Source organism: Zea mays, chromosome 2, assembly GCF_902167145.1.
Source record: "Zea mays cultivar B73 chromosome 2, Zm-B73-REFERENCE-NAM-5.0, whole genome shotgun sequence".
NCBI lineage: Eukaryota > Viridiplantae > Streptophyta > Magnoliopsida > Poales > Poaceae > Zea > Zea mays.
In genome coordinates, this window is record NC_050097.1 from 93,100,752 (window position 1) to 93,244,930 (window position 144,179).

General features: G+C 45.5%; 1 protein-coding gene across 8 annotated transcripts; it reads right to left on the minus strand.

The window, feature by feature from the left end:
• Positions 1–40,352: 40,352 nt before the first annotated feature.
• Positions 40,353–76,231, minus strand: LOC100272667 (uncharacterized). 8 transcript variants are annotated; one of them, XM_020548367.3, is made up of 5 exons: positions 75,865–76,231; positions 67,461–68,853; positions 67,255–67,366; positions 40,708–40,840; positions 40,353–40,610 (listed from the first exon to the last, which is right to left on the minus strand). In XM_020548367.3, the coding sequence occupies exon 2, from the start codon at positions 68,751–68,753 to the stop codon at positions 67,575–67,577; it is 1,179 nt and encodes a 392-aa protein (XP_020403956.1). In that variant the 5' UTR covers positions 68,754–68,853; positions 75,865–76,231; the 3' UTR covers positions 40,353–40,610; positions 40,708–40,840; positions 67,255–67,366; positions 67,461–67,574. The 8 variants fall into 8 exon arrangements, 7 of the variants coding, with proteins under 7 accessions (XP_020403956.1, XP_020403960.1, XP_035821214.1 ...); XM_020548371.3 differs by having other exon boundaries at positions 67,255–67,336; positions 67,457–68,853; XM_035965321.1 differs by having other exon boundaries at positions 67,457–68,853.
• Positions 76,232–144,179: the final 67,948 nt, after the last annotated feature.

The following is a 144,179-nucleotide window of genomic DNA, read 5'->3' on the forward strand; positions in this document are numbered from 1 at the left end:
AGATAAAAACATTACTTTGCTACCTTTGACTCTTACTGAAATTGTACAAGCTGATAAAGATAGAGCTGCAAATACCCATAAGGAACCAACTAATGAGACAGAAATTCAGCAACAAATTAAATTGAAAGCTCCTGTCATGCTTGCTACTAAATCTGATCTTCTTGAAACTCATGCTACTGATGCTTGTTGCTATGCCTTGGTTTGCAAAGATGCTTTCTTTTCTATTGATGATATTACTAGCACTTTGCCTGCATCTGTGACTAACCTTTTGCACCAGTTCCAAGATATTTTTCCCTCTGAGTTACCTCCAGGTCTTCCTCCCATTCGTGGGATTGAGCACCAGATTGATTTGATTCCTAGAGCGACCTTGCCCAACCATGCTGCATATCGAGCAAATCCTGAGGAGACTAAGGAGATTCAGCGCCAAGTCCAAGACCTTTTGGACCGCGGGTATGTACGTGAGAGCCTTAGTCCTTGTTCTGTTCCTGTCATTTTGGTTCCAAAGAAAGATGGTAGTTGGCGCATGTGTGTAGATTGTAGAGCCATTAATAACATCACTATCCGATACCGTCATCCTATTCCTCGATTAGATGATATGCTTGATGAGTTAAGTGGTTCTAAAATATTTTCTAAGATTGATTTGTGCAGTGGATACCACCAAATTAGAATGAAATTAGGCGATGAATGGAAAACTGCTTTTAAAACTAAGTTTGGCTTGTATGAGTGGTTAGTGATGCCTTTTGGATTAACGAATGACCCTAGTACTCTTATGTGTTTGATGAACGAGGTTTTGCGCCCATTTATTAGAAAATTTGTGGTGGTTTATTTTGATGATATCTTGATCTACAGCACTTATTTATCTGAACATCTTGACCATCTACGTGTTGTTTTTGATGCTTTGCGCGTCGCACGCTTATTTGCTAACCTTGACAAATGCACCTTTTGCACCGCACGCGTATCGTTTCTTGGCTATGTTGTCACTACACAGGGTATTGAGGTTGATGAGGCCAAGGTGCATGCTATTTAGAGTTGGCCAACGCCATCGACGGTGACACAAGTACGGAGTTTTCTTGGACTTGCAGGATTTTATCGTCGTTTCGTGAAGGATTTCAGCACCATCGCTGCCCCATTACATGAGTTGACCAAGAAGGGTGTTTCATTTAATTGGGGGCAGTCACAAGAGGATTCTTTTGATCTTTTAAAAGAGAAGCTTACTCACGCGCCACTACTACAACTTCCTGACTTTGGTAAGACTTTTGAACTCGAATGTGATGCAAGTGGAGTTGGCATTGGTGCTGTTTTGATGCAAGGAGGTAAACCTGTTGCATATTTTAGTGAAAAATTGAATGGTCCTGTTCTTAATTATTCTACTTATGATAAAGAATTATATGCTCTCATACGATCTTTGCAAACATGGAAACATTATTTGTGGTCTAAGGAATTTGTTATTCATTCTAATCATGAGTCACTTAAGCATCTTCGTAGTCAAACAAATCTGAACCGTAGACATGCCAAGTGGGTAGAATTTCTTGAAACTTTTCCTTACATCATTAAATATAAAAAGGGGAATGATAATGTGATTGTCGATGCTTTGTCTAGACGCTATGCTATGTTGTCTCAACTTGATTGTCGTATTTTTGGACTTGAAACAATTAAGGGACAATATGCTTTTGATGATGATTTTAAAGAGGTTGCATTAAATTGTAAAGAGGGCCATACATGGAATAAATTTGTGCTAAATGATGGATACTTGTTTAGAGCTAACCGCTTATGCATTCTAGTTGGTTCGGTTCGTCTTTTGTTGTTGCAGGAAGCGCATGGTGGTGGTTTGATGGGTCACTTCGGTGCCAAGAAGACGGAGGCTGTGCTGTCCACACACTTCTTTTGGCCTCGAATGCGGCGTGATGTTGAGCGCTTTGTAGCAAGATGCACGACGTGTCAAAAAGCTAAGTCTCGATTGAACCCACATGGTTTGTATATGCCTCTTCCTATTCCTTCAATTCCGTGGGCGGATATTTCTATGGATTTTGTTTTGGGATTGCCTAGGACGAAGAGGGGGAGTGATAGTGTTTTTGTTGTGGTTGATCGTTTCTCTAAGATGGCACATTTTATACCTTGTCACAAAACGGATGATGCCATTCATATTGCTAACATGTTTTTCAACGAGATTGTTCGTTTGCATGGTATGCCTTCTACTATTGTTTCAGATCGTGATGTAAAATTCTTGAGTCATTTTTGGCGTACTCTATGGAACAAATTGGGGACAAAATTGCTGTTTTCTACTACTTGTCATCCCCAAACTAATGGACAAACAGAAGTTGTGAATAGAACATTGTCTGCAATGCTGCGAGCAATATTGAAGAAAAACTTGAAAATGTGGGAAGAGTGTTTGCCGCATGTGGAGTTTGCATATAATCAGGCGGAACACTCCACCACCATGGTAAGTCATTTTCAGGTAGTGTATGGTTTTAACCCTCGTGCTCCTATTGATCTTTTGCCTCTACCTACTACCGAGCAAGTACATAGTGATGCTAAGGAGCATGCTGACTTTATTTTGAAACTTCATGCTTCAGCTAAAGCAAACATTGAAAAGATGACTGAAAATATAGAATTGCTGGTAGTCAAGGTAGAAAACAAGTTATGCTTGAAGTGGGTGATTTAGTGTGGTTGCACTTGAGAAAAGATAGATTGCCAGAGTTAAGAAAGTCTACATTGATGCCACGTGGTGCTGGTCCATATAAGATTTTGGAGAAAATAAATGATAATGCATACTCCCTCCGGTTTCCTATTAGTTGTCGTTTTGGATAAGGTTCGAGTCACACTTATAAAATTTTGACTACAAATAACTATTTTGTTATTTAGTTTTGGGACCTAATATTTATATGCACCAATTTGTCATAAAAAGTACTTTTATAAAAGTATAAATGTATTAAGAGTTTATTTGTATTTTAACAAAAAAACATTGGTCAAAGTTATATTTTGGAGACCGTGTCGTTGTCCTAAACGACAACTAATAGGAAACCGGAGGGAGTATAAACTTGAGTTGCCTCCCGAGTTCCGGGTTAGTCCTACATTTAACATTGCAGATTTGAAACAGTATTTGGGGGAAGAAGATGAGCTTGAGTCGAGGACGACTCCGCTTCAAGAGGGGGAGGATGATGAGGACATCACTTCTATACATACAATAAATGGACCGATAACACGATCGCGTGCACGACAGCTAATTCTCCAGGTACGTTCTACCCTAGTCAATTGTGTTTCAGAGCTTACGCTTGGTGCCATGGATGTTTTAATTATTAGGAACCTTGGAGAGGACCAGCAAGGACTTTGGAAAGGCCTAGTTGTTGAGGAGGAGCAGCAAGGGCGCCCACAACAGGAAGGAGATCAAGTCCGACTCTGCTGCGACTCCATCTCGGGTTCTAGGACCAGTCTGCACTAAAATGGACGCCCAAGATGCATCCGGACTCCGATTGCGACGGACTTGATATGGTTGGAAAGATAAGGAGACTATCTAACCAACCCAACTAGTTCCACCCAAAAATTCGGCAGGAGTCAACGGGAATCGTCGAAACAAGTCAGTGTTCAGATTCTGTTTTGGTGCTGCGACACCGTCTGTTGGGCCGTTGGGCCGTGTATCGCGTCGGAGCCCATTAGGGGCGCTTCTAGGGGTCATGCCCGCCCTAATACTCTATTTATTCAGCAGCCGCCGCCATATTAGGGTGGGGTTTTGCTTAAGTTTAGATCTGTCGAGAACAGCCGCCAGCGATCGGTTTGTGAGACCCCAACTTGTGACCTTAATCATTCATCCGCAATATTCTAGATTGTGTTCTTTCTTGTTCTTGCTTGTGTCTTCGATTCGCAGGCAAGGATTAGCCTTCGTGGCGAGGTCAATTGCGCAGCGCACGGTTGATAACCAGAGGAGAAGTGGTGTTGCGATTGCGGGGTTCTAGTCGTGTTGATTGGAAGCCGGATCGTCTGTGTGACATCTCCACCAAATCGATAGTTATCTTCACCTGACGGAAGATCGGGCACCCTCGTTCCTATCAAGAATTCTCCAGAATCGCCAAGCCAATGACAGAGTTGTTGAAAAAGGGAGTAAAATTTGAGTGGAGTCAGAAGTGCGAAGATGCCTTCCACACCTTAAGACAGCACCTCACCACTGCACCAGTATTAGCATAGCCTGACAACACCAAGCCATTTGATGTGTATTGTGATGCTTTGGGCACTGGACTTGGTTGTGTTCTAATGTAAAACAGTCGGGTTATTGCCTACGCATCATAAGCACTAAGACCGCATGAGCAGAATTATCCAACACATGATTTGGAGCTAGCAGTAGTTGTTCACACTCTTAAAATATGGAGACACTACCTAATGGGAACACATTTCAACATCTACACCAACCACAAGTGCCTCAAGTACTGTTAAAACTTGCTCTCAGTTGCAAGGGGATCCAACAAGGGTGAACAATGACGTCAACAGGGTTCTCGCACAAGATGGCAATAGCTCTGTTAATCTGGCCTCTCACGGGCACTGTGCGGGGGTATTTATAGGTATCTGAGCGCCCAGCGTCTTGTGTTAAGGACACATGTGCCCTCAGACACCTAGGTTATCCCCAGAATATTCCCATAAAGCAGGGTTACAGACTGTAATTACAGGAATGCCTTTACAAATTAGGCCCGTAACACGCAGCGGCCACGCAGGGCCCGTTACAATGGGCCGGATCGCACGTGAGCCTCCGAGCTGGACGAGGCCGCCCGGTGGGATGACCTCGTCGCAGGCCTTCGTCTGATGTCGAGTCGAGCGAAGGGTGTCCCTGCACGTTTTATCTCCGTCGGATCAACGACTGCAGCGAAGGCCTCGAGCGAAGGGTGGCGTCTTTGCCTTCGCCCCAACAAGTACATTTTCACTCAGGTTGACCTCAATATGAGGCAGAGGAGATGGTTAGTGTTGGTCACTTGTTTTCAATTGCTGCATGGCACCAAAAACAAGGCAACATAAAATTGAGAAATGAGAACCTTCGTCCTCAAAGTAATACACCTTCGGTGTAACGGCTTGAGGACGAAGGTTCCAATGTATAACGAAAGACAAAGTCGTTGTATACTTGATTTCAATCCTTTGAAGGTAATAAAAAGCAAGGTAGTGCATGTTATTTAAACCATCGTCCTGATGTTGATACTCTTTCATAGAATGAATGTGAAGGACGAAGGTCTTCGGACAAGAATGCATGACAGAAGTGAAATGTGATGTGAAGAGACAAATGAAATAATACACCAATGCTTATCTCTTCTGCCTCAGCATTTTCAGTATGTCCCATATTACATTGGATGTATTTACAAGCATACCTTCGGCTCCTGAGCAATGGGATGCACGAAAGTTCTTCGAAGGCTAAGCACTACGAAGCTGGGGCTCTAGAATAGAGGTCACTTATATAGGGCACTGTTCATCTATTTATAGGAAGATGAACCGCCTTAATATAGATTTACAACAATGCTCATCCATTTTTACATAAGTCGTTTACAAATGATATCAGAACAGTAATGTACTTTCTCCATTCTCGGCTCTACAGATTCCAACCATCATCGTTCGATAGCCTTCCTTTTCGACTTATGCCCGAAGTTGCCTCCTTTGGCCATTATTTTTGTTGCTTATGTATAGACGAAGTTCCTTTGTGCGCTTCTTTAGCCAAATCTTAGTTTCGTTTGTCAGTGAGAACATTCCTGAGCTACACTTGTTAGTGACGAAGCCACATGTTAGATAAGTGATCTTCGCCTAATTAGTGATCTTCGGCATAAAAGGCCCCCAATTGTAGCCCCTTGCGAGATGAGTTCGTTTTCTTTATAACGTGCTTAGATCGCAAAAATTATAACTTGGAGGCCCTATGCCGAAGATCCAAAAAACACCTTCCTGAAGCTCGTTTAAGAAGAAGATGATTCATTTGCAGTGGAAACAGGCGACCCAGAAGTTGAGTCGTCAGGGGGGAGAAGTAGGGGATCCTGCGCGGGAATATTTTCAATGACCCACATCGCTTCACGCACATTTTCAGTATAAAAGCTGCCGAGGGGGTGAGGGCATATCACATTTATTGCCCTACATGCTGCCAAAAATTTTTGTGCCTCCAAAGCTTTTCGTTCAAAAGCACTTTGAAAGCTAGCTTCGGCTGAGCCATCCTTGTCTTGCTCAAATAGCCTTTATTAGCTCCACCGCGCGACTAATTAGTCCTACCTCCTTAGAGGTGCGACAAGACACCTTGCCTACCTTTGAGGCAATGGGGGCCTCATCATCGAGAGTTGTTGTAGACTTGCCGAAGGACAGGCCTTCGAAGCCAAGTTACATTGAGATGAGATTGGGTAATCTACTCTGAAGGAAAAGGATCTGCAGTCTATGAGGAGACTTGGGTATTTTAGAAGTAGAGTGAATGTGTGTCTTCCCAAGAAAGAGATAACGCCGAAGCCAGAAAAGGACGAAGTCGTTGTTTACAAGAGCTTCTTCAAGGGAGGACTTCGGCTCCCTATGTATAAGATGGTTGCAAAGGTGCTCCAGCTCTATGAAGTGTTTATCCATCAACTAACTTTGGATGTCTTGGTTTGGTTGAGTGTTTTCATCTGGGTTGTATGAAGCCAAAGGGGTCGTATGGATGCTGATGCGTTCTGCAATGCCCATGATTGGCATTACTAGACGAAGGCCAGGGAAGAGTCGGGCCTTCACAACAACTTCAGGTGCTACAGTTTTGCTTATCGCAAAGATGTGAGCGGTCCGGTTCTGGCCTATCGAACAAAGTGGCATGGCGACGTGACGAAGGAGTGGTTCTATGCCAAAGTGGATTCGAAACAGCGCGAGGACTTCAAGGGAATGCTGATGAGCCCTTTGGAAAGTAAGTTTTTCTTTGAAGAAGCCAAAGTGCGAAATGAGTGAAGCCGCAGCTTTCAGTGTAGTTATCAAGAAGATTGGGTCCTAAGATCTGGTTCAAGAGGCACTTGCATACAGCATATATCCAACTCGGACTGGATGGAAGTTGTCGAAGGAAGTGAAATGTAATGACGAAGGACTTATTACTTTAGCTTTTGATTTCAAAGAGTAGTCCACATATAAAACTCCTCCGGCTGAATTGTTGAAGTTTGTTAAAGAGAGATGCAACGAAATGTGTGGTAACTATCTTACTAGGAAGCATGAAGACACGCAATCTACCTTCGGAGGCCGAAGGACGCTTCGACTCAATAGGGTTGTGGATGCCTTGGGGTTTGAATACCCAGACTATGAAGATACTTCGACCAATACTAGGACTAGAGAGAAAATAAAAAGGTCTATGAATAAGGAGGACGAAGAGCCATCTTTTGGCCTGGTAAAAAAGAAAGCCAAAACACTTGTTTAGAAAGGCTTCGGCTCCAACGAAAACTGTAGGCCCTCAAGAACAGGAGAAGGGAAGCACGACCAAAACTTCATCATTGAACTACAATCGGATTCTTGAGGTAATGTCTGGACCGCTGTCGTTTTCCTCTTTAAGTCCCTTAGGACCCACTTTGGCTCGGTTTATGCCGACATCGAAGGACTCTGATGAAGAAGTGGAGAGCCAACGCATTTTGGGCCTTGGCAATGCAGACAACGTATCATCCTCTGGAAAATATGGTGTGTAGCACCCTAAATCCTAACTGGTGATTTAAGGAAATCCTTTAGAAAAAATATATAATAATAGTTACTAATAAAAAAATTCCTTTCTTTTGAAACCGCTCTTTGAACATAATCAAACTTAGGTTTGATTTTCTCACCAAAAAGGGAGAGGAAGAAAATATAATATAATGTGAAGAGATCCTTATATGAAATTAAGAGATAAGATATATTCTCTGAAATGTAAAGGTCGAGTATCCTTTAATAAATACTACACCTTAAGAATTTAAAGAACATAATTTCTTTCTGTTTGTATGTTTAAAAGCATCCGCATAAAGGGATTAATAACAATAATAGAGCAAATAAACATATATGAATCTCATTCCGGAATTTTATTGTGATTTTATTCTGAAGTTTAAATTTGGACCCAGAATCAAATTTGAATTTGAAATTTGCAAAACAACTAAAAAAGAAAAGAAATAATAAAAAAAGGGGAATCTCCTACCTGGCCAAAACCCTAGAGTTGGCCGCCTATGCGCACACCCACGGTCCACGCAGTCCGCTGCTCCCACCGTGCGCTCCTCTCCGCTCTCACTTGTCGGCGGGTGGACCCCACCCTCCAGCCTCTCGGCAGCTGGCGCACGCGCTGGCAACGCGGGTGTAGGGAGTCAGCCACCGGACGCTTGGAAACGCGCTCTGCACCGCATTGTGTAGCTGACATGTGAACCCCCGATTACTGTGGATCTTCTCCAGCCCCGAGTTTGGCGCAGTTAGGCGAACGGAAGCGCCGATTTTCCAGCACGCGAAACCCACGCGCGCGTCCTCCCCTTTCCTCGCGGCGGACGGTTGCAACGGAACCGCGCGCGCCGCGTCCGTTGCTATCGCCGACAGGTGGGCCCAGGCTTCCAGCTCGTTCACCTCACGCGAATCACGCCTCGACGTGCAGATGGGGGAGACCGGGATCCTAGGATTCCATTGGTGCTTCCTAGCCACCTAAGAGTATATAGGTGCGTCCTCGGTATCCTCCCTTCCTACTAGAACCCAGGAGAATAACGCAGAGGGGGATTGAAGAGAGCCGGCGTTGAGATCGGGATTGGAGTGTTCGCCGCGGACGCCGTTTACCACCGACGTTGGTGTGTGGAGAGCGTATTGCACTGGGGGATTGTCGCGGGGGGCGCGCCGGAGGAAGTTGCGGTGCTGCGATGTGCATCGGGTGAGCCTTGGGTGGAGAACTGTTCGTTGGCATTCTCTTCGCCTCGCTAATCGCTTCCCACCGTGGCCAATCTGCCTCCGTTGCTCCAAGCCACTGGTATGGTCTCGATTGGATTATAGCTGTCCATAGCTCTGTGTAGGTTCAATCGTATTCGAGTTTGAGGCTCTGGTACACCGGTTGGGGTCTGCCGGGGGGAATCTTCGCCGGGGCGGTGCGGGGCTGAGCACAGCTGACGCCGGCGTCGCCGTCTGGTGGAGAAGACACGGGCGAGCCATCGGATGCTAAATGAAGGGTTAGGATCAAAACCAGTGTATCATTTCGGTATGTTAGATCGTAACCGTCGTGATTCGATCCAACGGCTCGGGCGCAAGTTGTGCGTGCACAGGGCTAAGCCATGGATCTCGGATCCGACGGTGATGAGTGAAAGCGGGATTTTTAATCAGGGCCGGTCTAATCTGGGTCGTTCGTGCCCGATCGGACGACTGAAACCAACTCATACCCTTTTGGCCTGGTAATCTTTCCTAAGAGCCCATGTCCTTTTGTCATATCAACCCGCAGTCCACGCGTGATGTCTCTGTGTCTGGAGAATTTTTATAGGATAGCCCCTATCTATTCCTGTATTTTAAGCGCAGACCCGAGATTTAATAAAACTGAGAAATCCACTTAGAAAATGATTTACAGCATAAAATTAATGGTAGAAACTTGTTAAATCCCTAGAAAATTCATATTAAGTTCAAATTAGTTCATTCCAGTTCCTATAACTTTGTAATAATGTTGTTTATCACCCTGTGTCTCTGTTTAACATGAAAATGGAATTAAAGTTTATTTCTTAATTAATCTCGTATCAAATACATAAAACCTTAGGAAATTCGTAACTCCTCCGTTTTAAATCTGATTTGACTTGTTCCAGTTGTGTTAGCTTCGTATAAATATCTACTACCCAATAGCAACATTTATTATGTGATATCCCATACTTTTATAATTGGGTTAATCTATGTCTATTGGATTAACTTCTTTAATATTAATATAGTATTCTAATTTTATGGTTATAATTTAACGGGATAATCTTTAATCAAAATAATGACTTAGATTAAAGTTGAGATAATTATATATAGAATAATCTCTCATACAATCTATACTAACCAATTTATAATATAGTTTGGGTTTTTTAAATTGGTACCCTTAGTTTTGGTGGTGTGCTCACCTATACCCTTAGTCGTATTTTTTGTTCAGTTGTGCCCTTCTGTTCTATAGTACTGGAAGGGCACAGCTGAGCAAAAAACACGACTAAGGGTATAGGTGAGCACAACACCAAAACTAAGGGCGCCAATTTAAAAAACCCTATAGTTTAATATTTAAATCATGTAGATCTTCTATAAGATCATAACTCTTTAATTGTAACTCCGATCTTAGTAGTTCTCGATTCCACGATCTCGTAGTAACGCGTAGATTATTATTATGCAGTTTGTTCTTATGTTTGGTGGGATGTTAATTTTGTCTATACCATATTTGTTTGTATTGCTGCGACTAGCGCGAGGTTTCGAGGATCTGAAGAATCACCCTGGTACCTGGAATCTCAAGTGCCAGGCAAGTGGTGCCTTGACCACTTTTATTTTACCCAATAATGTTCTTTAATGTCATTTATTCATGCATAGGTTTAATTTTGATGGGAACCAATAGGTCACCCTAGTCTGTTTATCCTTTTTACCTTGTTTACCCCTTGGGTAGTTTTGCTATTGCTTTATATGGTTTTGGGCTAATATTTCATTATATCCATGTTCCAATTATTTTGTTATTTTATTTATGTACATGTCTAGATCATTATCTTTAATTGGAACATGGAGCTTAACTTGAGAAACACGTGCCACCACAAGGGTGGAATGGGACGCCCTTGGCTAACAAATTAGGAAAGCTCGTGGAAGACTACCTTACCTGAAAGGGGCAAGGGCAGTAGGGGAGTTGCATGCAAGGAGGTTTTCGGGTTGATTTGGCTAACTAATTAGGAAAGCTCAAGCGGCCTGTCGGTCGTCATGATGTTCTTGTGTGGATGATGGGAGCCAACTTGCTTTCCCGCTTGACATGTGCTATAGACCCTGTCTTTCTCAAAATGAACATTGGTTAGTCCTAAAATGTGCTCTCCCTTTAGAATCTTGTGAAGATTATTCATCCCAACATGGGCTAGTCGGTGATGCCAGAGCCAACCCATATTAGTCTTAGCAATTAAGCAAGTATCGAGTTCAGCTTTATTAAAATCAACTAAGTATAGCTGACCCTCCAATACTCCCTTAAATGCTACTGAATCATCACTTCTTCTAAAGACAGTAACACCTATGTGGCGGAACTGCCCGAATTATTCCAACTTAAGTGCCTAAGTCCCGCCTTAGAGGCTAGACCACACTTAAATAGGAATAACATGTCAGTCCCTCGGATCTAGTCCGACGAGGCCACTAACAGGATCAAGTACCACGTACTCACTCGATGGTGAGGCACAGAGCAAATACAATAAAGCATAAAACCATACATTAAGGAGTATCAAATTATTACATCAACATCGGAGTTTTAGCAAAAGTTGAGATCATTGTTCGGATTGCAGCGGAATAAAACTAGCGATAATCAAACAGAGAGATGGGGAAGCCTGTCCCATCACTACTCATGCTCCTCCTCAGCCGAGGTAGGGTCCCACTCGACTGTCCAACCCGGTGGCAAGATGGACGGCCAAGTCACTCCAGCAACCATGTCCTCCAGAGAACCTATAAAAATTATGCCACGAGCAAGGCTGAGTATACTAATACTCAGCTAGACTTACCCGGTGTGAGGAGTCTACTCCTCTACATCTAGACATGGAGCTGTTTGGCTGAGGGGTTTGCTTGCCAAAAGCACTAGCTGGGTCTAAAAATCAAGTTTTAGCTTTTTCCAGTTTTAGTGTGACTCTCTTAAGACTAAATGTGTACCTATCTAATCATACATGGTATCAAACATTTAGCAATCAACAACTTTTGCTAAATCATCACATTTCCACTTGTTACTCAATGTAGCAGCATGGATCAAGAAGTCTCATTAGCTGCAAGAAGCAGACGATTCGAATCGAGTTTTTATCCTTGCAAGGTAAACCTAAACACACGACGTGGCGAGGCACTCCGTCCCCACACACCTCAACCGTCCCCATCGATTCCCCGCCAGCAGATCAGGGCTCACCGCCTTGGCGTACAATGCCTCACTGACCCCGACTGTCGTCGTGCAGTGACCACACTTGTACCCACCATAACCGGAATGGGAGACCACGTCTCAGGTCGCGTGAGGGGTAAAGTCTGCTGCTAGGTTCAATCAGGTACTAGACTTACCGATTTACCATATTTCTCGGCATATGTTTAGTAAGTTCAAACGCTTGACTCACGGTACCACACCTTAATCCTTATTCCAATTTCCATCTCGTAAACAACCAATCCCCATGGATTGTTCTCCACAGACCAACATTATTATGATATGAAAGTGGATACAACTAATTCCTGACCTCGCGCGAGTGCTATAAAAATCACTCGACTTCTACCGAGATCCCTAATTAGTAAAGCAGCTACTCGACCTAGCATACAAGTATCCAACTCAAAAGGAAATCCTGAGTTAATGCAACTAGGGTTTCAGGCAACTCCTACACTTAAGTGCACAATTCAAGCCTACAATCATTAAGTACAGTAAATTAATATATAGAACTGGTTATGCATAAAACCGGGGCTTGCCTTCCAAAGCTGGGGCAGGCAGGTCCTCGAGGGCAGGCTCTGGTGCTGGATCCGGGGCTACCTCCTGAGCAACTCCTTGCTCCGGCACGAGGATGTACTCTCCATCAGCAAGGTTGCAATCTATCGAGTGCAATGAATAAGAAATATGTATGCTATGCCATGCCGGATTTAGTAACTATTATGCATAGTGAAGAAAAACTAAGTTAGTTGATAACTTGTGGTTTCCTTGTTATAAGAGGCTCTTAGTGGTTTATGCTTATCCATTTAGGTTTGAGGTTTGCTTAGAGGTAAATATAGTGGATTAAGACTTGGGTTGCCCCTTGAAGGTTTTAGGAGGTACCCAAGGGTTTTACTGTTTTGGTCAGGGTAACATTTATCTCCACTACTTAATTCCTTCTTTTATTCTCTTTTTAGGGTTACTTAGTGGTTATTCAGTTATGCTTTTCTAAGGTTTAATGCCAAGAAGTTACTTATAACTAACTTGTTATTTGAAAAATATCAAACAACAAAACTCATATTTTTCTTATGTTCATAATAACAAAGTATTAGTTATCCCAAGGGTTGGGGTGTTTTCACCTCAGGATTATTTCTCTAAGATTTTCCTAAGTTTTCCTTGTTTGCATAACATAAAAGGTATCTCATTTCTTTTGTACTAAACATGGGTCTAATAAATTTTTCCAGTGAACTACATTAAATAAGTGAGTTAGCAAAAATGTAGTTGCTCCCTCGTTCTTAATTTAAATTACCTTTTCTATTTTCTTTATCTTTAAGCTAAAAATGATTTAAATGGCAAACCCTACCTTAATTTGGTGTACTGAGGGGTTTACTATTTTTAAACAGATCAGGGAGTGATTAAGTACTTCTCTGATTTTTCTTAACCTCAGTCTAACAGTGTAACTATTTTTCCTTCTATTATTTAACTTTTAGCCAAATCAATATTTCAATCCAAACTTTAAATTCTTTTGCAATACTAAGGGGGTTTTGTATTTTTCCTAAATAGTTCACATTATTTAGAATCAGGCAAAATTGGTTTGACCAAATTTGGTTGAATAAAACTGAAGTTATGAATTTTATAAGCTCTGTTTGCATTTAAATTATAAATATTAAAAGATTTCCTAGAAAACCAGTTTACACCGAGGACCATGGGTTCTTCCTAAACTATTTCTTTAATTTATACCCATGCGCAACTATTCCCCTGAGTCACTGACAGTTCAAAAACCCCCCTGACTTCTATTCCTTCTTCCCTGAGGTCCCTCCCCCCCCCTTTTGAAAAGTGCCCGCGAAAGGAAAAAGGGCGGCGCGGCTTACCGGCGGCGAGGAAGGTCCGGCGAAGGGTGGGGTTGGCTTCGGGAGGTCCTTGCGGTCACAACGAGGTGCGGCTCGACGATGGTGATGGTCGGAATCGGCCGGTCCACGTGCGCAGGCGGGCGAGCTCGTCGGCAGCATGTGCTCCGGCCTATCCACGGCGATACAGGTCAATCCAAGGACACGGGGAGCTCCACGGGGTGCTAATGAGTCGACCCGTGCAAGGAATCGAAGACTAACTCACCGTGGAGCTCGGTCCACATTCGCCAGCGGTCAGGTGAAGTCCGGTGACCTTAATCCGGCATCTCCGGTGAGGCAGAGCTCGATTCCTCGCTCTGGGAGCTTCACCAAGGCACGTAGGATCTATTCCAAGGGTTGGATGGGGTTTGGGATGGCTCTGCTGGCCGGTCTACGGTGGCGGGGGATCGGGCGGCCACTGGCACGTCGTCTCTAGGACAAACGCCGGTGATCTCTTGCTCCGGTGAGGTCGAGAGCGCGCGGGGGAGTACGGCTGAAGCTTCGGCGGGCTTTATAGACGCGGGCGCGATTGGAGGCACGGGCATGGCTTGGCGCGGCGCGGGGCGTGCGGGGTTGGGCGCTGGGCGTGCTCTGGCGCGTTCAGAGCGCGTCGAACACGTGGAAGTGTTCTTCTGTCCTTATTCAATAGCTCGCCGAGATCGCAAACGTGCGAATCTTGGCAAAAATCCGGTGCAGGCCTTCTCCTAGCACCTAGGGTTGTCTCTTGTATGTGAGTTCCAATGGCAGATATGCCCTAGGTAGGGAGATTTGCGGACACCAAATCTGGCTTGTCCCTCTGTCCACCTCGCGACAAAAATGATGCCAAATCTTGTCAAACGAAATTGGCTTGGTTTCAAACTTTTCCAGTGGATGCATTAGGTGGTTTGGCACCTTTTTGGTATTCAACCCAAGTGGTTTTGGCGCCATTTACTAAGTGAACACGTCTGCTCTTTGGATTAGGGTTAGATTTTGACTTAGAGAGAATTAGAGAGCTCTAGTGTGCTCTCTACTTAAGGGGTGAAATTGGGGTCTTCAAGGGGTCTTTTTGCAATGTTCCTTCCCTGCATTTGGTAGGTTACAATGTTACTAAAACTTGTTTAAGGATTAGGATCATGCTTTGGTAATATGATTAACTTATTCACTGATCCCGTGCTTGGAAGTCTAGTGCCCTTAGGTGTCTTTAGGGTTTAACCTCCTTGGTTCAACATGACCATTGTTCCAAATGTGTGGGTGAAGCTTTTGTCATTAACCTCTCTTAGCTAACCCATGCTTCCAAGGTTTTAGGTGCTTCTTCTCCTCCACTTAACCACATATGATCACAAGTCATAATTGCATATATGAAGCCATTGTCTTGGTAACACCTGAGGTGTTACGGCCCTCCCCCCTTAAAGGAATCTCGTCCTGAGATTTTGGGTAGGGATCCTTTAGGGGTACCAAGAAGGTGTGTTGGTACGTTTCCTTTTTCCTTTAGTTGAGTTCCTCTAGTTAACTGCTCTTCGAATGTCATTCTCTTTGCAACTTCAGAAGGAAGCCCTTTTAAAGTTACTTTCAAAGCTTTCTATACTGTTAACATCTAAGTTTTTCTTATATTTAGATTCAAAGGGCAGGTGGGGGTGGGGTTTTGGATTACGTACCGATTCCTTTGGGCAGAAAGTCTGGGAAGCGAGAACGTAGAAAATCCTCAGTCTCCCATGTAGCCTCTTCCACTGAATGGTGACTCCACTGAACCTTATACATCCTGATCGACCTTGCCCGTGTTGATCTCTCCTTTTGATCCAATACCTTGATGGGGTGCTCTTGATAGGATAAGTCTGGTTCTATCTCCACTTCTGGTTCAGGTAGTACTTCCTTGGGTAAGCGGACACACTTTCGCAGCTGAGATACGTGGAACACATCATGAACTGCTAACATATGGGGTGGCAACTTCAATTGATATGCCACGGGTCCACAAATCTCTATGATCTCATAGGGCCCAATGTAGCGAGGAGCTAACTTGCCCTTGATTCCAAATCTCTGAACACCTTTGGTGGGTGATACCTTAAGATAAACATGGTCTCCCACTTGAAACTGTAAAGGCTTCCTCCTCTTGTCATGATAGCTCTTTTGCCTGGCCTGAGCAGCTTCTAGGTTCTTCTTAATAACTCTGACCTTCTCCTCGGCTTCAAGAACCAGGTCAGGTCCAAAAATTTCCCTTTCTCTAGCTTGTGACCAATTTAGCGGTGTCCTACACCTTCTCCCATACAAGGCTTCAAAAGGTGCCATCTTCAAACTGGATTGGTAGCTGTTGTTATAAGAAAATTCTGCCAAGGAAAGACACTTGTCCCAATCCTTTCCATAGTGTAGCACACATGCCCTCAACATGTCTTCCAAAATCTGATTTACCCTTTCTGTCTGACCATCTGTTTGAGGATGGTATGCTGAGCTTCTTATTACATGGGTCCCAAGTGATTCTTGCAATTGCTCCCAGAAACGTGCCACGAATGGTGCTCCTCTGTCAGATATGATAGTCCTTGGTATTCCATGCAAGCGAACTATCTAGTCAATGTAGATTTCTGCATATTTCTCTGCCCTATGGGTGGTATGAACCGGCAAGAAATGAGTTGTCTTGGTCAACCTATCCACAATGACCCAAATAGAATCGTGTTGTCGGGAGGTATTGGGCAATCCCACAATGAAATCCATGCAAATATCCTCCCATTTCCAAGATGGTATGGGAAGGGGCTGTAAGGTGCCTGCTACCTTTAAATGACTGGCCTTGACTCTCTGGCAAGTGTCGCATTCAGATATATACTTAGCAATTTCCCTCTTCATTCTGGTCCACCAGTACAAAGATCTGAGCTCATGATACATCTTGTTACTGCCGGGGTGCATGGAGAATTTTGAAAGGTGAGCTTCATCTAATATTTTCTTTCTGAGCTCGGGGTTCTTGGGAACAACCAATCGGTCTCCAAACCATAGAATCCCTTTGCTGTCCTGACGGAAGCATTTGTATTTTTCCGCCTTTTGTTCGATCATTTCCTTGATAACTTGAACACCCTTGTCACCAATCTGTGCCATGACTATTTGCTTGTGTAAGGTGGGCTCCACTGAAATATAACTTAAAGCATCGGAGGAAACGTCTTCTATGTTCAGCTTGCACAACTCATAACATAGGGTGGTGATCCTTGCATCCATCGTCACACAGTTGCACTGGGCCTTCCGACTTAGGGCATCTGCCACAACATTGGCTTTGCTAGGATGGTAATGCACCTCCAAATCATAGTCCTTGATTAATTCTAACCATCTTCTCTGCCTCATATTAAGATCAGCCTGGGTGAAGATATATTTGAGACTCTTATGATCAATGTAAATATTACAGTGAGCTCCCATTAAGTAATGTCTCCAAATCTTGAGAGCATGAACCACAGCTGCTAACTCCAGGTCATGTGTGGGGTAGTTCTGCTCATGGGGTCTGAGTGCTCGGGAGGCATAAGCAATGACCCTGTTGTCTTGCATCAAGACACATCCCAATCCAGTACCTGAAGCATCGCAATAAACCTCGAAAGATTTTGTGTTGTCCGGTTGAGCTAACACGGGTGCTGTTGTCAAATGTTGCCTTAGTGCATGAAAGGAATCCTCACATTTCTGGCTCCATTCATACTTGACTCCTTTCTTCAACAATTCAGTCATTGGCTTGGCAATCCTGGAGAAATCCGGAATAAATCGCCGATAATACCCTGCCAATCCCAGAAAACTCCGAATCTGCCGTACAGTGGTAGGAGGTTTCCAATTCATCACTTCTTGTACTTTCTCAGGATCAACAGATACCCCATCCTGAGAAATGGTATGACCCAGAAATTTTATCTCCTTCAGCCAGAAATCACATTTGGACAGCTTAGCATATAGACGATGATCGCGCAGTCGCTGAAGTACGATGTGTAGATGCTCAGCATGCTCAGCTTCATTTTTGGAATAAACCAGAATGTCGTCAATGAAAACCACCACAAACTTGTCCAGCTCTGGCATAAAGACTGAATTCATCAAATACATGAAGTAAGCCGGTGCATTGGTCAGCCCAAAAGACGTCACCAAATACTCATAAAGCCTATATCTAGTAGAGAAAGCCGTCTTGGGAATATTGTTGGCCCTGATCTTGATCTGATGGTAGCCCGAGCGAAGGTCTATCTTGGAGAATACTTTAGCTCCCACTAACTGATCAAACAATACATCAATGCAGGGCAATGGATACTTATTCTTGATGGTCACCGCATTGAGAGGGTGGTAATCGACACACAATCTCAGACTCTCATCCTTCTTCTTTACGAACAAGGCTGGACATCCCCATGGTGAAGTACTTGGGCAAATGAATCCCTTGTCCAACAATTCTTGTAGTTGCCTTTTCAATTCCGCCAGTTCTGCTGGAGGCATCCTATAGGGTATCTTGGATATAGGGGCAGTTTCGGGTTGTAATTCAATCGCGAACTCTATGTCTCTATCGGGTGGCATTCCTGGTAATTCATCCGGAAAAACATCTGGGTAGTCACCAACCACTGGGATTCTCTCAACAGGTGACTCTATCATAGTGAAGGCACAGGAACGGGTACAACCCTGATCGAGCAAATATAATGTGGTTTCACCACAAGTAGGCGAGTGCACCTCAATGGCCCTTGCTGCAACATCAATTATTGCCTGATGTCTTGTTAACCAGTCAGTTCCTAAAATGATATCCACACTATCCAATCCCAAAATGAGGAGGGTGGTCTTAACTATCAGACTACCAAACTTTATAGGTACATGCCTATTTATTTGATAGGTGGCAACCCTGCCTCCTGGTGTAGAAATTGTAATACCCCCATTGGTGTGATGGAAAGGTAACTGACATTTGGCACTAAATTTTGTACTGATAAAACTGTGTGATGCACCAGAATCAAAAATAATGATTGCAGGATTATTCAAAACGGAGAAGATACCAGTCATGACGGGTGCTCCCTCTGGAATATCAGCCATGGTAGTGAAGTTCAGCCTGCCTTGCCTCACTTGCACCTTCTGCCTCTTGCCTTGGTTCTGGATGGAATTCTGTCCCTGCCTCTGCTGATTTCTGGGGCAATTCTTAGCATAATGCCCGGTGTTACCACAAGTGAAACATCTGTTGTCATTTGCCTGACGGTACTGCTGTTGTGGCTGATTGTTCCTCTGAACTGGGGCTGAGAGCGGTTGGGTGCCTGCTGCTGCTATTGTGGTCGGATCACCCAACGTCCTTGCTACTGCTGAGGTCCTCTGTTCTGAGTGTCAGATACAATCCTGAAGCGCTGTGGCTATGCTGAAGGTCCTGCCACAGGGGTCTTCCTCTTCTTTTCTGCCTGACGGGCTGTGATGCAGTCCTCCTGAGATATGGCCATGTTGACTAACTCATTGTAGCTATTGGCCCTGACGGTGTTGAGACGGTCGCGGAGCTTAGTGCTGAGCCCCCTCTTGAACCTGTCCCTCTTCTTCTCATCAGTGTCTGCGTGGTATCCGGCATACTGGCACAGGTCATTGAAGGCCTGAGCATAATCATTAAGTGTAGTAAAATAATATATAGAACTGGTTATGCATAAAACCGGGGCTTGCCTTCCAAAGCTAGGGCAGGCAGGTCCTCGAGGGCAGGCTCTGGTGCTGGATCCGGGGCTACCTCCTGAGCAACTCCTTGCTCCGGCACGAGGATGTACTCTCCATTAGCGAGGTTGCAATCTATCGAGTGCAATGAATAATAAATATGTATGCTATGCCATGCAAGATTTAGTAACTATTATGCATAGTGAAGAAAAACTAAGTTAGTTGATAACTTGTGGTTTCCTTGTTATAAGAGGCTCTTAGTGGTTTATGCTTATCCATTTAGGTTTGAGGTTTGCTTAGAGGTAAATATAGTGGATTAAGACTTGGCTTGCCCCTTGAAGGTTTTAGGAAGTACCCAAGGGTTTTACTGTTTTTGTCAGGGTAACATTTATCTCCACTACTTAATTCCTTCTTTTATTCTCTTTTTAGGATCTTAAGGTAGGTTTGAACTACAACAGTGACTTCAAAATTTCTAAAAAATTCTGTAAAAATTTCAGTGGGTTACTATTGGTCACTGTAGTCTATCCTATAATTTTGAGGTCAAAAATAAATGGAATATGCCCTGGACAAAAATAACAAAAGTTGGGGCAGAGGGGTCACTTTGCACTACATCTCTTATCTAGGTGTGGGTTTTGTACTAAGAGTTATTTTTGTTGGTATCTATGGGTAATAACATGCCTCTGTGCCAAAAATCACAGAGGGTTACTTAGTGGTTATTTAGTTATGCTTTTCTAAGGTTTAATGCCAAAAAGTTACTTATAACTAACTTGTTATTTGAAAAAAATCAAAAACAGAACTCATATTTTTCTTATGTTCATAATAACAAAGTATTAGTTATCCCAAGGGTTGGGGTGTTTTCACCTCAGGATTATTTCTCTAAGATTTTCTTAAGTTTTCCTTGTTTGCATAACATAAAAGGTATCTCATTTGTTTTGTACTAAACAAGGGTCTAATAAATTTTTCCAGTGAACTACATTAAATAAGTGAGTTAACAAAAATGTGGTTGCTCCCTGGTTCTTAATTTAACTTACCTTTTCTATTTTCTTTATCTTTAGCTAAAAATGATTTAAATGGCAAACCCTACCTTAATTTGGTGTACTGAGGGGTTTACTATTTTTAAACAGATCAGTGAGTGATTAAGTACTTCTCTGATTTTTCTTAACCTCAGTCTAACAGTGTAACTATTTTTCCTTCTATTATTTAACTTTTAGCCAAATCAATATTTAAATCCAAACTTTAAATTCTTTTGCAATACTAAGGGGGTTTTGTATTTTTCCTAAGTAGTTCACATTATTTAAAATCAGGCAAAATTGGTTTGACCAAATTTGGTTGAATAAAACTGAAGTTATGAATTTTATAAGCTCTATTTGCATTTAAATTAGAAATATTAAAAGATTTCCTGGAAAACCAGTTTACACCGAGGACCGTGGGTTCTTCTTAAACCATTTCTTTAATTTATACCCCTGCACAACTATTCCCCTGAGTCACTGACAGTTCAAAAACCCCCCTGACTTCTATTCCTTCTTCCCCGAGGTCTCTCCCCCCTTTTGAACAGTACCCGCGAAAGGAAAAAGGGCGGCGCGGCTTACCGGCAGCGAGGAAGGTCTGGCGAAGGGTGGGGTTGGCTTCGAGAGGTCCTTGCGGTCACAACGAGGTGCGGCTCGACGACGGTGATGGTCGAAATCGGCCGGTCCACGTGCGCAGGCGAGCGAGCTCGTCGGCAGCGTGTGCTCCGGCCTATCCACGGCGATACAGGTCAATCCAAGGGCACGGGGTGATAATGAGTCGACCCGAGGAATCGAAGACTAACTCACCGTGGAGCTCGGTCCACATTCACCGGCGGTCAGGTGAAGTCCGGTGACCTTAATCCGGCGTCTCCGGTGAGGCAGAGCTCGATTCCTCGCTCTGGGAGCTTCACCGAGGCACGTAGGATCTATTCCAAGGGTTGGACGGGGTTGGGGATGGCTCTGCTGGCCGGTCTACGGTGGCGGGGGATCGGGCGGCCGCTGGCACGCCGTCTGTAGGGCAAACGCCGGTGATCTCTTGCTCCGGTGAGGTCGAGAGCGCGCGGGGGAGTACGGTTGAAGCTTCGGTGGGCTTTATAGACGCGGGCGCGGCAGGAGGCACGGGCGTGGCTTGGCGCGATGCGGGGCGCGCGGGGTTGGGCGCTGGGCGTGCTCTGGCGCGTTCAGAGCACGTCGAACACGTGGAAGTGTTCTTCTGCCCTTGTTCAACAGCTCGCCGAGATCGCAAACGTGCGAATTTTAGCAAAAATCCGGCGCAGGCCTCCTCCTAGCACCTAGGTCTATCTCTTGCATGTGAGTTCCAATGGCAGATATGCCCTAGGTAGGGAGATTTGCGGACGCCAAATCTGGCTTGTCCCTCTGTCCACCTTGTGACATAAACGATGCCAAATCTTGTCAAACGAAATTGACTTGGTTTCAAACTTTTCCAGTGGGTGCCTTAGGTGGTTTGGCACCTTTTTGGTATTCAACCCAAGTGGTTTTGGCGCCATTTACTAAGTGAACATGTCTGCTCTTTGTATTAGGGTTAGATTTTGACTTAGAGAGAATTAGAGAGCTCTAGTGTGCTCTCTACTTAAGGGTTGAAATTGGGGTCTTCAAGGAGTCTTTTTGCAATGTTCCTTCCCTGCATTTGGTAGGTTACAATGTTACTAAAACTTGTTTAAGGATTAGGATCATGCTTTGGTAATTTGATTAACTTATTCACTGATCCCTTGCTTGGAAGTCTAGTGCCCTTAGGTGTCTTTAGGGTTTAACCTCCTTGGTTCAACATGACCATTGTTCCAAATGTGTGGGTGAAGCTTTTGTCATTAACCTCTCTTAGCTAACCCATGCTTCCAAGGTTTTAGGTGCTTCTTCTCCTCCACTTAACCACATATGATCACAAGTCATCAGTGCATAAATGAAGCCATTGCCTTGGTAACACCTGAGGTGTTACAACCTATATCCATAAAAAGACAGTTGTAGCCCATTTTACATAATTGAGAAACAGAAAGCAAATTATAATCTAAAAAATCTACAATAAAAACATTGGAAATAGAATGGTCAGGTGATATAGCAATTTTACCAAGTCCTTTGACCAAACCTTGATTTCCATCCCCGAATGTGATAGCTCTTTGGGGATCTTCGTTTTTCTCATAGGAGGAGAACATCCTTTTCTCCCCTGTCATGTGGTTTGTGCATCCGCTATCAATGATCCAACTTGAGCCCCCGGATGCATAAGCCTGCAAAACAATTTAGGCCTTGTTCTTAGGTACCCAAACAGTCTTGGGTCCTTTCACGTTAGAAATAAGCACCTTGGGTACCCAAACAAAAGTCTTGGAGCCCTTGTGTTTGCCCCCCAACATATTTAGCAACTACTTTTCCTGATTTGTTAGTAAGCACATAAGAAGCATCAAAAGTTTTAAATGAAACATTAGGTTCATTTGATGCAGTAGGAGTTTTCTTTTTAGGCAATTTAACAAGGGTTGATTGCCTAGAGCTAGATGCCTCATTCTTATACATAAAAGCATGATGGGAAACTGAATGAGACCATGAATTCTCCTAATCTTATGCTCAGGATAGCCAGCAGGATATAAAATGTAACCCTCGTTATCCTGAGCTATGGGAGCCTTGCCCTTAACAAAGATAGACAATTTCTTTGGGGCATTAAGCTTGACATTGCTTCCCTGTTGGAAACCAATGCCATCCTTAATGCCAGGGCGTCTCCCACTATAGAGCATGCTTCTAGCAAATTTAAATTTTTCATTTTCTATCTCATGCTCATTAATTTTAGAAGTAAGTTGAGCTATGTGATCATTTTGTTGTTTAATTAAAGCAAGGTGATCATGAATAGCATCAACATTAATGTCTCTACATCTAGTACAAATTGTAACATGATCAACACTAGATGTAAAGGGTTTGCAAGTATTTAATTCATCAATCTTAGCATGTAACATGGCATTCTCATTTCTAACATTGGAAATAGAAATATTGCAAACATTCAAATCTTTAGCCTTAGAAATTAACTTTTCATTCTTAGTTTTAAGGCTAGAAATTGATTCACTCAGTTTATCAATCTTAGCAATTAAACTAGCATTATCATTTTTAAGATTGACAATTGAATCATGACAAATATTTGATTTTTCAACCTTAGCACTCAAATTAACATTCTCAGCTCTAAGGTTGGAAATGGTGTCATGGCATATGCTAAGCTCTTTAGTCAAATTTTCATTTTTCTCTATTTCCTAAGCATAAGCATTCTTCACCTTAATATGCTTTTTGGTTTCCTTAATAAGGAATTCCTCTTGGCTATCCAAGAGTTCATCCTTCTCATGAATAGCACAAATTAATTCATTTAATTTTTCTTTTGTTGCATGTTAAGGTTGGCAAAAAGACTAAGCAAGTTATCCTGATCATCACTAGAACTACCCTCATCACTAGATGTAGTATACTTGGAGTTGGTTCTAGCTTGTACCTTCTTTTTCTTGTCATCCTTTGCCATGAGGCACTTGTGGCCGACGTTGGGGAAGAGAAGTCCTTTGTTGACGGCGATGTTGGTGGCGTCCTCATCAGAGGAGGAGTCGGTGGAGCTCATGTCGGAGTCCCATTCTCGGCACACGTGGGCATCGCCGCCCTTCTTCTTGTAGTATCTCTTCTTCTCCTTCTTCTTCCATCTCTTGTCGTCGCCCCTGTCACTATCACTAGATATAGAATATTTTGCAATAAAATGATCGGGCTTACCACACTTGTAGCACACCCTTTTGGAACGGGGCTTGTAGTCTTTCCCCTTCCTTTGCTTGAAGATTTAGCGAAAGCTTTTGATGATGAGCGACATCTCCTCGTTGTCGAGCTTGGAGGCGTCGATAGGGAGCCAACTTGATGTAGACTCTTCTTTCTTTTCTTCCGTCGCTTTGAATGCGACGGGTTGCACCTCGGGTGTGGAGGTGGCGCCTTGCTCGACAATTTGTTTGGAGCCTTTGATCATCAACTCAAAGCTCACAAGCTTTCCTATTGCTTCCTCGGGAGACATTAGCTTATATCTAGGATCACCACGTATTAATTGAACTTGTGTAGGATTGCGAAAACAAGTGATCTTAGAATAACCTTGACCATTTCATGGTCATCCCATTTGGTGCTCCCGAGGTTGCGCACTTGGTTGACCAAGGTCTTGAGCCGGTTGTACATTGCTTGTGGCTCCTCTCCTTGGTTGAGGACGAATCGACCGAGCTCCTCCTCGATCGTTTCCCGTTTGGTGATCTTGGTCACCTCATCCCCTTCGTGTGCGGTCTTTAGTACGTCCCAAATCTCCTTCGCACTCTTCAACCCTTGTACCTTATTATACTCCTCTCCACATAGTGAGGAGAGGAGTATAGTAGTGGCTTGGGAGTTGAAGTGCCGGATTTGGGCGACCTCGTTTGAATCATATCCTTCGTGCCCTACGGATGGTACATGCGCTCCAAACTCAATAATGTCCCATATGCTATCGTGGAGTGAGGTTAGATGATGCCTCATTTTATCACTCCACATACAATAATCTTCACCATAAAAAACAAGTGGTTTGCCTAATGGGACGGAAAGTAAAGGAGTGCGTTAGAAATGCAGGGATAGCGTAGTGGGATCTTACTAAACTTCTTGCGCTCATGGCGCTTAGAAGTGACGGACGGCGCGTCGGAGCTGGAGGTGGATGGTGACGAAGAATTGGTCTCGTAGTAGACCACTTTCTTCATCTTCTTCTTGTGGCCACTCCGGTGTAACTTGACGCGGGGAGGTGATTCCTCCCTTCCTTTGGCGCCGGACTCCCTTGATGGAGCCTTCCCGTGGCTTGTGGTCGTTTCCATCTCCCTCTTGGTGGATCCTCCTGACATCACTTCGAGTGGTTAGACTCTAAATGAAGTACCGGGCTCTGATACCAATTGAAAGTCGCTTAGAGTGGGGGTGGATAGGCAAAAACTGAAATTTACAACTTTAAACACACTACAAGTCGGGGTTAGCGTTAGAATACAATCTAAGTCTAGGAGAGAGGGGAAAACAAATCAACCAAGAGAATAAAACGGATGACACAGTGATTTGTTTTACCGAGGTTCGGTTCCAAAGAACCTAGTCACCGTTGAGGTGGTCACAAAGATCGGGTCTCTTTCAACCCTTTCCCTCTCTCAAACGGTCACTTAGACCAAGTGAGCCTTCTCCTTAATCAAACGGGTCACTTAGACCCCACAAGGACCACCACACACTTGGTGTCTCTTGCTTTGATTACAAGTGTCTTGAGAACAAGAATGAGGAAGAAGAAAGCGATCCAAGAACAAGAGCTCAAAGAACACGGGCAAAAACTCTCTCTCTCTAGTCACTAGGAGTTTGGAGTGAATTTGGGACTTGGAGAGGCTTTGATTCTATTGAATTGTGCCTTGTATTGATTGCACTAGCTCTTGTATTGAATGAGATGTCTGAAAAACATGGATACTTGGAGTGGTGGTGGTTGGGCGGTATTTATAGCCTTCAACCACCACATAGCCGTTGGGGAGGCTATCTGTCGATGGGCGCACCGAACAGTCCGGTGCGCCACCGGACACTGTCTGGTGCGCCAGCCACGTCACCCAACCGTTAGGGTTCTAAAGATTTTGACCGTTGGAGCGTTGAATTCATGTCGCACCGGACAGGTGCTGTTCACTGTCCGGTGCACCTCCGACGCCTGCTCTGACTTCTGCGCGCACTGTTCACGCACTGTTCACGCTTTTGCAGACGACCATTGCGCTGGATACCGTTACTTCGCTGGCACACCGGATGGTCCGGTGAATTATAGCAGAGTGCGCCCTGAGAAACCCGAAGGTGAGGAGTTCAGAGTGTACGGCCCCTGGTGCACAGGACACTGTCCGGTAGTGCACCGGACAGTCCGGTGCGCCAGACCAGGGTTCTGTTCAGTTTCTTTTGCTCCTTTCTTTTGAACCCTACTTGATCTTTTTATTGGTTTGTGTTGAACCTTTAGCACCTGTAGAATATATAATCTAGAGCAAACTAGTTAGTTCAATTATTTGTGTTGGGCATTCAACCACCAAAATCATTTAGGAAAAGGTTAAACCCTATTTCCCTTTTAGGTAGCCGAAGCTACACAAACTACAGGCGAGGATGAGGAACTTGGCTTTTTCACAAGGCGTATTAGCGGTGAAGAATTCAGTGAAAAGGAAGTTTCAAAACTGGGAGACAAAGGCAAAGTTCTAGGCTACGGCCCTAGGGCTTTACTCTTCGGTGGAGAAGACCGGATGCTAATGTGTATACTAGATCCTGATGAATCAAATATTGTTCGGAATATCACTCGAAGCATCGGCTTCCCGGACAACGAGGAGAAACTTTGCTAGGCCAAGAAGAGGAAACTCTCCCATAGGTTGGCTTACACTAGCATCAAGGTACGAAGAGTTTTTATTTTGATGTAGCTTCGGGAAACTTTCACGTTTTGACTAAATCATTCATCATCATTTTTTATTTAATGCAGGGACTAATGCTAAGCAAAGCTTTGATAATGCAATAAGAAAAAGAATTTTCCACTCTTCGAGACGAAGTTGCCGAACATCGTAAATCCTTGGAGGAAAAAGATGCGAAGATAGTGTCTTTGAAGGAAAAGGCAGAAAAGCTAAAAAAGGAAAATGACAAAGCAAGAAAGATACATATTGTTGATGTTTCGAAGATAAAGAAATAGGATGAATCTATTAAAGAGCTTCAGGCCAACCTCGAAGCTGAAAAAGGAGCAATACCAATAAAGATATTGAAAATCAAAAGTCATTGGATGTTTTAAACAACTTCGAGAAAACTCATTTGTTGTTTCTTTGCGGTGCTGTAATACCCTTAGGAGGATTTTTTCTTCAACTGGTGCTACCTCAAGAGCAACTTCGTACACTAGTGGGGACACTGAAGGAGCACTCGGCTGGTGTTACACCCGGGCTTTAAGGAACAAAGCCGGGTGCATCTCATACAGGCGCCAAAGAAGACAACATATATAATAACAGAGTGTATAGAGATAAATGTTACAATTTAATCAGAGTACTTATTACATAGCGGAAGTCTTACAAAATATAAGATAAATATAACAGGATATAAAATCCATCCTTGGCGCCAGAAAGTCAACTGGGAAACGCCACCTAGATCGAATTGAACTCCTCGCTGTGGCTCCTCTTGAACCACCTGTTCTTCTCCTGTGGGGGGTGTGAGACAGCAAGGGTGAGCTCACACATGATCATAGCTCAACAAGTTGTGGGGAACCAGTGGGCATGAACTCACCAAAGGTGGGAGTTCATGTGATGTGTAAGGCTAATCAACAATAGGGGTTAAAGCTGAGCATTGCTTTTAATTAGTTGGTCAAAATTTTATTAGTAGTTACTAAATGTAAGTAAATACCAAACCATAATAAATAATAATAGAACAAAATTAACAAATGATCCCATGCAATCCATATGACAAATTGAATTTAAGTTCCATAATTTAATCATCAGAGAGTCCTGAGTTGCTCATGACCGCGAGCACGGCTAGTATACCAGTTTTACACTCTGCAGATGTTGTACCCTGTACCCACAAGTCGTGTATCCCATGTCGCCAGGGTTAGCTAGACCCTTAGACACTACCGAGGTGAATGGCTAGGGATCCACTACGAGGCCTTTACAAAGTTCCACTAGCTTCCGAAAACCCGCTACAGTTTATGGGAAGAGCACTTGCAAGAATCCCCCGTCTGACCGCCATCGCAACAAAATCAACCCGAGAACCTCCTTGCATGCAATCCCCTACTGCCCTTGCCCCTTTCGGGTAAGGTAGTCTTCCACTAGCTTTCCTAGTTAGATGGCCAAGGGCGTCCCATTAAACCCTTGTGGTGGCACATGTTTCTCAAGTTAAGCTCCATGTTCCAATTAACCTTAATGATCTTGACATGAACATAATAGTATAACAAAATACTGGAACATGGATATAATAAAATATTATCCCAAAACCATGTAAAGCAATAGCAAACTAACCAAGTGATTCAGGGGTAAACAAGGTAATGAGATAAACAATTTATGGTGACCTATCGGGTCCCATCAAAATTACCCTATGCATGAATAAGTGATATTAAAGAACATTATTGGGTAAAAAGTGATCAAAGGCACAACTTGCCTTCAATAAGCTCCTGTTCAGCTACTTCTATCTGCTGCTCACCAGGATCCTTAGTCACAGGCTCTTCTACTCACCACAATACAAACAAGCACAATATATAGATAAAATTAACATCACACCAAACATATAAACAAATTACACAGTAATAACCTACACATTAAAATAAAATCCTAGGAACCGGAATCATAATTTTTAGAGTTATAGATTTTAAGATATGAATTTACAAAGGTTTAATGTGTTTAAAATAGGATTAAGTTAGGAATTAATTTTCTTACTGTTTTCATGACAAAACAGATACTCTAAGTGGTACAGGATAAAATTACATAATTTTAGAAAGTGGAATGGATCAATTTGGACTAAAAATGGATTTTCTATGAATTTAACAAATTCTAGGGTTTATTTTCATATTAAAAATCAAATTTCCAATTCATTTAATCAATTTAACTGAGTAATGGACTGGGCCTCAAATTCAGAGAAACCCAGGGAGCTCGGGGTAACATTTCTAAGGCACAGGGAACAGTTCCTGTGGATGGAGGGTTGAATACTAAATAACATAGGGTTTTATTTGCATTTGTGCAACTGAATGGAGTGCGGATGAATCCCGACCGTCCGATCGAATCCCAACGGAGAGGATTAGATCCATAATCCAGCGAACTGGTACGTAGCGTGGTCACTCGGATCTAGATCTGACGGTCCAGATTTTAATGTGAAAGGATTCGATCGCATCCGACCGAACAGAGATCTATGGCTAGGGTTCTCTCGGTCGAAGGGTTATTCACAGCTCAGATCACGGTCGCTCCATGGCTATCCAACGGCCGAGACCTGTCCTTCCTCCTCGGAATCGAGCCAAGCAACAGCGGCGAGCTCGGCGGTGGCGCACCAACCGGTGAACATTAGGTTTGCGGCACCAGGGCCCCTATAGCTAAATGGTGTGCATCTACACGATCCCCAGAGAATGGTGAATGCGATGGGGTAGGTCATACCACTGATTATGCCGCAGAGATCCCTGTCCACGGTAGAAGGCGGTCGACGGCGATGCCTCCCCGCTCCGACGAGCAATTCCAGGTACACCAGACCGCCCCGGGCACTAGCGAACCACGAGCGCGCTTCTACAATCCTCTGTGGACCACTCTCCTGGGTTGCCCGAGACCGGATCGCACCGAAACCAAGGATGGCGCCCTGCGGCGAGCACCCGCTACACTTCCACTAGTGGCGGCGAAAGGAAGAGGGCAAGGAGAGGAGTCAAAGGGATAGGGGAAGGGGTAGGGGACTGCGACCCACGACGGCTTATATCTCGGTCAAGGAACACGCCCAAGGTGCGGTTGGTGCCGCGATAATTGTGCCCCCATTCAACAACCCCGGTCGGTGCGGCGAGTTGTTAGGGACGAACCTGATAAAGCCGGCCCATCGGTCAGTGGCAGAGAACACGAGCGCGAGCGCGAGAGACAGACAAGCGGGGCCCGGTTGTCGGTGAGTCGTCTGCGCCGTGCACGCGGTGCTGGTGGAGCTGGACTGGCGCGCGGTTTAGTGGGCCGAGCCCTGGGTCGGAAAGGGAGAATGGGCCAGAATTATTAGCAGTCGGCCCGGGTAGTGTTTTTCCCCTTTTCTTTTATATTTCTTCTTCCTTTTCTTTTGCCTTTTTTATTTGAACTTTAAATTTTGAATTCACCAACTATTGTGGTTTTATTATTCTCAACTAACACATAATTTGATCATCCCTATATTTTATTTATAATATTTATTTTATATATTTTCTTGTACCTTTCTCTCTTCTTCTCCAATTTTCAAGGTTGTGTTTTCAAATTAAGGTTTAAATTCTATGGACCCATTTATATGTTATTATTAACACTTTTATTTTTATTATCTACAGATGCACAATCACATAAACTCCAGCATGATGCACAATTTATTTGGGTGTCTCTTGTTAATGGTTTATTTGTGTAAGTAATGTGTTCACATGAAATGATAGATGGAGATGACACACTCATGTATACAAAGGGATATATTTTTTTCTCCTTTTTGGATTTTCTTACAAAGTGGGTATTACAAATTCTACCCCCCCCCCCCCTTAAAAATAATCTCGTCCTCGAGATTTAGGAGGAATGAGGGAAAAGATGGGGAAAATCTATGTGAAGCTCTTCTTCTCTTTCCCACGTTGCTTCATCCTCTCCATGGTGACTCCATTGTACTTTGCACATCTTTATCACCTTATTTCTTGTAACTCGAGTCAAAGTATCCAAAATCTTGATAGGATGCTCCGTGTAAGTCAAATCACCCTGAACACTGAACTCTTTCATTGGTAACTGTTCCTCAAGGACACGGAGACACTTTTTAAGTTGAGACACGTGGAACACATTGTGTACATCAGATAGAGTAGCTGGTAGCTCGAGTTGATAGGCCATCTCTCCAACTTGCCTAAAAACTCCGAATGATCCAATAAAGCAAGGGGACAATTTGCCCTTGACTTTAAATCTCCTCATTCCACGAAGTGGTGACACCTTGAGGTACACATGATCACCTTCCTCAATTTCCAGTGGTCTCCTTCTATTATCAGCATAGCTCCTTTGCCTGGTCTGAGCTACCCTCAAGTTCTCCCTGATTATACAGACTTGTTCTTATGCCTCTTGAATAAGTTCAGGTCCAAAGAACTGTGTTCCTCTAGTCTGGTCCAAAATAGGGGAGTCCTGCATTTCCTGCCATATAGAGTCTCGAACAGTGACATCTTCCGACTGGCCTGGTAACTATTATTATATGAGAACTCAGCATAAGGTAGACTCTTGTCCCAACTACTACCATGCTGAAGGGCACAAGTTCTTAACATGTCTTCCAATACTTGATTAGTCCTTTCAGTCTGTCCATCAGTCTGAGGATGGTAGGTCAAACTAAAATTCAACTTTGTATCCATATTCTCATAAAAAACTTTTTCCAAAATCCGGGGGTAAACCGTGATCCTCTATCCAAAATGATCTTCTTCGGTACACAGTGTAGAGACACAATCCAAGCCATATACAACTCAGCCAATTGAGATCACTTATAAGTAGTCTTGACCGGAATGAAATGAGCCACTTTGGTCAGTCCATCCATAATAACTCATATAGAATCATATCCTTTCGAGGTGCGTGGAAATCCAGTAATGAAATCCATACCAATCTCTTCCCACTTCCATTCGGGTATCTTTAATGGGTATAATAGTCCAGCTGGTCTTCGGTGTTAGGCCTTAACTCTTTGACACCCATCGCACATAGCCACATGTGCAGCCACATCTCTCTTCAATCCATACCACCAGTATTTCTGCTTCAAATCCTGATCCATCTTGGTACTACCAGGATGAATAGAATAATCCAAGTTATGGGCTTCCTTTAAAATAGTCTCACGAAGGCTTTCAATACCAGGAACACATATCCTGTCCTTGAACCATATTGGGCCTTGTTCATCTTCCGTGAATTCTGGACCTCGACCTTCAGTAATCAGATCCTTAATATCTTGTATCTTAGCATCACCAATTTGTCCTTTGCGGATTTCTTGCTCCAAAGTAGATTCCACATAAATAGTAACTCCTTCAGTGTGAGCAACTATCCCCAGGTTAAGTCTCCTGAAATCCTCAACAATCTCATCAGGTAGCTGGGCAACAACAGCCGAATGAACATGCTCCTTTCGACTCAAGGCATCTGCAACCAAATTTGCCTTGCCCGGGTGATAGTGAATCTCCAAATCATAATCCTTAATAAGCTCCAACCAACGGCGTTGCCTAAGGTTGAGATCCTTCTGAGTGAATATATACTTCAAACTTTAATGATCCGTGTACACTTGACATTTGGTTCCCATGATATAATGTCTCCATATCTTAAGAGCATGCACAACGGCTACCAGTTCTAAGTCATGAGTGGGGTAGTTCAACTCTTGTTTCCGCAACTGTTGAGACGCGTAGGCAATCACGTGTCCTTCTCGCATAAGTACACATCCCAAGCCTTGGCCACATGCATCATAATAAATGTCAAATCCCTTCTGTAGATCTGGCATAACCAACACCGGTGGTGACATCAATCTTTTCTTTAATTGATCAAAGTTGTCTTGGCACTTCTCATCCCACTTGAACTCTCTTCCCTCCAGAAGCGAGGTCATAGGCTTAGCAATCTTAGAAAATCCTTCAATAAATCTCCGATAATATCCTACAAGTTCCAAGAAACTCCGGACCTCAGTAACTATAGTGGGTATGCTCCACGCCACTATCTCCTTGACTTTAGCAGGATCCACGGGTATCCCTCCATTAGAAATGATATGTCCAAGAAAGGGCACCTTGTCAATCCAGAACTCACTTTTGCTATACCTGGCGTAGAGTTGATTATCTCGTAGCTTCTTGTAGCACCAATCTCAGATGTTTCTCATGATCACTATCACTCTTGGAATAAATAAGAGTATCGTCGATGAAAACCACGACGAATCTGTCCAAATCATGAACACCTTATTCTTCAGATCCATAAAAATAGGCTGGTGCATTAGTTAGTCCAAATGACATAACAGTGAACTCATATAATCCATATTGAGTCGAGAAATCCGTCTTGGGCATATCCGATGGCCTAATCTTCATTTGGTGATAACCCGATCGGAGATCAACCTTCGAGAATACCCTTGCACCTCTCATTTGATCAAATAAATCTTCAATGTGGGGTAATGGATACTTGTTCTTCACAGTGACATCATTAAGGGTCCTATAATCCACGCACATCCCATGCGATCCTTCTTTCTTCTGTACAAATAGAACCGGCGCTCCATAAGGTGAAGAATTCGAACGAATGTACCCAGCCTCTTGTAACTCTGTTAATTGCTTCTTAAATTCCTTTAGTTCTTCTACGAACATCTTGTATGGCCGTTTAGAAATAGGAGCAGTCCTAGGTAAGAGATCAATAGCAAATTCAACTTCCCTATCTGGTGGCATCCCTGGTAACTCTTCTGGGAAGACATCCGGAAAATCTCTAATCACACGGATGTTGTCAGCCACAAACTTCTCATCTACTAAGAATGTCGCTAGTCTGATGGTGGTAGTTACTGCAACTTCAACTTCAAATCTTTGTCCTTTGGAACTGATGAGTTCTACGGTTCCCTTAGCACAATGTATATACTGCCTTTTCCTTTCTTAACCATGACATACCAAGGATCACGTCTATAGTGCTCTCTTCTAACACTATAGGGATAGCCCATCCGGGTTAGAAACACAGGGTAAGAAGGGAAGAATTGTAGACAACGAGAGTATTTACGAGGAATGTTACTGTGGGGGATTTATTAGCTAAGTAGATTAGTGTGTCACCTACTAAAGCAAATATATTACCTTGTGGTGGTACATGCTAAGATGCCCAACTATAATGTTTCAATCAATCAAAGAAGCAAATCAAGCATTTATCATCAGAACACTCAACCAATTTTTTTTATAGAGAAAATAGTTTTAATTTTTGTCTTAGGTCTCCTATCTCTTAAGAAGTTCATAAATGTAGGATTCCAAGGTGTGAAATCCATCATGTCTTAGAGCAGAAAAGATAAGAGTAATTAGAGTATGATAGCAAAGGTGAGACAGGATCAAAATAAGATAAGTATAGAATGAATCAGAGTAAGGTAAGAAGGTAAGGGTTTTGTTCATTTCTATCTAGGTTTTGTCCTACAGTCAACATTTGCTCTAATACCACTTGAGTCACACCCGGGCTTTAAGGAACAAAGTCGGGTGCATCTCATACATGCGCCAAAGAAGACAACATATATAATAACAGAGTGTATAGAGATAAATGTCACAATTTAATCAGAGTACTTATTATATAGCGGAAATCTTACAAAATATAAGATAAATATAACAGGATCTAAAATCCATCCTTAGCGCCAGAAAGTCAACTGGGAAACGCCACCTAGATCGAATCGAACTCCTCGATGTGGCTCCTCTTGAACCACCTGTTCTTCTCATGTGGGGGGTGTGAGACAGCAAGGGTGAGCTCACACATGATCATAGCTCAACAAGTTGTGTGGAACCAGTAGGCATGAACTCACCAAAGGTGGGAGTTCATGTGATGTGTAAGGCTAATCAACAATAGGGGTTAAAGCTGAGCATTTCTTTTAATTAGTTGGTCAAAATTTTATTAGCAGTTACTAAATGTAAGTAAATACCAAACCATAATAAATAATAATAGAACAAAATTAACAAATGATCCCATGCAATCCATATGACAAATTGAATTTAAGTTCTATCATTTAATCATCAGAGAGTCCTGAGCTGCTCATGACCGCGAGCACGGCTAGTATACTAGTTTCAAATTCTGCAGAGGTTGTACCCTGTACCCACAAGTCGTGTATCCCATGTCGCCAGGGTTAGCTAGACCCTTAGACACTACCGAGGTGAATGGCTAGGGATCCACTACGAGGCCTTTACAAAGTTCCACTAGCTTTCGAAAACCCGCTACAGTTTATGGGAAGAGCACTTGCAAGAATCCCCTGTCTGACCGCCATCGCAGCAAAATCAACCCGAGAACCTCCTTGCATGCAATCCCCTACTGCCCTTGCCCCTTTCGGGTAAGGTAGTCTTCCACTAGCTTTCCTAGTTAGTTGGCCAAGGGCGTCCCATTAAACCCTTGTGGTGGTACGTGTTTCTCAAGTTAAGCTCCATGTTCCAATTAACATTAATGATCTTGACATGAACATAATAGAATAACAAAATACTGGAACATGGATATAATAAAATATTATCCCAAAACCATGTAAAGCAATAGCAAACTATCCAAGTGATTTAGGGGTAAACAAGGTAATGAGATAAACAATCTAGGGTGACCTATCGGGTCCCATCAAAATTACCCTATGCATGAATAAGTGTTATTAAAGAACATTATTGGGTAAAAAGTGATCAAGGGCACAACTTTCCTTCAATAAGCTCCTGCTCAGCTACTTCTATCTGCTGCTCACCAGGATCCACGGTCACAGGCTCTTCTACACGCCACAATACAAACAAGCACATTATATAGAGAAAATTAACATCACACCAAACATATAAACAAATTACACAGTAATAACCTACACATTAAAATAAAATCCTAGGAACCGGAATCATAATTTTTGGAGTTATAGATTTTAAGATATGAATTTACAAATGTTTTATGTGTTTAAAATAGGATTAAGTGAGGAATTAATTTTCTTACTGTTTTCATGACAAAACAGAGACTCTAAGTGGTAGAGGATAAAATAACAAAATTTTAGAAAGTGGAATGGATCAATTTGGACTAAAAATGGATTTTCTATGAATTTAACAAGTTCTAGGGTTTATTTTCATATTAAAAATCAAATTTCCAATTCATTTAATCAATTTAACTCAGTACTGTACTGGGCCTTAAATTCAGAGAAACCTAGGGGGCTCGGGGTAACATTTCTAAGGCACGAGGAATAGTTCCTGTGGATGGAGGGTTGAATACTAAATAACAGAGGGTTTTATTTGCATTTGTGCAACTGAATGGAGTGCGGATGAATCCCGACCGTCCGATCGAATGCCAACGGAGAGGATTATATCCATAATCCAGCGAACCGGTACGTTGTGTGGTCACTCGGATCTAGATTTGACGGTCCATATTTTAATGTGACAGGATTCGATCGCATCCGACCGAACAGAGATCTATGGCTAGGGTTCTCTCGGTCGAAGGGTTATTCACAGCTCAGATCACGATCGCTCCCTGGCTATCCAACGGCCGAGACCCGTCCTTCCTCCCCAGAATCGAGCCGAGCAACAGCGGCGAGCTCGGCGGTGGAGCACCAACCGGCGAACATCAGGTTTGCGGCGCCAGGGCCCCAATAGCTAAATGGTGTGCATCTACACGATCCCCAGAGAATGGTGAATGCGATGGGGTAGGTCATACCACTGATTATGTCGCAGAGATCCCTGTCCACGGTAGAAGGCGGTCGACGGCGATGCCTCCCCGCTCCGACGAGCAATTCCAGGTACACCAGACCGCCCCGGGCACTAGCGAACCACGAGCGCGCTTCTACAATCCTCTGTGGACCACTCTCCTGGGTTGCCCGAGACCGGATCGCACCGAAACCAGGGATGGCGCCCTGCGGCGAGCACCCGCTACACTTCCACTAGTGGCGGCGAAAGGAAGAGGGCAAGGAGAGGAGTCGAAGGGATATGGGAAGGGGTAGGGGACTGCGACGCACGACGACTTATATCTTGATCAAGGCACACACCCAAGGTGCGGTCGGTGCCGCAATACTTGCGCCCCCATTCAACAACCCCGGTCGGTGCAGCGAGTTGTTAGGGCCGAACCTGGCAAAGCCGGCCCATCGGTCAGTGGCAGAGAACACGAGCGCGAGCGCGGGAGACAGACAAGTGGGGCCCGGTTGTCGGTGAGTCGTCTGCGCCGTGCACGTGGTGCTGACGGAGCTGGACTGGCGCGCGGTTTAGTGGGCTGAGCCCTGGGTCGGAAAGGGAGAATGGGCCAGAATTATTAGTAGTCGGCCTGGGTAGTGTTTTTCCCCTTTTCTTTTATATTTCTTCTTCCTTTTCTTTTGCCTTTTTGATTTGAACTTTAAATTTTGAATTCACCAACTATTGTGGTTTTATTATTCTCAACTAACACATAATTTGATCATCCCCATATTTTATTTATAATATTTATTTTATATATTTTCTTGTACCTTTCTCTCTTCTTCTCCAATTTTCAAGGTTTTGTTTTCAAATTAGGGTTCAAATTCTATGGACCCATTTATATATTGTTATTAACACTTTTATTTTTATTATCTACAGATGCACAATCACATAAACTCCAGCATGATGCACAATTTATTTGGGTGTCTCTTGTTAATGGTTTATTTGTGTAAGTAATGTGTTCACATGAAATGACAGATGGAGATGACACACTCATGTATACAAAGGGATATATTTTTTCTCCTTTTTGGATTTTCTTACAAAGTGGGTATTTCAGCTGGATGGAGAAAGAACTAGGAGCGGTTGGTTCAATAATTACTGCACACAGTGACTACCGCGCTATGATTGGGTCTCGTGGAATGGCCTCGGTACTTGAAAAAGCCGGCTGCGATCACGCCAAAACTATTGGAGAAGCTGGCTTCGATATAAGTGTTGATGATATAAAAACCCATCAAAGAATGTGATGAATGTTGCGAAGAGGTTCTTCAAATTATGGAACAAAGGAGGACGACAACTGGCTGCTTTGGAGGCCGAAGAGTACACCATAAAGGTTCGTCTTTAAACCTGTGCTTTTGAAGCTTTTCTTATGGGTTTTTGTAGCTAGTCACCATGTCTCTTTTTGTTTCATTTCTTGCAGAACAAGGAGTTGAGGAAAACGAAGAAAACAAAGTGAAGTAAGGAGGCTGAAGCCTAGTTAGGTCGTTAGGCTGGAGAGACTTGATTATAAAACAAACTCTTAGTGTAAAATGCTACTTTCTTGTAATTTAATGTCTTACTTTTTGTATTATAATGTCTGTCTCTTCGTTATTTCTCCCTCTTATATTTGTATGCTTTGTTGCGTGTGAAATTGAACTTTTATTGGTATTTTGAGACGAAGGCGAAAAACACCTTCCATTCTCTTCACCCGAAACAATGCATAGCTCTGCATTCCCTTAGGAATAGTAGTTTATCACACAACTCCAATCACCTAATGCATCATTCAAAGTTAATAAAACTTTAAAACATAAGGAAAGGGTAAATGTACCGGAGCTTGCCTGGGATTAAACACTAGGTGAACCCACCGTTGCAGGTGTTGATCCTGTGCTGCTGTGTTGGTGACTAAGCGCCGATGGGCTCGGCCTTCTTATAGTTCTAAGTAGCTCTTCTATACTTCTCATTGAGGATTGTCACTGAGCTAGCATATATTTCAAACATATAAATGTTTATACATTCAAAACATATGGTAATTACTCCAATCATGTATATTGTAAACTTGATGTAACTTGTAAAATTTGGTACTAAGAAATCCGCTGCAAAAATGTTGGTGTGGGATTTGTGTTTACTTAATCTTGCGATCCTAGTTATAAGTGGTTTATTCGGGGTCCCTAGGACACTCTGACGGATCCTATTAAGTTATCCGTGCATATGCATAGCCGTCTGAGGTCTTTGAGACGAGAACAAGCGCATATGGGCCCAATAATTTGGGAGGTTCTGCCGCATAGGCCACAATCCGGATGCTGACCGATGACAGGAACAAATTATGGTAGCGGTAGCGGCTTCTCGTGGCGCCAGGTATTGGTGGCTGGCTGGTATGGTTCGAAGATGAGAGGTGGCATGGATTTATACCCCCGTAGTTGAGGATTAGCAACTGTGGATGGCGGAAGCGATTCCAACGGCTTCAGGGAATCCAGGGATGGTTTGTTATGGGAATCGGTGTGATACGATGCGCATGCGTGAGCTCGGCTCGAACTCGAGGAGGAAACTTGACGTGCCGGTCCCACACGACAGCGACAGCGCTTGGGCACATGCAAGGATAGGGGAGGTTGCAAGCGGGTCCTGACCCATCAGTGCGTGGGGTGTGAAGTTGGGCTGGCGATCAAGAGTGCGCGCGGCGAGGCAGCTAGGCCGGCAGGGAAAGGAACGGGCCGAGTTGAGGGATTCCATCCCATGCATGATTTTATTCTTTTTTTGTTTTGTTTTTATTTTCCTGATTTCTCTCTATTTCAGTTTTACATTCACATTCATATTTGAATCCAGGTCTGAGTTTCAACTTCAAAACAAATGCACAAACAAACCTTCTGCATGTGATGCATGGTTTACTATTTCTATTTTCATTAATTACTTTATTCATCAGGCACATGCTTCATAACTCAATAAAGAATAAGTCACACCATTAAATATCCTATCATCTTTTTTCCTATTTTTAAACCACAAACCCAATTTCTGGATGTAATAGTTCAAGCCAAAGTTTAAATTACCTATTACTATCATGTATACATTTTCATTCTACAGTAGAATTTTGGGTGTTACAAATGCGTCACCAGACCGTTCGGTCCAGCCTCCACGTCAGCTAGTCATTGCACTTTGCAGGTACTATAGATGGTCTGGTCTCTGGTGTGCCACTCGGACGGTTCGGTGCCCGCCACGTCATGTGATCGTTAGCAACTAGCCGTTGGACCATGTTTTGTTGAACCACCAGACCGGTACAGTGCACCAGCAATCAGAGATCCATTTGTAGAGCTCTCTACATAACCGGTCCGATGAGCCACCGGTGCGCCAAGAAATCTTCAATCTTGTTTTCTTGGGCTCTTTTGGTTTTGTATTTTGGACTTGTGCTGAATATTTGTAGGTATTTTTTGAGGTGTTGTACCTCAAAGCCTAAGTCCAATCCACTTTGTATCCTATTAACTACAAAACACTTGGTAAACATTAGTTCATTAGTTATGTTGTTCAACAAACATCAAAATTCCTTAGTCAAATGGATCGGGTCCATTTTCCTTACATATATCTATATTGAAATAGATAATAATGAATCTAGACACATGTACCAAGCATATACATTAATTATTGTATGAACTATTAAAAGGCTAAAATGAATTTTAATTTGGGACATAGGGTAACTATTTTTTAGCCAAATCTTCATCTGGTTGTTAGCCATCTAACTGACCAACCATATATAATTTAGACTAGTTTTAAATCCAACTAATAACTAGCCATAGACATCAAACATGCCCGAAGCCTAACCACGAAGCAATGTACTTCTGCCAGCAGTCACCATAACAATGGACGTAGATACTATGAGAACTTCGTTGTTTCATTACAACGTCAGTAGTCACAGAATCGAGATGTGTCATCATAGAACTTGTTTATATAAAGATAACCGCACAAAATATATTTGCAAAATTTGGGAACTCAAACATGAAACAAACACTATGTATGAAGGATTTACACATGATATATTGATTTACTTGTACAAATTTATCAGTGTTTACACAATAATCAACATGGATAAAGCAGTGGAGTGGTTTGTCGCATTACTGCACTTCTGTGGGAGTGCCTGGGGACGCAATGTGAGCGAGCCAGTCCCAGTAAACCATGATTATGAACTGCATGATCCAAAAAAATAAGATTTTCCACTATTTGTCAGTCCAGGGAACTGAATATACCAAAATCTATACTTCTGCTATAAGATTATGAGCCTACCAAATGATTTGCCAACACTCGAGCAAACAGCACGAAGAAACAGCCACCAGGCTTGGTTTCACACTATCCTATCTTGTGAATTGCAGAGGTCAGTGCAGCAAGGCAAAGTTTGGGGGGCGCGTGACTCCCAATCCTGGACATAACCCATTTACAGATTGCTATCATCACTTCATCAGCATATAATGGTTGAAGCTTGAAAGGAAATTGAGAAACTTATAAAACTTCACGAGTAATGTTCTTCACCAAAATGACAGTCTTTGTCCTTGTATATATTGTGCAAAAAATTAATCAAACTATATGAATACAAAGACTCGAACATTGAATGCCTTTGCCTTGTAAACATCTTCGTTGTATCAATAAGTGGTCTTTAAAGAAATTATGCACAACAAATTGGTCCAATCTCGACGGTACATTTACTCAAGGGGTGATACTTTAAATATCAATACTGGGACTCCATCCTCAGAAAAGAGAATAATCTACCTAAATATGAAACAAAAACTTTACTAACTCCTTGTTTAAAATTTTCTCAAACAGCGCATGAGAGTTGCATAGTTGTCTCCTACTCCCTCGGTTCCAAATTAAAATTTGTTTTAGACTTTTAATGGATTCATACAATAATTAATATATGTGTTTTGTATGTGTCTAGATTATCATCATCTATTTGAATATAGACATAAAAGCTAAGAGCTAAAATAAATACTAATTTAGAACATATGAGTATTTGTTTATAAAAAAAAATTATTATTGTGTGGTACACTGTCTCACAATCTCTTTTTTACGTCTCTTCAATACACACTTGCTACTTGGGCCCACTATTCATAAGTTCCCCTGCTTAGCTTGTCACTTGCATCAGATCTAAGCTCTCCTCACTTCTCTTCTCCACGTCAACATTAACTTGGCTACCAGATCATTATTATTTCTTGGAAGCTACGTATCATTATATTAAGAAGAAAGTAATTAAGGTCCAAGCGGACCGTTGCAAGATAAAACCACCTTACGGTGGCCAAAAACAAGAATAAAAAAAAGAGGCCGTCCGACTAAACAAATAATGGCAACTGCGTCGCTACTAAGGAGACCCTACAATCCTGGAATCGAAGCCATAAGGAGAGACATGTTCTTAGCTCCAGCCATCTTGTAAAGCTCCCTCTCCTCTCTTAAAAGATCATTATTGTACTTGCTCTAGAGCAAAGCAGATCATACAAACAGGAGGGCTAGAATAAACCTTCTCAAACCCCCCCCCCACCCACCCACCTACCCACACACTATCACAGCCTATTGGAGATTAGTCTATCATTTAAACCAAACCATGTGCGCACCATCAAAATAAAGAATGTTCAGGATTGCTTTGCTGTGCATAACACCTCAGAGAGCAATTCAGTAACAATACATCAAGGAACTAAGCAATTAAATGTCACAACCACTCTTGTTTTGTCAGCAGTAATAACCTGGCAACCAATGCCTCAACTAGAACTGTTGTACAAATGTGCCATGCGCTTCAGTAGCCATATGAGAATATTCATGTGTAAACAGTAGACACTGAAAATTGGCGTGATGGCAAGGCTTATGAGGCTTAACATTTCAAAATCTATGAGACCGTATGGTATCTTCTCTATCAGTTGGTAATGAATTTGTCAGTAACCTGAAAAAGGGGTACCCGTTACTACGGTATGAAGGTGTTGTGTCCATGCGGCTATCTTTAGTCGCGTGGCAAACAACACATGACCCCACCACGTGGACAGCTCCAGGGCCTCCACGTGGCCAGAAAAGACGATATACCCCAGGTAATTAACAGTAGGTCTGGACCCCCATGGGAAAGTGCCGACCCCCTGTGGGTACGGACCGGACCTCCGGGTAAGGTCCAGAACCTCCACGGGCGTACCCGGACAACTGGGACGAGCCCCCGCCCCCCCCCCCCCCCCCTGTGCAGGGTTCGGGCCATTCACAGCAAGGTCCCAGGATTCCGGAGCAAAGGATACCCAGGCCTTGATCAAGGTCAGGCGGGGGTCCGGAACCAACACATGTCCGGACCATACCGCGTACGCTTTCGCTCCCCGCTCAGGCGGAGACCCGATGCTGCCACACGGCCTACTGCCCGTGACGTAAGCCAGCGGGCGGAGCCTGACGTAAGGCCTCTGGGCCGCACGGTCTCTGCATTTATTACGGATATGACGCGCCGCCTGACAGGCGATGTGTCGCCTCAGCATTTAATGTGCCCTGTCACTCTACTGGTGGACGGTGACCAGACCATCCCACAGGCAGCGTGCCTGTCCATACCCATGGCAGGCGGCACGACCATACCGCCGCATGCGCCACGATCATCATCACTCGTACGTTGCCAGGGAAGCTTCCCCTGCACACCAATACTACTCGCGCTGCGAATATCAGGGCGCAAAGAGATGGCACTGGTGACGAGCATTAGAAGTTCCAAGTATTACATCCGTTATGTTCCTGGGCCCACATGTCAGGGCTCAGCACCCTTGTACGTGCCCCCCTTGAGCTATAAAAGGGGAGGCACGCAGCGTTACAAGACAGACTCAGACACTGACTCAGACACAAACTCAAGCTCACTCAGACACACTTAGACGCTCACAAGTTCATACAAGCTCTCAAGCTCAATACATCACACAGTGGAGTAGGGTATTACGCTCCGACGGCCCGAACCACTCTAAATCCTTGTGTGTTCTTGCGTTCTTCCAGTTTCCACCTAACAGGCAAAACGCTTAGGCCCCTCCTCATCTAAGGATTTAGGGCGGGTGCATTCCGCCACCCGGCCGGAGATTTCCTCTCCGACAGAATTATTTACATCAACTAACTATAACTATTAGTAGAGCCATGTACATAGTGAGATGTGTTGCAGTATTTCCAAATAGATCTTCTCCCTTCCTAGATCTAATCCCTATCTGTCTATCAATTATTTTATTAATGATCAAAAGATCATTACAGAAGCATTATGAAATGCAAAATTGCAAACTTACAATTTCAACATGTAGTGTTCCTGCATCTTTATCTGCACCAAAGAGATTGAAAACCTGCTCAGATGATCATGCATATAGCATAGCTCTGTAAGATACTGGCCTCATGTTTTCTACGCAGTAACCAACAGTGGTATACTACAATTTACCCACATAACCTAGAGTCCTTGACAACAAGCCATCCAGACCACAAGGTGTATCACATGGTGAAAAGGTACCCAAACATTGTACTGTTAAGGCACATTAGGCCCAGGCCTACTGCCTACTGCCTATATATATTACCTATAGTCCTTAGGGACAAATCATCAATCTCAAGGTTAGTAACATGGTAACAGAGCAGGTTACGAAACCCTAATTTTCTCTTAGCCGCCGTCGTGGCTATCATGGTTTAGGGTTCGCGGCTGTCACCCGCCCTAGCCGCCGTCGCGGCCGTACGCCGCCCCAGCCGCCGTCGCGGCCGTCGCTAGCCGGCTAGCTGCCATCGCGGCTATCTTGGATCTCCTCCATCCTAGCCGTTGTCGAGGACTGCGGCTGCCGTGCTGTCTTCCGTGCGCGGGCCGCGCCTCTGTTGCTGTCGCGGATTCCTCTACGCGCGGGCTTCTCCCCCGTCCTCTGCATCTACGCCCCCTCTTCATCTGCGCGCCCTCTGTTGCACCGCGCGGCTGCTGTAGTCGAGGTCGTCCACCCGGCAGCGCCCTCTGCGCGCCCGCGCGGCTGCTGCAGTCGCGGTCGTCCGCCCGGCAGCGCCCTCTGCTGCTGTCTCCGTCCGCCCGGCGCAGTCGCGGCCCTCTGCTGCTACTGTCTTCGTCCGCCCGGCGCAGTCGCGGCCTCTTCGTCCGCCCTCTGCGCGCAGTCGCGGCCTGCGATGCTGCCGCGCTTGGTGTCTGCCATCTCTGCTGCAGTTGCGGCCTGCGGTGCTGCTGCGCCTGGTGTCTGCCATCACTGTTCATCCACTGCTCCCGCTAGGGATTTTGGTACCTTCCCGCCAGTTTGTTTCAAATTTGTTATTCTTCAGTGATTTATTAATCTGCAATATGTCGGCCAATGCTATTGTTGTCAACATTGTGCTTGATGGACAGAATTACCCAGAATGGGCTTTTTGTGTTCAGACTGCATTAAGAGGTCATGGTTTACTTTTTCATTTGACTGAAGATTCTCCAGTTTTAGCAGCTGATCGAAGCAATGCTGCTACAATTAAGACTTGGCAGATAAATGATGGCAAGATAATGGCTGCAATGGTCAACAACATTAAACCAACTATGATTATGTGGTTGTCCAAATTTACCACTGCTAAGGCTATCTGGTCACATCTTAAGGATCGGTTTGTTCAGGATAGCGGTGCTCTTTTACATACTCTTATGCAGCAGACTCATGTGATTGAGCAACATGATATGTCCATTGATGAATATTATTCCGCCTTTGATCGTCTTATGAGTGCATTGACCTCCACGGTGCCCGCTTGTACAGTTGTGCCTTGTCCAGCCCATAAGTTCATTGACAAGTTCTTTACCTACAAATTTGTTATGGGAGTTCGACCTGAATTCGATTCCCTTCGTGCAAGGCTGCTTCACAGTTTGGATACTCTCACCATGGCTCAGGCATTGTCCGAATTGCTTGCTGAAGAGACTCGTCTGAAATTTATGTCTTCTATTACTGGTGTGAGTTCTCACAGTGTGTTGGCAGCTGCTCAGAGGTCTAGGAACACCTCCTTTCAGCCTTGTGAACACTGCAAAAGACCACTCATCGGTCTGAGAACTGCTTTGCTAAGTTTCCAGAGAAGTTGGTTGATTTTCGTGTCCGTCGTGCTACTCGTGGTCGTGGTATAGGACCATCTCCTAAAGGCTCATTTGCGGTTGCTGCTACTTCTTCTGCTGGTGCTTTATCATCATCTTGGGTTCTTGATTCTGGTGCTTCTTTTCATGTGACATCTGATCAGTCACGTCTGCCATCTACTACACCTGTCACCGAGGGTACCTCTGTTCAGATAGCTGATGGTACATTATATCATGTGACCCACAAGGGTTCTCTTTCTGATTCTAATTTTACTGTTCCAAATATATTTTTTGTTCCTGAGTTATCCATGAATCTACTATCAGTTGGTCAAATTACCGATCACAATTGTTTTGTTGGATTTGATGACTCATCTTGTTTTGTACAGGATCGTCACACAGGGGATGTGATTGGGACTGGTCGTCGCCGTAAATCTTCGCCTCGCCTCTACTTCTTGGATACCTTGTGTCTTCCTTCCTACCATACCTCTACACCTCATGTGCTTGTTGCTTCGGGTTCCACGACGATGTTTGCTCAGTGGCATCATCGTCTAGGTCACTTATGTGGATCTCGTCTGTCCACCCTAATAAAGTCAGGATGTTTAGGTCCTACACATGCTGAGTCTAGTTTTCATTGTAAGGGTTGTCATCTTGGAAAACAAATACAACTTCCATATTTTACTAGTGATTCTCATTCTGCTAAACCTTTTGATTTAATTCACTCTGATATTTGGGGTCCTGCTCCATTTGTCTCAAAAGGTGGTAATAAATATTATGTCATTTTTATTGATGATCATTCTCGTTATACTTGGATTTACTTCATGAAACGCCGTTCGGAATTGCCTTCTATTTATAAGTCCTTCACTCCCATGGTACACACCCAGTTTTCTGCTACTATTAAAATATTCCGTTCCGATTCTGGTGGTGAATTTTTATCTGACAATTTCCGCCAGTTATTGACATTAAAAGGTACTCTAGCTCAACTTTCATGTCCTGGTGCTCATGCTCAAAATGGTGTTGCTGAACGGAAACACCGTCATATTATTGAGAGTGCTCGTACTATTTTGATATCTTCTTTTGTTCCTTCACACTTTTGGAGTTAAGTCGTTTCCACTGCTGTGTATCTCATTAATAGACAACCATCATCTAAACTTTCTGGCAAATCCCCGGGTGAAGATCTTTTTGGGATCCCCCACGATATGATCATCTCCGTGCGTTTGGATGTATCTGTTATGTCTTGTTACCACCACGTGAGCGGACCAAATTGACTGCTCAATCTGTAGAATGTGTATTCCTTGGATACAGTCCAGAACACAAAGGCTATCGTTGTTATGATCCTTCGACTCGTCGTATTCGAATTTCTAGAGATGTGAGTTTCAATGAAAATCGCCCCTTATTTTACAACCAGCCTACTCACTCCTCATATTATCCCCCACAGAATCTACTTCTTTCATGTGTCTTCCTTCCATTCCTGCATCTACACCATCATCTTCTACATCCACATCTAATGTTCTCATTCCAATAACACCACCTTCCACCTCCACGTCATCCTCTTCTTACTCTTCCAAACCACCTGTCATCCAAACCTACATTCGTCGTTCCCGCTCTATTTCTACGGCTGGTCCCGATACTAATCCTGTACCTGATTCTTGTACTAACCATAATGAGTCTAATGATGTTTTTAATCAGTGATATCGTCTTCGTGACCGTGGTACCATTGAACCTCCAGATCGCTATGGTTTTCCACGGGCTGGTGTGGCAATTGTTGAACCCACTACATATCAGGAAGCTTCTGGGATTCTTGAGTGGCAGCTAGCTATGATTGATGAATTGGCTGCTCTTGAACGCACTGGTACATTGGTACATGGTATATTGTTCCTTTACCCTCGCATGTTGTTCCTATTACATGTAAATGGGTCTTCAAAGTTAAGACAAAATCAGATGGGTCCATTGAGAGGTATAAAGCTCGTCTTGTTGCTCGTGGCTTTCAACAGACTCAAGGACTTGATTATGATGGGACTTTTGCACCTATTGCGCATATGACTACTGTTCGAACCTTGATTGCAGTTGCAGCCTCATCTTCTTGGACTATCTCCCAGATGGATGTTAAGAATGTTTTTCTCAATGGCGATCTACAAGAAGTTTATATGCATCCTCCTCCAGGGGTTGATACTCCCTCAGGGCATGTTTGTCGTCTCTGTCGCACATTATATGGGCTGAAACAAGCTCCTCGTGCTTGGTTTGAGCGATTCATCTTTGTCATCACATCTGCTGGTTTTTCTTCTAGTGAACATGATCCTGCATTGTTTGTTCATGTTTCTCCAAAAGGTCACACTTTACTTCTATTATATGTGGATGATATGCTAATTACAGGTGACAACTCAGAACATATTTCTCATGTCAAGCGGCATCTTAGTAAGGAATTTCAGATGTTTGATTTGGGACCGCTTAGCTATTTCTTGGGCATTGAAGTTCAGTAGACTCAAAAAGGCTTTTATCTGGCTCAGTCCAAATATATACAAGATCTTCTTAATCGCTCTGGACTTACTGATACACGCGCTGTTGCAACACCGATGGATCTTCATTTAAAACTTCATCCAAAGGATGGGACACCACTAGCAGACCCAACTCGGTATCGTCATATTGTGGGTAGTCTTGTTTATCTCACCATCACCAGACCTGATATTGCTCATGATGTTCATATGTTGAGCCAATTTGTATCAACACCTACTTCAGTTCATGATGATCATTTGCTTCGTGTGCTTCGATATTTACGCGGGACAAGATCCAGATGTTTACTCTATGCTTCTGATAGCCCACTTCAGCTTCATGCGTATTCTGATGCCACTTGGGCAAGTGATCCTATTGACCGTTGTTCTACTACAGGTTACTGTATTCTCCTTGGATCATCTCCCATTGCCTGGAAATCCAAGAAGCAAGCGGTCATAACTCGTTCTAGTGCTGAAGCCGAACTTCGGGCACTTGCTACTACCACTGCTGAAATTATTTGGTTGCGCTAGCTCTTGGCTGATCTTGGTATCACTTGTGACACTTCTACACCTCTGTTATGTGATAACTTGAGTGTTATACAGGTTGCTCATGATCCAGTGAAGCATGAACTTACTAAACACATAGGTGTTGATGCATCTTTTACTCGATCTCATTGTCAGCAGAAAACTATTGATCTTTAATATGTGCCCTCAGAATCTCAATTGGCAGATTTCTTCACCAAAGCACAAACAAGAGCACAACATCAGTTTCACTTGATCAAACTCAAAGCTTCAGATCCTCCTTTTCCACCTTGAGTTTGAAGAGGGGTGTTAAGGCCCATTAGGCCCAGGCCTACTGCCTATATATATTACCTATAGTCCTTAGGGACAAATCATCAATCTCAAGGTTAGTAACATGTACCATGCCAGAGTTTCAGCGAGGCATGTAGTTGTAATGTACTCTGTACTTTTTGTAGATGTTGTGAATATTTTCACAAGGGGGTAACTACCAAGTAGAATAAATACTGATAGAAGAACTTTACAAAAGTGTACAGCTTGTTCACTATTGCATAATTCATAATATGAAACTTCTCTTATAGGTATGACCCAATATGAGATTTAAGAAATGATCTCTAGCATGCTTTGAAATCAGAAAAAGTGGCCCAAGGCATAAACCTTATCACCTATGCAACAAGGCATAACTAGAGTGTCGAAGAGGAAATCTCCGGCCGGGTGGCGGAATGCACCCGCCCTAAATCCTTAGATGAGGAGGGGCCTAAGCGTTTTGCATGTCTACTAAGCGATGAACGAACACAAGAACACACAAGAGTTTAGAGTGGTTCGGTCCGCCGGAGCGTAATACCCTACTCCACTGTGTGGTGTATTGAGCTTGAGAGCTTGTATGAACTTGTGAGCCTGAGCTAGGTCTAATTGTGCTTGTGTGAGCTTGAGTTTGTGTCTGCTTAAGTGACCTTGTGTTGTAACGTTGCGTGCCTCCCCTTTTATAGCTAAAGGGGGCACGTACAAGGGTGCTGAGCCCCGACACGCGGGCTCAGGGACATAACGGATTTAATACTTGGAGCAACTAATGCCGGTCGCCAGTGCAATCTCCTTGCGCCCTGATATTCGCAGTCTGCGTAGTATCGGCGTGCGGCGGAAGCTTCACTGGCAACGTACGAGTGATGATGAGCACAGTGTATGCCGCAGCATGGGCGTACTGCCTGTCACCGGAGCGGACGGGCACGCCGCCTGCAGGATGGCCTGGCCGCCGCCCGTCAGCAGAGTGGACAGGGCACATTAAATGCTGAGGCGGCACATCGCTTGTCAATGGAGTAGACAGGGCGTATTTAATGCTGAGGCGGCACATCACCTGCCAGTTTGACAGACGGCGCGCCTCCTCCGCAATAAATGCGCGGCCTAGAGGCCTTACGTCTGGCTCCGCCCGCTGGCTTACGACACGGCCAGTAGGCCACGTGGCAGCATCGGGTCTCCGCCTGAGCGGGGAGTGGGAGCGCTTGCGGTATGGTCCGAACACGTGTCAGCACCGGACCCCCGCCTGGCCTTGATTAAGGCCTGGGTATTCTTTTCCTTGGAATCCCAGGACCCTACTGTGAGTAGCCCGGACCCCTCTTGAGGGGTCCCGGACCCGTCCCAGTGGTCTGGTTTGTACCTGTGGAGGTTTTGAACCCCGCCAGAAAGTCCGGGCTGTGCATCCAGGGGTCCGACACTTTCCCGTGGGGGTCCGGACCCACTGTCGCCAACTTGGAGTATATCGTCTTTCTTGGCCACGTGGCGGCCCAGTAACCGTCCACGTGGTGGGGTCAGGTACTGTTCGCCACGCGACTAAGGATAGCCGCATGGACAGCGCACCTTCATACTGTAGTAACGGGTACCCCTGTTCCAGGGTACTGACAGTGGCCCTCGGGCCCGCCTCAGGGGAGGATACGAGCCTGCAGGTGGGGCCAAAGCTGGATTGTCGATTGGCGCGCTGCTTCTGTGCGCTTGCTGGCGAAATTACTGCCAACCTGCCTTCGAACACGCCAACTGCCACGCTTGCCCCCGCGGCTGACTGACTTGTGACCTCCGCACTTGATGCTTTTGCTGGGCCACGCGCGGGGTGCCTCGATACCGCTGCATTGGTTTTGAAATTTTTTTTGTCTTCTGCGGAGGCTCCGAGGAGACGCGGTACTGGCACGAGCGGCGGTTCGACTTCTCTGCACCCAGGAACCGACGCCCATGAAGGATGACTCGTGGGCCCAGGGCCCCGTGTCAGAGACTGGGCTGTTGGTGTCACACCCGGTTTTAGAAGGTAAACCGAATGCGAACCATGTACGTGCCAGGATCAGTTATTCACGTACACAGCAGTTACATAATATGGACATCATCACACAGTGCTCAAAATAGTATTAAAAGGGGAAATAATAGTCGATTACATCATACGTCTGAGACGTCCATATAGTTCTTACAATAAATCAAAGTGCGGAAAAGAAACGTAGATAACGCGGCCTTCACAGGCAGCCGACTGGGGGTTGCCGCTAACCCACACCTAGAACTCGTCGTAATCTTGGAACTCCTGGAAGTCTCCTTCCACAGCTTCATCTTCTCCTGAGCAGTGGTTGCAATGCTGACAACCTGGGGGGGGTTTGGTGTGTAGAGCAAGGGTGAGTACACATCAACATACTCAGCAAGTATCCTGTTTGGCTGTAGTGGACTAGCTTTATGTGGGGATAAGTCAAGCAGTTGCTTTTAGTTGGTCAGGTTATTATTTACTAGTAGAAAGCCAGGTTTTAACATTAACCCAAGTTATTAGCCCATTGTATCCTTTCCAAACGGAAAGAATACCACTTACCAATACCATAATCATAACCGGAACCATCAATCTCATAACCATCTGTACCACAATGTCTCTGATCAAGTATCACTAATCTCTGGAGCTCCCTTGGCCGCTCATAACCGTGAGCACGGCTGATATATCAGTTTCATAACACTCTGCAGAGGTTGTGCACTTTACCCACAAGCCGTGATTCCCTCTCTGGCCCGGGCTTGCAAGACCCTTATTCACTCCCGAGGTGAATGGCCAGGGATTCACTACGAAGCCTTTACAAAGATTCCCCGGGGCTGTAGCCACCCGTTAGGTTTCCTAAATGCACCGCACTCCTCCCCAAGGGGCGAACCCAAACTTGGCAGAGCGAGCCGCATACACCGAGCCCCATTGACGGCACGACGGCTAAGTGAACTACACCCCGGATCCTCTAATTATTCAGCTAAGGGCACCCCATTCCACCCTCATGGTTGCACTGTTTTCCCGGGCGGTCATCCATAGAACAGGTCCTTACGGAGAGGCACTCGAGAAACCGCTCGAGTCCCCTTGAAAACCACAAGTATAATCATAAAGAAGAACGGGAAAACAGCGTATCATAGATAATCACATCATGTTCATTGATTAGAGTTGAGCAATAGCATCAGACTAAGTAGTAATAATCCGACCCAAATAGGTAAACAAGGACTTGGATAACAAAAGCTAGTCAATCCTTAGGTATAAATGTGTAAAGCGGGAGGTGAATTAAAGAATGAATAGGACAGAGATAGGTCAAAGGACACTTGCCTCCACCAACCGACTGCTGCTCAGGGGCTTCTCCTGCGAATTCCTCGGGCTCTTCGACCGGATCGTTCTCTATGCGAGCGCAAACATACATACATCCATCCACATATTTAATACAAAAGAACAGTACACCATACAAGATAACAAATAAAGTGAATATGCACCAAGTATGACATTCGATAACGCATTTGTTATGGTTAGAAAGAAACGGGAAAGGTCTCGCAGGGGGGTTAAATCTTATGCACTAATGACACAATTGGTTTTTAACAAAATAATTCTGTTATATAAATTTATATATACTAATGGAAACCTAATCACTTTTAGTTGATCAACATTGCACAGGGTAAACAATTAATTACGTGAATCAATAACATAACGGAATTTTAAACTAAACTTCCTATTTTCCCATAGCCTGAACAGTGATTAGCCTACTTAAAATACAGTAATTATGATCACAGAAAGTAAATAAAATAAAATAAAAAAAAATAAAAAAAAACAGAGGGGGGGGGCGGTTGAACCGGCCCTAGGGCGGTTGAACCGGCCCTAGGCGGGGCGTGCAGGGGGCGGCCGAGCGGCCGAGCAGGGGGGGGCGGGGCGGCCGAGCGGCCGAGCCGGCCATGGGGCCGAGCGGCGAGAGGAAGGGGAGGGAGGAGAGGGGAAGGGAGGAGAGAGGGAGGAGGGGGGGGGGCGCTCACCGGCGTTGGGGATCGACGGCGAGGGGCGGCCGGCGGCAGGGGGCGGCGCGGCGACCTAGGGCAGGGGGCGGGTAGGGGGGTAGGGGCGGCGGCCTAGGTGGGGAGGGAGAAAATGAGGGGGGAGAGGGAGAGGGTTAGAGGATAAGGGAAAGAGGGGGGGGCGGCTGGGCCTATTGGGCCCAAGGGGGGGCGCCAGGGGGCGGCTGGGCCGGCCGGGGTCGGCCCAGGGCGCGGGAGAGAGAGAGAGAGGGGAGAGAGAAAGAGAGAGAGAAGAGAAAGAAAGATCTTCTCCTCATTTTCGAAATCCGATCTTTCTACATGAATGCAATTGCGCTTTCAAAGCAATCAAAAGAAATGCAAGGTTCGGCATGGTGCATCGAACAACATAAAGTATTTAGGGTTTTTCCTACACGGGAGATCCAAACCGAATCCCGCTAAACTTTGGAAAAGGTCAAGGTTTAGCGAGGGGAAAAAGAAAAGGAAAAGGTAACGCCCGAATTTTGGCGAGTAAAGAAAAGAAAAAAATTCAACTGCAAAATTCGGGGCGTTACAAACCTATCCCCCTTAAAAGAATCTCGCCCTCGAGATTCAGGGCTGGCTAGCAAAGAGCTCCGGGTACTTGGCCATCAGATCATCTTCACGCTCCCAGGTTGCTTCTTCCTCAGAGTGGTGACTCCATCTGACTTTGCACATTCTGACGGTCTTCCTTCGGGTGACTCTATCTGCAACCTCAAGGATCTGAGCTGGCTTCTCAACATAGGTCAAGTCCTCCTGGACTTCCAGACCTTCCACTGGCAACTGCTCTTCCGGCACATGCAAACACTTCTTCAACTGAGACACATGAAAGACATTATGCACAGCAGACAAATTCTCTGGCAAACTGAGCTGATAAGCCACTTCTCCTCGTCTTGCAAGAATCTGATACGGACCAATGTAGCGGGGTGCTAGCTTGCCTTTCACTCCGAATCTTCTGACTCCTCTGATCGGTGACACTTTCAGATAGACAAAGTCTCCGACTTCGAAACTCAGCTCTCTTCTTCTTGTGTCTGCATAGCTTCGCTGCCTTGATTGCGCTATCTTCAGATTCTCTCGAACCATCTTGATGTTCTCTTCGGCTTCAAGCAAAATGTCTGGCCCAAACACTTGCTTCTCTCCAGGCTGATCCCATTGCAACGGAGTTCTGCAACTCCTTCCATACAGCGCTTGAAACGGTGACATCTTCAAACTGGCCTGGTAACTGTTGTTATAGGAAAACTCCGCATAAGGCAATCGCTTGTCCCATCCGGACTGATCTTGCAACGCACAGGCTCTTAACATGTCTTCGAGAATTTGATTGGTTCTTTCGGTCTGGCCATCTGTCTGCGGGTGATAAGCTGAACTGAAATTCAGATGCGTGCCCAAGGCTTCATGCAACTGCTGCCAGAAATGAGAGGTGAACTGCGTTCCTCTGTCTGACACTATCTTCTTTGGCACACCATGAAGACAAACGATCCGAGACATATACAATTCTGCCAATACTGCACTGTTGTAGTTGGTCTTGACAGGTATGAAGTGGGCTGACTTGGTCAAGCGGTCCACTACTACCCAAATGGAATCGTAGCCGGCTCGAGTGCGAGGCAATCCGACTATGAAATCCATACCAATTTCATCCCATTTCCACTGAGGGATCTGCAACGGTTGCAACAATCCAGCTGGTCTCTGGTGTTCTGCCTTAATTCTTCGACAACTATCGCACATAGCCACATGCTCTGCGATTTCTCTTTTCATTCCGTACCACCAGAATTTCTTCTTCAGATCCTGATACATCTTCTCACTACCAGGGTGAATCGAATAAGCTGTCTCATGAGCTTCCTTAAGAATCAACTCCCGAATAGACTGGACATTGGGAACACACAAGCGGTCTTTGAACCATACCACACCTTCTGCATCTTCTCGAAAATCTTTGCCTCTGCCATCTAGAATCAATCGCCGAATCTCACTGATCTTCTCATCATTTTTCTGCGCTTCTTTGATTTCGCGCTCCAAGGTAGGTTCCAACTCAACTGTAATTCCTCGCGAATTGTTCAGAAATCCGAGACTCAACCTGTCAAACTCCTTGGCCAACTCATAAGGCATCGGGCGAGCGACCATCAGATTGACTTGACTCTTTCTGCTCAAAGCATCTGCCACTACGTTCGCTTTTCCTGGATGGTAATGAATCTCCAACTCATAGTCTTTGATCAATTCTAACCATCTTCGTTGCCTCATGTTCAATTCTGACTGAGTGAATATGTACTTCAGACTCTTGTGGTCTGTGTAAACATCGCATTTCTGTCCATACAGATAGTGCCTCCATGTCTTCAGTGCGTGAACCACTGCTGCCAACTCTAGATCATGGATGGGGTAGTTCTTCTCATGAACCTTCAGCTGTCGGGACGAGTAAGCCACAACTCTTCCCTCTTGCATCAACACACATCCCAAACCTGTGTAACAAGCATCGCAATACACCGAGAAGGGCTTGTGCACATCAGGCAAGACTAGGACGGGCGCTGTAGTCAACTTCTCTTTCAGCGCTTCAAAGGCTTCTTGGCATTTCTGGGTCCACTTGAACTCAACCTTGTTGCCTAGCAACGCTGTCATTGGCTTCGCAATCTTCGAAAACCCTTCAATGAATCGCCGATAATATCCGGCCATTCCAATGAAGCTCTTGATTCCTCGAGCATCCGTTGGCGCTTTCCAGTTTAGAATGTCTGCCACTTTCTTCGGATCCACAGCCAATCCTTCTTTGTTGATTATGTGACCCAAGAACAGGACCTCACTGATCCAGAACTCACACTTGCTCAACTTTGCATACAACTGGTGCTCTAGCAATCTCTGCAATACCATCCTCAAATGATCTGCATGCTCTTCTTCGCTTTGAGAATAAACCAGAATATCATCAATGAATACCACCACAAACTTATCAAGGTAATCCATGAATACACTGTTCATCAAGTTCATAAAGAATGCTGGCGCATTGGTCAAACCAAAAGACATCACTGTGAACTCATATAAACCATACTTGGTAATGAATGCCGTCTTCGGAATGTCCGAAGGTCGGATCCTGAGCTGATGATAACCTGACCTCAGATCGATCTTGGAGAACACACTGGCTCCTCTCAACTGGTCGAACAGATCTTCTATTCTGGGCAAGGGATACTTGTTCTTGATCGTGACCTCATTCAAAGCTCGATAATCGATACACATCCTTTTGGTGCCATCTTTCTTTTCCACAAATAGGACAGGGGCGGCCCAAGGCGAGGTGCTTGGCCGGATGTAACCTTTCTCTGACAGCTCATCAATCTGCTTCTTAAGCTCAACCAACTCTGGTCCAGATATTCTGTAAGCTCTCTTAGAGATGGGGGCGGTTCCAGGAAGAAGCTCTATAGCAAATTCAACTTTCCGCTCTGGTGGCATACCCGGTAAATCCTTTGGAAACACATCTGGGAATTCAGACACAACCTTGATACTCTCAATTGGGTCTGCTTCACTGCTATCGACAGCCATCTGATAACAACTTCCTTTCTTTGGCTCAGGCGGGACTAACCCGGTCACCACTTCCTCTCCTAGTGGGGACACCAACTTGATTGTCCTTTTATCACAACTGATAACTGCCTGATACTTATCTAACCAATTCATCCCTAGGATGACATCTATTCCCTGAGTACCCATTACTATAAGGTTGGCGGGAAATGTTATCCCCCTTATTTCCACACTTACATTCAAACAAATGCTATCGGCCCGAATTCTACCACCGGCTGAGTCAATTTGAATGGGGGTTAACATGGTAGTAGTTGGAAGATTATGTGCTTCTACCCATGATGCAGTAATGAAAGAATGTGTTGCTCCAGTATCAAATAACACTTCTGCAATACGGGAATCGACTGGGAACATACCTACTATCATGTCGGGGGTCTCCTGAACTGCTTCAGCTTCCAAGTGGTTCAGCCTTCCATGATTATAACGCGGCTGAGGGCGATTGCCTGCTCCAGGCTGAGGCACATTCTGCTTCGCTGGGGCATTGGGGCCTGACTGCTGCTGGGCTGCCTTCTTCGGACATTGCATCACCCAGTGGCCTTGCTCTCCACAGTGGAAACACGCTCTGTTTCCAACTTGAGCCGGTGCTGCCTGACTGTTCTGCTGATTTGCTGGGGCAGGAAGACGAGGTGCTTGCTGATTCTGCTTCTGAAACTGACCTCCTGACTGATTGCTCTGACGGTTCTGGTACTGATTCTGAGGATACTGCCTTTGGAACTGCTGATACTGCTGACGCTGCTGATGCTGCTGAGGTGGACGCTGGTTCTGCCTGAACTGCTGAGGTTGATTGCCTGAGAAACGAGGACGGCTGCTGCTTCCAGGCTGGGGTCCACTGATCTTGCGCTTACGATCTTCCATCTCCTTACGCTTCCTTTCTGTCATGATTGCTCTGTCAATCAGGTGCTGGAATGTCGGGAAGGTGTGGTTCATCAGCTGATACTGCAGAGGGTCAACCAAGCCTCTCAGGAAACGGTACTGTCGCTTGGCGTCGGTGTCGACATCTTCAGGAGTATAGCGAGACAATTGCAGAAACCTGTCTCGATACTCACTGACAGACGATGACCCTTGCTTAAGGGCCAGGAACTCCTCCTTCTTCACTGTCATCAGACCTGCAGGGACATGGTACTGACGAAAGCTACCTCTGAATTCTTCCCAGGTGATGGTGTCGGGGTTGGCATGGGTGGCGAGGTAAGACTCCCACCATGATTGGGCTGCTCCCCTCAACAGACGGGGACCATACAAGACTTTCTCCCGGTCATCGCACTGAGCGGTATGCAACTCCCGCTCCACAGTGCGCAGCCAATCTTCAGCATCCATGGGGTCAGAAGAGTGAGCGAACGTTGGTGGATGACCTCTCATGAATTCAGCACGCTTGTCTCTAGGCATCTGAGGCATCTGAGGCTGGGGTGGTGCTTGCTGCTGTTGCTGCTGCTGCTGCTGCTGAATGGCGGCCAAAGTCTGACCGATGGCTTGAACTGCCTGAGTCTGCATCAGAAACATCTGCTCGATCGACATCGGGGGCGGGGGCGGCAGATGCTGCTGCTGGGGCACCTCATCCTGCGGAGCGGCTCGCTCCTGCTGAGCACGCCTTCCTCCTCTACGCCTGTTCTCTGACATCTGCAGAACGCAACCACACATCAGAACTGATCTGGCAAAGCTTGCAGCATAAGAAAAGAGTATAGAATTCTCCAACAGCACTGAACAGATGAGCATCTTCACTGATCTCCAACACAGACCACACAGCTTCTCAGATAAAGAGGAAAGGAGAATAATGGGTTTCCCAACTATATAACTAACTTTATTGACATAGTATGTAAACCAAAATGCAGGGGATACCCACACTCTGGTGACAATCATTACAAAGATCCAAACCAAACATAGTTCATCATGACAAACATAAATGCACAGGATATAGCAAACTACCCTGTCTAACTAAAACCAACTAAGACCGAGACTAACGCTAAGACTGAAGCTTCCATGTATATATTTATTTCGTATTAATTACAAGATCCAACTCTAACGATCTATGGTTCTAGGTTTATCTTGGTCTTGCAGGCGGGATTGCCATAAGACTGGTGTCCACGCTGAGGTGAGCGGTACGGGTGCTGAGTCCCAACGGGAGCGGGGGAACCACCGTCCAGATAACGACGTTCCGCGCGCTCAGCCCGCAGCAGGGCGATCTCAGCACGAGCCCTACTCAGCTCGTCTAATGCATGGTCCAGCTCCGTGTTTAGCACGGCGGCTAGGTTGACTGTGCTGCTCAACCTAGGATTGCCCTCACCGACAGGTGAGACAATCACGCCTCCTGTGCTGCCAGATGAACGGCGGGGGTAATACTTCAGGTCAAGACCGTCAGCTGCCCCACCGAAAACCGAGCAGTAGTGCGAAAGCGCACGCCGTGCAGCATCTTGCATGGCTGCCTCAGCTGAGTCCCGCTCAGAGATAGAATAGTGCTCTGAACAGGCCTCTGCACCCTGGAGACTGTCCTCCGGGCAGCGCACCAAGCAAGTCGCCTCCCAGCGGTCCGGGTAGACCCCGCGACTATGCTGGTAGACCACACAGCGATACTCGACGGACCAAGTATGCCGGTCAAATGCCCGACGTAGCAGGGTGTCGAGCGCATCGTGGAAGTGACACCCGCGAGCAGCGTCGCGAGTGATGGGTCGAGCAACCCATCCTTCCGGCTCAGGGTTAGCAGAGAAGTCGGTGTTGTGGCTCGAGCTGTCGTCGCCATCTCCGTCGTCTGGGTCTCCTCCAGCAGCTACTCCAGAGGCTGGGGCGCCCAGTGGTGGTGCAGGGGGCGGCTCCAGAGGAAGCACAGGGGAGCAGCTCCTCACAGACTCTATCTCCTGGTGGAGCGAGAGGGAAGAGCTCTGCTGCTCCCGTCGTCGACGTTCCTGCTCCTCACGCAGGCGGTGGTGTAGTCTCTCCAAGTGGCTGGACTGTCCGGCCACGGGACGGCGAAGCGGACGCTCAGCAAGGCGGGAGGGTAAGAAGGGGATGACTGACTTTCGTTCAGTGTGTCTAAGTCGAGCCATCTACAAAAGACATCGCAAGCAAAAGGGTGAGAACAGAATTAATATGACCAGCAAGTAATGAATCATAAATAGATGAAGGATTGGAATAGAACATAATTTTCAGCATGGTATAATATATAGTAGAACATAGGTTTGGTCAGTAGGACCAACTTTTGAAGGGGTACCAAAGTCAAGGCAGGGACAGAGGTCTTTAATCCTTAGAACGACCATTCTACTCTAGGTTAGCGGTCCTACAGTCAACCTGGCTTTGATACCACTTATGTCACACCCGGTTTTAGAAGGTAAACCGAATGCGAACCATGTACGTGCCAGGATCAGTTATTCACGTACACAGCAGTTACATAATATGGACATCATCACACAGTGCTCAAAATAGTATTAAAAGGGAAAATAATAGTCGATTACATCATACGTCTGAGACGTCCATATAGTTCTTACAATAAATCAAAGTGCGGAAAAGAAACGTAGATAACGCGGCCTTCACAGGCAGCCGACTGGGGGTTGCCGCTAACCCACACCTAGAACTCGTCGTAATCTTGGAACTCCTGGAAGTCTCCTTCCACAGCTTCATCTTCTCCTGAGCAGTGGTTGCAATGCTGACAACCTGGGGGGGGTTTGGTGTGTAGAGCAAGGGTGAGTACACATCAACATACTCAGCAAGTATCCTGTTTGGCTGTAGTGGACTAGCTTTATGTGGGGATAAGTCAAGCAGTTGCTTTTAGTTGGTCAGGTTATTATTTACTAGTAGAAAGCCAGGTTTTAACATTAACCCAAGTTATTAGCCCATTGTATCCTTTCCAAACGGAAAGAATACCACTTACCAATACCATAATCATAACCGGAACCATCAATCTCATAACCATCTGTACCACAATGTCTCTGATCAAGTATCACTAATCTCTGGAGCTCCCTTGGCCGCTCATAACCGTGAGCACGGCTGATATATCAGTTTCATAACACTCTGCAGAGGTTGTGCACTTTACCCACAAGCCGTGATTCCCTCTCTGGCCCGGGCTTGCAAGACCCTTATTCACTCCCGAGGTGAATGGCCAGGGATTCACTACGAAGCCTTTACAAAGATTCCCCGGGGCTGTAGCCACCCGTTAGGTTTCCTAAATGCACCGCACTCCTCCCCAAGGGGCGAACCCAAACTTGGCAGAGCGAGCCGCATACACCGAGCCCCATTGACGGCACGACGGCTAAGTGAACTACACCCCGGATCCTCTAATTATTCAGCTAAGGGCACCCCATTCCACCCTCATGGTTGCACTGTTTTCCCGGGCGGTCATCCATAGAACAGGTCCTTACGGAGAGGCACTCGAGAAACCGCTCGAGTCCCCTTGAAAACCACAAGTATAATCATAAAGAAGAACGGGAAAACAGCGTATCATAGATAATCACATCATGTTCATTGATTAGAGTTGAGCAATAGCATCAGACTAAGTAGTAATAATCCGACCCAAATAGGTAAACAAGGACTTGGATAACAAAAGCTAGTCAATCCTTAGGTATAAATGTGTAAAGCGGGAGGTGAATTAAAGAATGAATAGGACAGAGATAGGTCAAAGGACACTTGCCTCCACCAACCGACTGCTGCTCAGGGGCTTCTCCTGCGAATTCCTCGGGCTCTTCGACCGGATCGTTCTCTATGCGAGCGCAAACATACATACATCCATCCACATATTTAATACAAAAGAACAGTACACCATACAAGATAACAAATAAAGTGAATATGCACCAAGTATGACATTCGATAACGCATTTGTTATGGTTAGAAAGAAACGGGAAAGGTCTCGCAGGGGGTTAAATCTTATGCACTAATGACACAATTGGTTTTTAACAAAATAATTCTGTTATATAAATTTATATATACTAATGGAAACCTAATCACTTTTAGTTGATCAACATTGCACAGGGTAAACAATTAATTACGTGAATCAATAACATAACGGAATTTTAAACTAAACTTCCTATTTTCCCATAGCCTGAACAGTGATTAGCCTACTTAAAATACAGTAATTATGATCACAGAAAGTAAATAAAATAAAATAAAAAAAAATAAAAAAAAAACAGAGGGGGGGGGGGCGGTTGAACCGGCCCTAGGGCGGTTGAACCGGCCCTAGGCGGGGCGCGCAGGGGGCGGCCGAGCGGCCGAGCAGGGGGGGGCGGGGCGGCCGAGCGGCCGAGCCGGCCATGGGGCCGAGCGGCGAGAGGAAGGGGAGGGAGGAGAGGGGAAGGGAGGAGAGAGGGAGGAGGGGGGGGGGCGCTCACCGGCGTTGGGGATCGACGGCGAGGGGCGGCCGGCGGCAGGGGGCGGCGCGGCGACCTAGGGCAGGGGGCGGGTAGGGGGGTAGGGGCGGCGGCCTAGGTGGGGAGGGAGAAAATGAGGGGGGAGAGGGAGAGGGTTAGAGGATAAGGGAAAGAGGGGGGGGCGGCTGGGCCTATTGGGCCCAAGGGGGGGCGCCAGGGGGCGGCTGGGCCGGCCGGGGTCGGCCCAGGGCGCGGGAGAGAGAGAGAGAGGGGAGAGAGAAAGAGAGAGAGAAGAGAAAGAAAGATCTTCTCCTCATTTTCGAAATCCGATCTTTCTACATGAATGCAATTGCGCTTTCAAAGCAATCAAAAGAAATGCAAGGTTCGGCATGGTGCATCGAACAACATAAAGTATTTAGGGTTTTTCCTACACGGGAGATCCAAACCGAATCCCGCTAAACTTTGGAAAAGGTCAAGGTTTAGCGAGGGGAAAAAGAAAAGGAAAAGGTAACGCCCGAATTTTGGCGAGTAAAGAAAAGAAAAAAATTCAACTGCAAAATTCGGGGCGTTACAGTTGGTTTCGGCAGAGGTGAAGAGGCGCACTACCGCAGACGGTGGCGTGCTCCTTACGCGGCGGTTTGCCTTCTCCGCACACGGAGACCGACGCCCAAGGAGTATGACTCGTGGGCCCGGGCCCCCGTGTCAGGGGCTGGGCCACTGTTTTTGGCGGAGATGGAGAGGCGCACTACCACAGACGGTGGCGTGCTCCTCACGCGGCGGTTCGCCTTCTCTGCGCACGGAGGCCGACGCCCAAGGAGTATGACTCATGGGCCCGGGCCCCGGTCCAGAGGCTGGGTCACCTCGGCGCGCGTCGGGCGAGATCTTCTGCGGCGTTTCGAGGCGTTAGTGGGGGAATCCTTCTTTAAAAAGGGGATTCCCCCGAGCGTGGTAGCCATCTTCATCACTCACAGCGCCCTTTCGCTCTTGAGTTCTCCGCACTCTTCTGCCGCCGTGGCCGCCATGGCCTTCCTAGATCCTCCCGAGCGTCTCCAGCCCGAGGTGGCACTCAACTTGGTGCGCAACCTGCTCGGATGGGATGCGCCGGCGTTCGTCGGAAGGATCTGTGTCGGCGCCTCTGCTCACGGCGACCTCACCGTCGGGGAGTTCATGCTCTTTGTCTCCAACCTCCCCAGCGGTCTGGCGCTGCCGATTTCGTCTTTCTTCGTGCTGCTGCTGGAGGAGCTTGGCCTCCAACCTCAACACATTATGCCCTGCTTCATCCTTCAGGCGGCCATCACCGCCTACCTCCGCAGGATGTCCGTGGGGGTGACATTCCTTCCCGCTTCTTCCTCCAGCATTCGGGGGGAAGGATGTTCACCAGCCTCGTGAAGGTGGACAGCGGGCTGAGCAGCGGCTCCATCCCTCGCGCCCCCCAACTCTTTGGGGTGGGAAGCGAGCCGTGTTGTGGCTCCATCTCTTTGGCTTTGATGGTACGACCCCCGCCTCAAACGGGGGTCGTACAAGACGTCGTACGCCGTGGAGATGGCGGCCGCGCGCTTCCAGCACCACCCTACTGATGTCGAGTAGGTCATACCTGTAGACACAAGGCTAGGGTCCCGCTTGAAGGCGGATGTAATAACTTTGCTTTTGTAAGGTACTCTTGAGTACTAATTATCGAGCAGTATTAGTACTTATCTGCATACTACTTGTCCCTGTTGTGTGTGGCGTTGTCGACTCCTTCCTGGTACCTGGCCCCCTTGGGATGTGGGCTCGACGTGTCGAGACTGGATACCAACATACCTAAAAGAGTTGGGAACGGCCCCCAGGAGGCAGCCTCGACTGGGACCTGGGCCTGAACACAGCTTCGGCTAGGGAGCATTAGTAGTACACCCATAGGACCCATCGTCTGTCATTAGCCATCCTTTGATACATGCACGGGACCTGCAGGTTTTAGTCTGGGAAGCCAAGTTGTGTGTCCGGACCCCCTGGACCGCGGTTCCAAATACTAGGACACCCGTCGCAGAGTGGTGGAGCGTGCAGGCTTACGGTACGGGACCAGGCTAAGCGGCTACACAGCTCCGGACCACCCCAGGAGACAAGTATCCATTCTCTAGAGTCGGACCCCAGGTTGTCGGACCCACAGGACTATAGCTCCAAATACTAGGGTGTCCGTCACAGAGTGGTGGAGTGTGCAGGCTTTTGGGTACGGAACCAGGCTAAGCGGCCACACTGCTCCGGACCACCCCATGGAACGAGCTCCTGTTCTTTAGAACCGGCCCCCAGGCTACCGGACCCCCAGCTTTCGTAGAGGGGTCCTAAACTGCAGGCCTGGCTACTCAATTCGGATGTCATCATGCCAGGACAGATGGGACCTGTACGGGTGGGTTAGGTAAAAAATAATATCCGGAAACTGCAGGATGAAACCATGGAGGCAGGAGGATAAAACTGTCATAGGAGCACATCTGAGGGGGTAAATCTTCTCTTTATAACTCGACATGCATGGGTGCAGGCCAATAGGCCGGGCTTATGAGGGCGGACCTCACCGGGCTGGCGTACACGTATGCACAACCTAGTTACAAAAAGGGAGAAAAACTCGACCCCTCAGACTTGCTCCTATGGATAGAACTTACAGAGATGTTCCAGGGGTTAGGAAGAGGTACTCCAGCTGTAGCAAGGTGGTTACCCCCGGGTCGGCATATTTCCGTCACCTTGAAGGGTTCCTCCCAGCTGGGGGAGCGTTTACGGAACCCTCCTTGGTTCAGTACTCGCCATAGGGCTAGGTCCCGACCCAGGGTTCCCTACTATGCACGAACCGTTAGTAGCGCCTGGGTGCCTGGTTGCAACGTGCATTTTAGGCCGCTGCCTGCCAACTGCGTTCGTTGATGGAGTCCACATCCTTACGCTGTGGCCGCTCCTGCACATACTTATCAAAAGACTGGACCCGTGGTGAGTCCATAAGAGTTTCCGGGGGGAAGGCAGGCTTCAGCCCGGTAGACCAGGGAGCACGGGGTCCCCCTGGCGGTCCGTCTAGCTGTCATCACCGGAGACAGAGCCTCCGGCGAAAACATCCTTCAGGTCCCCCTCGGGTGATTGATACCCAAGGTCCTGTTCAGCCGCAGCCACCTCGCCGTCGTCGACCCTTTCCTTGCCAGGTCGGCGGCGAGGTGGGGAGCTGTCCTTGGAAGACTGCTCGCGCCGCCCGCTGACGCGCTTCACGAGCTCGATGATCTCGCGACACTCCTCAGCGCTATGGCGACTGTTGGGGTGTACAGGGCATGAGCCACTGTTACCCCTCTGCGGCTGTGGGCGCTTGTTGTGGTCGCCCCGGCCCCCAGTCGCAGCTGCGACGACTAGAGCGGTGGACTGCGGCTTCTCGTGGCCGCGACCCTTCTTTTTCTTTTTACCGTCCCGGGGGACGGCACCCGAGCCACCCGTCTGGGCAGCCCCGGTTTGTGGTGCCGAGTGCCATGCCCGGCCCTTGGCGGATCTGGCGCACTTGTCGGCCAGAGCGAAGAGTGTGGAGACAATCTCCACGTCATGCGTGGCTAACTTCTCCAACATCTTTTCATCACGTACTCCCTGACGGAAGGTTGTGGGCTTGTGGCATGCCTAAAAGAATCTGCCACACTTTTACAAGTCATTGACGAGTGGAACCTACGCAACATAAGAAAAATCTTACCACAATTACGGCTATAAACTAAACACATGTCTAACTCGGTCAAACATGCCTAACGTTAGGCATGGCAAACTGTGGCAGGTGAGGCAGCGAACCAAACACACCCTGCAGAAAAAGAGATCTCTAGACTGAAGAAACATAAGCCTAGGTGTCTATGCAACACCTTTGAAACAGAGATCTTTAGACTAAAGAAACATATGCCTAATAGACAGAACATGTAGAAAAAGAAACCTTCCAAACTAATAACAAAAATGTTCTTATCTCTAGTTTTCAGCCTACCATGTCCCTGTCCCTTGCCCTCCAACCTCCTTCCACTACAATCTACGCTTCCCACCCCGTACCAATCTAAGCCCATCACAAAGACAAATATAGTTCATCATTATTTTACATTTAGCTATCCATACCAATATTATGCATTTTTCAAGTGAATCCCTTCTATCCCACAGAAAAGCTACCAAATCCTCAAAGACGTTCATTTATAAGCTTCATTAAGGATGGGTAAAGTTCTGAAAAAACAGGATTCTTTAACCTTACTAAACCTCTTCAAAACTTTTACTAGGCTTATATTTCTAGAGAACTTGGATAAAACCTCTCTGAACCAGGTGCTAACTGTGACTGCTAGATCCCATTGGTTAGCAAAAAGGCCTCTAGCCTAGTGGTTAAAGGCTTCCGATTAGCACCTCCAAGACCCGGGTTCGATTCCCCTCGGGGGCGAATTTTCCAGCTTGGTTAAAAAAATTCCTTCGATGTGCCACATCCGCTTTCGAGTTACGATGTCATGTGCGCCACCCTCCAGTTGGGTTGTTGCTAAGTGGACGGTTGACGTCGGCCCGTTATTGATGGGGTTCGGGAATTTGCTTTCGGGTTACGATGTCATGTGTGCCACCCTCCAGTTGGGTTGTTGCTAAGTGGACGGTTGACGTCGGCCCGTTATTGATGGGGTTCGGGAATTTTCTCAGCCGAGACCATTGTTTCAGTCTCTTCTTAATATAATGCCGAGAGGGTGGTCATTCCCACCCTGGCCGAGTTTTTTATATCCCATTGGTGAGCAGTGATACTACAGAATAATGGCCAATTAAGCATGTATTCATTCTAGTAAGGAACAATTTATTCATTCAAACTGCAAATGATGCAAGACACATGCCAGTACAGTAAAATATAGCCTTTTGTAAGATAGTAACGTCTATTGAGCTCTTGGCCCTAATCATGGCAATAACACTTCACTGTTCATATTGTGGTATTTCTCACAATATGAAGACAAAGACAGAAAAAAAAAGAAAAAGAATAAAGCTCTCAACCCAGCCTAACACACTAGTTTTAGGTCAAACCTAACCAGCTGCTCTCCTCTCTCACCCGCCAGCGCAGCTCTCCTCTCTCTCCCTCTCCCCCACGCCTCTACCGGAGCCTACGCACCGCCATCCTCAGCCGCTCTCCTCTCTCTCCTCCCCTGTGTCGCCGCCGCACCTCTCCCAGCGCTCTGCGCGCCGCCGCGCCTCGCCTTACTCTCGGGCAAGGCCACAAGACGCCTTACGAGTCCAAGCTCGCCTTACCTCTTAAGCTTCGCTTGAGCGGCGCCTTAATAACCTTGACCATAGGACTGCTTTGTATCAGCGACAGCAAATGACTACATTGAAATACTGTGAGAAATACCACAATATGAACAGTGAAGTGTTATTGCCATGATTAGGGCCAAGAGCTCAATAGACGTTACTATCTTACAAAAGGTTGTTTCCACTGTTTATCTTTGAGAAACAACTGTAGTATCTTAATATTTGGGCATGACTAGTGTCAGTTTAGTCCTTGTTATCACCAGTTCTGCTGAAAATATACTCATACAACAACACTACTAGAGTCCTCGATAAATGCCTTATAAATAGTTTCTATTTCTTGTGACATTGAAACAAAAATGACTGCAAATAAATAACTACCAACAGCTGTATCTATGCTACAAATGTAAAAAAGTTGAAATGTGCAAGCACATATTAGTTGTGATAAACTTACAGATCAAATCTGTGATATGGCTCAATTTGTTTGGAGTCCAGCAACATAGTTATCTCTGAAGCACTTTAGCCCAATAGTGGTCCTTAGGTGCAGGAAATAAATGAGTTTAGTACTGCACCCAGAAAATACAGATATTTGTTTATTCTGGAAGATTGTACCAGAGATGAGATGAAAAACAATCAGGGTACTGCACAGAATGCACCTGCCTTCACCACTACCCGTCAGTAAAATTATGGCCTGATTACAACAGCCATGAAACAAGACAGACCATCAAGGTCATAGGATCTTGTGATGAGATGAATACAACTAGCTCCATCCAACTAGTCATATGAATTGATCTTTTCTAGTAACAGTGATGCATTAATCCCAAGCAAACAAGGGTTTAACTCTATCACTGCCTTTAAGTCCTGCATGGAGATGGAATTTGTCTCTGGAGGTATAATAGAACTCTGCCCAGAAACATGGGTATGTACTGATACACCATTTATTAGTTTTCGGCACATCTGCTGCTTCAATGCATCATGTCTTAGTTTGCCATGTCGAGACCTTGCTCTAACTAATTCAACACAAGATCCAATCAACTGCTTCATGAAAACATCAATGCCATTATTCAACAAATTGGCACACTCTATCGAGACCCCTTCCAACCCAGATGCTCCTGCCATTTTGTCCAACCTCTTCTTCACTGACAAAGTATCACAGAGTTCACCAACTTCGATACAAGTGTCAGAGGTATCCTTTGAACTCACAGAAGAAAGGGGTATTCGGGCCACACCAAAATTGCCAGGACGTAACTGAATGCCAAGTGGTGCTTGCACTGGACCTTCGGGTTGGTGTATAATTTCTTGTCCCAGGTTTTCTCTTGAAGCCTTAGCAGACCCATTGCTCTGCAGAGAATTATGTAAACTGAATGGTTCCTTCTCCATTCGCGGTCGCTTGAAAAGTGGCTCCACATGGTCACTGTTTTGAAATTGTGTACATCTCTTCAGATCACTCAAATGATGAACACCATTCTCCAGCATAATAGCGTCACAATGATTCAGTGATGGCTTTTGGGTTAGTAGATTTTCCCTTCTGCTTAATGGTCTGTTCTCTTTGACATTTAGGTTCAACGGACCACCATTGTCCCAGACAGGAGGAACAATCACATGGCCAGAAGTGGTGGCACCTCTGACCAGCCTAGGATCATTAATTACAGGTGGGCCACAAGCTCGACTGGCATTATGTAGGATGGAACGGATAAGGTGGTTGTGCAATGGGAGGTTATCACGGCCAAGTGCAACAAGACAAAGCTTCTCAAATTCATTCTTGCTCAGTTTTGAAGATAAGAACCTTTCCAGGTGCTGAAAGTATTTCTTTGCTCGTTCAGGCCCAATCGTCTTAAAAATCTTGGACTTGATCTCACGAACATCAATACGAGTACTCTGGCTTACTGCAGGAGATGGTAACGGTTGAAGGCTTGGTGTGGGTTGTACTGATGGTGGTGTAGAGGACGGCATTTCTCAGGGAAGGAATTCCATATATCTACAAATGAGCTGCAGAGTAGAATGCCACGAAGAACTCTGAATCTGATACTATACTGCCAATCATGGTTAATCACTGCAATAATAAATATCTCAATCAAAAACATATAACATGAAAAGTGTAAAGTAACAACAAAAGCATGGAAAAACATGCCACCACTAAACAATGGCTTACCCAAGAACAGTTATTCAGTATCTCCAACTAATAGAATACTAAAGATGTGTTTGGCATAAATTTGGTGGACGGGATTGGGATTGAGATATGAGGTGACTGTGGGATAAAAAAAACTTTAACAAAAGCAATCAGAAATTAGGATTAGTCTACCCCATATGTATGCATAAACCGAAGATGCATTAGCCCATAATGATACAAATTCTTGCAATCCAATACAGGCCAGAATAGATTGGACAAATGTAGGAATGGAATCAAACTCATTTTGAAAATGAACCGCAAACAATGGAACTCACACTACTAATTCCATTAAAAATGGCATGTTCAGGTCAACTCCAGACTAAAAGGAGAGAAGTTCTGAAACTGAAAATAAACAGAACAAAAAAAAAGGGGGCACATTTCCCTGATGAGACCAAGCTACCTTTACTCACACCAGCACAAAACTCAAACTGATGTTTTCTGGGGCAAACAGAACTATGGCATAACCAAGAACACTCCAATCCAGAGTCTACAACAACAACAATAACAACATAGCATTTTAGTCCCAAGCAAGTTGGGGTAGGCTAGAGTTGAAACCCAACAAGAAGTCACCAAAAAGAGAAAGGAAGAGAAAGGGGAGGGGAAAAAGCTTTTGAGAGCAATAAAAGGGAAAAGGCCTAATCACGGTTCGGGCACGTGGATAGCTTCTTTCCAAGCACTTCTATCCAAACACAACTCCATTGGGATATACCATTCCTTTAAGTCCCTTTTAATTACCTCCTCCCATGTCAAGTTTGGTTGTTCTATACCTCTCTTCACATTATTGTCCCGTCTTATGATGCTTCTGTGCACTGGTGCCTCTGGGGGTCTCCGGTGGACATGCTCAAACCATCTCAACCAGTGTTGAATAAGCTTTTCTTCAATTGGCGCTACTCCTATCTAATCGTGTATGTCATCGTTTCTCACTCGATCCAATCTTGTGTGCCCACATATCCAACGCAACATACGCATCTCTGCGACACTTAATTGTTGGATATGTCGTCACTTAGTAGGCCAACACTCAACCCCATATAACATAGCAGGCCTAATTGTTGTCCTGTAGAACTTGCCTTTAAACTTCTGTGGCACTCTCTTGTCACATAGAACTCTCGATGCTTGATGGCATTTCATCCACCCCGCTTTGATCCTATGGCTAACATCATCAATATCACCATCTCTCTGTAGCATCAATCCCAAATAATAGAAGGTGTCCTTCTTTGGTGCTACCTGGCCTCCCAAGCTTATTCTCCATCCTCACTAATTGTAGTACCAAAGTCACATCTCATATACTCGGTTTTGATCCTGCTAATTTTAAATCATTTTGACTATAGGATCTGACGCCATAACTCTAGCTTTCTATTTACTCTGTCCTGACTTTCATCTACTAGAACTACATCGTCAGTGAAAAGCATACACTAAGGGATATTCCTTATATATCCCACGTGACCTCATCTATCAATAAGGCAAATAGATAAGGGCTCAAAGTTGAACCTTGATGTAGTCCTATGTTAATCGGGAAAACATTTGTATCACCATATCCTTGATGAGTGTAACATACTTTGTTGGGACTTTATGCTTATCCAATTCCCACCACATGAGATTCCTAGATATTTTATCATAGGTCTTTTCCAAGTCGATAAAAAACATTTGCAATTCCTTCTTCTGCTCCTTATACCGCTCCATGACCTATCTTATTAAAAAAATTGCTTCCATGGTTGACCTTCCAGGCATGAATCCAAATTGGTTCATGGTGATATGTCATTCCTCTTAGGCGCTGCTTAATAACTCTCTCCCATAGTTTCACAGTGTGGCTCATGAGCTTAATCCCTCAATATTTGGTACAACTTTGAATATCTCCCTTATTCTTGAAGATTGGAACTAATGTACTCCTCCTCCACTCATCGGGCATCTTGTTTGATCGAAAAATATGGTTGAACAACTTGGTTAGCCAAACACCAATATCCCCAAGGCATTTCCACACATCTATTGGGATACCATTCGCCCATCGCCTTGCCCCCTTTCATCCTCTTTAAAACTTCTTTGACCTCTGATTCTTGGATCCTGCGTATAAAGCATCTATTTAAATCATCAAAGGAGTCATCCAATTTGGTGTCCATACTCTCATTCTTAGCATTGAAAAGATTGTCAAAATACTTCTGTCAACTTTGTTTGATGTCATGTCCTTTCACCAAGAGTTGATCCATCTCATCCTTAATGCATTTAACTTGGTTGAGGTCCCTCGTCTTCCTTTCCCGGATCCTAGTCATCTTATAGTCATTCTTCTCCCCTTCCTTTCTACTTGGTCTTCGGTAAAGATTATCATAGGCTCGACTCTTTGCCTCACTCATAGCTCGCTTTGCAGTCTTCTTTGGCACCTTATACCTCTCTATGTTGACCGCGCTCCTGTCATGTAACAAGCTCCTGTAACATTTTTTCTTTCCTTTATTGCCTTTTGAACGTCCTCAGTCCACCACCAAATTGTTGGAATAAGTCTCGTGGTCTTTACTGCAGTTCTTGACTGCTTTAAGGACAGCGAAGGACAACATCATCTGTTGTTGTTGGTCTTTACTGTAGTTTTTTTAGTGCTTTAAGGACAGCAGGTTGGGTAGAGGACAATAGTGCTTTGCTGCAGTTCTTTAGACTAGAAGACAGCGCATGGTCTTGTGAAGGACAGCATGCTGCAGGACAGCAGCATCTCCTTTGCTGCCTAGAGGACAGCAGGAGCTTTTTGACTGTCCTCCTTTAGCATCTAGAGGACAGCAGGGACAACAGCATTTCTAATACTGCAGAGTAGTGTGTAGTGCAGAGTAGTGTGTAGTGCAGTGTGTAGTGCCCTTAGGGCTATAAATATGTATCCCCAACCCTTAGATGGGTGCGTTTGGTTGTGGGACAGCCAGGACAGGGACGTCCTGTCATGGGCATCATAGGGAGCGGTCACTCATGTGGGGCCGCACCTATGCGCGCCAAAAGCGAGAGGCCGCAGGGGGCGCTGGCAGCATCGCGCACAAGGAAGGCACGGGCGCTGGCAGCAGCGCGCGCAAGGAAGGCATGGCAAAGGAAAGCGCGTGCAAGGAAGGCATGGCAAAGGAAAGCGCGCGCAAGGAAGGCATGGCAAAGGAAAGTGACTGATTTGGTGGCTAAATTAATAGACCTAAATTGTAGGGAGATAATTCCAATTAGTCACTTGCTTAATTAGTGGTTGCCTAGTTGGTCAACCGGTGGCCTATATATAGGCCTGTACGCAGGAGACAAAGGAATAAGGAATATATTATCAAACCAATCTCTCTCTCTTGTAATGACTCTCAAGCGCCTAGGGCTGCTACCCTAGAACCAAGCCTGCGGCAGAGGGGTATAACCTCGCCGGAGAAGACAGCTATCCCCATGGACCGAAGGTCCATGACACCTGGTATCAGCTCCAGGTTATCCTCACCACCACCAGCCGCCCATCCCTCACCACCACCAGCCGCCGCGCCATCAGCCGCCGCAACGCCCTCCCACCCGCCCTCTCCAACTCTAGATGCATTCACTCGGCTCAAAGAGAGTTTTGGCCGCTTCGCAGAGCAGTGGGATCAGTTTGTTGTAATGTTCCACCGCTATAAGGAGAAGACAGAGAAGGAACTCCAAGCAGCGGTGCGGCTTCAGACGGTAGCGCGAGGGTTCCTGGCACGCCGCCAGGTACAGTCCCTTCGTGGGGAGAAGCACCTTGTTGTGGCCTCCAGGGCCACCCCATGGCCGTCATCACATGAGCAGGCCGTGGTGCGCCTGCAAGCCGCAGTGCGCGGCTTCCTTGTTAGGCGGGTGGTGCGGAAGCTGCACTTGCTGATCAGCTCATCGCTGCAGCAACTCGCAGCCTGCGCGCCCAACCACCAGGTCTCGTTTATACTTTTTGAACCACCTGCAGAAGTCGAGATCTGGGTATGCAGCCCCCCTGCACGGCCAAAGAGGGCCGTCTCCTTCATTCGGGCACCTGCCTTGGTGCTGGACAGACCCAACATAAGAACGGGCTGGTTCCTCCTCCACCTTTCATCCAACATAAAGGCCGCAGTTCAGCTCTTTCCTTGGGATCCAGGAGAACAGGAGGACATAGCTGCAGTTCAAATTTATATTTTAGTTCCACAATTATTTTGTATTTTCGTCTTAAATAGTAAAGGTAAGCTGAGATGTAAAAGGCTTAACCTTAATTCGTGTCAGGTAAGTCTATGGCAGCTCGAGGACGAGCTGGTCCTCAAGGGAGGGGGAGATGTCATGGGCATCATAGGGAGCGGTCACTCATGTGGGGCCGCACCTATGCGCGCCAAAAGCGAGAGGCCGCAGGGGGCGCTGGCAGCAGCGCGCGCAAGGAAGGCACGGGCGCTGGCAGCAGCGCGCGCAAGGAAGGCATGGCAAAGGAAAGCGCGTGCAAGGAAGGCATGGCAAAGGAAAGCGCGCGCAAGGAAGGCATGGCAAAGGAAATTGACTGATTTGGTGGCTAAATTAATAGACCTAAATTGTAGGGAGATAATTCCAATTAGTCACTTGCTTAATTAGTGGTTGCCTAGTTGGTCAACCGGTGGCCTATATATAGGCCAGTACGCAGGAGACAAAGGAATAAGGAATATATTATCAAACCAATCTCTCTCTCTTGTAATGACTCTCAAGCGCCTAGGGCTGCTACCCTAGAACCAAGCCTGCGGCAGAGGGGTATAACCTCGCCGGAGAAGACAGCTATCCCCATGGACCGAAGGTCCATGACACGTCCCCTGGCGTCCTCTCTCGTCCCTCCAATTTTGAGGGATAACTAGGGACAACAGTGGGATAGTCCTGTCCCAACCTTTAACCCGAACCAAACAACCTTATTTGAGGGATCATCCCATCACATCTCGTCCCGTCATTGCAACCAAACGCATCCTAAGAGTCCCGTTGCTTACACAAGTATCTTTAGGTTCACCTCTGCTCTCTTTGGTGACTTCGAACACCTCTGACGACACCTTACTAATACAAGTTGCCACCTTCACACACATGTTGTTTGCGTCTTCTTCGGACCAAGCGCCCTCCACAAAAACTCTTTCCCAAAAACTTCGGATGTCACCCCTTTGAATTTCCACCACTTTGTCCTCGCAATTTTGGCTAATTCATCCCTATGAGTACGAATCCAAAAACGGAAGTCAGCCACCACAAGATTATGTTGGGGCACAACACCCTCTCCAGGCATCACCTTACAATCCAAACATGATTGTTTATCTTCTCTCCTTGTGAGAAAGAAATCGATCTGGCTCGAATGATGGCCACTGCTAAAAGTCACCAAATGAGAATCTCTATTTCTGAAGAAAGTGTTGGCTATCACTAGGTTGTAGGCTACAGCAAAGTCCAAAATATCCTCTCCTTGATTCCTACTACCATACCCGAAACCTCCATGAGCCAACTCATAACCTGCATTTGTTGAACCTACATGACCATTGAGATCTCCTCCTATGAAAAGCTTCTCATTGGTGGGTACTGCTCTAACCATGTCATCTAAGTCTTCCCAGAATTTCCCCTTCTCGCTCTCACTGACACCAACCTGAGGGACATGCACTTATAATGTTCAAGACTACATCCCCAAAACTAGTTTGACTAGGATAATCCTATCTCCCTGCCTTTTGACATCCACCACTCTATCCTTGAGGGTCTTATGTTCTTATCAATCAGGAATATTTACTCTATTTTTATTTGCCACTGTTGAGTACCAAAACTTGAAACCAGTGTTCTCCACCTCCTTCGCTTTTTGCCCCTTCCATTTTGTCTCCTGGACAGATAGGATATTAACACGCCTCCTGCTCCCTGCATCGACTAACTCTCTTATCTTACCTATAAGGAACCCTACGCTCCAACTACCTACACAGATCCTAGTCGGCTCAACTATCTTCCTTACCCCTCGCACCCGTTGAGACAAATGCGAAGACCCTTGCACATTTGTCACTACACCCGGGCACCAATGTAGCGCGCCACTAAGGAAACGACAACCCGATCCTTGCTCACATGACACCGCATCTAGATCACGACACGGCACGCCACCAAGGGGGTGGCGGCCCAGCCCTTGCCCATTTAACACCATACCCAGGTTCCGATATGCCACATCTCTAAGAGGGTTACGCTCCAACGGTTTTCTATTGGGTTTCATCTCCATTTGAGTGGCTAAGTTTTTATAGCTAACTAGCCACGCCTAACGCAACCCTCCTCCTTGTACCTGGACTTGGGACCAGGCAATGCTGCACCAACATATGCTAAGACAACATAGGCCTGCTGCCAGAACAAAGCTTCGATAAGGCTGATCCTGTAAAACCATCTTACTTCGAACGAGAAAAACATCTCCAAATATCCACCAAACAGAGAACCCAAATCGCAAGCTCCAGAGTGACCAAATTTTAGCTCCAGAGTGACCAAATTTTGGACAGACACTGTTGAAAAAGTTCAGATCATATATGTAATTCCACAAACCCAAGGTTTGCTGATCAAATCCACATCACCTCAATCAAAGAGACAATACATCTAGGGTTTCACACGAAATTTAAACTTTCAGACTCGAACTCATGGGGATAGCAAAGAGTACATTATACATCAAACAACAAAGGGAATGAAGAACCCGCAGCATAACTTACACGGCAATACCAAACCCTGCCACAACACGGGTGTAGAGCTCAAACTCCCCAATCCCCAGCTCGCCTTCTCTGATCCAATCAAGGTCACCACAATTCCGACCCCAAAGCGAAGCTTCCGCACCCGAATTCAGCTCCTCGGCTCCCAAATAGTGAGTCCGAGGCCGCGCTGGCAAGTGACGCGGCCGCCATTGGCGCCGGTCCGCCATTGCCGGCCGCGGCAGCCCCGCGCGTGAGGTTAGATCGAGGCGGGGGGATTGGGACGGGGGCGCAGAGCTCTCACCTTTGCTTCTGCTGCTGCGCACGCAGGCGTGGGCGAGGCCGTGGGTAGCAGGAGCGATCGGGAGCTGCTGCTGATGCTGCTCTCGTTGGGCTCCACGGGCTGCAGCAGATGTCGCCGCGATATCGCCGAGGCGTGCTCTACTGAACGCTCCGTTTGCTGGAGGGGACAAGTCCTGGGGTAATTCACGACGGCGCCCGGCGCCGCCGGCTGCTGGCCTGATGCTGCGACGGACGAGGTGGTGGTGCGAGCCTGCGAGGTTGCTGGCTGCTGTTGGGTTGGGCTGGGTGTTAGTGCTGCGTCCGTTCTCCGTTCCGTCTGTGTCCTGATGTTGTTGCACTTGTTTTCTCTGACTCGGCCCTCCCTTCTCCCTCATTGCAGTCTCCTTTGACCTTTCACAGATTTTTTTTTCTCTCATTTGCTTTTTTTTCTTTGTTATTTTGGCTTTACTGGCTCTAATACTAGGTACAGCAAACAAATTCTATAACACATTTAGGGGCTGTTTGGTTTATGGCTAAATGTGTCACACTTTACCTAAGGTTGGTCGTTCGAATTGAATAACTAACATTAGACAAAAAAGTTAGGCAAAATGTGGCAACCTAGGTAGTGAACCAAACATGCCTCTAATCTGTCCCGTTGCATTTTTAATCAAAAGGAGCGCAAGTAAAACCACGATTAAAACAGTGATACAAGTTCAACTACTAAATTTCTAACACAAAACATTTTAGTTCTGTATATATGGACACTCATGTCCGCCTAAATGAATAACGTTCAAATACTTTTTAAGTAAATCATGTTACTACATCATTAAAGCGTTACATCAACAAGAACCATGCATTCTTGGGGAAAAACACCGCGAGCGATTACTAGTGGAGATGATTAGATGATTGTACAACATCCATTAGTGATAAAAACTATGTATTTAATGTTAGTGGATCTAGAAACAAACTAAGAAAGAAAGTATATAATAGAAGTTTGTCAACGTCCAAGAAAGATCGTACTCCTAGACAATATCAAGACATGTTCTAAAGATCACGATAGGAGAAATTGTCGAGGATCCAACTAACACTGACAATATGCCCCTAAGGCTCTCGGTCTTAGAGACCTACCTCAGCTCTAACTAAAGTAGACGTCCATCACATTGAAAACCTACTCTCAAACCTCTATGGTTGTCCCAGCCATCGTCGCTCATCTGGACAGGCAAGACCTAGGCACCCTAAAGCCTCGAGATCTCTCTAGCCTTCAAGACGCTGGCTTTGGGCCTCTCCAACCTTCGAAACACCCCAAAACTATGGAGCTCTTCTAGTCACTTTAGGGACCTCGAGGCCTCAGATCTATAAGACCCCAAACCTCAGGATCCAAACCAATGATCGAGGCATGAGGTCCTTCATGTGGGATTAGAGCTTCTAACTCATCTAAGCATACTAAGGAATATGGGTGGCCCCTTCCCCCGTGGCAGGATGGCTCTCGAAGGTATAGCCCTAGTACCACATTCAACTCTACCCGTACGGTCTCTTGGTACTAATGTTCTAGATAAGGCTCATGTCCATTACATTAAATATTATAGATGATATTTGTTGGGGGCCTATCTTGCCTAAGGTCCTCAAGACGCCTCTACTTTGAAGTAAACAAATGTGTTTCAGGTATAAAGTGAAGGACAGACGAAGCTGGCCTTCGACCGAAGCGGTGTATAAAAAGCTTCGTCCATACATGCAAGCAACAAAGATGCGAGCCGAGGTCGTTAGCCTCGGTATGAAAAAAGCCTCGGATGCAAAGCGATGAAGGAGAAGAAGTCCAAGACTTGTGAAGCAAGAAAAAAAAGAGAAAAGACATTGATGTCCCTGTATCATTTGTAAATCATGTGTGCAAACTTTGTGGGCGTGTTTGTAATTTCCTACGAAGCTGTTCAACTTTCCTAGGTGAACAATGCCCTACATAAATTCACCTTTTCAGGGCCTTAAGCTTCATTTCGCTCAGCTTTCGAAGTATCTTCGAGCTATCTTGTGCAAAGAAGCCAAAGGTATGTTTATAAACTTATATAATATGAAGGAAGATGGAATAAATAATGTTAAAGGCTCAAGAGATGAGTTTCATACTTTATTGTCCATTATCGTCTTGTTCAATATTGTTTTGTTTGCATCTCCCTTTAAAGACCTTCGTCCTCAAGCTAACACTTCGAAGAAGGAAGTACGAAGGTCCAGACTTATTAACTTTTGTTGCCTTGTTTTTTTTGCCATGAAGCAATTGAAAACAAGTGACCAACATTAGCACACCTCCGGTGATTCCATGACCACAACAACCTACATCATGTCGCCGAAGAAGGCAGTGGCGACTGGCTCTGTCCTCAGGACCTTGGACCCCAACTAAGGAGATGAAGCTCTCATCAAGGAGGTAAGGAACCAAAAGAGGAAAGTCGTTAGCCCAAAACTACAAGACGAGGGGCTTGATCGTGAGATCAACGACCTAGAAGCAATCCATCAGCAAATGGAAAAGTGAAGGGAGAAGATACTTCGTCTCTCTGAGCTTCAAAAGAAGATAGAGAAGCAACCAAAGAAATGCACAACATCAAAGTGCACGAAGATCAGTACAACTACAAGGACCAGAATCACGAGGGCCATAATCATGACAACAATCTTTGTCATGAGGCATTCAACTTTCAAGACTTCCTCTATGATGAAGCTTCACCGCTGACACCAGAACTACATGCTACACCTTGGCTACCATTGTACAGACCTCCAACACTGTCAATGCATGATGGGTTATCTGACCCGAAGCAGATCCACATGAGCTATGAAGCTACCATATCCTCATACGATGGTAACTCAATAGTCATGGCGAAGTCATTTTTTTATGGCATTCAGGAATGTGGCCCAGACTTGGTACTCATCGCTTTGGTCAAGGCTGACACTTTGTGGCAGAAGCTGAAGGAAATGTGTTGGTGTTTTGGGTATCGGGGTCCTAACCAACAAGTGAATTTGTGTTGCGTGCCCTTGTCTAGATGGGTGATGCAAGAATACACAAGATTTATCCTGGTTCAGACAAGGGAAGGCCCTACTTCCAACGAGGGGGGATAAGACTGATATTATCTTGCACCTAGGTGCTCATAGTAGGGATACAAGCTAGTCGAGAGAGGGAGTAGGGCCCAAGTCTTTAAGTGTGATTGAGGTCAGTGCCAATATCAAGAGTGGAGTGGGCGGTGAAGCGTTGTGTTCTTGCCTCTCCCTCTGAAGGCCCCAGGCTCCTCCTTTTATAGTCGCAAGGAGGAAACCCAGGCGTACAGGTGTTTCTACGTTATTGTCGTTGTCACTAGTGGTGCGCTCGAGCCCAGTAGCAGCATGGTCGTAGGAAAGGCCTTTGGAGGGGGCGCGTCCGAGACCTGTAGCTGCACAGCCGGCGGGATGGCCCTGGTACTTTGCATTGTATATTGTGAGATAGAGAGCTGAGGCTGGGTAAGGAGCACGAGCAGGCATCCGAGCCCATCCTGGACGAGACGTTTTTCGAGTCGTAGTTGTTTAAAACAGCACTCGGCATGGCAGAAGAGTGTGGTGATCTGGTCCTAGCATCATCTGAGATGGCAAAAAGTAGATTGGGCATATGTCTTGTTGTTCCTGTAGCCATCTTGTCTTCAACGGGGTTGGCGGGAGAGCAGGTGGCATCGTGTGTTTTTCTGTTGGTGCAGTTGGCTGAGGTCGGGCTCGGGCGAGACGGAGATTTCTCTCAAGGCCGAGGCTGGGTTGGAACACTGATATGCAGTCACGATTGGAATGGTTGAAACAACAGTTGGAGTGGGGAAATAGCGCCCGATATTCACGCCCTGACCGTCGTTGTGGGTAGTAAAGAGTAGACTAGGCCGGGGCCGTGTCACCCTTTGTTGACTTTGGTGCCCACGTCGGGGTAGATGGTCGTACAGACTGTATTAAATGTACACATTCTAGGGTCTGAGAAGTCGGCCGAGGTCGGGCTCGTGCTGGGACCTTGCCTGAGATGCGTTTCTCACCCGAGGGTGTCCTCGGGTGAGTCGCGAACCCACGCAGGCGTGCTGTTCGCCGAGGTTGGGCTCGGGCAAAGCATAGTTGAGCGGCCGACACGTGATGCCTCGGGTGAATCGTGATTCAGGTCCCACATGGCCTTGGAAGGCTGGGAGCGTGTTTTTCTATGATCCCTCATTTCTTGGGTATCTATGTAAGTTAGGGATGGAATCTGGGTACCCCTAATTATAGTATCTGATAGTAGCCCCCGAGCGGGGTGCCTTTTCTGGTTTTTGAAAGTTGGTAGATTTTATCCGATGGGTGCGCGCGAGCCCCCACGTCGGGTGTAGCCTCGGAGGAGTGGTTACTCCTACGAGGTCTTTTATGTTTCCTTCTATGGACTTCGTTGATCTGTCAATTCCACACAACTTGGCCGGAGCCTGGGTGCCCTCTGATCCTCTGCGTTGGTTTGTTGATGCTATCAACAATTTGGACGCAACCTAGGTACAAGGGCAGCCCCGAGCCTCTACACTGGGCGAGAGGATGATCAGGGATTGCCTTGACTTTTGATGATACGCCTCTCTGTCGCCTTTCCACAAGGAGGAAGAGGGGGAAGGCACCATGCTACCCTTAGTGGGCAACGAGCATGTTGTTTTCTGGCGGGGTATTAGCGGATAATCCGAGTGGAGGCCCGAGCCCCATTTGATAGGGGTCGGCTAGCGGTCCAAAGACGTGCCCCAATACACCTGTGGGTGATTCGCTGGTCCCGGATCCATTCGATAGGATCCAAGGGCTCGATGCCTCCCTCCGATGGGATACCATTACAAATCATTCCTACTGGTCTCGGATATGTCCTAGGGTACCTCGGGATTTATAGCCCGAGCCTTGTCCATGTATAGACGTACCCATGGTCATCCCTGACTTTATGCTCTTGGGCGGTTGTCGAACCCTGCCGAGGCGCTAACCATCAAACCCCTGATCCGTAAAGGGCTTGGAGCCCATGTTCCCTAGGGTGGTTGCTGATCCCCACCGAGGTGCCGACCTTCGAACCCCTGATCATTAAGGGGCTTGGATCCCATTTCCTTCGCTGGGAAGAAAATCCAAACAAATATTTCTTTCCCATCACCTATGGAGAAGGAGAGAGAGAGAGAGAGAGACCTTTTTAGGCGCCCACCTTGGGGAGGCGGAACGGTACCTGTTGGTTGCGTCAGCTGGACGAGACGTGTGGCCCCTAGGCGGGGAATCAATGTGATGGGACGCGAAGCCCGCGAGCTATCCGTTGTCGCATGTGTGCACACGAGATTTGAGAAACAAAATCTGTTTTCGGATTTGGTTTTTAAATGCGGGGGGCTTGGCCTTAATCTTGGTGGGTTCGTCGGCTCCCCTTATATATATCTGGGAGGGGGCACCCTTGGCTCTCACCCCGCACCTGTATTCCCAGCCTCAACCACTCCTACTTTTTAGGTCGCAACCAAAGATTGTGTTGAGAGGAGTAAGAGATTCGTGTACCTCGCCACCCTCACCTTCTCGTTTCATCATGGCCGAGAAAGTGAGCGGTCGCTCCCCGTGACTCGTGGCCCTTCTCTACTGTGACCAAGGAGGATCTGTAGAGCCTCGTTGATGAAGGTCTACTCCACCCCTCCACCTTCGGAGCGTGCCCCGAATGGCTTGTGCCTGGGGATTAGGAGGAGCTGACTCCACCCGCGGGCTACATCGTTAGCTTCGTACCATTCCACGAGCATGGGTTTGGGGTGTCGGCGAGCCGCTTTATGCCAGCGCTCCCGCATTACTATGGGGTTGAGCTTCACAACTTCAACCCAAACTCCATTGCTCATGCAGCGATCTTCGCGACGGTCTACGAGGGATACCATGGGATCAACCTCATTGGGATCTCTGGGTCCATCTCTTCTGTGCGGAGCCGTTTTCTCTATCGACGGAGGTGAAAAAGGTCCACATTGCGATGAGGCCCGGCGGTTGTACGCTTCAGCCACTTTCGGATCGAGCGCAACTATACATCCCTCACTCCCTCACCTCTTCGAACAAGGGGTGGCAGAACCATTGGTTCTACCTCCGCAATGATGATGGGATGCTGCCCTCGTACACCAAGTGGGTCGTGACCGCTGCTGGGGAGAACTGGCGGTGGGGCGCTATGCAGGAGCATCAGCCCCAGCTAGAGCCTGGAGCCCTCTTAGATGCCCTGTAGAGGCTTCGCAACCGTGATCTTACCACAGTCGAGGTCGTTGTCGCCTTTCACCATTAGAGGGTACTGCCACTAGTTGAGCGATGACTGCGCTTGCATGAGATGACGCTCGAGGCTGAGGTGGAGAGCTCTCGGATGTTGTCGGCCACCCTTACCAATGACGACCTCCTCAAGCGGGTCAAGGGCACGGTGGGAAGGCTGATTACAATGCCCTTGTCCAGGTCCCGATGCGTCCCAACTATGGTTACGTGTTACTGGTAGGCCGCAAAACCTGCCTCTGGTTTATCCTCGTTTCTTCGTTTCAACCTGATTATCTGGACTTTCGTTTATTCTTAAGGGATATGGGGTTACAGGTCTGCCTTTCCTCTGGTCCCATAGGACGCGGTGGGTCAAGCGGCACATAGGTTCAGAGGAAGAAGGATGAGGAGAGGAAGCGAGCCAAGGAGAAAAGGGCGGCTCGTGACGAGCCCGAGAAGCAGGGGCGGAGCCAAGGGGGGGCCAGCAGGGGCCATGGCCCCTCCCAAGGCAACGATGTGTATATATATATTCTAAATGTTGTGTAGTCTAAATATATATACTATAAATTTTATCAACATAATTAATCTAAGGTTTAATATAGTTGTTGGTAATATATAATCCATAACTCTTGTAGTATGCCAACCAAAGTCTAAAATAGACAAAAAAATAAGATAAAATATTTGTTGAATGACCAATTGATGGCATAAGACGTTAAACCTAATTTGATTGCAGACGCTAATATCTAAACCTCACCTCTATATGATTCTTCTTATCATTTGGCTGGGTAGCTACCGATTGCCGCTGACCACTTGACTTGTCTATGACATAGACTCACAAACAAAGTCTAGAGAAGGTGATCACGTGAAGCAACAGAATGAGCGCTAACAGCATCGATCACTAGAACCACATGTCACAGTTGGGACGTCCGTATAGACTACAAAAACTAGATCCAAATATGACTAACTTATATACATACTACATTAGATCTCGTGGATAATAAAATCTACAAATTTCAACTAAAGTTGTCACCTCATAGTTGGTGTGTACACGACTAATTGGACATGTACCTATGCAGGTTGACGAATTTTCATGGATCCTCGAGGCTAGTTGAAATTTTGAATTCTCTCAAAAAATTGTTAGATGTCTCATGAATACTAGAGTCATTATATAAAAGTTGAATCTCATCAACCGGACATTCATCATTATGTCGTCTTTATTATTTTGGTATTGTTACTATGCCACAACTTTAGTTCAATATATCAATTAGCTAGAAAATGAACTCATGTACTAAGGTAATTTATAAAGAACTAGAAATCGTATTTCATATCGAGTGCTTAAGCTTGTAATATGATATAATATTTTTTCACCATATAATACTGATGAATTGATCGGCCCCCTTTATATCGTAATCCTGGCTCCGCCCCTACCGAGAAGTGTCGTCGTTGGCCAGTAGAAACCTTGCCTGAGGGCATGAGAGGGAAATGGCCTTAAACCATTTCATATATTGATTCTTGTGCTTGATGACCATCACAACCATTCAGACTAACTAGTTTGCCTAGTCTTTGATTCACAAGTTCATAAGTTTAACAGTTTAGTTTCTAAGTCACCATCAGCTCAGATCCAACCAAATAGGGGTAAAACATGGAATAGATGAACTACCAATTGTTCTACTCTTTGGATAAGTTCTAGAGCGGTTGGAAAGCTCGGAATCAATATCTCACTATTCTAGAGCTAGTTTGAGGAAAAGAAGAAATATGAGTTAAAGAATCAAAATGTTCATGATCCATGACTTAGACAGATGGAAAGCCACTTGAGATATTTTTCTAAGTCGTAGGATCTCTCTCAAGTTTAGCCAAAGCAACTTGGAGAAGATTGTTCAAAGATCAACGACAAATAAAAAACTCAAGTTCTGAAATCACCAAGTGCGGACCGTCGACCCCTTCTGGCGGATCGTCCGTGACACTACTATGACTTCAGACATGAACTATAAATCGTGGATAGTCTGGCTAAATCACGGACCGTTCGCACGTGAAGATCTGGTTCAGCCCGAAGGTGACAAGTTGAGCAAAAGGATTTTTAGAGCTGGCGTGGATCGTCTGGGACCAAGGGAAGACCGTCCGCGTGATTTCACCGAGGCAGATAGCCATTGATCTAGCCATTGTCTATCAGGCGTATCCGTTGAGATGTTAGAACTGACCGTTGAGAGTGTCGCGGACAGTTCGGGCTCAAGCCGCGGACACGGGCTTACAAAGAGGCATTTGGATAGCACAGATAACTGAGACAGGAATAGTTGTCACGAGATATGAGAGGGAGAGTTTCTAGATGAGCAAGAAGGCGTTAAATATATAATGCAAAAAGGAACTACCTAATAAGCCAACTCTATGGTTTTTGCAACGTTGCAACTAAACTAATTGGAAATGCCTGCTCTTCGATGTTACAAGCTAGCCTTGCTACGATTTCCATATAGGTACAGAAGATTGTGATACCCCTCCCAGAGTGTATGCTCCAGATGAAGCTAGCTTCCAAGCGAATGAACTATAAAATCTCTACTCTTTTGCCCGCTAGTGCGCATAATAGGCAGACAAGGTATAACGACTATATGGGTCATTGGAGGCTATAAAAGGGATCCCAACCAGCCCATTCTCATTGATTCATTGATCCATATCATACACAAGAGTTGGGTATTCACTCCTATCTACTAGAGCAACACTTCTATACACATCAAAGACTCACAAGTGCCACAAAAGAGAGATCAAGTAAGAAAGAGCTACTCGTGTGTATTTAGCAATAATTCCTTATGAGAATCATTGAGAGAAAGTGTGTGCTACCTCTTGTGATCATTTGAGTGTGGAGTTTTTACTCCCATCCATTGTAAAGTTAGCAAGAGACCCTTATCTTTGTGGTTGGCCTTGCAAAGACTTCAGTCTTTTGTTGATAAACAAGGAACACTCGCCGGTCATGGTGACCGTTGGAGTGGGAAAGGGTTGAAAAAGACCCGTCCTTTGTAGACTCCTCAATAGGGATTAGGTTCTTGGTGAACCAAACCTCGGTTAAACAAATCATTCATGTCACTTATGTTTATTGCTTGTGATTTGTTTGTCTTCTCGCTCTCTATGTTCTCTTGCTCTATTCTTGTTGATATCAATTTGTGTTGCTTCAAGTTAAATTCTCATATATAGAAGCAACACCTTGCAAGAAAGAACTTGTGATTGTTCCTCTTCTTATCTAAGCCCTCTTGCTTTATTCTCCATAGATATTTTAGTTGTGTTACTTTGTGTTAATTCCACATTCTTTGATAGCAACACTTTTGCAAGCAAAGGAATTAGTTTTATACTCCGATAATTGTTCGTCTTGTTCTAACCGCTAATCGAGGGATCAAGATTTGTGTTAAAGTTGTAAATTTCAGATTTCTCCTATTCAACCCCTCTAGGCGACTATTAATTGGTATTGGTGCTAGGCACTTCATATTGAGTCTAACATCTCGAAGTGATGGCTCAGAGAAAATCCCAAAAGAACAAGAAGACACCACCGAAGGAGAACAATGAGGTAACTCTTGAGATATTACTTTTTGATTGTTCTAATTATGCTTCATGGTCTACTATTGTGATAAATGCTTTTAGAACCATAGACCCACAATTAGAACAAATTTTTGACAAGAGTATTATACCTTCTAGTTATGATAATAAAAATTCTTCCGAGGAAGCTCGAAGATGTTTACGCTTAAATCATTTTGCTTATGACATCTTAGGTAATTCTCTTAGCAAAGAGGATTATAATGCCTTCATAATTAGATATGATGAACCTATTAATGATGCACATGATATTTGGACTACAATTAAAGATAAATTTGATGAGTCCAAACATGTTAGTTCATATGATGCTTCTACTTCCTCTAGTCCTTATGAAACTAACCCTTTAAAGGAAGAAGAAGAAAATGAATGTTGGAGACCAAACAATGAATTCACCTCTCCAAAAGGTTTGTCTTCCCATTTTGATTCCCACATTTGTTGGGTCGCTAATGATAGCAGAAGCACAAATGAGGATGAGGAGGATGAAAGAAGCTTCATGCAACTCTACGCTCACCTAAGCCTAGAAGATAAGGCGGTCATGCTCAAACTTCTAAAAAGAGCGAGAGAGCAAAGCGGAGCTCTTCACAAGCTAGAAGATGTCCTCATCACAAAAATCCAAATCTTCGAAGAGTTGACTAAAGAACATGAGGAGCTAAAGTTCTTTCATGTTGATTTAATCCAAAGGTATGAAACTATTTCAATTGAGCAAGACAATTCCTTATCATGTATCGTTCAATTAGTATATAGGAATACCTTGCTTAAGGACCAAGTAGAGGCTAAAAATTGAAAATCTAGCTTCTCAAGAAAAACATGATATGCTTCTATGTTCTCATAAAAGTCTTATGGATGATCATATCATGTTAAATATTTCTCATGAGGTTGTGCTAGCATACTTAAAATCTCAACAACCTCACGCATGCACATGTGTTCAAATTGAAACTATATTGCCATATGATAATGTTGGTTGCTCGCCAGCCAGCAAATCCTTCTTTGAGCTAGAATTTCCAGGAATAGATGATATTGTATATCAAGAGCTCAAGGAAGCAAATGAGAGGTTAAGAATGAGCTTGACACAACTGAAAGGGAAGTGCATTGCTCAACCTTCTCAAGATAACCGTGATGACATGGTGAAGAAGCTTGAGACGTGAACAACTGTAGCATGCACAAAATCCCTCGAGGAAAATGTCAAGGACTTCAGGAATGTCAAGAGGAAGGAACAAAAGAAGAAAATCAATACCTCTACCAAAAGCCTCAACCATGCCTCCATACAAGGTAACATCCAAGGTAATGATCAAGCTACACTCCACACTAAGAAAAATAAGAAATGTAGTGAATGCTTTGAAGAGGGGCACTTGATTAGGTCATGTCCCTATATTAAAGAAAATGGCTTGGTTATTAACAAGGATGATAAAAAAAATTAGATTCTCTGAGAAGGGACGTATGGTTAAATCATGTCCCTATGTAAAACAAAAGGCATAGTTTTAGAAAAGAAATATTTACTAACCATATAGCAAGCAAGAGACAAGGAAAGAAGAAATCTTCAAAACATGAAGATCGCCTTTGCTACATATGCCGAAGGAAGGGACATCTATGCAAGGATTGTCCCATTGGTAACCATTCCGCTCCTAGCTTGTCAATTGATTCATATGTAACTAGGCAACCAAAAATTGCAACTTGTGCTAGAAAGGTAATGAGTTTACCAAGTGCTAGCACAAAGGACATTTGGATTCCTAGATATTTGTTAACTAACCATGATGGACCCATCAAGAGATGGGGACCAAAATATGACTGACAAGCTTTGCATGGAGAAGGAGGTGATATGGAGCTTTGGGAGGCTTGAGCGGGTTAAGCCAAATTCTTAATTCAAACTATCAATCTTACAATGTTTTATATCTCTAAGATTGACCCAATGTTGTATTGAATTATTATATGTAAAAACTCATATCATGTCGAGCAAGTTTTTGATGTTGTAGGGAATAAAGGATTATCCTGTGTGGAAAATCAAGAAAATCCTACAACATAGAGGATAACCAAAGAATTGTAACACTTATGTATTTAAGTGCTAGTATTTTCAAACTATTATTTCTCTTGTGTCTTGTGTAGCCACATAGAAAAAGGAAGCACTTAAGAATGTTTTTAAATTATGTCACCATTCTTTGGAGAAAGTTCCTCTCATATGGTAGATTACATATTCATCATTTCTATATTTTGACAATCTACATGCTTTAAATGGTTGTAAGTATCTCATGACATGTTTTACATTAATTATCCTATTGTTGCCATGTTCTACACATAGAGAGAAATATTCCAAGTTCTTAAAAGAATAAGGTGTCATATAAGGAATTCAAATCCTTAGGACACTTATACAAGGGGAAGTTCTCTTTATGACTAGAATCGTGATACTAATGCTTTTGTGTAAGTGACTTAAGTAGTCTCACACAAGAAGATGAGTTTCTATATGGAATGCATAATATAACATAAAAAGAAAATCAATCCAATGATATGTGATGTATTTCTTCTTGCTTAAATTGATATGATTCTTCTACATTAATCGCTCTCCATATTATGAATTAGATTTTCCCCATGAACTTGAGATATTAACTATGCTTGTTTTATGAGTTAAAACTGTGCATAATATCATTTAAAGGATAATCTAGTTCATGCCATGAACTTTCCTTGTTTTAGTAATCTACCTGTCATTCCTACTAAAAATGATTACTAAATAGGAAACTAGGGCTTGTGTGACTAATGACATCTCTCTTGAGCATATTTATGAAAACCTGCAAAAGAGTGTGTGCATGTTCAATTTATTAAAAGACACAAGCCTGAAGGTTGCTCCTCACCTAAAAGGAAGAAAGGTAAAAAGAAAAGGTATGGGAACTCATCTCCTTAGTAATATCTAATCAATAATAGTTCCTATCAATTGATATTTCTTTCATACTGTCATAATATCTTTTATTTTAAAAAATTACTACCAATGTGAAGATTAGATTCCTTATTTGGCTTAAAACTGCTAAAAGTGCATATATAATCTTGACCGCTTTCATATGTGCACTAGTCCAATAGAATCTAATTCATGTCTTTGCAATACTTGTTCTCATATTGATATGCTTTAAAGTTATTTTAATCAATCCTTTGTGGAGAACCATCAATATGAAGAATAAAATTTCTATGTTGGCTTTAAATGCTAAAAGGTGCATATTCCTCTTCTAAAGCTATGCACTAATATTAAGGATTTTACTTCATGCATGTGTGACTTATGGATGATGATTTGTCTATATCTCTTATCTAAAGAAATCATCAATTTTCATATACTCCCTTGTGCTGCTAATATCTCTCGTTCGAGTATTTTCAATAAGTTTGAAAAGAAAAAGAGACAATTATAAAGGGAGGGCACTCCAATGATTTTTTTGAAGAACAACAACACCAACTTAGACAGTAAGATCTTCAAATTAACCAATGGTGTGGTTATAAGTATTCTAAACCTTTTTCATTTGGAGAATACTAGGCATAAGCACGTTATTGCAAATTCACTATGCCTTGATCAAGATGTTCAATGAATTTTCCTATTTGTCTTTAAGAGAAAGTGCATCAGTCCAAAGTCATTCAGATGCATATTCTTAGGGGGAGCACTTTCTATATCTTGATTATGTTGAGACTAACCCGTTCTCTTAGTCATATCATGCAGTCTCAAGTATGCGAATAAGTTTCTCATGAAGCATGCTACTATAAATCAATCCATTTTGTTAAAGAAGTATTACTTTTATCTTGGATTGCAACTTTCATTATTAAAGTTGCATATTTATTAGATTCTCCTGTCATAAGCTTATTTGATAATCTGGTACATATGTTGTTCATTTAATCACATTTGTTATACTCTTGATCATTGATTAGCTTCAATTGATACTTATGTTGCTTAGTGCTTCATGTACTATCAATTAATGTATCTCTTATGTATGCACTAAGTTAAAATGATAATTTAGGATAAGATATATGCAATTAAGTGATCTGCTTGATATTCGATAGTAATGATTTGTTTAAAAAAGGATCACTGGTTGTAGAATTCTCTCTTGTGCAAAATAATTCTATATATTGTCTTGAGCATAGGACTTAAGTAAACAAGACTAAGGACAAAGCACAATCATGAGAGTATCTCCATGTGCAGGTACGAAAAGGGTAAACTACTTCCTATCATTTACACTTGTACCTATTTTCCCTCTTGTATGTATATTGCATATCTTTAGTTACAAGAGGAATAAAAAGCAATGTCTATGCATAACCCTGCTTCCTACACAGTTTAACCTCTCAAGATTGCATTCATACTTTGATGCAATTTTTGTTAAATCTGGGCGAAGTAATATTCCTGTCAAAGAGCTTAAAGCTTACCCTTGTAACAAGGATAAGCTACCTTTGTTCCAAAGGTGGAGATTCCTTAAGTTTCTTTGAATCCTTAAGAGTAAATGCATCAAATGTTTATAACATGCTTTCTTAAGTGCGTAGTCTGTCATGAGCATCACATTTATACTATGACACATTGCACTTCATAATTCCTATGATATAGATATGTTCTCATTGACCTCATTATGTGCATTTGGCATTTAAGGCCAAAATATGTATTCCTCTCTATGCACATACTTTGGGGGAGCAGTCTATATTGTAGAACTATAATAAAGCTTAATTGACATATCTTTTGATCTTATATATCTCTGTCAATTGGTACTTGCTCTTAATTCATATTTTTGCTTATACCAAGATTCAATGTGTAGAAATTGAATCCTCGGACCTTGTTCGGGCGAAGGCGAAGACACTACCCTTCGCTCTAGGCCGTCGTCACCTTGCTGCACCAACGGAGGCAAGATGACGGGCACGGCCCACCCTTCGTCCTCCTCACTGCAAGACGAAGGCCTACAACGAAGTCTCTCTGTCTTACGTCCTCACTTAACATGGAGGCCCACGTGGGATTCAGCCCACAGTAACAGGCCCCACACGGAGAAGCGTGTTACGGGCCTGATTTGTAATAGCCTTACTGTAATGACGGTATGTAACCCTTCCTTATGGGAATATTCTGGGGATAGTCCAGGTGCCCGAGGGCATAAACGTCCTTACATTGGGACGTTGGACACTCGGGCACCTATAAATACCCCCGTACAGTACCCTTGAGAGGCTGGATTAACAGAGCAATTGCCATCTCGAGTTAAACCTTGCTTGCGCTCTTTCCACTCCCCCGTTGGATCAACTTGCCCAGGAGAGCAAGTTCCAACATTTAGCGCCCACCGTTCGTGCTACGAACAAACCACCCGCGATGGCACCCAAGAGAGCTAGTTCGAAGGCAGCCCCATCCGTCGATGAGGCAGCGAAGGCAACATCGCTAGCCGAGAAAAAGGGCAAGGCCCTCGCAGATAACACCCCCCAAGAAGCCTGCGAAGATGAAGCTCTCAGCAAGAGACAATGCAACAAACAACCCACTCCCGAAGGCACCCTATGCACTTGCAGCTTCAGAGGAAAACCACAAGCACCCCTAGGCTTTGCTCCACGAGAGGGCGAGGACACAACAGAGGACGGCGAAGTCATCAGCGTCTCAGCAGAAGAACAACTACAGCTACGGGCCCTGCACATCAAGAACCGCAACCTCCAAAAGCAGAAAGAAATCCTCGAGGCCAAGTGCCAACGTGTCTCCGCGCAGGCCAAGGTGCGCCAGATGATATGAGACGAGGAGCAGAGGGCTCAGGAACTCGAGCAAGAGATTGCGCTCATGAAGCGCGAAGGCCAACATGATCTGCAGCACGACCCGCCACTCCAACAGCGTGCGCCAGTCGGAGACTTATTCATTCCCCAGCACGGACCCTTCATCCCGCACGCCACAGCTTTTCAGGGCATCAACTACCTTGATGAGCGAAGCCCCCTGGCTCCGCAACTGCAAGTGTCACCATGGCCCGCCAACTTTAGGGCAGGGACCTACCCCAAGTACAACGGCAGCACTGACCCAACACAATACATCATGAGCTATCAAGTCGCCGTCGCATCATCCGGAGGGGACGACGCCACAATGGCCAAGTCTTTCATCATCGCCCTCGAGGGTCTGGCCTTTACTTGGTACACCAGGTTGCCCCCATTGTCCATCGACTCCTGGAGAAGTCTCCAGGACAAGTTTCTGCTTAACTTCCAAGGGTACCGCCCAGACACCGATGCCTTGGCCGAGCTGTCACTCTGCAAACAGCAAGAGAAAGAAACCCTGCGGGAGTACTACCGCAAGTTCCTGACTCTCAAGTCACAACTGCCCTCGATCGACGACCAAATTGCCATACACTACGCCATCAGTGGCCTTCGGGATGGCGTCCTATACAGTCACTGCATCAGGGACCCACCCAAAAACCTCCAAGAGCTCTATCAGTTGTTTGAGAAGTACGCCAGATCCGAAGAGCTCCATCAGCGCAAGGTCGAGTCTCAGAGAAAGCCGAAGGACCCTCCGCAGTCCAGCCGAACCTAGACAAGGCCTTCGCAGTTAGACTCCGGTCGGGACAGCCGCAGTCAGTAGCAGGTGCATAACATAGCCAACCAGCACCCCACCGGCGAGGCTCCTCGCCGTCAAGATTATCCCCCCAGGGCCGCGGCAATGGCACGCGTGGCCGGAGCCGGGGACAGGCGCAGCAGCCGCGCAGATATTACTGCCTGTTTCACGGTGAAGACTGCGCGCACCCAACGAGGGATTGCCCGGAAACAAAGGTCACCAGGGACAGGATGTCTCGGGCACAACCCGCCGACAACCAAAGAGTTGTCGCGCACACATATCAACACCACCACCCACAACCATACAACCACGGCCCCGCCCAGCATCTACCCAACCACGCATATCAGCACCACCAGGAGGTACAAGTTGTACCACCCCCACTCCCGCCTCTGCATCAACCAAACCTACACCACCAAAATCACCCCAAGCACCAAAACAAGAAGACTTTGCCGATCAGCCGTATCGCGGAGTCATTCACATGATCACCGGAGGGTGCAGCGTCGACTTCGACATGAAGCGGCAAAAGAGGGATCACTACAAAAGCATCAACCACGTCGCCATCACTGGCCCAGTCGTGCAAACAAAGTGGTCACATGTGCCACTAACCTTCGACGCCAGAGATGTTGATCTGCGCAGCGCACCCCACATCGACGCCATGGTAATCAACTGCAGTGTGGCAGGCTAGGACCTGCACAAAGTCCTAGTTGACAACGACAGCCAGGCGGACATCATCTTCCTCCATGCCTTCGACCGCATGGGCATCAGCCACAGCTTACTCAAGCCTTCGGACAATCCCCTATATGGCTTCGACGGCAAGGGTACCTTCCCTGTGGGCAAGATAGAGCTACCCCTGTCCTTCGGCGTAGCACCCAATGCGCGAAGCGAACAGGTCACCTTTGACATCGTTGACATGGTCTATCCCTACAATGCCATAATGGGTCGGGGCTCCATCAACAAATTTGAAGCGACCATTCACGGATTATACCTCTGCATGAAAATTTCGGGTCCGCAAGGCGTAATAACGGTGTACGGTAACCAGCAGACTGTGTGTAACATTGAGAGAGACTTCGTTCCAGGTCAGCGGAACATACACTGCCTTACGACGCAGCGCGAAGTCTCCGAGGCTACCCGCCCAGCCGCCAACGAACATGAAAAGGCATAGCTACAGAGCAACGACGGAATGAAGACAGTTCCCCTCGACCCGGCAACACCCAAGCAAACAATCATTATAAGCGAAGATCTGACTTTGCAAGACGAGGACAAACTCATCTCCTATCTCTCCAGAAATAAGGACGTCTTCGCCTGGTCTGCCCTCGACCTAGTCGGAGTCAGTCGCACCGTCATCGAGCACAGTCTGGGCATCGACCCTTCGGTGCGCCCAAAGAAGCAGCGGTTGCGCAAAATGTCCGATGAAAAAACAGAAGCCGCCAAAGCCGAAGTACACCGCCTGCTGGAGGCCAATTTCATCGAACCAATCGCCTACGCTACGTGGCTCGCCAACGTAGTCATGGTGCAAAAGAAAATCAGCAAGTGGCGGATGTGCATCGATTTCACCAGCATCAACAAGGCCTGCCCCAAGGATAATTTCCCACTGCCACGGATCAACAAGATAGTCGATAGTGCAGCCGGATGCGAAGTCATGTCACTTCTCGACTGCTTCTCCGGCTACCACCAAATATATATGAAGGAGGAAGACAAGGCCAGTACAAGTTTCATCACACCCTTCGGCACGTACTGCTTCATCAGGATGCCGGAGGGACTCAAGAACGCTGGGTCAACCTTCTCTCGCCTCACCAAGACGGTGCTCGAGAGCCAAGTAGGCCGGAACATTTTCACGTATGTGGACGACATCGTCGTCGCCAGCAAAAATAAGGAGGATCACCTGGCCGACCTCGCAGAGACGTTCGCAAATATGAGGGACGCACGACTTCGCCTCAACCCCGAGAAGTGTGTCTTCGGAGTCCGCCAGGGGAAGATACTGGGCTACCTGGTGTTGCACCGCGGGATCGAGGCCAACCCGACCAAGATTCAGGCAATCATCAACATGACACCCCCACAGTCAACCAGGGACGTCCAGCGTCTGACAGGCAGATTAGCCGCTCTGAACAGATTCATCTCCAAGTCCGTCGAGCAGAGTCTACCTATGGCAGAACCACCCGAATTATTCCAGCTTAAGTGCCTAAGTCACGCCTCAGGGGCCGTAACACACTTAAATCGGAATAACCCGTCAGTCCTTCAGATCTAGTCTGATAGAGCCACTTAACCAGGATCAAATTCCACAATCTCACTCGAAGGTGAGTCACAGAAGAAATACAATAAAACAGGAAACCTCAAATTAAGTACTGAGTTATTACATAAATCAGAGTTTTTGAGTAGCAAATAAAGTTCACAACATAAAGTGCAGCGGATAATCGATGTCGTCGGTATCGAGGAAATGGGCAAGGCCTAGCCCACTACTCCTCAGGCTCCTCTCCTGCCGGAGCAACATCCCACTCGACCGTCCAACCCGGTGGCAGGGTGGTAGGACAAGTCACACCATCAACCAATTCCTGCATGGTACCTGCAAAAATTGTGCCACAAGCAAGGCTGAGTATACTAATACTCAGCTAGACTTAACCGGTGTGAGGAGTCTACTCCTCTACCTCTAGACTATGCAGCTGTTTGGCTGAGGGGTTTGGTTTGCCAAAGCACTAGCTGTTTCTAAAATCAATTTTTAGCTTTTCAATTCTACCATCATTAACTTAGCTAGATTTGCTCCTTCTAAGCATACATGGTAACAATCAATTAGTTCAACCATCAAGTTATCTCATATAATCCACATTTCACTTCTTACTCGATGCAGTACAAGGAATCAAGCAGTCTCATTAGCTGCGAGAAGCAGACGATTCGAATCGAGTTTTAAACCTTGCAAGGTAAACCTAAACACACGGCATGTCAGGGTACTCCGACCCCGCACATGACAACCGTCCCCATCGATTCCCCGTTCGCGTCCAGGCCTCACCGCCTTGGCATACAATGCTCCACTGACCCCGGCTGCCGCCGTGCAGTGACCGCACTTATACCCACCATAGCTAGCATGGGAGACCCAGTCTCAGGTCGCATGAGGGATAAAGTCCGCGCCCGGCTTCACTCAGGTACTAGGTTTACCGGTTACCATTTTTCCCGGCATGTGCTTAGTACGTTCAAAAGCTTGACTCAGGTATCCACACATTAATCCTTAATTCATTTTTCCCGTCTCATGGACAAGGCATCCTCCCTGGATCCAAGTCCATAGACTAACATATATCCCATTATCAAGATGAATACAATCAATTCCTGACCTCGCGCGAGTGCTAGAAAATCACTCGTCTTCTACCGAGATCCTGATTAGCAAGCAGCTACTCGACCTAGCATACTAGTATTCATCTCAAAAAGGAATCCTAAGTTCATGCAACTAGAGGTTTCAAGCAACTCCTACACTTAAGTGCACATTGCAATCCTACAAGCATTAAGTGTAGTAAAGTAGCATATAATAACATGGTTATGCATAAAACCGGGGCTTACCTTCAATTGCTGGGGCTGCGGGGAGATCCTCAATAGCAGCCTCTGAAGCCTGCTCCTGGTCCTCTTCTTGGACAGGTCCTTGCTCGGGGATGAGCACGTACTCTCCGTCGGCAAGATTGCAATCTAATGAATGCAATGCGTAAGATATATGCATGATATGATATGTGCTTTTAGAAATTACAACTTCAAAGGTGTATGATCTTCTGAGTTTAAACAAGTTAACTTTACTTATGTAAAACCCTTAGTGGTATGCTTGGTAAGTTGGGTTAGACTTAGCTAAGGTAAGGGGTAGGTTTATTTTTTTGGGGTTCCACTGAATTCCTTTTAAGTCTTAGGGATAAATGATAAGTACTCAAGTTAGACTCATTGAGGTGGGGTTTATTTCTTCTTTCCTTTTTCTTTTATTCTTTTAATGTTTTGGAGTAGGTTTGAACTACAAGTTGCTTTTATAAAATTCTAAAAATTCTGCAAAAATTACAGTGGCTGGGTACTGGTGTATGTTTCCCTGTCTCAAAATATGGGGGTCAGAAAGTGAATGGTTTTCTCTGGACAAAATTACCAAAGTTTAGGGCAGAAGGGGTGCTTTGAACTACAACTATTATTTAACAGTGGGTAATTCTCTAAAACTTATTTTTGCTGGCTTTTAGGTGTCATAACATGACTTGATACAAATTTCTAGTCATTAATACCTCTTAATTATTTTTCTATGGTTTTCTCAAGTTTCTAGCCAAATGGGTGCTTTCTACTACCACTATATTTGAGAAACATCCAACAACAGGGTTCTTATTTTTCATAGTTAGTATTTTGTGCAAGAGCAATCATTCTGAAGTTTGGCCTCTTTTTGCTTAAGGGAAGGGGTGGTTTGCATTATTTGAATTAAGTGGCCTCTCTCTTAAATCATTAGCAAAAGGTATGGGTTTACTTTTTTTCATGGGTTTGCATTTTTCTCTGGTAGTTTACCTCATCATGGACTTAGCAATTTTTTGGTTGCCCATTATCACATTAAAAGGGGTTGTTCATGATTTATTTGAAAAATGCCTTATTATCACCTTGTATTTATTTTCTTTACTTAAAAAGTTGGGCTGAGGTGCTCTGTATTTTTGTAGTGGGGCTTTGGTGGTTACAAGTTCACTGGATTTTTATCAAGCATTTTGGTTATAGTTTTGCTTATTTAATAATTGATTTTCAGTCTATATAAGGCTAAACAAATCATTTTAATTTAAAACTGGTCCAAATTAATGGTCTCTGTATTTTTCGTAGGTTCTCTGTTGCATAAGTAAACTAGGAAAAATAATCTTAATCACTGTTCATTAATTTCTAAGGCCTTTCTGATTTTCTCTAAGTTTTGGACAAATTAGCTTTAAAGGAATAACTACATCATATTTTTCAATGCTGGGGTTCCCAATATTTTTAAACAATGTCTAAATGAGGTTTAAACATCTACAAATTTTCTTAAGTTCAGCACAGAAGAAAAACTAATTTTCCTTAATTAAACAAGGTTTAGTGGGTTTCTGTTTTTAATTCTAAACTCAAAAATTTAGAACAGAAAGCATAATGTCTACTATTTTTAAAAGATAGATTATAATATTCAGGAGCTAGCAAAATTGGTTTGACAACTTTTTATTAAGATTTCATCAAGTTATGGATTTTCTAAGTTCTCTGGTCATTTTAAAAGAATAACAGAATTGGTTTAAATGGAAATCCACTTTGCACTGGGGTCCCTGGCGGGTTTCTAAGTTTTCTTCGCGAATCAGCCCTTAAGCTACTATTCACATGAGTCACTGACATCACAGAAAACCCCTCGGGTTCTACAAATCCTAACCCGAGGTCCTTCTTCTACCTCAAACAGTAACCGCGGCGGAAGAAAGGGCGGAGGGGCTTACCGGCGGCGAGATTGCTCCGGTGAAGTGGTCGAGGACGAAGGGGAGGTCTCGGGGATCACAACGGTGTGCGGAACGCCGTCGGAGATGGCCGGAGTCGGTCGGTCCACGCGCGCAGGCGGGGATGCTCGTCGGCGGCGAGGCGACCGGCCTGGTCACGGCGAGATAGTTCAATCAAATGGGTCAGGGAGGTCCACGGGATGCCAGAGAAGATATCAGCGCAAGGAATTGGGCGGGGACTCACTGGATAGCTCGGTCCACGCGCGGCGGCGGAAGACCGAAATCCGGTGAGGTCGATCTCGGGCCTCCGGTGAAGTCCGGCCGGGTCCGAGGGCTTGGCGAGCTTCACGGGCTACTGGCGGAGCTAGCCGAAGCACTAGCTGGGCTTGAGGGTGGCTGGAGTTGGCTGGCCACGGTGGCCGAAGCTCTGGCGGCAATGGCGGGCGGAATTAAGCTCGCCGGAGCTAAGGAAAGGTGGCTGGCCGGTGAGGGTGAGTGCGGGGCGAAGAGAGGTGCGCCCGGGGAGGCTTTATAGGCGCGGGCGGGCACGGCCGAGGGCATGGGCGCGCGGCGAACTTGACTGGACGCCGGGGTGAGCTCGCGCGCCGGTTGGGCGAGCTCTGGCGTGCCGACCAGGGTCGAACACGTGTGCCCGTGCGTTCTGCCCAAGTTCTAGCGCGTGTGGTCGCTCATCCGAGCCTGCTCTCGCCTTGGTCAGTGCACAAAACCTCTTCTCCTCCCTACAAGCTACCATTCTTGTGTGGGGGTCATAGGATTTTGCCTACTGGTTGCAGAGATATGGAGCCAGGAAATCTGGTCTGTCTCCCTGCCTAAACCCGAGGCAAATCCAAGGTTTTGTCGTGTCTAGGGCTCGCGTCCCAATGCCATCTTCTGGCACACGACAGAGGGGTTAGGTAGACACAATTTTGTCAATGGGGCCATTAGGATTCGAGTTAGGGATCAAGGTGAACATCCCTGATCTTTGGCTCAAGGTCTGAATTTCAGAATTCCCAATAAGTCCCCATATGAGAAGCTTGATTTGGGGTTTTATTTGAGTTATTTTGGCTAAGCTTTCTCAACATTTCTTGTTGCCCATTAAATATACTTTAATTTTTATAATTGGCTCAAGTCAAAATTTTAAACTTTTCATTCCCTTTTTCTTATTTTCTTGAGTTTTGCTCATGGGGCTCACTTAGGGTTTTTAATTTGGGTTGCACATTCTTATCTTTTAAAAGTCTCAATTGTTTTGATCATGACACTTTTAAGTATATACTTGGTGAATTCTTTATTACTTAAGTTATTTTGATGCTCATGCTTACTTTGGCTCACATGAAATAATGATTCTTGGTTTGGCATTTGAGAAAAACCCTAGGTGACACTGGGGTGTCACAGCCTTCCCCCCTTAAAGGAATCTCGTCCCGAGATTCGGGCCAGAGTCCTCCCAGGGTGAAGCGAAGGGTGAAACTTATAGGAAATGGGTGATTATTGTTATTATTAGGGCAAAACTGCTCTTCGAATGTCATTCTCTTTGCAACTTCAGAAGGAAGTCCTTTTAAGTTTTACTTTATAGTTACTTCATTCTGAATTAAGATCATATTTTTGAAAGTTAGATTCGAAGGGCAGGAGGAGGGGGTTGGGGGTGATTACGTACCAGCTTCCTTAGGTAGGCAATCGGGGAAGTTGGATCTCAGGAATTCCTCGGTTTCCCAAGTAGCTTCCTCCTCTGAGTGATTACTCCACTGGACCTTGAACATCTTGATCGATTTAGCCCGAGTTGATCTTTCTTTGCAATCCAGAATCTTGGAGGGGTACTCTTGGTACGATAGATCTGGCTCTATCTCCAATTCTGACTCTGCTATGATCTCAGTCGGCAAGCGAACACACTTTTTCAGCTGAGATACATGGAATACACTGTGAATGGCAGACATCTTTGAAGGTAACTTCAGCTTGTATGCCACGGGTCCACATGCTTCGATGATCTCATAAGGTCCAATGTAACGAGGGGCTAGCTTGCCTTTGATCCCAAACCTCTGTACTCCTTTGGTGGGTGATACCTTGAGGTATACAAAACTTCCCACCTCGAACTGGAGAGGTTTCCTTCTTTTATCATGATAGCTCTTCTGCCTGGCCTGAGCAGCTTCTAGATTCTTCCTGATTAGCTTGACCTTCCTTTCGGCTTCAGTCACTAAATCAGGTCCAAAAACTTCTCTTTCACCAGGTTGAGACCAATTGAGTGGTGTCCTGCACCTTCTTCCATAGAGAGCTTCAAAAGGTGCCATCTTTAGGCTGGATTGATAACTATTGTTATAAGCAAACTCTGCCAAGGAGAGGTGCTTATCCTAGTTCTTGTCTCAATCGATCGCACAAGCTCTCAGCATATCCTCCAGAATTTGGTTTACCCTTTCCGTCTGACCATCAGTCTGTGGGTGGTAAGCTGAACTCCGGATTAGCTTAGTTCCCAAAGACTCTTGCAATTGTTCCCAAAATCTGGCAACAAATTGGGCTCCTCGGTCAGAAACAATGGTTCGAGGTAATCCGTGCAAACACACGATTCGGTCAATATACAATTCTGCATACTTCTGAGCCTTATCAGTGGTGTGCACAGGAAGAAAATGTGCCACTTTCGTCAATCGGTCCACAATAACCCAAATCGAATCATGATGACGAGAGGTGTTGGGCAGACCCATAATGAAATCCATGCTGATGTCGTCCCACTTCCACGAAGGTACGGATAGTGGTTGCAAAGCTCCAGCTGACTTCAAGTGGCTTGCCTTTATCCTCTGACAGGTGTCACACTCTGATACATACTGGGCTATCTCCCTCTTCATTCTGGTCCACCAGTACAAAAGCTTCAAATCATGGTACATCTTGGTGCTTCCCGGATGCATAGAGAATTTGGAGAGATGAGCCTCATCCAAAATTTTCCTCTTGAGCTCCTGGTCTTTAGGAATTACCAATCTGCTCTTGAACCATAATACACCCTTCTCATCCTGGCGGAAACAATTATACTTCTCAACCTTCTGATGGAGATTCTTCTTGATAATCTGCACTCCCTTGTCACTGAGCTGGGCCATGATGATCTGGTCTTGCAAAGCTGGCTCAACAGAAATGTGAGACAAAGAACCAGAAGGAATCACTTCAATTTGCATCTTGCTCAACTCATCACACAAGGTGTTAATGTGAGAATCCATCAGAATACAGTTGCACTGCAACTTCCGACTCAAGGCATCTGCTACCACATTAGCTTTCCCTGGGTGATAATGTACCTCCAGGTCATAATCCTTGATCAGCTCTAGCCATCTTCTCTGCCTCATGTTGAGATCAGCCTGAGTAAAAATGTACTTAAGGCTCTTATGATCAGTGAAGATGTTGCAGTGGGTTCCCATTAGATAGTGCCTCCACATTTTCAATGCATGAACCACTGCTGCTAACTCGAGGTCATGAGTGGGATAATTTTGCTCATGAGGCCTGAGTGCTCTTGAGGCATAAGCAATGACTCGGTTGTCTTGCATCAAGACACAACCTAGCCCGGTGCCAGAGGCATCGCAATATACATCAAAAGGCTTGCTGCTGTCGGGTTGCGCCAACACTGGAGCTGTGGTCAGATGCTGCCTTAATGCATGGAAGGCATCTTCGCACTTATGACTCCACACAAACTTGACTTCTTTCTTCAGCAACTCATTAATAGGCTTCGCAATTCGAGAGAAGTCCGGAATAAATCTTCGGTAATAACCAGCCAATCCCAGAAAACTCCGAATCTGGCGAACAGTTGTTGGTGGCCTCCAGTTCATCACTTCTTGCACTTTATCAGGATCAACAGCTATTCCAGCCTGAGAGATAGTGTGACCCAAGAATTTGATTTCCTTTAGCCAAAAATCACACTTGGATAACTTGGCATAAAGGTGGTGCTCTCGCAGACGTTGAAGCACTACATGCAAATGCCCGACATGTTCTTCTTCGTTCTTGGAGTACACCAGAATATCATCGATGAAAACCACCACGAACTTGTCCAATTCCGGCATGAAAACAGAATTCATCAGATACATGAAGTATGCTGGTGCATTTGTCAGCCCGAATGACATCACCAAGAATTCATATAGCCCATATCTGGTTGAGAATGCCGTCTTCGGAATATCACTTGCTCGTATCTTGATCTGATGGTAGCCAGAGCGAAGGTCTATCTTGGAAAACACCTTGGCTCCGACCAACTGGTCAAAGAGAACATCAATACGAGGCAAAGGATACTTGTTCTTGATAGTTACCGCATTAAGAGGGCGGTAATCTATACACACCCTCAAGCTTTCATCCTTCTTCTTCACAAACAGTGCTGGACATCCCCAAGGCGAAGTGCTTGGGCGAATGAAACCCTTATCCAGCAATTCTTGCAACTGCTTCTTCAATTCTGCCAACTCAGCGGGTGGCATTCGGTAGGGCCTCTTGGAAATTGGGGCCGTTCCCGGTTGCAACTCGATGGCAAATTCGATATCCCGGTCCGGTGGCATTCCTGGCAATTCATCAGGGAAGACATCTGCATACTCACAGACCACTGGGATCTTCTTCAGGGGTAACTCCGTCATAGAGAAAGCACATGACTGAGTAGAACCTTGACTAGGCAGAATTAAAGTGAAGTTCCCGCAGAAGGGAGAATTAACTTCCACGGTACGGCTGGCTATATCAAGCACAACTTGGTGCAAGGTCATCCAATTTGCTCCTAGAATAATGTCCACATTTTCCAATCCCAACACAAGAAGAGTGGTTTTGACAATGTGGCTTCCCAGTTGAATAGGCACACTTTGGTTTAATTGATTAGTTGCAATTTCACCTCCAGGTGTGACTATCATGAATGACCCTTTTGAGTGAGAGAATGGCAGTTTACATTTAGCACTGAACTTTTGGCTAATGAAACTATGAGATGCACCAGAATCAAACAGAATTAAAGCAGGTTGATTATAAACTAAAAAGGTACCGGTCATGATAGGAGCTCCTTCTGGTACTTCCTCTAGAGTAGTGAAGTTGAGCTTCCCTTGCCTGACTTGCACCTTCTGCTTTCTTCCCTTGTCTTGATTTGGTGCTGGCATCTGCCTCTGCTGGTTCCTGGGACAATTCTTGGCATAGTGGCCCACATTGCCACAAGTGAAACACTTGTTCCCATTGCCCTGGCGGAACTGCTGCTGCTGCTGAGGCTGATTGCTCCTTGGGGCGGGAGCTGGGTAGCGGTTGGGTGCCGGCTGCTGCTGCTGCTGAGGTGGCCTGATCACCCATCTGCCTGCCTGCTGCTGAAAACCCCTGCTATGATTGTGAGAAACAATCCGGAACCTCTGAGCCTGAGCGGATGGTGCTGCCATTGGTGCCTTCCTCTTCTTCTCTGCCTGGTGAGCAACAATGCAATCCTCCTGAGAGATGGCCATATTGACCAACTCATTGAAGCTATCAGCCCGGACAGTGTTGAGTCGTTCCCGTAGCTTGGTATTGAGACCCCTGCGGAAGCGATCCCTCTTCTTTTCATCAGAATCAGCATGATACCCTGCATACTGGCATAAGTCGTTGAAGGCTTGCGCATACTGCAGTACCGTGCGGGTTCCTTGATTAAGGGCCAGAAATTCATTCAACTTCCGATCAAGAATGCCAGCTGGGATGTGGTGTCCTCTGAAGGCAGTCTTGAATTCCTCCCAAGATACCTCACGATCAGCGGGGAGCATAGCACGGAAGTGGTCCCACCAAGTCCGAGCAGGGCCGCGAAGCTGCTGTGCGGCGAAGCGAGCCTTGGCCTCATCAGGGCAGTCTCCTGTGAGGAGGGGAAACTTGGACTCGACGACGCGAAGCCACACGTCGGCGTCCAACGGATCCTCTGCCTTGGTGAACAAGGGCGGCTGCGTGCTCAGAAACTCCTGGTATGTTGCCATAGCGGGAGGTCGCTGATGCTGGCCTCCACCATGCTGCTGTTGGTGGGGCTGGCGCTGCAAGAGCTGTCGCAGAATCTCATTCTGCTGGGCCATCAGCTCCTGCACTGTGGGAGCTGGGGGAGGTGGCGGGGGAGCTTGCTCATTCTGCCCGCGACGCTGCCTAGCTGCCATCTGAAAACAGAGATTGTCGCCATCGTTATCCCAACTTACAGTTTCGAACGGCAAGATATCATCTCATATGGAAGGAAAATGCCATAATCATAATATTGGGTTCGAAATGAAGGTAACATGGTGACAAATATCCCACAGATTTCAAAAGTTTACAGGGTTACATCAATCAGGGGAAAGTACCCATAAGCCTAGTCCAAAATGTGATACTACTAAGCTCGCATAGGTTTCTATCCGCCTAAAAATGTCAAAGCGACTACTTAACCCTGAGCGGTGGAAGCGACACTGGATACGGGTGAAGGAGGCATCGCGGAGGTAGTCCCATTGGCACCAGGGGCTGGTCCTAGCTCCTCGGGAGCCTCTTCTCCCTCGCTTCCTGCTTCATTAGCCTCCATCTCCAGGTGGTGCATGTCCAAGTGGTCATTTGCTTCCTTGAGTTCCCTCTGCACATCGTGAAGCTGGTTCTCCAAGACATCAATAGTGTTGTCTCGGATCTCCACTTGCTGCTCCAGGGTGGTGATACGCTGGCTCAGCCTTTCCACTTTAAGATCCTTCTCCACCAACTCTGTGGATAGGTCGACCACAAAATCTTCCCGACTGTCGAGAGTGAGCTTGGCAGTCTGAGCGGTGTTAGCAAGAAGTGTCATAACATCGCTCTGAAGGGCCTGAAGGCGGTACAGCGCACTCATGCACTGAACAGTGACCCTCCCAACCAAGTCAGGATACATTGCCCACACATCCTTCACATGGCTCACGCGGTTACACCACATGGGATCATCCTTCTTCTCAGCAGGGAAGAGTCCCAAGGGGTGCATCACCATCTCCAGGGGATGGTAGCCACAAAAAGTCGTCAGAGTCTTCATGGCTGCTGCCTCAACGGTGTCGTCCGTCCTGAGTCCAATCATCTCAGAGTCAAGAGAACGCCAACCCGGCTGAAGGGGATGAGCCTCCAAAGTCAGCCAGACCCGACAACGAGGTACCCGATGCTCCTCATACAACTGCACCATGTACAAAGGGGGCGTAGGGTAACCGGTGGAGTTAAGCACTTCCCACAAGATGGAAGGAAAGCCATCGCGAGAAAGGAAGTCAGAACTGAAATGAGAGTCTCCTCCACTGGCGGGGGTGGGTGAATTCATCTGCGAAAGGGAATCAAAGATAAAGATTATGGTGGAAGGAAAAAGAAAAAGAGAGCCCGGATGGTTTTAAAGAAAAGGGGGTTAGCTCAATTTTTAATTCCTCTTTATATTTTATAATGCATGCATGCTGGAAGAAACGTTGCCTCTTAAAGAGAAAATAGGGTGCCTTTTTAGGGCATCCTAAAAATATAAGTATTGGCCCACGGGGCCTAATTAATTAGCCACTTATTTCTCCCTCTATGCCTAAGGCCTTTCGTCCTAGGTCTAGCGGTCTAGTCCTGACGATCCGTAGCAGTTTCTAGGCAAGTTTTAAATTTTGAAAATTGGTATTCATGGTTTATTGTCCTCATCTGTGGTGGAATTTGCTCCGATACCAGCTGTGGCAGAACCACCCGAATTATTCCAGCTTAAGTGCCTAAGTCACGCCTCAGGGGCCGTAACACACTTAAATCGGAATAACCCGTCAGTCCTTCAGATCTAGTCTGATAGAGCCACTTAACCAGGATCAAATTCCACAATCTCACTCGAAGGTGAGTCACAGAAGAAATACAATAAAACAGGAAACCTCAAATTAAGTACTGAGTTATTACATAAATCGGAGTTTTTGAGTAGCAAATAAAGTTCACAACATAAAGTGCAGCGGATAATCGATGTCGTCGGTATTGAGGAAATGGGCAAGGCCTAGCCCACTACTCCTCAGGCTCCTCTCCTACCGGAGCAACATCCCACTCAACCGTCCAACCCGGTGGCAGGGTGGTAGGCCAAGTCACACCATCAACCAATTCCTGCATGGTACCTGCAAAAATTGTGCCACAAGCAAGGCTGAGTATACTAATACTCAGCTAGACTTAACCGGTGTGAGGAGTCTACTCCTCTACCTCTAGACTATGCAGCTGTTTGGCTGAGGGGTTTGGTTTGCCAAAGCACTAGCTGTTTCTAAAATCAATTTTTAGCTTTTCAATTCTACCATCATTAACTTAGCTAGATTTGCTCCTTCTAAGCATACATGGTAACAATCAATTAGTTCAACCATCAAGTTATCTCATATAATCCACATTTCACTTCTTACTCGATGCAGTACAAGGAATCAAGCAGTCTCATTAGCTGCGAGAAGCAGACGATTCGAATCGAGTTTTAAACCTTGCAAGGTAAACCTAAACACACGGCATGTCAGGGTACTCCGACCCCGCACATGACAACCGTCCCCATCGATTCCCCGTTCGCGTCCAGGCCTCACCGCCTTGGCATACAATGCTCCACTGACCCCGGCTGCCGCCGTGCAGTGACCGCACTTATACCCACCATAGCTAGCATGGGAGACCCAGTCTCAGGTCGCATGAGGGATAAAGTCCGCGCCCGGCTTCACTCAGGTACTAGGTTTACCGGTTACCATTTTTCCCGGCATGTGCTTAGTACGTTCAAAAGCTTGACTCAGGTATCCACACATTAATCCTTAATTCATTTTTCCCGTCTCATGGACAAGGCATCCTCCCTGGATCCAAGTCCATAGACTAACATATATCCCATTATCAAGATGAATACAATCAATTCCTGACCTCACGCGAGTGCTAGAAAATCACTCGTCTTCTACCGAGATCCTGATTAGCAAGCAGCTACTCGACCTAGCATACTAGTATTCATCTCAAAAAGGAATCCTAAGTTCATGCAACTAGAGGTTTCAAGCAACTCCTACACTTAAGTTAACTTTACTTATGTAAAACCCTTAGTGGTATGCTTGGTAAGTTGGGTTAGACTTAGCTAAGGTAAGGGGTAGGTTTATTTTTTTGGGGTTCCACTGAATTCCTTTTAAGTCTTAGGGATAAATGATAAGTACTCAAGTTAGACTCATTGAGGTGGGGTTTATTTCTTCTTTTCTTTTTCTTTTATTCTTTTAATGTTTTGGAGTAGGTTTGAACTACAAGTTGCTTTTATAAAATTCAAAAAATTCTGCAAAAATTACAGTGGCTGGGTACTGGTGTATGTTTCCCTGTCTCAAAATTTGGGGGTCAGAAAGTGAATGGTTTTCTCTGGACAAAATTACCAAATTTTAGGGCAGAAGGGGTGCTTTGAACTACAACTATTATTTAACAGTGGGTAATTCTCTAAAACTTATTTTTGCTGGCTTTTAGGTGTCATAACATGACTTGATACAAATTTCTAGTCATTAATACCTCTTAATTATTTTTCTATGGGTTTCTCAAGTTTCTAGCCAAATGGGTGCTTTCTACTACCACTATATTTGAGAAACATCCAACAACAGAGTTCTTATTTTTCATAGTTAGTATTTTGTGCAAGAGCAATCATTCTGAAGTTTGGCCTCTTTTTGCTTAAGGGAAGGGGTGGTTTGCATTATTTGAATTAAGTGGCCTCTCTCTTAAATCATTAGCAAAAGGTATGGGTTTACTTCTTTTTCATGGGTTTGCATTTTTCTCTGGTAGTTTACCTCATCATGGACTTAGCAAATTTTTGGTTGCCCATTATCACATTAAAAGGGGTTGTTCATGATTTATTTGAAAAATGCCTTATTATCACCTTGTATTTATTTTCTTTACTTAAAAAGTTGGGCTGAGGTGCTCTGTATTTTTGTAGTGGGGCTTTGGTGGTTACAAGTTCACTGGATTTTTATCAATTATTTTGGTTATAGTTTTGCCTATTTAATAATTGATTTTCAGTCTATATAAGGCTAAACAAATCATTTTAATTTAAAACTGGTCCAAATTAATGGTCTCTGTATTTTTCCTAGGTTCTCTCTTGCATAAGTAAACTAGGAAAAATAATCTTAATCACTGTTCATTAATTTCTAAGGCCTTTCTGATTTTCTCTAAGTTTTGGACAAATTAGCTTTAAAGGAATAACTACATCATATTTTTCAATGCTGGGGTTCCCATTAATTTTAAACAATGTCTAAATGAGGTTTAAACATCTACAAATTTTCTTAAGTTCAGCACAGAAGAAAAACTGATTTTCCTTAATTAAACAAGGTTTAGTGGGTTTCTGTTTTTAATTCTAAACTCAAAAATTTAGAACATGAAAGCATAGGGTATACTATTTTTAAAAGATAGATTATAATATTTAGGAGCTAGCAAAATTGGTTTGACAACTTTTTATTAAGATTTCATCAAGTTATGGATTTTCTAAGTTCTCTGGTCATTTTAAAAGAATAACAGAATTGGTTTAAATGGAAATCCACTTTGCACTGGGGTCCCTGGCGGGTTTCTAAGTTTTCTTCGCGAATCAGCCCTTAAGCTACTATTCACATGAGTCACTGACATCACAGAAAACCCCTCGGGTTCTACAAATCCTAACCCGAGGTCCTTCTTCTACCTCAAACAGTAACCGCGGCGGAAGAAAGGGCGGAGGGGCTTACCGGCGGCGAGATTGCTCCGGTGAAGTGGTCGAGGACGAAGGGGAGGTCTCGGGGATCACAACGGTGTGCGGAACGCCGTCAGAGATGGCCGGAGTCGGTCGGTCCACGCGCGCAGGCGGGGATGCTCGTCGGCGGCGAGGAGACCGGCCTGGTCATGGCGAGATAGTTCAATCAAATGGGTCAGGGAGGTCCACGGGATGCCAGAGAAGATATGAGCGCAAGGAATTGGGCGGGGACTCACTGGATAGCTCGGTCCACGCGCGGCGGCGGAAGACCGAAGTCCGGTGAGGTCGATCTCGGGCCTCCGGTGAAGTCCGGCCGGGTCCGAGGGCTTGGCGAGCTTCACGGGCTACTGGCGGAGCTAGCCGAAGCACTGGCTGGGCTTGAGGGTGGCTGGAGTTGGCTGGCCACGGTGGCCGAAGCTCTGGCGGCAATGGCGGGCGAAATTAAGCTCGCCGGAGCTAAGGAAAGGTGGCTGGCCGGTGAGGGTGAGTGCAGGGCGAAGAGAGGTGCGCCCGGGGAGGCTTTATAGGCGCGGGCAGGCACAGCCGAGGGCGTGGGCGCGCGGCGGACTTGACCGGACGCCGGGGTGAGCGCGCGCGCGGGTTGGGCGAGCTCTGGCGTGCCGACCAGGGTCGAACACGTGTGCTCGTGCGTTCTGCCCATGTTCTGGCGCGTGTGGTCGCTCATCCGAGCCTGCTCTCGCCTTGGTCAGTGCACAAAACCTTTTCTCCTCCCTACAAGCTACCATTCTTGTGTGGGGGTCATAGGATTTTGCCTACTGGTTGCAGAGATATGGAGCCAGGAAATCTGGTCTGTCTCCCTGCCCAAACCCGAGGCAAATCCAAGGTTTTGTCGTGTCTAGGGCTCGCGTCCCAATGCCATCTTCTGGCACACGACAGAGGGGTTAGTTAGACACAATTTTGTCAATGGGGCCATTAGGATTCGAGTTAGGGATCAAGGTGAACATCCCTGATCTTTGGCTCAAGGTCTGAATTTCAGAATTCTGAAATTCAGAATTCCCAATAAGTCCCCATATGAGAAGCTTGATTTGGGGTTTTATTTGAGTTATTTTGGCTAAGCTTTCTCAACATTTCTTGTTGCCCATTAAATATACTTTAATTTTTATAATTGGCTCAAGTCAAAATTTTAAAATTTTCATTCCCTTTTTCTTATTTTCTTGAGTTTTGCTCATGGGGCTCACTTAGGGTTTTTAATTTGGGTTGCACATTCTTATCTTTTAAAAGTCTCAATTGTTTTGATCATGACACTTTTAAGTATATACTTGGTGAATTCTTTATTACTTAAGTTATTTTGATGCTCATGCTTACTTTGGCTCACATGAAATAATGATTCTTGGTTTGGCATTTGAGAAAAACCCTAGGTGACACTGGGGTGTCACACTACCTTTCCTCAAGACACTGCGTGGCGCGAAAGTCTTCGCGTGGGGACCAGAACAGGCGGCAGCCTTCGCATCACTCAAGCAGCACCTGTCAGATTTGGCCATTCTCACAGTCTAGACCCCTCGCTACATCGCCGCCTCGCCATATGCAGTCAGCGCAGCCCTAGTCCAAGAGCAAGATAGGGAGGGCATGACCCGGCAGTGTCCAGCCTACTACGTCTCCGAGGTCCTCACGGCCTCCAAGTGCAACATGACCGAATTGGAAAAAATCTCCTACGCAGTCATCATGGCATCGCGCAAGCTGCGCCACTACCTCGAGGCATTCAAGGTGCGGGTCACTTCGGACAGGGGACTGGGAGAACTATTCCACAACCCAGAGGCGTCTGTCCGGATCGCCAAATGGGCAGCCGAGTTCTCCGGCTACCATATCACCTTCGAACCCAGGACAACAATCAAGTCGCAGGTCCTGGCAGACTTCATCGTTGACTGGACAGGGCCAATAACGCAGCAGGACGAGCCTACAGAGAAGGTGTGGACCATCCACTGCGACGCGCGCATGGTGCCATGCGGGGGCAGGCACAGCTGTAGTCATCATGTCACCCACATGAGTCAAACACAGATATGCAACACGCCTCAGCTTTGCTTTGGAGTCCGACAGATGCACCGACAACGTAGCAGAATACGAAGCTGTCATCCTGGGTCTTCGCAAGCTAAGAGCGCTTGGTGTCACCACCTGCATAATCAAGACAGATTCCAAAGTGGTTGCTGGCCAGGTCGAAAAAGAATATTCAGCAGAAGACCTCACACTCATGCAGTATCTCACGGCTGTTCGTAGTCTTGAGAGACAATTCAAGGGCTTCACCTTGCAGCATGTGGACCGCGCTAGGAATGAAGAGGCCGACGCGTTGGCTAAGGCAGCGGCCAGAGGTGAAGCCCTTCCCTCCGACGTGTTCTACCTTGTCATTGGCACACCAGCCGTCCGCAGTCCAGAGGGTCTACAAGTAACCAACGACACCGAAGGCCATCGCATCATCAACCTCATCATGACTGAAGATTGGCGGGCCCCAATAACCCTGTTCCTGCAAGGATATTACCACCCAAGTGACGTCAACGAGGCCAAGCGCCTCAAACACCGAAGCCGGGACTTCGTACTTGTTGAGGGCCAGCTATACAAGAAGGGGGTCAGTCAACCCATGCTCAAATGCGTAACCGAAACCGAAGGCAGTCAAATCCTTCGCGAAGTCCACAGCGGAACTTGTGGCTCCCACTCAGGGCCCAGGGCTCTCGTTGCCAAGGTGATCCGTCAAGGATTTTACTGGCCTACAATAATCTGCGCTGCGAATCGAGTCACGCGGTCTCTTCACCAAGCTGATTGCCCACACTCGGGCAACCCTTCGCAGTTCACCAAGCTGATTGCCCACACATGGCCTCTTCAACGCTGGGGGCTGGATATTTTCAGGCCGCTACCTACGGCTCAAGGGAACCTCAAGTTCACCTTCATCACCGTCGAATATTTTACCAAGTGGATCGAAGCCAGGGCAGTATCCACAATAACGTCGAAGACTGCCCAGAATTTATTCTGGCAAAACATTGTTTGCCGATTCGGAGTCCCGTCCGAGCTCACAATCGATAATGGCAAACAGTTTGACAGCCATGACTTCAGGAACTTCTGCTTCTCCATCGGCACCAAGCTTGCCTTCGCCTCGGTATACCACCCGCAATCCAACGACGTCGTCGAGCACGCCAACGGCAAGATTTTCACTGCAATTAAGAAAAGGCTCCTCGACGACAAGAAGGGTAAATGGGCCGACCAGCTACCCGAAGTAGTCTGGGACCTAAACACGACCGAATGCCGGGCGACCGGATTCACACCTTTCCGTCTACTATATGGATCGGAGGTCATGACGCCGCAGGAGATAAAGCATGGGTCGCCCCGAACAAGCACATCAGCAGTCCCCAACGTAGACGAACCAACGTCCAAAGACCTCATCGACGGAGACCGCGTCTTTGCCCTGCAGGCCCTCAACAAATACCAAGCTCAAACCAAGGCCTGGCGCAACCACGCGGTCATCCCAAGAGAGTTCAACGAAGGAGACCTCGTACTCGTCCGGACCACCCGGACAGAGTCACGGGGCAAACTGGAGCCGAAGTGGGAGGGTCCATTCATCGTCAAATCAAAGGCGTCCCCCAGCGCATATAGGCTGAGAACGCCATCCGGCGAAGACCTAGAGCATTCCTAGATTATTGACAATCTCTGTAAATTTTTTGTTTAAACCCTTAGGGCCCACGCGCCCTTGTAATACATCAAATAGTACTATTCTCGGCCCGCACTCTTTTCCTCCCGAGGGTGAGGTTTTTAACAAGGCGGAGCCATGTAATATACCTGCAAAATCCCCCGCAAAAAAAAAAAACAAAATATCAGACACAGCATGTCGAAAAAAGACCGCATCGACGGTCTTTGGCATTCGACCACTCCGAAGTCACCGCGAGAGGCAGCGTAGACTACCCTCGCGTGCGACAATCCGCGCAAAAGTCACCTAAGGGTGCAGCCGTAATAGCACAACAAGTGCATCAGTCGAAGTCTTTTATTTAAAAGACACTCCGCGCAAAAGTCACCAAAGGGTGCAGCCGGAACAACACAACAAGTGCATCAATCGAAGTCTTTTATTTAAAAGACACTCCGCGCAAAAGTCACCAAAGGGTGCAGCCGGAACAGCACAACAAGTGCATCAATCGAAGTCTTTTATTTAAAAGACACTCCACGCAAAAGTCGCCTAAGGGTGCAGCCGGAATAGCACAACAAGTGCATCAATCGAAGTCTTTTATTTAAAAGACACTCCGCGCAAAAGTCGCCTAAGGGTGCAGCCGGAATAGCACAACAAGTGCATCAATCGAAGTCTTTTATTCTAAGCACACACCGCGCAAAAAAATCGCCTAAGGGTGCAGCCAGAACAACACAACAAGTACGTTAATCGAAGTATTTTATTTAGACACTTCACGCAAATTCGCCCACGGGCGCAGCCGAAACCAACACAGGAGTACGAATACGGACAATATGCCACATTACCATACAAATTACAGTTACATACACACAGCGAGGGCATCACACATTACATCGGCTCAACCTTCGGGATGATACCCATCTCCCTGTAATTAAACAACATTATCCTCAATTCCTCACCCTCAAAAAGCTTCCGAAGATCCCCCTCGCCTATACTCGCCCCTATCGGCGATGACAACAATTCCCGTTTACCAACCCGGTCTACTCGGAGACGGCCACACTCCATTCCCATACGACGACGCCTACCACTTCGTGAAAGTTCACCCACACTATGCTTTCCCACCACCCTTCGACGCCTACACCCAGTACTCGCACTAGGAAGATCCCCGGCACCCTCCAGACGCGGCGAAGTCTCCGCCACAGCCACATCCAATGCAACAAAATAATCCAAGCCTTCATCCGAGGACTCCTCTGTCCAAGGAAACGAACTCCTAGATTCACCATTAGAATCAAAACACTCAGACACAGAACCAAACAAACTATCATCGGCACGCACTATGGTTGAGGCTGCCACAAAATCTGTATTGTCAGTAGTGGTTGCTTGCGCAGGCCCAAACGTCGGAACCTACGCAGCAACCGAGGTTCAGTATCACAGAAACAAAAGTTTACACTTAAATCCCTAACCCCTATTCCGCCACCTGCGAAGGCCCAGCTACCGCCGCTGGGTCTTCGGCAGCTGGTTCACCCAACGCCTTCGAGGCATCCTCGCCCGTCAGCATAGGGGCTGGAGCGGGGTCTTCGCCAGTTACAGTCGGCGCGGGGGTCATCGGGGGGCCCTCGCCGGCATCGGATGGCGGCGCCAGCTCCACCCCCGATGCCTCGGGCAGCGTGCTGTCAGGTAGCGTGCCGTCTAGATCACCAAGGTCCTCGACCTCTTTGGCATGCGCCATCTACAGCAATAACACACTCATTCAACAAAACCATGCATACCCACACATATAACCACACAAATGAGCCTTTACCTGATCCATTGCCCAGTTGGACCTCTCCCGGACCGTCTCTCGGCCGTGCGGGCCCCACATCCTGTCGAAGAGCGCCCCTGCCGACTGCTTTAGCACAGGGTCCTCGACCTTGAAGATTTTGTGTTCAAAGTTATCTTCCGATTGGTCGAAGACCTCGAAATGCCCGCACCCCTCGCGGGACAAAGCTTTCACGGCCCCCTCGCAGGTGACGAGGGAGGCAAAGGACGTGAGGCCCGTCACGATCGTTGGGAGCACCCCCAGCTCTTCCTGTAACCATTCAAGGAAGCGGAGGCCTGCCTCTTGGCCGGGCGCTTCGAAGGCGGTGGTCCGCGCACCCAGCTCCCGGTACGCGTCCACGAACTGTGCATGCGTCCGCTCGACCTCCGCGCGCGTCGAGGCCTCGGCTTTGTCCACGCGGTTGCGTAGGCTGTTGAGCCTCGCCTCCAGCTCCTCATCGCGTTGGCGGGCGAGACTGGCCTCCGCCCGCGCAAGTTTGGCCTCGGCTTGCGCAGCCTGCGCATCAGCAATGGTCTTGTTCGCGTCCCTCCTCTCCTCCACCAACTGGCGCCGGAGATCCCCCTTCTCGGCCTCCACAGCGTCCAACCTCTCCGTCAGCCTGCGACTTTTGTTTTCCGTAGCCGACTTCTCCCAAACAGCATCTGTATGCTGCGCCCGAAGACGTTCGACTTCGGCAGCAAACTCTGCAGTCAGAGCACCCAATGCGACACAGTCGGTGAAGTCGGCCGCCTGCCACAGAAACCCATGAGACTCGCAACCACATAAAACAACGAACCATCAAAGTCCAACATGACTTACATGCTTCAGCTGCTGCGACACATGCCTCAGCTGCCAGGACACGGAGCCCGCCACATCTTTAGCGACGACGGCCGACAAAATCTCGCCGCCCACGCAGAAGGTGGACCACGGGTCCTACGAAGCACCCTTCGCCCCAACCGCCGCCTTTGGCGAAGTGGCCGCCACCGGAGCTGGGACAACAACCAGCTGCCCCGCATCCGACCCTGCACCATGATCTTGGTTAAGACCTAGTCATCGCTAAAAAAACACCTACCAACGAGATAATCCCCCACGCAGATGTCCGTGTCAAAGTCGGCAACACGCGCCCCCCTCGTCAGTACACACCGGCGAGGGCAGCCTTCGCTCCTTCGCTAGTTCGCTCGAGGGCGCCTTGCCCGCGCCAGAAGGAGCAGCCTTCGCACCCGCCAAAGGCTTGCTAGGCCCGGGGGCGGTCGGCTTTGCAGCCGGCGGTGGTTTGCTGCTGCCAGGGGCGGCAGACTTCGCGCCTCCCCGCGCCTTCTTCACCTCGCGGAAAGGGTCACCGACCCTAACGACCGTCCGGCGCTTCCGCGCCGCATCTCGACGATCCTTCTCCATCACTGCCGATACAACAACAGCAATATTCTGCCCGTAAGAAAAAATCTTCAACTCATGAGCCATACGAGACATAAATATGTCTTCGCCGGCCGCGCGGGGGACCGGAACGTTCCTTGGCCATCGACCCCCAATAACCTTCAGCATACGCGCCGAAGACTCCCGGAGCTCGGGCGAAGACATCCTTCCCCCGAGGGCCGCGCAAGTCCCCATCAACTCCACAGCAAAACGATCAGAGACCCCCAATCCCCCACTGCAGTACCTATTTTTCTCTTCTTAGTGGCTGGGGTAGCCTCCCGCGAAGGGCCTTCCTCGGCCACGGCCACTGGTTTCTTCCCGCGGCGATCGACGACCACAATAGCGTCATCCCCGGGATAGCCGCCGTATGGCAAATGATTCAACTCGAAGATCCTATTCAAGTGAACGTTGGATCCACGGATATCCCAACTCCGCAGAGCCTCCGTCCTCGGCACATACCGCCCCACAATCCTCATAGCTCCGTCCTCCACTTCATGCACGAATGCGGCTGGGTCCCGGCCGTGCAGATCCAACGTGAAGGCCAGATTTTTCGCACTTGCTGATCGCCCAGGAAGGGCATCTGGCGAGGGCATACTTTGCCCAACGCCTAGCCATGCGCCAAGGGCCACACTCCATAACCGATGAATTCCTCAACAAAATTGCGCCCGCTACTCATGCGGGTAGCACACCGAAGGGCCCCTTCGTCCCTATCATCCTCTGCCACCTCAAACGGCGGGAACACCACATAACAGTGGGAGCACATCACGGCCGCCAGGAGTCCTGGGAGGTCTTCGACTTTGCCTCCCGACAAATAAAACCAATAATCAAACCAGTTACCCCACTTGTTGCGGGCGCAGGGAACTAGTTCCACAACTTCCACCGAAGTCTTCCCAGTCCTCGGCGTAAAGGTGCACGATCCGAACTGAGCAATCTTGCTTCCAATTTTTCTCTTCTACCAGTGCAGGCAATAATTCTTGGCGAAGACCTCTACGGAGGGCTGACCGCCATACGAAGTCACTGCCCAGACATACTTTGCCAGGGCCACCACGACATTAGGTGTCAGTTGGTGGATCTGCACGTCATACCTCCGCAAGACCTCCACCACAAAACGATGCACAGGTAGGCAAAGGCCGTCGGTAAAGAATGCCTTGAACACAACTATCTCACCCTCCGGCTCAGAAATCTCTTCCGCCCCCGGAACTCGTCCAACTCCATTCCCAAAATACCCCAACTGCTGCATGACTTGCACGCGAACCGAGGAGATCCTCGAAACACCGAACTCCACCATGTGGCCTGGGTGTAGCTCCACCGCCGCCAAGTCGCTCGTGGTATCCTCAGACGACGATCCGCCCAGCGGCATATTCGCAGTGGATGAAGAAGAAGACGACATTGCTACGTACCATCGGCGGCGGCGTGCAATTTGCTTGACGCAGGCCAGACCTCCGATGCAGAGGAGCAAGGAGGGCAGGCGAGCGGGCGAACGTTTCAGAATGTTAGGGTTTTGCGGCGCACAGTAAGGTAAGAGAGCCTGAGCCGCGCCGCCCCCTTTTTATACACAGGGCGCGACGCTTCGGGAAGCCCGCAGTCCAACAGTACCACGTCCATCAACGGTCACATAAAAAACCCCCGCGGCACCACTTCGAGCGAGGGCAGCGTCTCCACCATCTAGCGACATCTTTGGCACCAGATGACACAGTCGAACTGGTCCCTCGGAGGGCAAATGTTGGGGCGAAGGCGAAGAAACTACCCTTTAGGCCGTCGTCACCTCGCTGCACCAACGAAGGCAAGATGACAGGCGCGGCCCACCCTTCGTCCTCCTCACTGCAAGACGAAGGCCTACGACGAAGTCTCTCCGTCTTACGTCCTCACTTAACATGGAGGCCCACATGGGATTCGGCCCACTGTAACAGGCCCCGCACGGAGAAGCGTGTTACGGGCCTGATTTGTAATAGCCTTACTGTAATGACGGTCTGTAACCCTTCCTTATGGTAATATTCTGGGGATAGTCCAGGTGCCCGAGGGCATAAACGTCCTTACATTGGGACGTTGGACACTAGGGCACCTATAAATACCCCCGTACAGTGCCCTTGAGAGGCTGGATTAACATAGCAATTGCAATCTCGAGTTAAACCTTGCTTGCGCTCTTTCCACTCCCCCGTTGGATCAACTTGCCCAGGAGAGCAAGTTCCAACAGACCTCACAAGTCCTAAGTGCATTGATCTTACAAGTATTCATCACTTGTATGCACAAGTTTAGGGGGAGCAATTCTCTACACATTATATCTTTGAGACTAACCATTCTTCAAGTATATGTTGTGCTTAGTCTCGAATTGAAAGGGAAATGGAGTTCCGAGCAAAGGGAGTACTTCCACTTCATATTTGTTCGTTATCAAACACCCTTGCTCAAACTCATGTACTTCAATTCCATATCTATATTGAAAAGGCCTCAAAATTTCTTCATTTTTGGTGCTTAATGCCAAAGGGGGAGGAAGTATTAGGCCAAAGAAAAAGGACCGCACCACCACCATATTTTCTAAAAACTTTTTATCTTGAAAATTGGTAATATTGCATTTGCAAAAACCCTCTTGATAGCTAAGAGGAGAAAAACTATTTTATACCAAAAGGGAGAACCTGTTCAGGGGCTCTTCAGGGGGAGTTTTTAAATGGCCAAAGGAAAAGCATTTGAAAAAGGGGGAGAATCTTTAAATCTTAGAAATGTTTTTAAAATTCCATCTTGTACCATAGGCCATATGCAAATAACTTTGAAAAGATTTTATCAAAAGTTTGCAAAAACCATTACATGTGGTGCAAATGTGGTCCAAAATTGTAATCATGTCAATATCACTCATATTCACTAAGAGCTGCTTTCATTTCAGGAGCTTATGAATACTTGACCGCTTGTAAACTAGTTACAATTTCATACTTCATATTTGCTTTGGTTTGTGTTGGCATCAATCACCACAAAGGGGAGATTGAAAGGGAAATGTCCTTAAACCATTTCTTATATTGATTTTATTGCTTGATGACCATCACAACCATTCAAACTAACTAGTTTGCCTAGTCTTTGATTCACAGGTTCATAAGTTCAACATTTTAGTTTCTCAGTCACAATCAGCTCAGATCCAACCAAATAGGGGTAAAACATGGAATAGATGAACTACCAATTGTTCTACTCTTTGGATAAGTTTTAAATACCCCAAGAGAGGTTGGAAAGCTCGGAATCAACATCTCACAATTCTAGAGCTAGTTTGAGCAAAAGAAGAAATATGAGTTAAAGAATCAAAATGTTCATGATCCATGACTTAGACTAGATGGAAAGCCACTTGAGATATTTTTCTAAGTCATAGGATCTCTCTCAAATTTAGCCAAAGAACCTTGGATAAGATTGTTCAAAGATCAATGACAAGTCAGAAACTCAAGTTCTAAATTCGCCAAGTGTGGACCGTCTGGCCCCTTCTAGCGGACGGTCTGCGACACCACTATGACTTCGAACATGAACTATAAATCGTGGACAGTCCGGCAAATCACGGACCGTTTGGCTATAAAGAGCGTACCGTCTGCACGTGAAGATCTGGTTCATCCCGAAGGTGACAAGTTGAGCAAAAGGATTTTTAGAGCTAGAGCGAACCGTCCGGGACCAAGGGCAGATCGTCCGCGTGATGTCACCGAGGTAGATAGTCGTTGATCTAGTCGTTGGTCTGTCAAGCTTATCCATTGAGATGTCAGAACCGACCGTTGAGAGGGTCACAGACCGTCCGAGTTCAAGCCGCGAATCGTCCGCTAGTGTGCAAAACAGGCAAACATGGCATAACTACTATATGGATCATTGGAGGCTATAAAAGGGAGCCCAACCAGCCCATTCTCATTGATTCATTGATCCATATCATACACAAGAGTTGGGTATTCACTGCTATCTATTAGAGCAACACTTCTATACACATCAAAGCCTCACAAGTGCCACAAAAGAGAGATCAAGCAAGAAAGAGCTACTCGTGTGTGTTTAGCAATAGTGCCTTGTGAGAATCATTGAAATAAAGTGTGTGCTACCTCTTGTGATCATTTGAGCGTGGAGTTTTGACTCCCATTCATTGTAAAGCTAGCAAGAGCTCCTTATCTTTGTGGTTGGCCTTGTGGAGACTTCAGTCTTTTGTTGACAAAGAAGAAGGAACACTCGCTAGTCTTGGTGACCATTGGAGAGAGGGAAAGGGTTGAAAAAGACCCATACTTTGTGGAGTCCTCAACAGGGATTAGGTTCTTTATGAATCGAACCTCGGTAAAACAAATCATCCGTGTCACTTGTGTTTATTGCTTGTGATTTGTTTGTCTTCTCCCTCTCTAAGTTCTCTTGCACTATTCTTGTTGATATCACTTTGTGTTGCTTCAAGTTAAATTCTCATATATGGAAGCAACGCCTTGCAAGAAAGAACTTGTGATTGCTCCTCTTCTTATCTAAGCCCTCTTGCTTCATTCTCCATAGATATTTTAGTTGTGTTGCTTTGTGTTAATTATGCATTCTTTGATAGGAACAATTTTGCAAGCAAAGGACTTAGTTTTATACTCCGATAATTGTTCATCTTGTTCTAACTACTAATCGATGGAGCAAGTTTTGTGTTATAGTTATAAATTTCAGATTTCGCCTATTCACCCCCACTAGGAGATTATCAATGTGTTTCCCACGAGGGTTTGAGGCACAGCGTGGTGCCCGCAAGCCCTCGACTGGATTTTGCTTAGCAGCTCCTGGCCTTGATTGATGAGGATGCATCATTGGTGGATTCCTGAGGTGCTGCATCGGTACAACTCCTTCTCCTCCCCCAGCAGCACAAATGTCCTGGATCTTCGGACTAGTCACCGAGCCTTGGCCTTATCGGGGGGTAGCTCCCCTCGAAGAAGATATTCCAGGTATGGGCCCCGCCAGTCTGAGGCTGTCATGGCCTCATTTTGCTCTCCATCGATCTACATGGCTTCGGGCTTGACGGCTAGGGGCGTGCTGGTGTCAGGAGCTAATTTGGGTGCTTCATTGATTATGACAGATGCTTTGTGGACATTGCTAAAGAAAACATTTGGGGGAACTGTGGTTTGCCCCGAAGCTATCTTTGCTAGTTCGTTAGCGACTTATTTGTCTTTCAGGCGTAGGACCTCCTCACAAAAGGCCTCCATCTTTGGGTTGTGACAGCTCAAGTTTTCATGACCTGGTTGATGACGAGTTGGCAGTCCCCTCGAGCGTTGAGGCTCCGTACTCCCAGCTCGATGGCAATGCACAGGTCGTTGATTAAGGCTTCGTATTCGGCTACGTTGTTGGATGCGACAAAGTGGAGGCGTATCACGTAGTGTATGTGTATTGTGAGGGGTGAAATGAAGAGCAAGCTCGTGCCTGCTCCTGTTTTCATCAGCGACCCATCGAAGTACATGGTCCATAGCTCGGCTTGGATTGGAGCCATCGGTAGTTGAGTCTCGGTCCATTTAGCTAGGAAGTCTGCCAAGATTTGAGATTTGATATCCTTTCAAGGTGCAAACAAGAGTGTTTCTCCCATGAGGTCTATTGCCCACTTGGCTACTCTTCCTGAGGCTTCGCTGCTCTGAATGATCTCCCCCAGAGGGAAGGATGACACTATCATTATCGAGTGAGGCTCGAAGTAATAGTGTCGCTTGCGTCGATTCGAGAGAACTACATATAGCAATTTCTGGATTTGTGGGTAGCGGGTTTTTGTTTCGGACAATACCTCACTAATGAAGTAGACTGGCCTCTGAATGGGCAAAGAATTTCCCTCTTTGCTCCTTTCAACTACGATCACAATGCTGACCACCTGAGTGGTTGCGGTGACGTAAAGCAAAAGTGCTTCACCCTTTGTGGGGGTACCAAGATGGGTGTGTTGGTGAGGAGTGCTTTGGGATTTACGAGGGCTTCCACGACTTTAGGGGTCCAAGTGAAGCGCTCGATTTTTCTCAGGAGATGGTACAAGGGCAAACCTTTTTAGCCGATGCGTGAGATGAAACGACTTACAGGCGCAAGGCACCCCATGACCCTTTGAACTCCTTTCAAGTCTTTGATCAAGACCATGTTGGTGACCGCAATCTTTTCTTCGTTAGCTTCAATGCCTCGCTCAGACACGATGAATCCTAAAAGCATTCCTCAGGGGACGCCGAAGACGCACTTCTCCGGGTTTAGCTTGACACTTTTATTCTGTAGGCATGTGAATGCTATTTTCAAGTCGGAGACGAGGTTATGGGTCTTCCTCGTTTTGATCACTATGTCATCGACATAGGCCTCAACTGTTTTGCTAATGTGATCTCCGAACACATGGTTCATACACTGTTGGTACATGGCACCAAAGGGCATGGTAGTGTAGCAATTGTGGCGGAACCGCCTGAATTATTCCAGCTTAAGTGCCCAAGTCACGCCTTAGAGGCCGCAACACACTTAAATCGGAATAACCCGTTAGTCCCTCGGATCTAGGCCGAAAAAGACACTTATCCAGGATCGAATGCCACTAGCTCACTCGAAGGTGAGGCACAGAGAAATACAATAAAGCATAATACCACAAATTTAATAAGTATCAATATTGATTACATTATCGGAGTTTCAAAAGCAGTAACAATATTTTTAGTGCAGCGGAAATAACTAATGGAGAAAAACCGAGTAACATGGCGAAGCCTGGCCACGCTACTCCTGCTGGTCCTCTCATGCGGAAGCAGTAACCCACTCGACCGTCTATCCCAGTGGCAGGGATGGAGGTCAAGTCACACCATCAACCAAATCAAGGAGGTACCTGCAAAAATTATGCCACAAGCAAGGCTGAGTATACTAATGCTCAGCTAGACTTACCAGGTTTGAGGAGTCTACTCCTCTACCTCTAGACCATGAAGCTGTTTGGCTGAGGGGTTTGGTTTGCCAAAAGCACTAGCTGAGTCTAAAATCAAGTTTTAGCTTTTCAAGTTCTAGAATAATAATTTAGACTAGATGAGAACCTAGCTATTCATACATGGTATCAAACATTATATCAATCAACATCTTTTGCCAGTATCTCATTTCCACTTATTACTCAATGCAGTACAATGGATCAAGCAGTCTCATTAGCTGCGAGAAGCAGACGATTCGAATCGAGTTTTAACCTTGCAAGGTAAACCTAAACACACGACATGTAGGGGCACTCCGTCCCCACACATATCATCTGTCCCCATCAATCCCCCGTTCACGGCCAGGGCTCACCACCTTGGCATACAATGCTCCACTGACCCCGGTTACCACCGTGCAGTGACCGCACTTGTACCCACCATATCTAGAATGGGAGACCCAGTCTCAGGACAAGTGAGGGATAAAGTCCGTCCCGGCTTCACTCAGGTACTAGGCTTACCGGTGACCATATTTACCGACATGTGTTTAGTACGTTTAAACGCTTGACACAGATATCCGCACGTTAATCCTTATTCCAATTTCGTCTTGTAGACAGCGCATCCCCATGGATCCGTGCCCACAGACCATCATCATTCTGTTATCAAAAATGGATACAACTAATTCCTGACCTCGCGCGAGTGCTAGAAAAATCACTCGACTTCTACCGAGATCCTGATTTAGCATAGCAGCTACTCGACCTAGCATACTAGTATCCATCTCAAAAGGAATCCTGAGTTCATGCAACTAGGGTTTCAAGCAACTCCTACACTTAAGTGCACGGTACAAGCCTACAAACATTAAGTGTAGTAAAATAGCATATATAACAATTATGCATAAAATCGGGGCTTGCCTGGAATTCAACACTTAGATAGTGTTTGTTAGATGACACTCGCTTGGCGAGCATCCACTGGTTAAGTCCATCCTTCTTTGGGTCGTCCACCAACTGCATCTTATGGTTGGCACCACATCACTTGCAAGTATGTATGAATATAATGAATATATTATGACCTAAATGAGATGCAAGATGCATATGTATTAATATAATGAAAGTAGCACAAAAGTAGCACAAGATATACAAAGACACAGTGACGAACTAAGCATTAAATTGGAAGACACCGTAGACAACCACACGTTAGCTTTAGTTATCTACATGTCATCGGGCATACGTAGTCACTACCACTGGAAGGATGACGACACTTACTATACTTAACCAATACAAACATGACCTCACAAGCATGAGAATTTTTTTAGTTTGCTATGGCTTTTCATTAGTTCTTCTATTAATCACACAAAAGCATCCCAACACAAGTTTAACAGAGGGCATATGCATCAATGTCTATGGAACTCCTATATCACAATCAACTAGAGAAAGAAACATATAAAACAGGACACACATGTTATCTAAAGCTTGGCCATGGCAAGTCTACATTAATCAAGTGCTAACCAAACATCTTTCGCAAAAAGGGTGAACTAAACACTCAAATATGCACTTGCGGATTTTTGGACAGCAACACAACAATTTCTCGTTTTAATCATAACCTTTCAAATATTAATCCAAAAATAGCAAACTAGAACTTTCTGGAAAGCTTAAAAAGTGAACTACAACTTTGGTATTTTTACCTCAACATGATTCAACACTTAGCAAGGTCGAATTGTGCAAAAATAACAGCTTTGTCCAGGTTGGATAGATTCAGACCCTTTGTTTCAAAAATTCATAATCAGAGACTTATGCATCCAAAACAGGTGATTCTAGACTTTCTGGAAGGTTAATAAAATTTTCTACAAATCATTTATAAACATCCCAAGGTGATTCAATATGCAATTTAGGATAAAAGACATTATAAGGCTTTGCTGTCCAGAACTGAACAGATTCAGTCTTCACACTTTAAACACCTATAACATAACATTCAGACCACCCAAAAGAGTGATCCAAGACTTTTTGGAAAGCTTAGGAAAAGTACTACACATCTTTTATAATCACCAAGAAGTGATTCTATGTTTTACCAAATCAAACAATTCAGTTTTCGAAATCTGTTCTGTCAGTGGACAGAACACATCAACCATTTTGTAAAATTCATAACTTTTTTAATTATCAGGCCTATGGTTATGAAATTTTAACACAAGCAAAATAAGATAAGCATCTACAACTTTCTTATAACGACCATCAACTGATTGTAACATTAACTTAAGCAAAAATGCAATTTCTGAAATCTGTACAGAAATTGGACAGATTCAGGTACTGAACTTGTGAAAAGTATAACTTCTAAACCATTAATCCTTAGCTTATGAAATTTTTGGAAGAGCTAGATAAACAAGTTAATTACAACTTTTATATAGAACATATCTACAGAAAACAAACTTTACTTTACTAGATTAACCGCACAACAAAAATTGTACGTGCAGGAATTTCAGTTTACTAGCACAATAGCACTCAACTCAATCATCAATTAAAATCATGGAGATACACTACCACCAATTTCTCAAGTTTAAATCATTATGACTTAGTTATCAAGTTTTAATTTATATTGAGATACTTAAGCATTTCAAAAAAACATGCACGCTTTTGTTTACTTCTAATTTGTCTCTAATTCTTCTTATAATTGTAAAACGTGTGTCATTTTAGCACCATATGAAACTATCTAATTTGGGGCTGGAATTTTTATGAGGCATAGGTAACAACAAATCATGAATAATGTATAAATTTTCACATGCTCAGATTTTATATTGCATTTACTACAAAAATAACAAATTGTTAATGCAATAAAGCACGTGAGAGCAAGTTAAATCTAAAACTAATTATTTTCTGTGGATGCATGACCATATTAAGTTTTCTTGGGCTACTATAATATCATGCAAGGACAGTGGAACATCATTTTCCATTTTTACATTCATATATTATTTATAAACCATTTAAAACTACATAATATGCATCAAAAAAGTTAAATCACTAACTCAGTGATACGTTGACCATAAATCATGAAATGCTTACTAGTCCCTAAGCATCACACAGAGGGTCTACTATAAAAATTTCAATCCATTTGGAGCACTGGAGCTACAGATCCAAAAATAACAAGCAAAACAATAATCTTTTTTCCTATTTAACATGATTTAATTAGGACACCAAGAAAACAGTGAACAACATATAAGTTTTATATTTTTATTAGATGGAGTATGACAACATCTAACTAACAAAACAAGTTTCATCATTTTTGGATTTTTATAATTAAAACTATGGAGAGAAGAAAGTTCATTTGTTTTGTAAACCAGTTTTTAAATACGAATTTCTACTGAAAAAACTTTTCCACTAAAACATGCCAACTTATAGATCTAATAGTTAGAACATTTCATAAGGAAGCCAACAAAATAAGTTTCGTGGTTTTTGGAACTACCAAACAATAGATATGAATTTTAGAACATAACGTAAAAATCTGCAATTTGTGTGCACACTCACATTTAGCCCTGGGCCCACTTGTCATAGGCACATGGGGTCATCTTCTCCATGGGATGAATGTAGATGGCTGAGCGTGGCCATGGCAGGAGAGGGAGGCACGACATTGGCCAGGATGTTGTAATCGAGTTGATGAGCCTGCAATGGCAGGGGTCCGAGAGGAGAACGCCTTGAGGGAAGCTTCCTCGCGAGGTTGGGGAGATGACCAGAGCCTAGAGCTATGCTGGGAGTTCGCACCAGAGGGTGGCTGGCGTGGACAAGGCGAGGCCGGCACAAGCGCTGGTGCGTGAGGCAGTGGCTAGGCGAGCAGAGGCCATGGCACGAAAGGGCGCGACGAAGGCAGTATCCAGCACGCAGTTTTCAGATGACATGGCCCTGGAGAGAGGAGCGGCTGGGGATGGCACCATGGACAGGAAAAGCACGACGGGAGGAAGAAAGGCTCAGCCTGCAGTCGGCTATTCCATGTACGGAGAGGACAAAGAGCTGGGTGGGTTTTTTTAAAGGACATCGGCCTTTAGCTGGTTGGTTGCAGAGCACAGCGATCATTCACTGGGTAGCTTAAAAGGTGAGGCGAGCTCTGGACATTGGTGGGTGTGGGCGGCAGCATGACATAGCTGTTTTTCTTAGGGGTGAGGCGACGAACACGTGGCGGATGTGTCTTGAGGCGTTTTCAAACGGGGAAAAGAGATAGCAAACGTGCTCCTTTGGTCAAGGTCACTGCAGATGATCTTTTCCTTGTCCTACACTCTATATATCTTGTACAGAACTTGAGGTGATTCGAGCATCGGTTAGAGAGGTAATGATCCCCGAAAACAGGTTTGTCGCTGCCGCTGAACTAGTGGAAACTCAGTGTCAAAACAGGTCAAACGAAATCGGATGAATGCCATCTTTTAATATGTTGTGCCTCTATTAGTAAGTAACAACTTTTATATTTAGGTAAACTGGAGTTGCTCAACAAAAATTAGGGAACACGACACGTCGACCCGAACGACACTGATTTCAGACAGAAGAATTCGAATCCTGAAATCAGATTTTTATTCTGTCTTGATGGCACTGTTGGAGATACTTAGAGATTGCATCAAGGCTTGGTTTAAATATAAAAGTTGTTGTATAACATAGGTTCTACAATTTTTATTAAAGGTCAAACCTCATATCTTGAATATAAATTAAAGTTTCACTTTGGTCAAGGTAGCATCATTATAAAGCTTCAAATTATATTTTAAGGCAATCGGGGTATTTCTCGACATTTTCATGGCATTTTCTCTATATGAACCCTTAATAACTTTTGTTGTAGAGTTGGTATAGAGTTGTTTGAGCAAGATGATAAGGTTTTGTTGAATTTCAAAATTCGCATTTGTTCGGACGAGCAGTTTCAAGCATGTATAGGATTTATCTTTTCATGTGTGTATATGGTTCAAATTTCTAGAAATCTTTAGAATACACTTGATAGATAGAGATGAATGATGACATAAAGATAACAAGCTGATTTGCATAAAAATTAATTAGAGGTTGACAGAAAGAGATTCTGCGGGAGAATGCAGATTCAGATTAAATATTTGGACGTAGACCGACTATCGAGAAAGCGTATTCGGACACCGATTGGATAACATAACAACTATTGAGAGTCTGAATAAATGAGTTTGCACGGGAGTTGCGAGACGAGATTGACTTTCGAATTTGCATTTGCTTCAAGAAACAAAAAGTTTTAATAGGCTCCAAATTTGGCATTTCTTGAGATCGAATAATTCCAAACTTGGTGAAACATTCACGAGTACCTTGATAAATGGAGATAAATGTGATAAAGAGATAAAAATTTTCACTGAGCATCCGAGATTAGGATAAATCTCCCGACATAACACGAAATAGACACCTGGGGTGTAACAGCAATACATGTCATATGGAGTGATAAAAGAAGTCACGAGCTGGTCGGACTCTTTCATCTTGATTTGGTGGTAACCGGAGTAAGCGTCGAGGAAAGACAGGGTTTCACATCCTACAGTGGAATCAATGACCTGATCGATTCGAGGTAGGGGGTAGGGAATCTTTGGACATGCTTTATTTAAACCAATGTAATCTACATACATCCTCCATTTCCCTCCATTCTTCATGACTAGCACAGGGTTAGCTAACCACTCAAGATGAAAGACTTCCTTGATAAACCAGTCCGCCAAAAGTTTACGGACCTCCTCCCCGATGATTATGTGTTTCTCCTCGTTGAAGAGGCGTAGATGTTGCTTCACTGGTCTAGAACCGACGCGAATGTCAAAGGATTGCTCGACAACGTCCCTCGGTATGCCAGGCATGTCTGAGGGACTCCACGAGAATACCTCGACATTCCATGGAGAAAGACGATGAGCACTGCTTCCTATTTGGGCTCGAGCTCGGAGCCGATCTTCAACATCTTGTCGTTGCAACCGTTGGGATCGAGGGAGAGGGACTTAACTGTGTTGGCCGGCTCAAAATTGCTGGTGTGCCGCATGGGGTCGGACACCTTGTTGACACAGTTCTCTAGATCAGCGGTGAGGGCCTTGGACTCGATGAGAGCTTCGACGGACTCAATGTACTCAATGTCGCATTCGTATGCATGGCGATATGTGGGGTCGACGGTGTTGACCCCCTTCGGGCCCAACATCTTGAGCTTGAGGTAGTTGTAGTTTTGGATGGCCATAAACTTGGCGTAACATGGCCTCCCCAAAACAGCATGGTAGGCACCTCGGAACCCTACCACCTCAAAGGTGAGGATCTCCCTCCTAAAGTTAGAGGGGCCCCGAAGAAAACAGGGAAATCGATTTGTCCGTGAGGTTGGATTCACTTGCCAAGGGTGATGCCGTGGAATGGCGTGACTTCGGCTCAGATCTGGGACATGTTGGTCCCCATGAGTTCCAAGCTTTCCGCGTAGATGATGTTGAGACTGCTGCCTCCATGCATGAGGACCTTGGAGAGTCTGGTATTGACGATCACGGGGTCGACGACGAGCGGATACTTTCTTGGGTTCTGAATGTAATCTGAGTGGTCATCTCAGTCGAAGGTGATGGCCTTGTCTGACTAGTATAGGTAGACTGGCATCGCCACTTCAACCAAGAAGACCTGTCGTCACTCCTGTTTCTGCTGTCGTGCGGAGAGGTTTACCATTCTCCCACCGAAGATCATGAAACAGTTGTGGACCTCTATGAACTCCTTGTCCCTGTCATTGCCTTTGTCACCAGTGCCTTTCTTCTTACCGTTGTTCACCAAGGGGTTGGGTTTGTTGAAATAGCGTCGGAGCATGTCACATTCCTCGAGGGTATGCTTGACGGGGCCCTTGAGGTAGGGGAACGACTCTTTGAGCATCTTGTCAAACACGTTGGGACCCCCAAGGGGGCCTTGGGTCTTTCTGTGGTCCATAGCGGTGACAAGATTGGCCTCGAGGGCTTCGTGCTTCCCCTGCGGTGCCTTCTTCTTCTTTGTTCTTCCTAGGGTTCCGTTGGGTGGTCGCCTCGGGGGCATACTCCTTTTGTTTCCTATTGCTTTTGTCCTTAGGAAAAATGGCCTCGAGACCTCCTTCCCTGAAGCAAATTTGGTGGCAACATCCATCAACTCTCTTGCTTTGGTGGGGGTCTTACGAGCTAACTTGCTAACCAGAACCCGACAAGTGGTGCCGGCGAGGAATGCCCCGATTGTAACACTCCTGGTGTTACTAGAACTAAAACTTGGCATGACATCATGTGCACTGGCATCATTGTGTTTGATACACCTAGAATGCATTCACTAGAATAAAAAACAATCTAAGCGAGATGTGGTGATTAGCAGGGAATAGAAAACCTAGTTTGGAAAACTCTAGTTTTGACCCCAAAAATGGAAATTGTGATCTGATAATATTTTGCCAAAACTCAAAATAACAAAGTTATCAAGTTCTCCAAATCAAACAACTTTCATGTGTAAAGATTTCCATGTTTTACAGGGAAAAGTGGAGAAAACTCAAAATTGAGTTTTAGCTTAGGGTTGAATTTCTGAGAAATAGTATCAACTAACTGCCTTTTTGTCTGTGTAGCTGTTGATCTATGGACAGTTTAAAGATGATGTAGCAAATCTGTAGAGCTACACTAGGTGCACAAACTTGACTAAATAACTTAACCCTAAAACCATATGAAAATGTGTGCATCAAACTTGATTAAGTAACACTAGGTGCACAAACTGTGTGCACCACCTCAAAGATGGAAGGGTTAATTCTAAAATTCAGACTTGAAATCCTAGCCCTGCAGTTTTTGCAGTGTGAAGCAACTTTGAAAACCTGTTAGTGGCTGATCCATATAGTTATGGAGTAAGGGTACTGTAAAAAGTGGAAGACCACATGCTGGTGTACAAGTTTGATTAGAGGTCATACCCCTAAAGTTATTTGGAACTGGTAGTAAAAATTGGTCCAAAGATTCAGTGTTTAATTATGGATTCCAGACTTAGTGTAAGTTCAGGGCTGGATTTGTGTTTTGGAGCAGCTTTGGAGTTCTCTACTGCTCTATCCATAGAATTATATATTATGGCCATTATAACAAATCTATAGTATGACTATAGGAGTTTTCATATTTGTAACAGTGCACACATCTGGATTTCAGTGTTTGGCTCGACTTTGGAACCGTGTGGTGCCTGTTCTAGGTGGTTTTGGACTGAGGTTATTGTAGCAAGTTTGAAGACCTATAGTTGGTGATCAAAGTTGTTGTGGAATATGAGACATGGTACTATACAAAACAGTGAGTAAAATACTCCTAAATTGAGTCTGTCAGGTTGGATTGAGTGGTGTTGGTTTCAGTTAGTAAAGACTGTTTAGTTAAATGAGGTAGACTTTGGGGCATTATAACTTATGATCCTTGTGTTTTTGGCTCTAGAGTGTTTTAGTAAAGTGAAAGATCAATACTAGGTGAACCAGTTTGAAGTAGTGAGTGGGGTCTGTCCTTCTGCAGAATGTATAGAACAGAAGGGGTGAAGTGACAGGTTCAGTCAAGTATAGCAGTAGCAGTCAGGTCAGTTGCAAATATCTGAGAAAATCTCTCTATCCATAAGCTACTCTAGGTTCTTCTAGTGTTTGACAACTAAAGAAACTTGTTGCCTGGGGGAAGTAACTTGCCACAGTTTCACCACACCAAGGATGAGCTTGATGAGGTGGAATGTTTGTCTACTGCTGACTCAGCTATTTACTATGGCCTTGCTATCCAACATGCAGTGGGAGGGGGGTTGTAAACATCTCTCCTGTTTCTTGCCTTGCATGGTGACCGTGCAAAGGGGTTGGGAAATATATTAGTCATGAGTTCAGCCATATGTAAATCTCTGTGATAGCCTAGAAGCTCTAGTTCCTTGGGTGCTTGCCATAATGTTCTGAAACCCAAAAATTGAGCCCCACTGTGTCTTGTCAGTCCCGTAGCTTCTCCATCGTGTATAAGTTGTCCCCTGCACCTAGGTTGAGTCCTCAAACTTGCCCAGTCCTCTGGTTTCAATGCATCAGTTGGAATGTGAGGTTGGCGCTGACTATGGTGACCACGCCGACTTTTCTCCTTGGTTCACCATGGCTAGCTGGTTTCATGGTATGGCTCATTCATTTAACTGGAGTTTAGTGATCCCTGTATGGTCGTGATGCTCACCAAGTCATTCATTTGAATGCTATCACAGTACTCCAGCCAGAACGCCGTCGTTTCTCATCTAGAACAGCGCCGTGGGCCATCTTCACGTCGACCGACCAAACCAACGCCTCTCTGCGCCAACCAATGTGAGATCCGTGTACTAGATCGACTACTAGTACTTGTTGCGTCTTTGGATTGAATGCTACCCATTAGAACCTCGGTCCGACCTCGCTGGTGTTGGGGACTTGTTCTCAAATGCTATGAGTTAAGAACAAGGCAACACAAAATGTTAATGATTAAAGACCTTTGTCCTTCGAAGCATTATCTCCCTTAGGACATAATGATCTTCAGACAAAGGTTATGAAGGACGTACCTTCATCATCTCAGTATGTAATAATGAAAGTAGAAGCATATGAACATGGAAAGTAACATGAATAATCATATGACATCATTAGGATATTTTTATTATATCAACATGAATAAACATAAAGAATATCCAATTAGATTTGTACCTTTGGCTTGACAGAAGGCAAAAGTCCAAGTGTGACGTGCAAGTGAATACAAGTCAGCGTGAATAGTACGGTGCTACTGTTCATCTATTTATAGGCATAGAATGCAGCCTGTGTAAAATTACATTCATGCCCTTGACATTTACTATTGACTTAGGGATAATCTATCGAGGACTAGACAACCTTTTCCCCTTTAAGTCGGTTTCATTTTTCACCGCTAAGCCGAAGCTTTTCCACGGGTAGCTTCGGAACTGGTTCATCCTTCTCCCAAACCGCGCTTTTCATATCATGTACAACTTCATCCCATGTCCGAAGGTTCCTGTACATATATTATACTTGGAAAACATGTTAGTCGTGTTTTTTGAGGATCTTCGGAAGACGAAGGCCCCCAACAGTAGCCCCTCGCAGTATTCATTTGTTATAACAACGAATTCAGACTGCGACGTGAATGAAGGCCTTAAGCCGAAGGTCCGAAAAAACACCTTCCCTTCACTAGAATAGCAACAGTCAATGACAGACGGGGCCCGCCAAGTTGCAAAGCGCTAGGCATATAAATAGGAACCCACAACGACAACATTTGATACGCCATTTCTGCTATTTGCGCTTTTTTCTCAAATTTGTAACTCTTGCTCACCAGCCCTTGCTTGGTTTTTGAGCTTTAGCTTAAAGGCGTGTTTGCTCCAAATCTGAGGAGAAGAAGATGAGTGAGGAGAAGAAGATGACTGAAGAGAAGAAAATAACTAAGGAAAAGAAGCTGTATGAAGAGAAGAAAGTTGCAGATACTTTCATCGCTGGATTTTATGAGTCTATGGCAAAAACGAATACAGAGAAAATTACTAAGGAGATAATGGAGGGTTTATCCGAAGATTCTGATGACGGTGATAGTTATGATGCAGAAAGTGGGGATGAAGATTCTGAGGACCGGCCCTGGCGGCCAAGCCATACCATCTTTGGAAAATCAACTATCAAACAAAGTCATATTGACGCCATGAGAGGGAGATATTTTCACGACATGTCTATTGTCAGAGTTGGAGGAGACAGCACTGCCCCTGCTCCTGAGGAAAATGAAGTTGTTATTTACCAAAGCTTCTTGAAGGCAGGCCTTCGGTTCCCACTGAGTAAATTTGTGGTTGAGGTATTAAAGATATTCCAGATTTTTCTTCATCAGATTACCCCCGAAGCTATAATTAGGATGGGGGTGTTTGTCTGGGCTGTAAGAAGCCAGGGGCTAGAGCCGAGCGCGAAATGCTTCTGCAATATGCACGAGCTATTATACGAGACGAAGGCTATCGACAAAGAACAATACCACAACAACTTTGGTTGCTACGGGTTCATTGCCCGCTCCAATGCAAGTTACCTGGTGCCAACATTCCAGAAAAGATGGCCCGAGGCCTGAATGGAGGAGTGGTTTTATGTTAAAAATGATCTAATTAAAAGGGAAGACATCAAGGAAATTATCTAGCGCCCCATCTAGTCTCGCTTTGGCCTTCGAAGGTCGAAGGTCACTATTGAAGGTGACGTCGAAGCATGCCAGAAGGCCTTTAGCAAAGTTTGTGCCTTCATTGGTACAAGAGATATAATCCAAGAGCACATAGGCTATAGGGTGTGGCCACTTGTGGATAGCTGGGAAATGTCGAAGGAGACTACTGTGGAATCCAGTGAAGATGGCCTAGTTCAATTGAAATATACCTTCAGATTCAGAGAGAAGTTTGATGAACCAAATGATGATTGGTTAAAATGCATTGAGGCTACCAGCGACGAGCTGCTTGGGACATATTCGAAGGCCGAAGATGATGCCTTGTCCGCAGCCTTCGGGGGTCGAGGGAAGAAAAGATTGAACAGGGTGTTTGATGCAATTGGCTTCGTATACCCTGATTATCACTGCCCACTGCGAAGGCAAGGAAGGAAAAGAAAAACTGCCGCTTCGGCCACCACTGCTATGCCGGCTGTGCCAAAGGGTAAGAAAATAAAGGTTCTGACCCACCGGCCGCGATATATTGAACCGGCCATAGTGCCTGAATTTGGCGAAGGGACCTCTTCAACTATTGAAGCAAAACAAGCGGCCCCTGCCGTGCAGAGCGCTGAAGAATCGATTGTAGTGTCGAAGGTGCCTACAGTTGGTGTTGGGGACTTGTTCTCAAATGCTATGAATTAAGAACAAGGCAACATAAAATGTTAAATATTAATGTCCTTCGTCCGCTGAAGCATTATATCCCAAGGATTTAATGAACTTCGGACGAAGACCATGAGTAGAATATCACGAAGGTCGCACCTTCGTGATTAGACTTACAAAATAATACGAAGTAATATATAAAACATGAAACATTAAAGATAGATATATCAAAAATAGATAACATCATTCACCTATTTTATTATGAATCTAAAATGTCAGAACATAATGTTTAGGTACACTTATACCTTTGCCTTGACAGTTAATAATTCCCGAGCAATGCGTTTGCAATTACAGGAATGCGTGAACAGTAAAGGAATACTGTTCACTATTTATAGACATAGGACACAGCCTGTAAGGAATTACAATCATGCCCCTTATAAAAGTTTACAACAATGACTCAGACCCTTATGGGCTAAAAGGTCATTCTATCTTTAAGTCGGTTCGATCCTTCGTCTTCGGACATGCTATAACACCGAAGCTTCATGAGTGGTGGCTTCGGTCATCATGTATAAGCAGCTTTAGCCGAAGCTGTTTCTTCCTGCAGGACCTTCAGCGACGAAGCATGGTCCCAACAGTCGGGCTAGCCGAAGCCAAAGATGATGCGGCCGAAGAACCAAAATTGGAAAAATCAGTGAAAATGCCAGAAATTCTGAGCCCACCAGCAAAGGCAGAATTGCCAAAAGTGCAAAAGGCTCCTGCCACAACTTCCAAGAAGAGGAGGATGGCCAGCGTGTTAGATGCTGTTATGGAGACCACAAAGGCCTAGAGCCCTGCTCCTACAAAGAAAATTGTCGAAGATGTTAAAGTCTAGGCCGAAGCCGAAGCTGGGCCTTCAGTGCCCCTTGAGACGAAGGCTGTCGCGGCTGAAGATAAAGCTGACCAACAAACTTCAGATACCGGCATGGCAACAGGGCAAGATGTGACAGAAAGAGCAAAGTCTCTTGCCCCCAAAGCTCCAGCCAAAGATGTTGACTACATTGTTCGACATGCTTCAGGGAAAAATTATCCGAAGAAGAAATCCTAGAAGCCAGACACTATGCCTAGAAACTAAAATATCCGAAAGGGGCCTTAGTGTTCAATGGCACTAACGAAGATGATTTCCTATGCTGTCTACCGGACAACAAAGAAATCCGTTTGCCAGGAGATAGCTTAAAGTATGGGATTTCCGAAGCTTGAGGAAGGCCTTTCGGTTATGTCGAAGGATTATCTTGCTGATAGCCTTGCGTACAACAGTATAAAGGTATATAAGTGGACTTTAAAGTTGGAAATAAAGTATTTCATTGTCATGCTTAATTCTTTCTTTTTCTTTGTAGGGCTTGATTCTAAGCAATGCCTTGAGGGCACAAAAGAGCGCCGAAGATGAAAGTTGTACAATAGCTCTTAGCAACCTTCGCTCAAAGGTAATTGAGCTGAGAAGCGAAGGTCTAGAGAAAGACAAAATTTTAATTTCATTGGTGAGTAAAATAAAAGAAGACAAAGCTAAGTACAATGCTCAAGCCGAAGCCCAAAAAGACGAGGTTGAAGACCTTCGAAAACAACTGGCCGAAGCTAAAGAAAATTGTGAAGTCGTGAAGGCCAGCCAAGAGATAAGTGAATGGTGGAAGGCCAGGCTGGAGAAAAATATTGAGGAGCTTCGCGAGTCCAAGGAAAGATGCTTTGAAAAATCCTTGGACTGCGTGAAAAATTTGAAAAATAGTTTTGCAAAAGTTGGTGCCTACTCTAAGGAGAACTTTATTCGATGCGACCTCGAAGGCGTCATTGAGTGGATAAGCGGGGAAGTCGAAGCTTTTGAGGAAATTTTGAATGACCGCGACGATATTTGTGCTTTCTCCGGCACCCGAGGAATCACAGCTATTTTGGAGAAGGCTGGATGCAAACACGTGAAAGCTGTAGCTCAAGCCGAAGCCGCCTTCTCCTTAAGCGACATGAAGGACCCTTCAGCCGAAGCAACTTTAATGGGTGGAAAATTTTACTCTGATGTCTAGGTAAACGGTGGCCGAGAATTGGCCCATGAAATTATAAAAAAGAATGAAAAAGACACCCATGACGCCCGAGAAGAAGCTAGGCGAACTGAAGAGGTTGCTGAGCGCAAAAGGCGCATAGGTATTGTTTATTGAATTTTACCTTCGGTACATGCTTTATGGCTTCGAACTAATAGTTTTTTCTATTACAGCTGAGCTATCACCGCTGCCAAAGCCGTACAATCCCTTGGCTGATCCAGAAATGAAGGAAGCATTAGACGTTATGAGCCTTGTAAATTCTATTATCGACGAAGTTGTCGACAAATTATTAAACGAAGCTGCAGAAAAGATTCTTAGTGAAGAGTAGACTTTGATGTAATAATACCTCGTATCTTTATTGTAAAAATACTTCGTGACATTTGGTGTATGAAACAATTGATGAGACATGTAAATTACTGTGATATATTTCTTTACGATGCCTGAAATTTACACACATACCGTTTTTGAGCCTTCGGCGAAAAAACACCTTCCCTTCTTTTCATGCTTCGTAAAGAAAGAGCCCTTCTATAGCAAGCCTGATAAAAGTGTATTTCCTGAAGCTTACTTCGTGCCTCAGCACATTTTCATTTTGACGAAGCATTTTCCAAAGATTGGCTTCATATTGAATTCTTGAGTCGTCAATGCAATATGATGTATGATGTAATGTTATGCGAAATGATATGGTGATATGATGCAAAATGATGAGAATGCCGAAGACACAAACCCACACGCCCACACTAGAATACACAAGACTCTGCATCCCCTTAGGAACGTCTTTTGAGTCTTTAAGCTTTGCATCCCCTTAGGAACGACTTTTGAGCTTCTTCACTTTCTATTTCGGTGGCATTTAAGCTCTGCATCCCCTTAGGGATGACTATTGAGATTCTTCACCTTATATTTCGGTGGTATTTGGCTCTGCATCCCCTTAGGAACGACTTTTGAGCAGAAAACATACGCTGCGCTCCCTTAGGAACGATGTTTGCAACTTCGGATTGTAATTTTTTGGCTCTGCATTCCCTTAGGAACGACTTTTGAGCAGAAAACTTACAATGCGCTCTCGTAAGAACGACTTTTGAAGCTTCAGATCATAATTTTTGGCTCTGCTTTCCCTTAGGAATGACTTTTGAGCTTCGAGACTTACTTCGTTCCTTAGAGACATCTTTCGAGCTTCGTAAATCTATGGGGAAGATATATTTCACTCTGGTGTAGGCACAATTATTACAAGAAATTGAAATTATGTTCTTCATTACTTATTTCTCACACATAAAATAAAATGGCATAAATGATAAAGGTACATCAAAAGTAGGATATTTCTCAGTATATATGCTTCGACTCTGGTACAGTGTTGTTGACTGTACGAGCTTCGGACTCCTCCCTGAAGTCGCATTGTTAGGCGTGCTGGTGCCCTTCTGGCTGCTGGCTTCAGGTATGAGTAGGTGGCATTGGTGGTGGTAGTGGGAGCTGAGGCCAAGAAGCTTGCGAATGACTTGCCGAAGCAACAAAAGCTGTAGGTTGATTGCCCACGTATTCTGGTATATAGGGAGAATAGCACGAAGCAGTGTGTAAAACCTGCTTCGGCTGATTCTGCCGCGCTTCTGCTTCCGCAATCTCTTTTTGCTTCTGGATGGTGACCTGGCATGTTCTTGTAGTGTGGCCCTTATCTTCACCATAGAATAAGCAGTAGAGTTTCCTGGGTTGATCCCCATATCTTTCTCTGAAGCCCCTGCCACCTCTGCCCCTTGGAGCTGGTGGTCTGAAAGAACTCTATTGCTGCCCTGAAGACTGTGAGCTTTGCTGTGGCCTCTGAAACTGGCTTCCTCTGTCATCACTCTGGCTGGAGTTGTGTATTGATCTGACATGCCTAGGATGGATTCGTCCTCCGAAGCCCCTAGTCATTTCAGAAAACCTATAAGCTTCCTCCCTTCTTTGGCGGAAATCATTATCGGCCCGGATGTACTCATCCATTTTCTGAAGCAGCTTCTCCAGAGTCTGAGGGGGTTTCCTGGCGAAGTATTGAGCCGTAGGTGCTGGCCGAAGACCCTTGATCATGGCCTCAATGACGATTTCATTGGGCACTGTGGGCGCTTGTGCTCTCAGATGCAAGAACCTTCAGACATACGCCTAGAGGTATTCTTCGTGGTCTTGCGTGCAGTGGAACAAAGCATGTGCAGTAATCGGCTTCGTCTGAAACCCTTGGAAACTAGTGATCTGCATGTCCTTCAGCTTCTGTCATGATGTAATTGTTCCTGGCCGAAGAGAGGAGTACCAAGTTTGCGCAACATTCTTGACTGCCATGACGAAGGACTTCACCATGACTGCGGTATTGCCTCCATATGAAGATATGGTTGCTTCGTAGCTCATTAGAAACTGCTTCGGATCTGAGTGCCCATCATACATGGGGAGCTGGGGTGGCTTGTATGATGGGGGCCATGCGGTGGCCTGCAATTCTGCTGATAGAGGAGAAGCATCATCAAAAGCAAAATTTCCATGATGGAAATCATCTTACCACTCATCATCATCATAGGAATTGTCCTGATGAAGCTCTCTGCGTTGAGGTCTTCGGTCCTGGTCATCTTGAGTGAGATGACGCATTTCCTTAGCAGCTTCATCGATATTCTTCTGTAGACCGGAGAGACGAAGCATCTTCTCCTTCTTCCTCTGGACCTGATGATGGATGGCTTCGAGGTCCCTTATTTCTTGGTCTAGCTCTTCCTCCTGAGGCGTTGGACTTGTAGCCTTCCTTTTTTGATTTCTGGCTTCACGCAGTGTTTCTTGATTGACATCAAGTGGTGCAGTGCAGCCCCTAGCCCTGAAGCTTTCTTCGGCGGCATGACAAAGGTCACAACTTGCCGAAGGTGGTCGAATGAGTTCACCGGAGGTGGGCGCCAATGTTGGGACTTGTTCTCAAATGCTATGAGTTAAGAACAAGGCAACACAAAACGTTAATGATTAAACACCTTTGTCCTTCGAAGCATTATCTCCCTTAGGACATAATGATCTTCAGACGAAGGTTATGAAGGACGTACCTTCATCATCTCAGTATGTAATAATGAAAGTAGAAGCATATGAACATGGAAAGTAACATGAATAATCATATGACATCATTAGGATATTTGTATTATATCAACATGAATAAACATAAAGAATATCCAATTACATTTGTACCTTCGTGTGGCAGAACCACCCGAATTATTCCAGCTTAAGTGCCTAAGTCACGCCTCAGGGACCGTAACACACTTAAATCGGAATAACCAGTCAGTCCTTCAGATCTAGTCTGATAGAGCCACTTAACCAGGATCAAATTCCACAATCTCACTCGAAGGTGAGTCACAGAAGAAATACAATAAAATAGGAAACCTCAAATTAAGTACGGAGTTATTACATAAATCGGAGTTTTTGCGTAGTAAATAAAGTTCACAAAATAAAGTGCAGAGGATAATCGATGTCGTCGGTATCGAGGAACTGGGCAAGGCCTAGCCCACTACTCCTCGTGCTCCTCTCCTGCCGGAGCAACATCCCACTCGACCGTCCAACCCGGTGGCAGGGTGGTAGGCCAAGTCACACCATCAACCATTTCCTGAATGGTACCTGCAAAAATTGTGCCACAAGCAAGGCTGAGTATACTAATACTCAGCTAGACTTAACCGGTGTGAGGAGTCTACTCCTCACCTCTAGACTATGCAGCTGTTTGGCTAAGGGGTTTGGTTTGCCAAAAGCACTAGCTGTTTCTAAAATCAATTTTTAGCTTTTCAAATTCTATCATCATTAACTTAACTAGATTTGCTCCTTCTAAGCATACATGGTAACAATCATTTAGTGCAATCAACAAGTTATCTCATGTAACCACATTTCACTTCTTACTCGATGCAGTACAAGGGGTCAAGCAGTCTCATTAGCTGCGAGAAGCAGACGATTCGAATCGAGTTTTAACCTTGCAAGGTAAACCTAAACACACGGCATGTCAGGGTACTCCGACCCCACACATGACAACCGTCCCCATCGATTCCCCGTTCGCGTCCAGGCCTCACCGCCTTGGCATACAATGCTCCACTGACCCCGGCTGCCGCCGTGCAGTGACCGCACTTGTACCCACCATAGCTAGCATGGGAGACCCAGTCTCAGGTCGCATGAGGGATAAAGTCCGCGCCCGGCTTCACTCAGGTACTAGGTTTACCGGTTACCATTTTTCCCGGCATGTGCTTAGTACGTTCAAAAGCTTGACTCAGGTATCCACACATTAATCCTCCCTGGATCCAAATCCATAGACCAACATAGATCCCGTTATCAAGATGAATACAATCAATTCCTGACCTCGTGCGAGTGCTAGAAAAATCACTCGACTTCTACCGAGATCCTGATTAGCAAGCAGCTACTCGACCTAGCATACTAGTATTCATCTCAAAAAGGAATCCTAAGTTCATGCAACTAGAGGTTTCAAGCAACTCCTACACTTAAGTGCACATTGCAATCCTACAGGCATTAAGTGTAGTAAAATAGCATAATTAACAGGTTATGCATAAAACCGGGGCTTGCCTTCAATTGCTGGGGCTGCGGGGAGATCCTCAATAGCAGCCTCTGAAGCCTGCTCCTGGTCCTCCTCTTGGTCAGGTCCTTGCTCGGGGATGAGCACGTACTCTCCGTCGGCAAGATTGCAATCTAATGAATGCAATGCGTAAGATATATGCATGATATGATATGTGCCTTTAGAAATTACAACTTTAAAGGTGTATGATCTTTCTTGAGTTAAACAAGGTTAACTTTACTTATGTAAGACCCTTGGGTGGTATACTTGGTAAATTGGTTTAAACTTAGCTAAGGTAAGTAGTAGGTTTAATTTTTGGGGTTCCACTGAATTTCTTTTAAGTCTTAGGGAGAATTGATAAGTTCTCAAGTTAGACTTATTGGGGTGAGGTTTACTTCTTCTTCCTTTTTCTTTTATTCCTTTTAATGTTTTGGAGTGGGTTTGAACTACAAGTTGCTTTTATAAAATTCTAAAAATTCTGCAAAACTTACAGTGGCTGGGTACTGGTGTATGTTTCTCTGTCTCAAAATTTGGGGGTCAGAAAGTGAATAGTTTTCTCTGGACAAAATTATCAAATCCTAGGGCAGAAGGGGTGCTTTGAACTATAACTATTATTTAACAGTGGGTAATTCTCCAAAACTTATTTTTGCTAGCTTTTAGGTGTTATAACATGACTTGATACAAATTTCTAGTCATTAATACCTTTTAATTAGTTTTCTATGGTTTTCTCAAGTTTCTAGCCAAATAGGTGCTTTCTACTATCACTATATTTGAAACACATCAAACAAATGAGTTCTTATTTTTCTTAGTTATTGTTTTGTGCAAGAGCAATCATTCTGAAGTTTGGCATCTTTTTGCTTAAGGGAAGGGGTGGTACGCATTATTTGAATTAAGTGGCCTTTCTCATAAATCTCTAGCAATAGGTGTGAGTTTGCTTCTTTTTCATGGGTTTGCATTTTTCTCTGGTAGTTTATCTCATCATGGACTTAGCTAATTTTTGGTTGCCCATTATCACATTATTAGGGGTTGTTCATGATTTATTTGGAAAATGTCTTATTATCACTTTGTATTTATTTTCCTTACTTAAAAAGTTGGGCTGAGGTGCTCTTTATTTTTGTAGTGGGGCTCTGGTGGTTGTAAGTCCACTGGATTTTTATTAATCATTTTGGTTATAGTTTTGCTACTCTAATAATTGATTTTCAGTCCAAATAAGGCTAAATAAAACATTTTATTTTAAAACTGGTCCAAATTAATGGTCTCTGTATTTTTCCTAGGTTTTCTGTTACATAAGTAAACTAGGAAAAATAATCTTAATCACTGTTCATTAATTTCCAATGCCTTTCTGATTTTCTCTAAGTTTTGGGCAAAATAGCTTTAAATGAATAACTACATCATAATTTCTAATGCTGGGGTTACTACTATTTTTAAACAGTGTCTAAATGAGGTTTGAACATCTACAAATTTTCTTAAGTTCAGCACAGAAGAAAAACTAATTTTCCTTAATTAAACAAGGTTTGGTGGGTTTCTGTTTTTAATTTTAAACTTTAAAATTTAGAACAGAAAGCATAGGGTTTATCATTTTTAAATGATGGTTCATAATATTCAGGAGCTAGCAAAATTGGTTTGACAACTTTTTATGAAGAATTCATCAAGTTATCGGTTTTCTAAGTTCTCTGGTCATTTTAAAAAAGAATAACAGAATTGGTTTAATGGAAATCCACTTTGCACTGGGGTCCCTGGCGGGTTTTTAAGTTTTCCTCGCGAATCAGTCCTTAAGCTACTATTCACATGAGTCACTGACGTTACAGAAAACCCCTCGGGTTCTACAAATCCTAACCCGATGTCCTTCTTCTATCTTAAACAGTAACCGCGGCGGAAGAAAGGGCGGAGGGGCTTACCGGCGGCGAGATTGCTCCGGTGAAGTGGTCGAGGACGTAGGGGAGGTCTCGGGGATCACAACGGTGTGCGGGTCGCCGTCGGAGATGGCCGGAGTCGGTCGGTCCACGCGCGCAGGCGGGGATGCTCGTCGGTGGCGAGGAGTCCGGCCTGGTCACGGCGAGATAGAGCAATTGGATGGGTCAGAGAGGTTCACGGGATGCCAGAGAAGCTATGGGTGCAAGAAATCGGTCGGAGACTCACTGGATAGGTCGGTCCACGCGCGGCGGCGGAAGACCGAAGTCCGGCGAGGTCGATCTCGGGCCTCCGGTGAAGTCTGGCCGGGTCCGAGGGCTTGGCAAGCTTTACGGGCTACTGGCGGAGCTTGCCGAAGCACTGGCTCGACCAGAGGATGGCTGGAGTGGGCTGGCCACGGTGGCCGAAGCTCTGGTGGCAATGGCGGGCGGAATTGAGCTCGCCGGAGCTAAGGGAAAGTGGCCGGCCGGTGAGGGTGAGTGCGGGGCGAAGTGAGGTGCGCCCGGGGAGGCTTTATAGGCGCAGGCGGGCACGGCCGAGGGCATGGGCGCGCGGCGGACTTGACCGGACGCCGGGGCGAGCGCGCGCGCGGGTTGGGCGAGCTCTGGCGTGCCGACCAGGGTCGAACACGTGTGCCCGTGCGTTCTGCCCAAGTTCTGGCGCGTGTGGTCGCTCATCCGAGCCTGCTCTCGCCTTGGTCAGTGCACAAAACCTCTTCTCCTCCCTACAAGCTACCATTCTTGTGTGGGGGTCATAGGATTTTGCCTACTGGTTGCAGAGATATGGAGCCAGGAAATCTGGTCTGTCTCCCTACCCAAACCTGAGGCAAATCCAAGGTTTTGTCGTGTCTAGGGCTCGCGTCCCAATGCCATCTTCTGGCACACGACAGAGGGGTTAGTTAGACACAATTTTGTCAATGGGGCCATTAGGATTCGAGTTAGGGATCAAGGTGAACATCCCTGATCTTTGGCTCAAGGTCCGAATTTCAGAATTCTGAAATTCAGAATTCCCATTAAGTCCCCACATGAGAAGCTTGATTTGGGGTTTTATTTGAGTTATTTTGGCCAAGCTTTCTCAACATTTCTTGTTGCTCATTAAATATACTTCAATTTTTATAATTGGCTCAAGTCATAATTTTAAACTTTTCATCCCCTTTTTCTTATTTTCTTGAATTTTGCTCATGGGGCTCACTTAGGGTTTTCATTAGGGTTGTACATTCTTATCTTTTTAAAAGACTCAATTGTTTTGATCATGATACTTTTAAGTATATACTTGGTGAATCTTTCTTACTTAAGTTAATTTGATGCTCATGCTTACTTGGGTTCACATAAAATAATGGTTCTTGGGTTGGTATTTGAGAGAAACCCTAGGTGACACTGGGGTGTCACAACCTTCCCCCTTAAAGGAATCTCGTCCCGAGATTCGGGCCAGAGTCCTCCCAGGGTGAAGCGAAGGGTGAGACTTATAGGAAATGAGTGATTATTGTTATTATTAGGGTAAAACTGCTCTTCGAATGTCATTCTCTTTGCAACTTCAGAAGGAAGTCCTTTTAAGTTTTACTTCACAGTTACTTCATTCTGAATTAAGATCATATTTTTGGAAATTAGATTCGAAGGGCAGGAGGAGGGGTTGGGGGTGATTACGTACCAGCTTCCTTAGTTAGGCAATCGGGGAAGTTAGATCTCAAGAATTCCTCGGTTTCCCAAGTAGCTTCCTCCTCTGAGTGATTACTCCACTAGACCTTGTACATCTTGATCGATTTAGCCCGAGTTGATCTTTCTTTGTAATCTAGAATCTTGGAGGGGTACTCTTGGTACGATAGATCTGGCTCTATCTCCAATTCTGGCTCTGCTATAATCTCGGTCGGCAATCGAACACACTTCTTCAGCTGAGATACATGGAAAACACTGTGAATGGCAGACATCTTTGAAGGTAACTTCAGCTTGTATGCCACGGGTCCACATGCTTCTATGATCTCATAAGGTCCAATGTAACGAGGGGCTAGCTTGCCTTTGATCCCAAACCTCTGCACTCCCTTGGTGGGTGATACCTTGAGGTATACAGAACTTCCCACCTCGAACTAGAGAGGTTTCCTTCTTTTAGCATGATAGCTCTTCTGCCTGGCCTGAGCAGCTTCTAGATTCTTCCTGATTAGTTTGACCTTCCTTTCGGCTTCAGTCACTA

Excerpts from the sequence above, each read along its gene's own strand:
- LOC100272667 (XM_020548367.3), bottom strand. The coding sequence starts at position 68,753 with ATGCCGTCCTCTACACCACCATCAGTACAACCCACACCAAGCCTTCAA.